We start from the raw sequence: 144,179 nt of genomic DNA, 5'->3' as shown, positions 1-144,179 counted from the left end.
CCATTTTGGCTCTTGTTTGTTGACACAAAAACAGTCTGCCAAAAAACATGATGTCCTACAGCATCCTGTCACATTTCACAGTTTGTAAGCCAGCATGCTTTTATTGCTACTCTGACCATAGACAGCATTTAAGAAGTGGACGTAGTCGTCGTGACTTCGTCCATTGGTTTGTGGACTACGGTTTTGAAGCCTCAAGTTGCAAATTTTAGCTGTCGCCATCTTGGATTTCGGTAGTCGCCATCTTGGTTTTTTTGCAACCAGTGAACGAAAGTGACCATTTTGCACTGCGGAGGAGTGACATAAAGAAACTGCTCTCTGATTACTTTTTGCAACCAGAGATTTTTGCAACTGTAACAACTACTTCCTAGGCATTGAACATACACACACATTTTTTTTCACTTACAACTAAGTCAAAGGAAACGCTAAACAAATTCTGTTGAAGCGGGAAAAGTTACTTTTAGCAGGGTTGAAATTTGTTACTATGCTTAATTGATTGAATATGCTATGGTTAAAATCCAAATCAAATATCATGTTTGTATCGTACGTGACAAATAAAATATGTTTTTTAAAGTTTTTTTGCATTTTTTACCCCCTGGTGGCCATTAGAAAGAATGCAGGTTAAAGACACTTCAGCATTGGTTTGTCTTTTCTGCCCCAAACAAAACATGACAGGAAAAAAAATCTCCCTACAGAGCCTCCATCCTTTTTAAACCATCCTATCTTATTGTTCTCCAACTGTCATCATTCTGAAACCATAACCCAACAAATTACGAGGATGTTGCTATTTTTAAATTACCAAAAGGTATTTGAAAGGCTCTGGCTGATGGCACGCTACCATATGGAGAAGATTTAGTGTAAAAAGTAGGAAAAAAGTATGAATATATTAAAAAAACATACCAACCTAACAATAAAACGGAAAAAAAGAAGAAAAAAATCTTGAGAAAAACAAGTAAATATCTTCAAACCTATTTTTATTCTATTATGCTGGAGTTCATAAAATAAAAGTTAAACCGACAAATCTAATACACTTGAATTAAATTGCTGTCATAATCTGGGCTGCTTTGCAGTAAGAGAGGGGAAATATCCAAGTTATTTAAAAAACCTGGGAGATCCGGCCCTGAGTTCCACCCTGTAACTCCTGTCACCTCGAGCTGTTATAAAAACACTAAACTAACGTTTAAAGACTAATTAACATAGACAAGGACTAATAATGAACTATGAATGGAGTCATTTAAAAACAAACTTACCCAGGAGTGAGTTCCCTCCCACAGACACGGACACAGAAAGACGAAGGTTACGAGACAAAGGCCGCTCTGAGGAATTTTTTTGCTCTACTACTCTTAAACTATCTTTACCATCAGCAGACGTAAAAGCTCTGCATGACCACCAATGTACACCAAGCACTGCTACCCAGGAGCAGAGACTCAATGTTCAGCTCTGCAGCTCTCTTTACTTTCACACAGTCTCTGACAAAGTCCTGATTAGGTGTCATCATTTGCTCAAACAATCCTATTGGATGTTAAGTTAAGTTAAGTTAAGTTAAGTTAAGTTAAGTTAAGTTAAGTTAAGTTAAGTTAAGAGGAGACACTACAAGTGAATAGGGTAAAAAATGATACCTGATAGATATCACAATGAAACGTCCCGTGCTGATGACAAAGCAACAGTTTGTTATTCAAATCAGCATTTGGCTATAAAGAATTTACAGACAGTAGGAAGTCGTAATAGGGCGGCTGTGGCGTGGTGGAGAGCAAGGTAGTTCTCCAGTCAGAGGGTCGGTGGTTCGATACCTGTCAGTCGATGTGTCCTTGGGCAAGACACTTAACCCCAAGTTGCTCCTGAAGGCTTGCCATCGGTGTGGACTGGATGATGAATGTTAGTTAGAGTCTGATGGTGGCACCTTGCATGGTAGCCTGTCATCAGTGTGTGAATGGGTGAATGATATGTAATATACTACTGACTGTAAGTCGCTTTGGATAAAAGCGTCTGCTAAATGACTGTAATGTAATGTAATTGACCAATCAGAATCAAGTATTCAACAAAGCCATTTAATAAGCAGAGGTGAATGGCCATCACTCTAAATTTGTTAGGGTAAGAAATAATTATGAAAGAAACAAACACTAAAGAGAGGAAAGTTTAGAAAAAGAGAGGAAGCATAAAATAAGTGACAAAACTGGTGAAAACAGGGTCTCTTAAAAAGACACACACACACACACACACACACACACACACACACACACACACACACACACACACACACACACACACACACACACACACACACATAAGTCCCGGGCATTTTTTTTCCCGACCATTTGGTCTCCCATGAGTCACTGCTGCCTCTCAGCTGAATGAGAGGACATCTCACTGATTACGTCAAAATAAACCCGGCCACATGAAGTCACGTTACACGGACACATGTAAAAACACAAGGATCCACTCGTGTTCTCAGTCACATTAAAAACACACAAACAATATTATAATACAATAATAATTCACAAAATGAGATGTTTGAAATGAATGGAGATGTAAAGGAATGTAGAACTTCATGAATATGAAGCCAAAAAAAACCTCCTTTAATTGAAAATGACTGGAGGGATGACTCATAATAGGATGAAGTTGTATTATTATGTATTACAGTTTACCTTGTGTGGAGTAAAAGTGGCATTTTAACAAATAGAAACTGATAGAAGCTCCATTTGACTGGTGGAACTCTAGTAAACAATATTAAAAAAATAAGCCTGGTGTGTCTCCTACGTCCTGCTGAATGTGCCAGTAGTCAAAATGTCAGAAGAATTCAGACTCATTAACCGGCGAAGCCTTCATTACTGCACAAAAACAACGAGGAGAGACAGCGGCAGCAGTAGCTAAAGAGGGTAAAGAAGCTGGAGTCTGACCAATAGGTAGTTGGTTACCATCCTGAGAACCAGCAGGGGGAAAAACTCACTTATTTCCACGGAGAGCTCCAGCTGAAGACATGTGGCTCCTGACGGCTGCAGTGGGCTGTGGTCACACTGGGCAGCTCTCAGGTATGAAAGTCTGGAGGCACCGCAAAGCCTCTCGATGAGTCTGAATAAGTCTCGTATAATGTTCCGAAAATTAGCGAGGACTCAGGTTACGCGTTTATGATGAGGATTTTATTTCTCGTATCATTATGCAACACTGTATTTGCATGGGCGGACTATGAAGCTCTGGGCCCCTGGGCACAGACATGAAAGAGGCCCCACCATCTCTATTACATGAGAGCAATATTATATTTAATTCTCTTTTTTGGTGGTTTAATGTCTCTTTGAACCAATTTTGTTTGTCTTTGTGGCCTTTTTGTTCCCTGTTTGTAGTAGTTTTATGTCTTTGTAGTAGTTTTATGTCTCTTTGTACTCATTCTGTGTGTCTTTGTAGTAGTCATGTGTCTCTTTGTACTCATTCTGTGTGTCTTTGTAGTAGTTTTGTGTCTCTTTGTACTCATTCTGTGTGTCTTTGTAGTAGTTTTGTGTCTCTTTGTACTCATTCTGTGTGTCTTTGTAGTAGTCTTGTGTCTCTTTGTACTCATTCTATGTGTCTTTGAAGTCATGTTGTTTCTTTTTGAGGTCATTTTGTGTCTTTGTAGTAATTGTGTGTGCCTTTTAGTAGTCAGTTTGTGTCTGTAGTTGTGTTGTGTCTCTATGTAGCCGTTTTTTGTCTCTCAAAGGTAATTGTTTGTCTCTTTGCAGTCTTTTGGTGTCTTTGTAGTAGTTTTGTGTCTCTTTATGGCCATTTTGTGTCTTGTTGTCATTTTGTGTCTCTTTGTGGTTGCTGTACCCCTTTTAATCGCCGTCGAGAGTCTCTGTGTGTCTCTTCATATTTGTTTCATGTCTTTTTTAGTTGTTTTGTGTCATTTTGAGTACTTTCGTGTCTCTTTTTGGTTGTTTTGCCCCTATTAAATGATGTTTTATGTTTCTTTGTGGTCATTTGGAGTCACTTCCTGGTTGGTATGTGTCTCTTTGTGTGACGTTTTGTAGATAAAGGCCCCGGGGTGCCCTGACAGATTGGACCCCTAAGCCTGTGCTTGTTGCCTGTTCAGTAATCCATGTGAATATACCATTCTTTATCCCTCTGTCATGGAACCATTTTGTGAAAAAAACACAAATTACACACCCTGTTTTCACATTTCACATACATGAAAATGACAGCAAACAGTTTGATTTTGGAAATAATAATCAAACAGTTTTGAGAGGGTTTTGGTCAGCGATTTCAGAAAAAAAGTAGAATACACAAAAAAACCACAAATGCAGGCAAGGAATATCGTTACAGAGAATCTGGATTACATGAGGACTTTTATTTTCATCTAAACTTTAAGACATAGTGGCACCTCGTATCCACATATATAAACACACACACACACACACACACACACACACACACACACACACACACACACACACACAGCTGTGCCTGGGTCTCTGCTCTCCAGCTCAGCGGGCAGATCTGCGTTGGCTTCATAAAACGGTTGTGGCATCTTGGTATTTTCTGGCCATCTGTCCGGCTCTCTTGTATAACTGATCCCTCCGGGCTGCAGTGTCCAACCTCTACACAATGGGTCACTTGTTAGAGGGAAAGGGACACAGGGCATCAATTTGTTTTTGCATCATGATTTAAATTCTTGGCTTTGCATCTCAGGCAAATCCTAAACAAATAAGTTGTCAGTGTGGATGTTCACTGCCATCATCAGCTGGATGGTGAGCAGCTGAATAGCTCCGACTCCCAGCAGGATATCAGCACATGAACGCTGGCACTGCAGGATCACAGAGTCCAACACATAAATGCATAATGCAAAATAATAAAAAAAAACATCAGAGACTTTTAGAAAGCAAGTTTAAGGTCTGAAATCGGCCTCAGGTCTTAGTTTACATACGTTTTAAGGCAGATCTGATCCTGTTTATACTTCCACATGTCTTAATTGTAACAGATAAAAGTATCTGTACGTGTGTTTCATGCATAGAGTGTAATCTAGAAGTGGGCGTAGTCATCGTGATCTCACCCATTGGTCAGTTTGAAGCCTTCAAGTTCGGCATTTTGGCAGTCGCCATCTTGGTTTTCTGCACCCAGAAGTGAGACGAGAGGGGCGGAGCTAAGTACAACCGAACGCTTGTTAAGTGACCAAAATGTTACAGTTCCACCTGAAAGCACACTGGGTAAAGAATTAAAGTTGAAATACGAAAACACGGACAACTCCAGGACCGGACAACGCCGAGGCAGCGACCTGTCAATCACAGTAGCCCCGCCCTAAAGCATACCCTGCTTTATGGTCTGTTTGACTCTAAATGGAGCATCATTTACTAAATGAACATCATGCTGTATTGAAGAAGACTTGAAACTAGAGATTGAGACCATAAACTCATGTTTACAATGTTTACTGAGGGAATAAATCAAGTGTATAATACAAAAACACACAAAACTACAAATAGATGCAAAACGACTACAAAAAGGGGCTAAACAACCATAGACTACAAAAAAAACCTCAATTTACAAAGTGACATAAAACTAACAATTTATCCATCCATCCATCCATTTTCCGTAACCTGCTTATCCAGTTAAGGGTCGCGGGGGTGCTGGAGCCGATCTCAGCTGTCAATGGGTGAAGGCAGGGTTCACCCTGGACAGGTCTCCAGTCTGTCACAGGGCTGACATATAGAGACAAACAACCATTCACACTCACATCCACACCTACGGGCAATTTAGAGTCTTCAATGCACCTAAGCTGCATGTCTGTGGACTGTGGGAGGAAGCCGGAGAACCCGGAGAGAACCCACGCTGACACGGGGAGAACATGCAAACTCCACACAGAAGGTTGTCCGGCCCGGGAGCTGAACCCCGGCCCCTCTTGCTGTGAGGCGACAGTGCTAACCACTACACCACCGTGCAGTCACTTACAATATAAGTCAAGACAAAAAAATTGGGGTTAATTGTTAACGTGATGTTCGTTAAAACAAATAATGGCTGCGCCCATATTTGCATGTAAAGACTTGAACTGATTAATGACTTACGGGAAATCGTGGGAAAATGTAATACTCGCCAGCTTCTTCAGGACGAACCAGTCTGTTAATGTTGATACAAGCTGTGGTGTTTGCTCATTTCCAATCAAAGCATTTGAGTATTTGTTTCTAAATCTTCAGGTCGTGTGAACGTACTCTTTCTACCTGGCACACCCTGTAAATGATTGGCCTTTTGTCGGTAAAGCATGTAATAAGTTTGGTGTCCATTGTGACGCACGCGGGGAAAACGGTTGATTCCTGCTTGTAGATTGCCAACGTTTATTTTTTATTTTTTTTATTCAGTCATCGTGTAATGTAACGTTCTAATGTTTAGATGATTATGTGTGTTCACTGATGAAGTGCTGCTGAGTTTGTCCTACTCCTACTAATGTTACTTCATGTTTCCTTTATGTTGCATTCAATGCTGCAAAAAGAAAAAACACCAAATGCCCCCTCTGGGTCGAATACATTTGCAAGTTGAAGAAAACAGAATTATTTTTTTTGAAGAAAGCGATAAACTCAATATCTTCTGTTTTCCAGAAGCAAACATTTCTCACTCAAATCTAACAGTGAAATGTAAGCTTTGATAAAGCTTCCTCGGCTATAAACACAAGCAGTTTTTGTTGTTGACGAATGCACCACGCACACACACACACACACACACACACACACACACACACACACACACACACACACACACACACACACACACACACACACACAGAAGGCAGAGTGGGCTACATGTGCAATGTACAGTATAAGTCAGACAGAAAGAGGAGGGGGGGGGGGACTTAGCCACGAGATCACGTGTGTTTTCTGCCTGGCAGCCGTGACATGTTATGTAACACACTCACATGCACACGCACACACGCTCACACACGCATATAACTCCACACTGTTAAACTGTCCAACATGTAGACAGACTCGGGGGAATGAGAGGGAAACACAATCTGATGAGGACCCCGCTCCTTCCAACACTTATATATATGTTTATTTTCTTTCTTGTAGTCTGCAGAAAAAGCTCTTTTTTTAATAACACTGGTTCATTTTTACAGTTTCAAAATGTACCACAAACCTAAACAAAAAAAGTGCACTCACACCGCTACGAAAACAACAAAGTGTCAAAACTGCTGCTACTGCCATTCAAACAAAGAAGTCTGGAGAGGCTGCTGCATTCAAGGACACCTGTGGATCACTTGATTAAATAAGTTAAAAAAAAAAAAAAAAAAACACACACAGGGATTTGGTGCAGTGTTTTGGTCTCACGTAATCTGCATGTTGATGCTACGCCCACAGGAAGAATAAAAGCAGTAATTATTTGTGAATCCTGAGCATGATTTTTGAAAATGTGACGTTCAAAACAGCAGCAGAAGACCCACACGAAGTTAAACACACTGCTCGGTGTTAAATACAGAAAGAAAAGGCCAGCAGACAGTAGGAGGGTGGTGATATTTCTGACGCCTCCATGAGAGGAGACGCAGTGTGTATGTGCGTGTGTGTGTGTGTGTGTGTGTGTGTGTGTGTGTGTGTGTGTGTGTGTGTGTGTGTGTGTGTGTGTGTGTGTGTGTGTGTGTGTGTGTGTGTGTGTGTGTGTGTGTGTGTGTGTGTGTGTGAGTGTTTGTTTCTTTTATTAATTCAAGGACGCCCTGCTCCACGGTTCCACGAGCCTCGATTTGATTGTTTTTTTCTCCATGTGGGTTACATGCCTGTCTCAATGGCAGATATAGTGTGTGTGTGTGTGTGTGTGTGTGTGTGTGTGTGTGTGTGTGTGTGTGTGTGTGTGTGTGTGTGTGTGTGTGTGTGTGTGTGTGTGTGTGTGTGTGTGTGTGTGCTTCAGCGTGCTACGTGTCCCTCTGTCCGTCAGTTATTCCGGTCGTGCAATGCGTCTATTTCCAGTTCTTCTTATCAACTCTACATCTTTACTTAGGAACCAGCAGGAAGTCCGTCAACACTTCTTCGGGGTAATAAACAACAACAACAACAACAACAAAAAAAGTTTAACCTTGCTGTGAAATGTTTTCCACCTCGTCTATCGAGCAATCGAGCTCCGGTCGTTTTTTTATAGCATCGGTTGCTGAGCAGCTCTTATGAACATTTTTAGCCTTATTTAGCTCATCGTTTTTGGCTCTTTGGCACATTGACTGTTTTAGTTCTGGTTCAGTGAACAAGTTGCGAAGACTCGGCTTCAAACAGAAGACAAAGATAGGGACGAGGTGTGTTTTATTGTTTTCATTACGAGGGCGTCAAATACTGACCTTTAGTCCCGCCCCCTCGGCGTCTGATAATTGACACACGAAGGCAACATTTAGCGTTTATACCAGTCGAACCGGGCTTTTCGAGTAATTGCACTGCAAACCCTTCCATGTCATTATTAGAAGCTCCGAGGAAATGCTCCAGGAGTTCCATGACAAAGTGTGAAATCGGGAAAAAAAACCACAGGGTGGGTCAAACACACTCGTGACTTTCAACCAGGAGACCACTGTTCATGTCCTAAAGGTTTCTGAGTCATTTTAAAGTTTTGTGCTTCACTACCTATGTTTATTTCTTAGTTTACATCCTTTTTTAAGCCCAAACATGACACTGTTAGCTCTGCCAGCACTGTTGGAATTGTTAACACTGTTTGCCACAAGCTAAGTTTTCGCCATGTTGAGAACCATGGGGAGGCAAACTCTCTGCTTACACTATCAAATTTTGCACCTTTAACAAATCACATTTTTATATAATGAGGACAAAGTTTGGTATTGAAAGAATGCTTTTCACTGTTAAGTTATATCCAGTCAAAAATCTGTCTCAAAAAAATGTGAAACACACAATTTGGGGTACGTGCGTCCTTTTGATACGTTGTCCCTCCTTGATGATGTCACAACAAACCGCGTAGCAGAAGCGTAGCTCTGCTAGCACTGTTGACGCTGTTTTCACTGTTAGCACCGTTAGCTGCTAACCGCCGGCTCACCATGTCTCCACTTTCTCTTCTGTCCATGTGCATTCTCATCATTTTCCGAGGACTGATACCTTCAAGAAGAAATATGTCTGAATCCAGTCGAGTTTTTAGCCACATTTCAGTTCGGTTCCGAAAGAGTAAATTCTTTCTGCAGCGTAAAAAAACCCACAAAAACATGAAACAAACGCGTTAAAATAAGTACAATACATCTTTGGGAGAAATAAGAGAGCGTACATGAAAGCTCACCTCTCTAACCCGTAAAGAACAAGTGTGAAAAGTGACGGAGGGTCAGATTTAAATAAGTTCAGCCTCGTTCAGAGAGACAGTTAGCCTGAGAGTGATAAGAAGGCAAAAAATACCTCTGACACAAGTGCGAAGAGGTGAAGCACGAGGTTGTTGAGTATTTATTTGGGGAGTTGGATGACGTAATGTTTGAGGACTGTCGCGTCTGCGAGCACTTCAAGCTGCTCGCTGGAACGTGCAGAACATCACATACCGGTGATAAAAACAATGAAGCGCTTTAATAAATGTACCGTCTAGTCGCTCAAACCGTTTTTTGTTTGCGTTCAACAACTTGAAAGGCGATACAGAGCAGAAGAACAGGAACGCCAGAACATAACATTTACACTGAGATGACATCACACACATATTTATTTCGCTTACTTATCATGTCTTTTTTCAGACTAGTGGAAAGAAAACATCTAAAATACACATTCAGGTGTTTATTTTCCTACTTTGTCTATTTGCTTCTGTAGATTTCTCCTAAATTCACAACAAGTAACCATAAAAAATGCCTCATTTGCATATTTAAACATAGATTTTAAGAAAACTTGTAATACAAAAAAGAATTGTATTAATGAAACTAAACAACTGAGTAAGTTTCATGGTGATATCTGTTAGTTCATTTTTTTTACCCTATTCACCTGTAGTGTTTTTACAATACATATATTTAAAATGATGTTTTTCTGAGTCAGAAATCTCCACTTCAGTAGCACTTACATACACCAAACTTTCCTGTTTCATTCCTATCTATATTCTGAAGCTTTTTACAGAAGGGTTTGTTATTATATCATTCATAGCCTGATTTATACAACGTTTTATTTATAAAACATGAAAGAAATGTGTTCTTTTATGGCTGTTGACAGTATTTTCAGATTTTATGGAATGATACAAAGAGATAATCCATAATTCTGTCTTTAAAAACCTTTTAATTTAAACATCTGTCTTTATCCAATGTAAACAAAGATTTATGTTCTGGAAATGTATGCAAATGAGCACACATTTGATAGGATAATGGCTCATTTGCATATTTAAACATACATTTTCATATTCAATATTATAATATTGCCTTAATGTAACTAGGAGATTGTTTTGTGACTGCCTATCAAGAGTTCAATCTTCATAATAAAGCCAGTAAGCTTTTATGTAGTATATATAACAACAAACAAGACAAAAACAGCAACAACAAAAAAACAATCAAACAGAACTTCATTTTGAATTGATTTGTTACATTCCTAAATAGGTTCAGCTGTGTATTGCTATTATCTAAATGGAATAACATCTACTAAAGGCCTGGTCTGCAAACACTATGAGGCAGGAAGATGCTGAGCTCGTCGTTAACGTGCATTAAGCTCTGGTCTATCTGACGCTGCATCACAGTAACGGTCTCTTTGGAGTTGGCTCCGTTCTCATTTACTCAGATGGTAACGGGCTGATGATGGTGATGTGGAGAGACGGGCGGTGCAGCCGAGCACCAAATGCATCAACAAAAAACGTTTCATATTCCCAGTGAAGAACCTCCACGACGTTAGTGCTTGTTTTAAACAAATAGAACATAAAAAAAAGGGAGAACGAGATCAGATCTTTCATGTATTCCTGGTTTTTATTAACAGTCAGCTATCTGCTGGAAAGAGACACTCTAACATGCTGCTTTCAGGTCAATTCAACTTTATACATTCAGTAATTAGTTCATAATCCTGTGTAGGAATATGATTTTTTTTGCTGTAAACACGTCAGTGATTTAACTAAGAAACAGTCAAAATATTCAGAATTCTGTAAAAGTCACTTTTCACACATGTGAGCGCCACAGATGGAATTTGGGAGCGAATGCATGAAACCTCAGAGGCAAAAAACGCCTTCGTACCTCAATCAAAATGAGAAGACCCGATCGATAATGACAGGAGAGATGAAGCAAAAAGAAATGGTTTTATTTATGTTGTAATGCACATTTCTAAAAAATACTTTAGAAGTGTGCATGACAGGAGACAGAGGGATTCTGGGAGTTGTGAAAAAGCTACTCAGGTCCTCTCCAGATGATCCTGCCTTGCTTTGCACAGAACAGTGTTTAATATGTCCTCAATAAGTTATGTGATAATAACCGTACATACATAACTCTCTGGAGAACTTTGTGTTTATGATTGTTAAGTTGATGCTGAGAGTTCAGTCTTGGTTTGAGAGGATGTTGCTGTTATAAGTGAGGCCAGCAGGTACACTCCTGATTCCTCACTAAAGAGCTCTGCTCCCATCTAGTGTTTGAAACGCAACAATGCAATACTTTAGAACATTTATTCAAATACTTGTAGTGTTGTACTTGTACTTGCCTTTGTGCCGTTTTATGATTGTGATTTGCTACATTTCAGAGGAACATATTGTACTTTTTACTCCACTGAACATTGACAGCTCATCTGCACTCTAGCGATGACATCACGCTCTCTAGGTCTGAACATTCCAGCCAATAAACACCGATTATATAATATGAAAAAGGTTTCAATTTTCCTGAAATTTTAATTCTGATGTCATGGAATCTGTGCTCGCTATCAAAATGCCCATTTGGCCCAATATAGTCCAGAGTTTTAAACCTGAAATCATTTTTTTTTTACGTTAAAGTATGACGAGTCAGTCTGGGCCCAAAGTTGAGTGTTTTTTAACTCTCTTCACTCCCAAAACGTATTAATCTCTGTGGGGAAATAGTGTATACTATTTTATACAAAATAGTATACACATTAAAGCATGAATAGTTTATACAATACGGCACATTGTTATAGATTATAATACCTAACAGCATGGCTTGATTGACCTGTCTCGTTTAGTTAGTCAGGTTTGGTAATCCTCTTTAAAAAAAAATTGTTACATTTTTGTTGAAATTCTGATTACATCCTGACATGAATCAATGAATTAAAAGCTTTGACAATTATTGTTTTGTATGTCCTGCTACTAATACGTCTAAAACACAGCACTGTTTAAATGTGACATAAATAAAATGAGCTCAATTTAAACCATCTACTTAATTTACTAATATATTCATGCATATGTAAAAACATTTGTCATGCAAATTTACACTCTGAAAAAAAGCCAATCTGCTTGAAGAGTACTTTTTTTTCTTATCGTACTTTGAGGACGTGTTTTACTTGCAGTTATGAAGTATTTATATATTGTATTTATATATTGTAGTATAAAACATCAGCTCATTTCTAGCTGGTTCTCATACATGTAAAATTGTTAATAATAAATGAAATTGTGATACATACTGTATATAAATATATTTATGGTAAGTGGAGTAGAGGCCCATTTTGCATTATACAGCAACCACATTACTTTTTATTTTCATTTTTAACTTTATCTGCCAAATATCTACTGGATAAATCATTTTGTCAGGTGACAGAAAATGGAGATAAATAACTATTAAATATATTTACAACCGTCTTCAGATGTCTTGTTCAGTCCGACCGTACAAAATCAAAAATATATTTCATTTAATACCACAGAAGACAAAGAAAACCATCAATTCCTCACATTTTTAAAGCTGGAAACAATGTTTGGCTCTAAGTTTCCTCCATCAGTGACGCAGAACAAACGGTGCTGCAGGCAAAGACTCAAAAGACTCAAATTACCTCATTTATTGAAGTTAATGAAACCAAATGACAACAAATGTTCACATCTGAGCACGATGCGCTCTCCAGTCCCACAACACACTACAAAAATACATGTATATAAAAAAAAAACCTTCAACTAAAACCGCCCCAGAGAAACTCACAGATCGTGGGTTTGGAGTAACTGCAAGACTTCTGCTTACAACCAAAATAAAAGTTTAACTTGAGAAATTAAAAAAAACAAAGAAATGACATTAAACCCCTCAGAACTCGACACATCAGGCCAATAACAAGTTTACACACACACACATCTGAAGCTTAAAACCATGATGAGACGTTTGTAACTTGGCTTGGTAGTTGAAATGAGACTGGGAATAAGAAGTAATTCAAGTTAATTCAAAATAATGTTCAACCACTGACGTTGGGGATTTATTTACCGCTCTACTGAGCACAATCCAATAAAAAATCCTGAGAAATAGAACTCAGATTTTGGCCTGAAATCACCTGTTTTTAACAATATTTTGCCTGAATAAAAAAACAAAAAAATGGGGTCTCTTTGTCCGAAAAAATACTCCTCTTTCTTTCTTCGTGATAAGACATGTTTTATATCCCTGCAGCCCAACAAAGGGAAGTTGAGTTGTGAGGTTGTACAGCGTGTCATGAATGTAAAGTAACGGGGACGGTGTTGACAGACGAGTCGGACCTGACGGAGGCTGAAGATGTTTGAGTTCCAGCCCGTCGTGACAGCGCCGTCCCTCTTTCCCCTCAGGGTTAGAAACTTCCCAGCTGCCACAAACGCTCCTTCACAACAGGAAGTGGTCGGAGGGTTTAGCCCACCCGGAGGGGCGGAGCTACGAGGACGACGCCGTCTCCTCGGACAAACAGCATGGGGATGTTCCTCTTGGTCGACTGGAAAGGGGACAACAAAAATGTAGGTTTTTTTTACTTCATGATTTATGTTGTTGACAAAATATGCTAGAAAAGAACTTTCCAAAGAAATGGCTTTCACAGAGAGAGATAACAAAGAATATAGAGATATTAATTCAACATTTATATTATATTCTCTTATCACGATTTTGGTCTGAAGCCCAAAAAAAAGGTTTTCAGGAAGCCATTCATTTAATTTACTATTTTTGTAGATTACAGAAAACTTGTAAAGCAGTTTAGTGGGATTTATGTTGTGTGTTTGTAATGTTTATGTTCTGAGATGGCTCACACAGACACTGGTATTAAAAACAAGCACATTTTTTTAGAAAAAATAATGTTGGAGTTGGAGTTTTGAGAGCAGATATTTGAGCAGTCAGAGTTAAAAAAGGTTTATGTTATGCATTTATTTGTTTTTTTATAATACTATAAGCCAATATATAGTTATCAGATTATTTAAACACGCAAATATTGATATCAGTGTCAGTCGGTATCAGTCGGAGTATACGCAGTGAAGGTTTTTGTTACGTGTGATGACACTTTAAACTCAAGTATCCATCACTCAAAGGGTCTAAAACTACAGAACATTTGCACGTACTTAAAAACAGAACAATATATTTGACTTTTTTAGACATTTTTGTCTTTTTTTGTCATCCAAGATCTTGAGAAGACCAAAACGTCTTGTTATGGGTCATGCCAGAATTCCTTCTGTCTATCAATTTGGACAAAGTGTGACACAAACACATAGTATTCTGTATATTGTTATCTATGACTATCAGGATATGCATTTAAAAGGCTACTTTGGAAGTGGAATCATGCCACCACCACAGCAGCAGTTCAGTCAGCAGAAATGAGGCTGTAAAGGAATCCACGTTGTACCTTGTACAGCTCTTCATAAGTCTCCTCGTCGATCTCCACCGTCGTCACCGTCTCCTCCACGTCACCGAGGATCATGTTCAGGTGCTGATCGTAAGCCTGGGACAAACAAAACACCACAAATATGAACTGGGATGAACAGCTACACATCCAAACACACTTCCAGGTGTGTCTATGTTTATTAGACAGTAAGCAGACACTCAGGTGTGTGTGTGTGTGTGTGTGTGTGTGTGTGTGTGTGTGTGTGTGTGTGTGTGTGTGTCTTACGTGCAGACGACCACGGAGCTCCCGGTCGTTCCTCATCTTGACGTAGATCCTCTCGTCTAGACTGAGTCTGATCAGGTCCAGTGGCTCCTCGACCGTGTTGGTGGTCGGTTGCTGCAGCACAAACGAGAGGACATCAGTTAAGACATGTGACGGATACAGATTACAATGACTTTAGAAACAGAAATAATTATATTTCAGTGGGCTGCTGCTTCCATAAGGTAGTTGTGATCTTTGAAAACCCTAAAAGGGGTTAAGGGTCATAAAATAAGTTGATTTAACCAGATATGTGTTCATAAGTTTCTTGGAAATAAGTCATGAAGCAGGAAAGAAAAAACAAGTTATCAATTCAAGAAATCCTAGTCAAATAAAAGCAAATCTGACAATTATTTGACTAAGAGGAGGCCGCCGTGGTTCTAATATTCTGTCTTCTGCACCATTAAAAACATTTATTTATCTGTTTTACAAGCTATTCAAGTGTCTCTACATCTTGTTGCTAGGTTTGAAAGAAATACAAAAAGTAATAATTGTGTATGAAAAATTAAATAATGGAAAGTGACTAGATAGACAAATAGAGCTGATAATTAAAAATCATACATTTTGGTTCACGTCGTAGAAACTGATCAAGGACGGCCACCATCTTTGTTCTGATTAGAAAATAGAGTAGCATCTTTGGTAAACTGGTAAAAATAGTTTTTTATTGTTTCTAATTAATCAATAATCTTCCGGCTGCAGTCAGGTTGCACAACCAACTCTGCTCCCAGTAGACCACGACACTAAAAACTGTGCAATACAATACACTGCAATTATAGTTATAATAGTTTTCTGTCATCTGTTATTGTGGATTCTTCACTGTTTTTATTGCTTATTTATAATGTTGTTGTTTTTTTGTTCTTTTTTTACTATGTCTCTTGTTTGCACTATAACCTTTGCTGCTGTAATCCTGTAAATGTCCACGCTGCAGGACTAATAAAGGATTATCTTATCTTATAAGGTGAGAACAGATGCTGCTGAGCTCTGTGACTTTAATATGACGATAATAAATAATAATAAGAGGCACAGAACTTGTCAAATGTTTGATGCATCATTTAGGAGGAGAAAAAATCTCCAATGAGATCAATCTAACAGATAGAAGAGCAGAATGTGTTCGCGCATGCGCAGGAAATGAGATAGAAGAGCAGAAGAGCAGCATATATATATATATATATAAATATATAAAAATGTATGAATATGTATAAATGTATATGTATTATATATATATAATGTATGTCTTCTTTAATATATATACATATATATATAAAAATGTATGAATATGTATACATGTATATGTATTATATATATATAAATGTGTCTTTTTATATATATGTGTTTGCGCATGCGCGGGAAATGCGATAAAGGAGCAGAATGTGTTTGCGCATGCGCAGAAAATGATAGAAGAGCAGAATGTGTTTGCGCATGCGCAGAAAATGAGACAGAAGAGCAGACTGTGTTTGCGCATGCGCAGAAAATGAAATAAAGGAGCAGAATGTGTTTGCGCATGCGCAGAAAGGGAGTTAGATGAGAAGCGTGTTTGCGCATGCGCAGAAAAAGGATTCTGCAGACACGTTTGTGTTTGTCCTACAAATTAAAAACAACACATTTAGGGTTATATTACATTAAATGGTTTGAATGTTTAGGAGAACAACACATGCAATCTGTTAAACTCAACTTAGTGTTTAACAATATAAACCCGTTTAAGGTCTCAAACACGCTGACAGGCCGCTCCGCGCTGGTGAAAAGGGCACAAACACACTAAAAGGGGGGATAAACACACTAAAAAGAGGGATAAACCCCCTAAAACACGGCCCCCGGTTAAAGCTGTCTGCTGCCCTGTGTTGGGGTTCGTTAAATACACGTTTTGCATGAGAAAAACAGGAGAATGTGACGCAGTAGAACCAACCTGCTCCACTTCGTCCGCCATGAGTTTTGAGTCTGCGTCGTGTGGTTCGGCTGTGCGGAGGTTGCCAGATCCGCAGGAAAAACACGCACTTTCATTTACCAGTGATGTTCTCCTGTTTGACCACATGAGGCAGACTAAGGCAGTGGTTCTTTATTATATTCCTTTATTATTATATTCCTTTATTGATCCCCATGGGGGAAATTCAAGTGTTGCAGCAGCTCAACTACACAGACAGACAATAAATACACATACTATACAACTACACAATAAATACAATAAACAACTACACATACACATATACAACTACACAGACAATAAATACATACAACTACTATACAACTATACAACTAGACAATAAATACACATACTATACAACTACACAGACAATAAATACACATACTATACAACTACACAGACAATAAATACACATACTATACAACTACACAGACAATAAATACACATACTATACAACTACACAGACAATAAACAACTACACATAAATACACATACTACAACTACACAGACAATAAATACATACTATACAACTACACAGACAATAAATACAACTATACAACAGACAATAAATACACATACTATACAACTATACAGACAATAACTATACACAGACAATAAATACACATACTATACAACTACACAGACACAGACAATAAATACACATACTATAAACAAAATAAATAAATAATAATAATAATAATAATAATAATAATAATAATAATACTATTGTAAGAGCTCAAAACTGATCTGCAGGTTTTTAAAAAAACTGAGTTCAATTGTAGTAACTTCTTTGCATATTAGGATTTTAAGTGAGTTATATAATTAAAGGAACACAATGCAATGCTTTAGATTAAACTACCCGACAACGATACGATTGCTTCTTACACATTGATTGGTGAGTATTAACTGATAACATCACACACATGGTGCATCCACCTTTATATTCGTATGAGTTGTAACTTAAGTAGCAGTTTTATTTGTACTACACTGTGCGTGCTAGGGGGATAAACTGCAAACCTGGCAACCTGTGCTTGCAGATAAACAGTAAAAGTCGCTCCTGTCCTCCCTTCATCCCTCTTTTCCATCCTCCACACACACACACACACACACACACCAGCATGCAAACTGAAGGTAAGTGAACAATCTAACCCCAAAAGTTATTATTATTTGTTGCCACTTCTTATTATTTGTTGCCAACCCTATTCACAGACTGCTGTGTGATTATTAAGCATTATAAATAAGTGTTATTTGGAGTTACTAAATGGATAAACGCACCTTTTATGACATAAAAAGGTAATGTTTGCACAGGTAAACAAAAAGAAAAAGAGTTTGATGACGACAGAAGATCAAACAAAACCAGCGTGATGACGTCACCCCTATCAATAAAACGCACGTTATAATAATATCCTCAGGCACTGTGTTTGTGCCACGTATGCACATTGTGTTTTGGTTTTTTTGCAGTTTTTAGAGTTAATGAAAACTCTTTTTTATATGATTTCTGCTATTTGTGTGTTTTGTCTCTTCGTGCAGACATTTAAGGAGTGTTAAAACACAAATATGCTCCAGTTTTGTCCCACTTTATGCTGCATACAATGTTATTTTTTGTTCATTTAATCCTTTATCTACTTAATATTTAGTCTCAAAGAGTGCAGCATTTATTATCTGGAATAGGGCGTTAATGATAACTCTTAGGATTCATTTTTTTCTTTCTTTCATCATCATTTCATTATGTAAAATAGTTTTTGTATTTGTAAGACCAACAGTGCAAAAGCCAAAGAGTTTCCAATAAACTGTGATGTTAAACAATTAACAAGTTATTCACACATCTGAGAGACCGTCACCATCAAAAAACTCATTTCTTTGTTTGAAAATGTGACTTTTAATTGATAAACAGTTGCAGAATAACTACAAATCAATCATTGCATCTCTGATTTTGAACCTCCTTTTTTTGTGTTTACATAATTAACTTTAAAAATAAGATCTTTCACTGTTTTTTTTTTTTCTTGTTGCATGTAATTCTTCTTTGTGTTTCTTTCCTTTCCGTTCTCATAAAGAACACACATACGCCTCCTCGGCCCAGTTCAGCCCAGTCCTACATACTGGGTGTTTGTGCAAGCTGAGGAGGCAGAGCAGAGCAGTGGACTAACCCATTCCACCCTCGGCTGCAGTATGGCTCTGTGGTGGAAGAGATCCCTGCTACAAACTGAACGCCACAGCTAACATCTGGCACTTGATTTAACTTAATTAAAGTTAAATCAACCAATAAAAATAAGAATATTTTTCGTTGATTTTCCAATTTTCTTCTCTGTCTGTAGGAAGGGGGGGGATCTTCTTCAAGGGAGGACGCTCGGCCCCTGGGTGGGTTGAACACACACACACACACCTCATTCCACTGCAGTGTAGGAGAGCCAGCAGAGGATAGGGGTCGCAGGGATTTTAAATTAAGTCTGATTATAATTCGGAGCATGAAAATCGTGTAGCGATGAAGCATAAAATTGAAAAGCCTACCTCTTAATAATACACAAATAATAATAACACCATTGTAAGAGCTTTTTACATTACATTACAGTCATTTAGCAGACGCTTTTATCCAAAGCGACTTACAGGAAGTGTATTCAACATAGGTATTCAAGAGAACTACTAGTCACCAGAAGTCATAAGTGCATCTCCTTTCTTAAACAAGCATCTTAAAGCATAAGCCAGAGCAAAAGTATAGTGCAGAGGCAAATTACTACGGAAACAATAATTGCAACAGACTAATCCGAATATAATAAGTGCTACAAACTAATACGAATGCAATAAGTGCAACAAACTAATATGAATACAATAAGTGCTACAAACTAATATGAATACAATAAGTGCTACAAACTAATATGAATACAATAAGTGCAACAAACTAATATGAATACAATAAGTGCAACAAACTAATATGAATACAATAAGTGCAACAAACTAATATGAATACAATAAGTGCAACAAACTAATATGAATACAATAAGTGCAACAAACTAATATGAATACAATAAGTGTAACAGACTAATATGAATACAATAAGTGCAACAAACTAATACGAACATAATAAGTGCTACGAGGAAGGCTCAGGGTAGTACTTCTTGAAGAAGTATCACCCTGAAGAGCTCAATCGGTTCTTTTCATGCTTGTTCTTCTTCACTGAGGTGTTATTTTAAACAGATGAGTGTACGGATCATTACATTAATCATTAACTCACACAGTAAGGGTTTATGTCCCAGAAAAGGGGACATAAACCTTCTGTAAGAGTGATTTAAAAAATAAAAAATGTTTGTCCTTTTTCTTTCCCTGCTCCATCATCACACCCTGCAGGATCCATTGTGGCTCCGACCAGACACAAGATGGCTCCCGACAGCAGCAAGTTAAGAAATGAACGTCACCGTCTTCTGTGAATCATTAGTCCAACTGAGAGGGAGATTGTTTCACCTGCTGTAATAATCTTTAACTATTGTTCTTTGCTGAGAGGCCACTGTTTCTTTATCGTATTTGTAGAGCGGCATGTTTTAGAATACAAGTTTGTTTTGGCAAAGAAAGAGAACATTAATTATAAATCTGATCACTTTTCACTAGATTATACAGTAAAACATGTGATTTTTATAATTCATTTCACACATTTACGGCATTGCATGTGTGTGTTTTCTTTCTTTTGTTGTAAGTAACACTTGACACTGACATTAAGGAGGCGGGGGACCATATGAAGAAGATACAAGGTGCTCAGGTAGACATTACTCCGCTATATCTTCACATAACAAACCTATTTAATGCTATGTTAAATCTCTGAATATCAGTTCTAGCACCTTTAAAAATTGTCTGCAAACTGTATGCCTTAATCAAATAAAGTCATATTTTGTCACTTTGTCATTGTCGTCAAATTCTCTGTGGATTCCTTCAGTGTTGGTGAATGACGATGATGGAACTTGTGTTTAGGAGCAAGAATACCTGAATTTACACTGGTCAGGTCGTTACCATGGAAACACTGGACAGTATCACTGACTGTCACTACCAGTATTTACTGGTATATACTGTAGATAGTATACACTGGTCAGCAGGAGGTGTCTGATTGTTACTATGGAAACACTGGCTAGCAGGTGTCTGATTGTTACTATGGAAACACTGTTGAGCAGATGTCATTCATAGTTACTATGGAAACACTGATCAACAGGTGTCTGATTGTTACTATGGAAACACTATTGAGCAGATGTCATTGATAGTTACTATGGAAACACTGATCAACAGGTGTCTGATTGTTACTATGGAAACACTGGCTAGCAGGTGTCTGATTGTTACTATGGAAACACTGTTGAGCAGATGTCGTTGATAGTTACTATGGAAACACTGGTCAACAGGTGTCTGATTGTTACTATGGAAACTGGTCAACAGGTGTCTGATTGTTACTATGGAAACTGGTCAACAGGTGTCTGATTGTTACTATGGAAACACTGGTCAACAGGTGTCTGATGTTACTATGGAAACACTGGTCAACAGGTGTCTGATGTTACTATGGAAACACTGGTCAACAGGTGTCTGATTGTTACTATGGAAACACTGGTCAACAGGTGTCTGATGTTACTATGGAAACACTGGTCAACAGGTGTCTCTGACTGTTACTATGGAAACACTGGTCAGCAGGTGTCTCTGACTGTTACTATGGAGGGTAAACAGGTTAATTTTATGAAATCCAACTAAACATGATGAAAGAACCGACCACAGAAGGACGAATGATGTTGATGATGTTTCTGTAAAATAAGTAGCTAATAAAACATCACTGCTTCATTCTATAGCTTTATATTTGTTGCATGTTTTTGCTCTCAAACAGTGGATCTTCAGCTGAGGCAATTAAAACAAATCAGCATAAAATAAACATGTATCTGTGACAATAAATAAATAAGTGTTTCAGCTGCATCTAGTAAATCTCAGAAAGGTACTGTTATTTACCATTTTTTACAATAATCACCCCATCAACCAAGCTTTTATTTTGAAATACTGCATTTGTAAAGCCTATTGACTGCTGAAGACTAGGCCGATGCAATCACACCAACGTCCACAGCAGGTCAGTGTTGGACCACAAGAAACACTGAGTTCCTCTTCCTGGACAGTCTGTTTGGAGTGTCAATAGAATTTAACGTTAAAGTAAATGACAAAGTGTGACAAAGGTCATATTCAAACCAACGAGTAACCTGTTAATGATTTACTTGATTTAAAGTGAGATGCAGAACCTTTAAATATTTAACCGCTAACTACATGTCATGAATGAATGCACACACTGGGGGCGGTTTGCAGGCCTTGGATAAGCTGAAGGGAATGAACAACCATGGGAAAGCAGCATAACATTTCATTAACCCACTATGACTGATTTAATTTTGATATACAGTACCAGTCAAAAGTTTCTACATTGTAGATTAATGTTGAAGACATCCACACTATGAAGGAACACATATGGAATTATGTGGTAAACAAACAAATGCTCAACAAACCAGAATATGTTTTATATTTTAGATTCTTCAAAGTAGTTGAATGAGAAGGTGTGTCCAAACTTTTGACTGGTACTGTATATATATATATATCTTTTTTTATTTTTTTTATTTTTGTATATAGACACCTGAACATTACACCAAGTCATTGCTCAAGCCTCATGACATACTGGAGTTCAAGTTCGTCCAAAGCAAACTTCAAAAAACATTTCTTTATTGACTTTGTGCACATGTGGCACTGTGATGTTAAAACAGAAATAGGTCTGAAAAAGTGTGCGAAATACAAAAACTTTGGACCATATGAGTGTGTTTTATATTGACAGACACTGAAGCACTTTTTCCATTCACATATTTTTAGAGGTTTTATTTTTTGCCTTTTGTCGTAAACGCGCATGCTCTAAATGGCATATGAAAATAAATTCTGACGTAGCGAATGTTTAACTCTCGTGACGTGATCAGATGTTTCTGCGTTCCCAGTCTTCGTCTCAGAACTATTTGAAACATGCCCATAACTGATATGAAAGAACAATTCAAACTTGAACCAAATTGACACAAATTTCCTGAAGACCTCGTTCCATTCTTCTCTCGTAGGCGATGTGTTCTGACTCCAGTTGGCAACATCTACTTCTTCTTCTGCTCTTTGTTTGTTTGGCGGACTACAGACACGAGTATCTTTCAGCGACCAAACTGCGCTGTTGCAGAGTTTACTCGCTCCACGTCAATGCTCCTGATTCTAATACATTTTTTATGACAAAAGTTCCCTTTAAAATGTCCTTGACAATCAAATGTAAACCCGGCTTCTGTGTGAAGTCACCGTTACAGAAGTTGCAGCTGTCGACGCTCATCATCCCCAACACACACACACACACACACACACACACACACACACACACACACACACACACACACACACACACACACACACACACACACGGTAGATTCTCACCTCGTCACAGGTTCTGTTAATTTACATTGTTTCATGAAGATGACTCAGACTGACGCATTTACACTAATGACACCTCCATCTGGGAGAAGGACAGATGCAGCTAAATAAATCTTTAATGACATTTCTGCATTATCTTCAAGGTTGCTGCCTGGACAGAATGAAACATTATGACTTGTTTTTTTAAAGGACATCAGGTCACCTGCAGCGGCATTGAGCAACTTAGGTGGAAATAAATGTAATGTGAAGTTGGTAAAAGTGCACATTCATGTTTAGAAATGTCTTCAGTCCGTGATGTTTTGTGCCAAGAAAAACCAAGAGATTAAAAAGAAACAACAATATGAAGACGAAAATGTTGTCCTGCGCTCCATGGACGTTGAGATTAAGCACTTCCTGTGAGGAGAGGTTTCTTTTGCCAATGTCCTCATTTTGTTTAATCAGATTGGCCAAATCAACATAATCTCAATTGGTGATGATGGAAAACTATTTAGTTTGCAGCTTTATTTTAACGTTTTTACATAAAAAATATGTATTGATGCCAAGTTGAGGACAGAGGGGAGCGGTTCCTGTCTGAAAATGTAAAAAAGTCTCTGATGGATTACAGTATGGGGAGGTGGGAGGAAGAGGGCAGTAAGGGAACAAGGGGAGGGGTTAGAGTGGCAACTTCATCTGTGTAAGAAATCATAAAAATAAAGTGAGTTTGTGAATAAAAGGTTTCCAGTTTGATACGTAGACAGACAGGATAAATCTGGGTGGGGAAATTAAAGGCATAGTTTGGGTGTTTTGAAGCTGGGTTGCATGAGGTTCTCTACAGTAGATGGAGGTCGTCGCAATTCGTTGTTTGGAGAAGCAGACACCAGTAACAGCACAGGGGCAAAGCATATTTAAAACATATTTAAGACACCTAAAAGAAAAGATCCACCTAAAAAAGAAATATCAATATAAGTGTACGCTGTATTTAGAATATTTCCCAAAATGGAACTGAACCAAATGTTAATCTTATCTGTACTGTTTATTAGTTTATACTTTTGTCAACGGAGTCAGGTGGCTTTGTATAGAGCATAGATACATTTCAGTTCAGTTCCCTGTTGGAAAAGGCCGTCTGACAGCAAGATAAGGTGATAAAAATATTCTAAACGTAACGTACACATCAACAGATATTGATTTAGTTAGGCGGGAAAGGAAGACTTGTAAACAAACATGGTGTGTCCCAGGTCGATGCACCGCACATTAATGTGGCAATAGATAACTTTTAACAACTGGTCCATGTCAAACTTTGAATTACGTTCTCCTAACTATGGAGGCTGCACATCATAGCCAAGTTCCAGCAATAACAACAGTTTTTTTTAACGTAGATGGGCCACAATAAATCAGTCGACCTCTAGTTTGAAATCAGAGGATCTACATGCATATCATCCTAAACAGAATCTTTACTGTACAGTTTTCCATCTGATGCACAAACACAACGTGACAAGAGAGAAGACGAGAACGTGTTTACATCATGACTGACTGCTGGTTTTTCCCGAACGTTCACTTCACTTTTACATCTCCCCTTTAAAAAAACTAAAAAACTAAATTTACATTCCATGCGAGGATCTAAAAATACAGTCTGACAAGAGGAGGAAGGAGCCACGAGATGAAAGTTAAAAATGAAGGGAGGGGTATGGAGGAATGATAATTAATAGCTCAGTATGAGTGATGAGAATGCGTACCTGGTAGGTCGGTGTGACCCGAGAATAGCCCTGCAGTCGTTAAAATGTCATCCAGCCCTCCATATTACAGCAGTGACAGACAGGCTGATTTATGTGGATTTAATTATGGATGAAGCCAAAGTCAATGGAGCACACTGACGGATGAATTTACAGTCACATACTAATATGTATGCAGTGGCAAAAAAACACAAAAATACAAAGTCTTTCCTCAGCGAGTTTGTTCAGAGCTGTGTGTCTCTGTAGCTTTTTTTCTACAGGATCTATTTAAAACACCAGCTGAGGAGGAAATGAAGACGACAGTCTGCAGAGGACTGCAGGGAAAACACGATCCATTAACATTCACTTCGAAATGGGGAAAAAAGCAATAAATAACACTGGCCTTTGATAGTTAGCATCCAATCAGCAGCAACAAATCATGCAGAGACACAACATGTCAACTGGGGATTGAAACATCCCCATCCAATGTCGTTTAAATTGTATTGATTTAATAACTTAGTAGTCTTATTATTTTCTCTGATTTTCTGTAAAGAAAAGATCATCGCCCCTGTTTACATGCCAACAAACACAAATACGGGACTTTCACCCAGGAAACCGCTGCTCATGTCTCCAAAACCAAGTCAACACTGGGTTATTTAACCGTAATATTATTAACTAATTTACATACTTAACTGAGACTAGTAACACAACGAGCGTAGCTATTTTATTTAACGGATGTACTTTTTAAAAACCCAAATCACCATTGTATTATAAACCTAAACATGAGTTTTGTTATCTAACTAAGTTTTCCTACGTTGGTAGTTTCTTTTGAAAAGAGACAAAAACTGCATTTATCCTGAGATTAATATTTGAGATTGAAATCCTCAACATAACGCCAAGATTTAACGGTAGCTGTGCTTTTCCCACACCGAATAGCTGTGTATTAGAGAATAGCAACAGACCAGCAAATCTCCAAACACATTTTTTATGAGTTTGTTTCAGAACTTTTTCCGTTGGATAAAGGTTGACATTTTGCATGTGGACTTGTTTATTAGAGTTATAAATGAGGCTTTTCAAATATGGAAAGGAGCCCCTTTTTGGGTGAGAAATTGCCCTTGAAGTAGCAGAGTCTTGGTTCATGTTTGGTTAGCACTGCTAGACAGTTTTGTCAGAGTTTGGAGAACTATATGCATTGCTATGGACGGTCTTAATTTGCATAAAGTTCAAGGCATGTTTATGCAAATTCAGATACAGCGAATGGTCAGTCAGCTCGCACGGCGTATCCATCACAGTCAGATCTCCTGCTCTCCATAGAAAATAATATGATCTGTCAACTTCATATATGTGGACAGATCTAGTGAATATCTACCTTCAGACTCGGTTCTTGGTTGCATTCGATATCGTAAATTGGGTATTTCATTGAGATTTCTGAATTAACTACTTTCCAGTTGAAATTATTGTCAAAACTCAATACATTATTAGTATAAGGGGACAAACGTGCAATTATTTTCATTAATACACTATTCCTTTCTTCAAAACATTTCAAGCAAAGTAAATGAACAAGACATTGGTGCCACTGAAGTTTTCTGCACCAGAACTAGTTTGGGTTTCTTTGGTTGAACTCGTATCCGTTCGCTTACTGTGACAGAAACCCATTACGGAGAAGCGGAGTTACAGCAATTTAGGCTGTGACCCACTGCTGGCTATTTGAAGCAACTTGAATTAGAGCAGACATAAATGATAGCTATCTGTCATGAGGCTAGACATCTCCTCTTCTACTGAGGAGAGCAAAGAAGAGGAGGAAAGAGGAAATGAAGATAAAGATGACAAGACAGGAGAACGGAAAAAGGAGAGCTGAGAGAAATGGAGCATATGTCTGGAAAAGGAAAGGGAAGGCTGGACGAGAAAAAATTGAGCAGGGAAGATGAGATCAGTTTATATTGAAGGCCTGGAGCCAGATGGATTGTCCTGGATTTAGGGGAATAAATGTAATCTATTTATCAAGTAAAAGCTCTGCCAGTAAACCCTAGGGATCCCTGATGGAAGTATTTCTTTGTGTGTTTACATGACAAAATAATCGCTGGGAAAGACAAGTAATGATATATCAATGTTGTGTTCAAAACTTTTGTTTCTGCTGCCCCCAAGTGGCCAAAAAATAACTTTTAGAAAGTATTAATGTACAGAAAGTGTGTCATTATTGCGTAACAAAACCAAACAGGGTAGGTAGGGGTGTTGCAACAGCCTGAAGGGATTCATTTTGTCAAATAATAACCTTACTTACTTACTAAAGAAATCAATAATTTGACCTAAAATATTGATTTAAACATTATTTTATTGCTCCAGCTAAAACAATATTGAGATCAAATCTGAGTCCATGACGACGATCTAGTGCTGATTTAACTTGTTTTGTGCTTAAACCTTACCAAACCTTAAATGCGAAGGCAGATCAGAAAATGGTACAATCAATCAGTGATAAGTACCGACTTTTTGTAAGGCCCTTAATAAACAATGCCGTCAGTCAGTGCCGATAGGGTCGAACCATTTATCTGCCTTTTTAACCATATCTTGTGGGAAGGCAGATTAATAGCACAACATTTGAAGGACATTCTCTGTGTACATTTTAGGCTTTTCACGTGTGAATTTGTGATACCTCATTACCGAGAAACAGCAGCAGTTTGGCAACAGAACCACTCAGTTAGGTTTAGCAAAAACATCGTGGTTGTGATTAAAACATTTGGGAATTTGGACATGAACACTTGTACCCACAAACCACTAGTATCCTTTGTTGTTTTTTTATACTACATCACTTGCTCTGGGCAACTACATGGCATTAAAAAACCCTCTAAGAAGCAAGAATGCCATTGTTATTGCACGCTGAATGACTTAGAAAATGTCTTGTCATTCAGATACCATTTGGTGCGAAGGGGATGAAAGTGTTTTTAGAAGAACTGTGTGAGAGTAAAATGTAAAAGTAAAACAACTGGCTTTGTTAATATTTTGCCTTTGGGGATACGATTGAAAGGTAGTTTTCATTAGTAAACATGCTGGTAAGTTACTTTTTTCCCCTCTACGTGTATCGATGTGGCCTATAACAAATGCCAATCAATTGACATGATGCCTCTTCCACAGCAGGCCGGTACAGGTTAATTATATCTGTGAGTGTGTTTGTGAATCAGGGACCTGATTTGTCGGTGGGTCAGCGGCTCGTCTCTGAGGAGCGACAGCAGGACACACTGACATTAACTGGCTCTTTGTAATGGTAATGTGCTCCAGCAATGTCACAGCCAAACACTCAGAGATGTGCACAGTAATAGACCAACGCACAGCAGAAATGACAACAGTCGGGGGGGTCAATACATTTTTATCGAACCCTCACACACACACGTTTGTATTTGTGTAGTTGTGGGGACCATTGACATTGACAAATGAGGACACCAGTTGAACAGAGCACACATGTACACTATATTCACACACCTCACAGAGACAGAATATGAGAGGTGTCTTTTGTTATAACCAACAGCTTGTTATCCGGATTAATTAATATATCAGGGTGTCAGCTGGTGGAGCGGCCCCTCGCAGCAGAGACCAAGCAGTATTTCTTCCTGGCCGGGAGGATGATACAATGAAAACTAATGGACATCAGCAGTATGTCTCCATGGAGCAACGCCTCTGCTCACACATTCATTCATCACTGAGCGTCAACCAGTAATAGAGAGAAGATTATTTATAAATCACTCTCACCTCCTAACCTTTTGAAACATTAATCTTTTTATTGGTATTGTAACCTTTGGGTAACACCACACTTCTGTCGCAAGCAGACAAGTAGATGTTTGGTTTATTGAACAATGATGATGCAGGTGGAAGGGCTCTAATATCAAAATCTCTTCCAGGGAAATTTCAGTTACATGGACCTTATATTAAAACAAATAAAGATAAAAATAAAAACACCTTTACACAGGCATGGTCTGCCACAGGTGACATCACTTACTGTTCCTGATCAAACATCTTCTCAGCACTGTGTGTACTTGCAGTACCCTCCAGTTCGGAAAAGTAAAGCCAATGCTGAAGTGCCTCAAACGTTCATTCTCTCTAATGACCATCAGGGGGCGACTCCTCTGGTTGTATAGAAGTCTATGAGAAAATGACTCTACTTCTCTCTTGATTTATTCCCTCAGTAAACATTGTAAACATGAGTTTATGGTCTCAATCTCTAGTTTCAAGTCTTCTTCAATACAGCATGATGTAAATTATAGTCTGCCTGGTGATTGATAGGTCTCTGCCACGGTGTTATCAGGTCTGGGGGTTGTCTGTATTTTCGTTTTAGAATTTTAACCCTTTCACAGTGTGTTTTCAGGTCATGATAGTAAATGGTAGCATTTTGGGCATCTACAAATGTCCCATATATATATATATATATATATATATATATATATATATATATATATATATATATATACTATATATACTTACTCAGCATTCAGCTGTACTTAGCTCCACCCTCTTTTGTTACTTCTGGTTCCAAAAAATCAAGTTTGCGACGGCCCAAAAACTTGAGGATCGAAACCATTGTCCACAAACCAATGGGCGACGTCACCGTGACTACGTGATCCGTGAATGTCTGCACTCATTTTCATATCAAGTCATTCAATAGTTGTTGAGACGTGTCAGTGTAGACCAATGCGGCGACCCGATTGAACCACATTGCCATCCATAGAGCCACAGTTTGTCTAAAAAAACACACTTTGCTTTTCATCTGACAGCAGCAATATGTTTCTAACCATGTTAAAACCAACACATCATTTATCTCAGAGCTTGTTAAATGAAGCAACCAAACCAATGAGGTAGAGCGCTGGTCCAGAGGACGCAACTATCCGTTTAGAGCTCCTCATTAAAACTGAGAAATGGCGACCAATAAGCAGCAAAGAAAAAGCGGCTGAACATGATGAATATATTAAAACCATATTTGACAGCAGCAATATTTTCTGTGCAGTGTAGCTTGTTGCAGAATGAAGGGATCATTTATTACGCAGTTTGTTAGACCAGGAGCAGTTGTTGCTATCCGGCATGCACGTAATCTTCATATATCGGTATATGTGTTGTAAACTGTAAACTGGGAGCAGAAGTCGTCTCTCGCTACATGACCACAAACCTACACAAAACCACAATCAAAAAGGACTACATCGAGACGCTATATTACCAAAATTGGACCCAATATTACCAAAAACATTCACATAGGACAAAAAAAAACTAAAGTGACAACAAAAGTGTTTTCTTTCCAAAGTAGCAAAATGGGAGTACAATCTAAATTATGTTCTGCAACCCTGTAGTACAAAGACAAATAAAAACCTTGTAACCTTTTAAAAATAGATACAAAATGGCCGCAAGTAGTCCCAAAAATGACTACAAAGAGCCTCAAAAGGACTAAGAATAGATGCTTAGAAATCACAGAGATGCATAAAGACTTCAAAAGGACGCAACATTACTTTATCATATAATTACTAAAAGTAGACTCTTTGAGTCTGGGTGTTGTGTTCCTATGCAGACAGGGTTGGGGGCCTCTTACATGTACTGACATGTACTGACAATGGGCCCATTGTCTCGTAATCCATCTATGGGCATTAAGCCAACATAGTGTCTTTACAATCCAAGAGAAATGAGAAGGTTGCTGCTTTGTACAGACGATGAGTTAGCAGTCTTTCTTGCCTTTTTACTCATTTCTGTCGGTTCTTCAAAGAATATGCACTGGTAAGATGTTTGTAATAACGTTGAAATATTGCTGAAGCTTTTTAGCCAATTAAAACCGGGTGTCCGGGAAATGTATCAAATCTATATATTCCACATTGTGTAAAGAGAGTTGAGCTGAGGGCGGCATTATCTGCTCCATCACAATATTAGCTCCATTATCTAATGGGTTTGGATATGACTGCTGCACTTACAGCAAGTCTACTACAACACTGTGTGTCATCAAATATCGTCCACCATTACAGACTCAGTTATTGGGTTGATTATCGCAAATGGAAGGAGAAATGAGAGAGAAAGGGTGGAGGAAAAGCTAAAACAATTATAAATGTTGGCAATACTCTTTCTAACATAATTTATTAATCTCCATAATAAGAATGCAGAGTCATTTTTATCACAACAGAGCAACACTTTGATGACAAAGGGGAGGAAATGAAAGAGCAAAGAATGTTTTTATTCACTTTACAAATTGAATTACACGACAAAACATAGTGTAGTTGTCCTAGCACAGCAGATGTGGTTATTTTTGTTTCTTTTTTGTGTGCAGCTCAGTCATAAGAAAAGATCTTGGCATTGTATGTTTTTGCAAACCACGGATATGGTGAATGCGGACGTTAATTTAATATATTTGTTAATGTGGACGTGTTTGCGTCTGTGTAGAGAAAGTTGTATGTCGAGTGACGGTTATTCAAAGTTACGTGGTATAATAACGAGTATAACAATCGATAAAGCTAACCTAGGGCGGCGTGGGTTAAAACACAGGACTTTCACCCAGGAGGCCGATGTTTGTTTCTCGTGTGAAACCAAAAGTAAACGTTGAGTTTATGTTTGTTAAGTAACTTTACATTTTACATTACGCAAGAAAGCCTTATAAGGGCGGTTGTTATTTATTTATGCTAGTGACGTTGTTAAGCTAGTTACGTTGTTAAGCTAGTTACGTTGTTAAGCTAGTTACGTTGTTAAGCTAGTTTCCAGTACTTTGGTTCATGACCAAATACCTGCAAAACTAATGGCATTCCCATCAGCCTGAGCAGCGCGTTGTGATTAATGCTAACTAGCTAATGTTAACATGCTAAACTAAAATGGTGAACATGGTAAATATCCCTAACATCAGAGCGTACGGCCTTACAGAGCCGTTAGCTTGGCTGTACATTCTTATTCTTTCACTACAGATAATTGCTGCTACCCAGCACCTTCAAAGGCTTTATATAAGTATGTGTGTGTGTGTGTGTGTGTGTGTGTGTGTGTGTGTGTGTGTGTGTGTGTGTGTGTGTGTGTGTGTGCGTGCCTCTTGGGGATTGCCTGATTATTAATAGAAGCCAACAGTAGCTGCTGCACTGAGACAGGATGCAAACCCTGGTCCCTGGCAAATTAATAGAACATGAAGCTTCTTTTTCCAAAACATAAAACGACTCACGAGACTAAAGATATGAACAAGTCACGTGACTAAAAACTGACTTGACACAATAAGTCAGCATGAACTGTAACTTATTAAGTGTTTAGGGCCACTGACCAAGGTGCTGTGTTTGTGAGAACGGGTTGATTATGATGCTCACTGTGGCTTCCATGTTGTAAAGAATGTATGAAGGCTTTCATACTTGACGAACAAACAAAATGAACTGTGAGGAATCAACAAGACGACAAGAGTTACTCAGAGATATGCCCATAGACTGTAGGTGTAACAAACTGATTCTAATGATCTGTAAACTCATATCTCATATTCATGGACTACTTTACGGCCTTTGTAGAAGCCCTGTTAAGAAACAGGTCAAGTATTGAAAGCTTTATAAAGAAAGGTTGAATATGCTGTTAACAATTTGATTTGGCTGTAAGATATTTACTGAAATTAAGATTTTTAAGACCTCCTGTTTCCAAAGCATCTAAAAATGAATTGGCCTTCTTCGTATAATCCCCAGAAATGTAAATAGAGCCTTCGCCCACCACACGCCGGCTGTGGTTACGTAAGTTTATGGCACGCTGGCTTCAATACGGCAAGTATAAGAATAAGTTTTGCGCAGGCAATGATGTAAAAAGCACCACAATAGACTCACAAATACACATGCACCAAGGTTGCAATGTGTTTGACATCGTGGAGGAATCATAACTGAGCCGCTGCCCCAACTGGACTTTACACCGAGCTTCTCAAAGAGCACATGACTGAAGAGAGACGGACAGAAAGGTGGGGAAATATGTTGGGTAGATTGCTGGAGATGTAACTCTTCTTCTTTACAGGCTGGAAGTTTTTGCAACTGCATTAGAAATGTATCAGCTTGATGGTGGAGGTCCACTAGAGAGCAAGCTGTGAGGACATAATAATGTATAAAGACAGCCTGGACAGGTTGAAAAAACCTGTTATGCTGAAGTTTATTGTTAACAAGTATACGAGATGAAGATGATGGAGGGAGAGGAGAAACACAAGGAATTGAAAGAGGTACAAATATGGTGGGTTAATGAAATACTAGAACAAAGTATTAGTAGGTTGTGCTGATGATGTAAATGTATAATAAGAATTTAAGAACATGTGAATAAATGTGTCGGGACTGTAATGTCTGTCAGTGGTGACATTGAATTGGAGATGACAATGGCGAGAAGGTAAATCGCTTTAATCCGCTTTACTTAGCCTCGACAAGCTGCTGGGTTTTAGAATCCCACGCACACACACACACACACACACACACACACACACACACACACACACACACACACACACACACACACACACACACACACACACACACACACACACACACACACACACACCACAGAGCAGAGATGTGCGTAGGTGCGTTGGTGTATTGTCAAGACATGAGATTGAAGTTGATTGATCCGATTAGGTTTTTCTGTAGATACACACACACACACCTGAAAGAGATTCACACACACACACACACACACACACACACGAGGTGTGGGTTAACATACTCTCTCTCTCTCTCTCTCTCTCTTTTTGTCACGATAACACGTCGCTGTGTGACTCAGCTGTGTCACATTCACAGTTGAGAGGGAACAGAGCGAGGAGTGACGAACTAAAGGAACGCCTGTCAGGTTTTATTTCCGTCTCGGGCGGTGGGGCTTCGTGCTCTGATCTGCTGATGGCCCACTTCCCCCTTTCTCTCTCTCTCTCTCTCTCTCTCTCTCTCTCTCTCTCTCTCTCTCTCCTCTCTCTCCTGCACGATTGGCAAAGAATAGAAAACTAAAAACAGACGAGGAGCGCTGCAGAGTCCAACTTCCAAATCTCCATGAGAATTCAAAGTAATGCAACACTCACTGCTCACTGACAGATGATAGAGAGACTTAAAGACACTAATAAGTAGTGTCTGTTTATTTACTGTCTGTTTATATAGTTTGATTTATTCTCTGCTGAACTACACAACATACCAAGAATGAAAGAATCAAAATGCTGACATGCATGTTTGTTAATGTTAAACTTTAGTACAGTTTCAAGCACCAGGTTCACTTTAACAGTGACTTTTTGAATGTAATTGAGGTGTTTAGGCAGTTCAGTTCAACGTACTTATCATTTGTTTGTTTGTTGATCATATTCTATTGTATATTTAATAAAAATGTCTTTAATTTCTTAATTATGTCTTATATGATTGCACTGTGTTCATGGTCGTGCACTGATTACAAAGGCAACCTCCTCCTATGTGCAAAAGTTCTTGAATAACTCAATAAACTGTTCTGATTCTAAGAAAAATAAATGTTTACAGAGTTCTGACTCACTTAATGTCCATACCAGTATTATGATTTTACTTTTCAGTTCATTAGTCTTTTTTTAAGTTCAGGTTATTCTTTTGTATCTGTCGTAATCAGCTGCTTTTCTTTGAATTGAAGGCCATTCTGACCTAATAACTGTTCAAATGAAAGCTGTAAAAAAGTAATAAAAGTTTTGTTCATTTTAGCTAATTGAAAAGGATTACACCTCCCTCAAGCCCTCTGTTTATATTGAAATATTCTACTTCACTGTTGGCACCAGCATAACCATGCTTCCATTCATAGTCAGTTTTAAAAAAAATGTTTTTTTGGGTGTATGTGTGAATTTGTTGTGACTGTGAAACAGTTTCCTCTGAGGATGCAGACTGAAGAGGATCCGGAGCCACGGACGGTTGCTCTTTTCACCAGAGATGGATCAGAAATATTTGTTCATCATCCACGGCTGTGTGATGATGTCATCGTCCTCATGGGCGAACTGACTCCAATCTGTCTTCTGGCAGCGCAATTTGGAAAGCACATTAGTGTGTGTGTGTGTGTGTGTGTGTGTGTGTGTGTGTGTGTGTGTGTGTGTGTGTGTGTGTGTGTGTGTGTGTGTGTGTGTGTGTGTGTGTGTGTGTGTGTGTGTTAACATGTACTCTCTCTATGCATGTAGCTGTTCATACCTGTGTTTCTAAAATTGTCTAAATAATAGTTTTCTGTCTGTATATATAATATTTTTCAGTTACTGTGAATTCTTTACTGTTTTTTTTATTGCTCATTTGCTTATTTATAATACTTATTTTGATCTTGTTTTTTTGTTTTACTATGTCTCTTGTTTGCACTATAACCTATGCTGCTGTAATCCTGTAAATGTCCCCGCTGCGGGACTAATAAAGGATTATCTTATCTTATCTTATTTTATCTTCAAATGTCAGAGTTTCAGGGTTAAGACTTAGTTTTGGTTTAGATTAGGTTCAAGTTAATTTAGCAGTAAAGTTAACCATGTAACTGTTATTATTAAGTGTGAGGTACTGCATCATATCAGTGAACGCCCTCACAAGTATAGACATGTAAATGTGTGTGACTATGTGTGTGTGTGTGTGTGTGTGTGTGTGTGTGTGTGTGTGTGTGTGTGTGTCACAGGCTGTGTGGTCGCAGTGTGTTTCTCACGCTGCCAACACACACACGGCTCTCGGGACCGGCCAGTAATGAGATCTCACTCCTGGCTCGCCGTCCTGCAGCGATGGCGTCAGCAAGACACGGAAAAAAAGATATCCTACAATTAGACACAAATATAAACCCCATTATGCAAGAGAAGAAAGACGCACGGCCAAAAAAAATGATATGCAACTCAAATAGATGTTTAGTGACGCTCGACCTCAGTGAACCGCTGTAGACGTGTCATGTTGAGACAGTTTGGGTTCCACAGTGTTGGACAGGAGTTACATGGACGGCTATATTTGAATGGTGAAGTGAAACAGGAAAATGACTCCATCACTCCTGTATGTTACAGTCAAAGCTTTCATTAGGTTTTTAATAATGCTGATGTTATGCATGAGTACACCTTTATTTGTATTTTAAAACATAACCCCTCACTAACGGAAAATTCACAAAAAATAAAGTTTACTTCATTTTACTTTGTATTTCCGCACATTTTTAGAAAAGAAGATTTCCTGAACGGTCTATGGGATGAACCTATATGACTGTTACATTTTCCAGGAGAGTCCTGTGTTTACATGTGGTTCATATAGGTTCACACTTGAGGCACTGCAGTGGTTCGGTTGCATAATCACATTTAAGATATTTGACAAAATGCTTAAACAAACGAAATTCCAAATGTCTGCAGAGAGAGATTGCAGAGTTTTCAACATGCTTTTTGACGTCCAGCTCATAAACTCTGTTCCCGACTCTCTCAACATTTTCTTGTGGCAACAAACCCGATGACATGAGATCAGTCGATCTGTGAAAACTCCAAAGAGTGATTGATATCTTTAAAGTTCTTTTGGGTTTTTTTTGCCATGAATTGTATGGCGTGTTGCTCCTTCCTGTAAACCAACAGCTTATCATCGTGAGACGGACCAGATGGAGGCCTGGCTTTGTGAGATTGTCGACAGAAACACTTTTCATGTTGTTTGTGTCACTTTGCAGCCTGTGTATAAAACCGATTACAATATTATTACCAATTATAAATGTAGAAAAGTGGACAACAACACTGGAAAATAAATGAAACGGGCCAGGGACACAGCAGCAACAAGCATCATAAAGCTTCATAAATCAAATAGTTAAAATAGCAAAAAGCACCATAAAAGTTACAACAACAGAATGAAGCATCACCAATGCAGATAAAATGGATTATGCATTCGAGTAATTTTATGTTATTCCACTAGATTGAACATGATCTCATTGGAAGGCGTAGACAATAGCTTTTCTCTTGTAATTTAAGACCCAGTTGCCCAGTTTAAAACACGCGGTTAGATGCTGTAAATTTAAACCAAACTACTTGATTATATTTTGTGTTAAAATAAGTACATTGTTACATATTTTAAGGTAAGTATGTAAATTAAGTCGTCAACGAAGAATAAGTCAAGTTGGCTTTTGGTTTCTCGCGGGACACGGGCAGTGGCCTCCTAGGTGAGAGTCGTGTGTTTGTTTGACACTGACTTTGTTGCTTTATTTTTGTACATCACCTGACTTCAGGTGAACTTTCTCTGAGCATCTCAAAGTGAGAACACACAAACGTACTTGCTAACGTGCTATTCATAGGCCGTTTGGTGTTACCTGTCTGTGATTAAAGTGTTAGTCTCACCAGCTCAACAGTAAAAGTATGAAATGTTATCTTTAAAAGTTTTAAAAGGACTGCATATTGTTATGAAGACGTTTTCTTGCAAAATAATTGATTCAAAAACGCCCCTATGGCGACAGCTGACATGCCGGTGGAGCGGAGATAAGTGCACCACCAGGCGATAAAATGTTTATAATGGGGGGGGGCTTTGCTGTTGCTTTATTGTTGAAGTGGAGTAGGGGAAAATGATATAGTTTATCGTATTTGACTATCACTTATATTAATGTCCGTTCCAACCACATTTAATGGCATCAAAACAGGAAGTCGGCGTTGAAGTAGGAAGGCTGCCATGGTGGATAGTGACACAGACGATCAGTGAGACTCTGGTGCTGCAAAGTTGAGAATATGTAAACATGTATTTGTGTCTAGCAACCGTCTAAAAATGAACGCCAGATGGGCCGTACCGTAGAGAAAAAAAAAAGGGATTTGCGGATGAAGCGTTTCTTGCAACACGGACCCTTTTTTTCTGTAGATTTGAATGAAGGTGCACATTTGTATACATGGGTGTCTTTGCTTATAATATTGGTGAAGACAGTTGTGTTCATTTTTTATTTAATTTATCTAATCATGTATTTAATATCATCATTCTTACATGGACATTTTTTTGTAAACTTAATAAACTTTAATATGAAAAAAAAATATATATATATATATATATATATATAAAACAATAAAAATGTCTGTGGGCCTGAAGCTTCCTAAAGTGCCCTTAAGCCAAACACAGACTCCCTGCCAGCTTTCTGCTCTGCAGCAGAATCTGCAGGTGAAGAGTTTCTTTCCTTCAGGGATGGACATGATTATCCAGCTGGTGACTCAAACTATAAAAAAGCAACATTTCCTCTGATTAAGTCACGTGTAAATACTTGTATCCTTACACACTGCGCTAACACTTCTCTCATAGCTTCCAAGTGCGAGGCTCGTCTATTTCTGTTTCAAGCCTGCTAGTGCACAGCGGGCGGCGGGAGCGTGCACGTGAGGCAGCTGCTGGCAGAAGGAAGGGGAACTTAAAGCATATATATATAGATACATATATATATCTATATATATATAGATATATATATACCAGAAACCCGAGATGGTGACAACTTGCCCCCCCGGTTTGGTTATTTTAGTCCTTGGACGCTCTGAAGACTCTTTACTGGCTGCAACACAGATATAAATGTTTTATTATTCACTCATTTTACTCAACATTTTAATCATTTTACTGTGGTTTATCAGATAAATCTATAACACCTGAGTGGGTTGTATTTACGTTGCATGAGGAGGATGCAACAAGGTTCAAATGAATGTCTCGATCAACTGAAAACACAATAGAAACAATGCTTCTTGTGGTTTTGCTCTTGTTTTTAAGTATATGTGCACAAGAATGACAGCAGCAATAACAAAGGATTAAAGCATGAATAAAAGAGAATTAGAGCCATAGTTGAAATTTAAATCTTTGTTCAAATGTTTCATTGATTTCTGTATAATGAACACTAATAACTGCATACTTCGAATTAATCATTTAATCACACAATGAACCTGCTTCTTGTGACTCATTGGATATATAATCCCCTCTGTGTCGATCACAATGACTGATGTGAGTTTCTCCTTCAAAAAAAAGCTCATTAGTGATAATTTACATATTGTGTAACAAACCATATGAGAGTTAAAACACTGGGGAATACGTGCTGAAAATGAAACAGGTTCATTAGTTTGTGGCAAAGTAGTTTCTTTGTTCATTACTAAATGAAACAGACTAATTTCAGATTAACATTCAGAAGCAGCCAGTTTATAAAACGCTGAATATTTATTTAGAGTTTGGCACCAATTTGAGATCATTTCACAGAATGAAGGACCGCCAAGGCAGATAACAGTTGAGTTTTTTTATGTTAGTTCACATGATTTCCAACATGGCGTCATGGGAAGGTGTATAAATAGCACATTACTTTTTAGGGATATTTCGCATGTAATGTCTACACATTTTAAGCTTTTCAAATGTCATCTAACGTCCCGTTCTCATTTCAAACTCGTCACACACCAACCCTGTCTCCTACAAAATTACGTTCCCATACAACAAAACTTCATGTGAATTCATTTTTGAGGGGAACAAATTTGTTTTTTCATTTGCTTTTGACGTATCACAAAGTCTGCGAAAGTTCTGGTATAGAGGGAGACAGGTTGGTGGTGTGTTTTCATTTTGTTTGTTCCAATATCGAAGTCATTTTATGCCAAAACATGATTTTTCTTTCACTAAAGATAAACAAACAGTTTTGTTGCATGAACCTAAGTAGTTTTGTAGCGTTTTTTTGTTGTTGTTTAGTTTAGTTTCAATTTACAACGTCAACCTCTTGTTTCAAACTGTTTCAAACTGTTTCAAACTGTTTCAAACTGTTTCAAACTGTTTTAAACTGCTTCAAACTGTTTCAAACTGTTTCAAACTGTTTCAAACTGTTTCAAACTGTTTCAAACTGTTTTAAACTGCGTCAGCAATGCGGCAGAAAATACCTTTCTCTCAAAAAGTAACTTAGAGGGAAGTTTCGCTGAATCGGAACATGACTTTGTAGAAGACAGGGTTGCGTAAAGGTCATTTAATAGGCTACAAGAATAAGTCAACAGATATGAATCCTTAAAAAATGTAATGTAAGACAGGAAGAAAAATCTTAATTGCAAAGTGCATTCAACAAGAAAGAAAAGTCCAGGCTGGCCCGGTAGTTTTTATAAAGGCTCTAAGTGATGAACCTTCAAACTGCAATAAGGACAAAGTGCAGGTAACTTTTGTTTGATAATATAATGTATTATACTGATATATTCATGCATGTAAGGAAAGACCACCTTTACTGTAAGCAGTTTTATACAGAAAAATGTTTTTGCTGGTAACATTTTTCAGTTTACCAGCCATTGGCAGACCAGACCAAAAAGAGAACCCTGCAGACAATTTATGAGTCATAATCCATAATTTCGCACTCACATATTCACACATACACACAGAGTCTGAAACAGTCCCAGTTACACATGCACAGACATGCAGGCAGACAGACACTCCAGATTGTGTGTCACCCACAGTTCAGTACTTCAACACTCACACAGCCACAAAGAGATCACAGCATGCCATAAAGGAAAGTTGCGCATTTGAATGAAGAAATCTTTATTTATACATAATGAACACACACACACACACACACACACACACACACACACACACACACACACACACACACACACACACTGATTTACAGGCTGACTCGGAGCGAAGGCCCGTTTGTGTTTCAGGACTCAAACCTCCGAGTCGCTAAAAACACCTGTTCCCTGGATCCCACTGGGAGAAATTCCACTCCTCAGTTACTGTGTGTGTGTGTGTGTGTGTGTGTGTGTGTGTGTGTGTGTGTGTGTGTGTGTGTGTGTGTGTGTGCGAAATGTTGACACTGGACTCCCGTCTCACATGGACGCCGTGCGACATCACTTCCTTTACGACCCTTCCCCTATTTAAAGGCCTGTTGGGAGCCAGAGGGGCTTCATCAGGGGATTAAAGCCAAAGACCTCTTCACACCGGCAGCTCACACACTGACCGACGAGCTTGGAAGGCTCCGGATGTTTTTCTGCGAAGACCCACAACGACAATAAAGACTGAGGCTAATTCATTTTTGTCCACAATCACCTGGAGAGTTTATTTTGAGACTTTGCGACTGAGAAGTTCCTGGGAATTTTCTTATTTTTACCAAAACACAAGCAGGGCCTTTTTGGGAGATTCACAGATTTTTAAGGACTACAAACAGGACCTTTCCCACCTAAGAATACCAATTTCTTCTTGTATCCTATCACCATGAGTGACGGTGGGACCACCACGGTTTCACCAAAGGAGCCTCAGGCGTTCAAACGGGCTGTACGGAAAATAAAATGCGCCGCTATGGTGGCCAACTTGGCCAAGAGCTGGCAGGGCTGGGCCTCCGAACACTCCGACAAGCAGGACTCTATCCCGAGCGGCTGGATGCCCGCGTCTGTTGAGGAGGTCGACGTGAAAGGGCGCAACCACGAGGTGAAACTTACCGTTACCCCGCGAGTAATTGCCGCAGACGCCACCGACGCCGGCGGGAGTAAGATCCGGACCGGTTCTGTGAACAAGACCGTGCAGCCAAAACGCAGCGAGTGCAGCAGCAGCGATGTGGTCAACGCCATCCGAGGCAAGATGGAGTCGGGCCCCGAGGAGAGCAAGCCGTTCTTTGGCAACGAGTCGCCGACACGGAGACGCCAGATGAGGGCGCTACAGAGCGCTGAAGCACCAGGAGGGGGAGGAGCCATCCAAGACAGGAAGCTTCTGCTCCAGGAGAAGAAGGGGGGGTCAAGGAGCAGCAGTGTTGACACAGAGGACAGCGGGCTGGGAGAGGAGGCGGGGCTCAGCGACAACAGCGAATCAAAAGCTGAGCAGGGTGGCATCAAGACATCCAAACAGATCGACAGACCCAAGGTAGAGTGGTTCATCAACAGGATTGGAAATGTAAAAAAAACATGGGGATATAAATGTGACCACCATAATATACATTTAATCAGGTGGCAACCTCCGGTTCTGTCGAGTGAAGCCGATGAGGAAGTGTCTTAAAACTTGCATTCTCTCTAGTGTCCATCAGGGGGCGACTCCTCTGGTTGTATAGAAGTCTATGAGAAAATGACTCTACTTCTCTCTTGATTTATTCCCTCAGTAAACATTGTAAACATGAGTTTATGGTCTCAATCTCTAGTTCCAAGTCTTCTTCAATACAGCATGATGTTCATTTAACTACCAGCAACGGGAGACAGCGGTTTTCAGCCAAAAATATATGTAATAAACCAAATTTGCCTGCCCAGTACCAAATTAACAACTGGTGAACAAAGTGGAACATTTTGCCACTAAAGGCTAAACATGAGCTAAAAAGGAGAGTAAACGTTAGATTATAAATAGTTCAAATAGTTCAATGGCTGCTAGATTCATAAAATAGGCAATTGGTGGCTAACATTTTCACAGCTTTATAAGTTGATGTCAATGGTATGCTTTTAGCTTAAATTTACTTAAAATGAAACTCAATGAAACAGATGGATGGCGTTGGGAACGTAGTTACATCAAATGGTATTCATGATAGCTAGCTATGTGACTTACATTTGATCGTTCCTTCAGTGACCGTTGTTTTAGATAATCCGCAAGTTATGGCTAGTCTTATTGAAAAACACAAAATGGTACTGATGGAAGGGGAATTAAAAAATGTTTTACGTGCCTTTGAAGTATGAAACACGGTTCTGTGCATGCATCTCATTGCTCTTATCCAACGTAAAAACTCAGTCCAATGTTGCCAACTCTTTTCCAATGAAGGTAGTTAGCAGCATTAGCTCCTAAAGAGTCGTCACTTCAAGGCTCTGTGCAAAGAGTTTTTCAACAAATATAACAAAAACGTTTCTAAAATACATTACCCACCCTAGCTTTAACTACTGAACCTCTTTTAAGGAAATGTATTTTCCCAATATCCAAATAACTATAAAGGGAACTTTTTATAAATTGTCCTTACAAAGTACAGAAAGACAAGTGAAAACACAGAAAAGACCAAATAACTAACAACCAAACTTCTTATTTTGTTCTAGAATTTGTGAGAGAATTGTTCCTTTGCACATTGTAGTGTTGTAGGTGACGGTCTTATAGAAGACCTAACATGATCAGAGTAGAACTGTGTCATTGCTGTAACAAGACACATAGGAGTTTTTCCAGTCTGCTTTCTCTGCATATAAAACACATGTTCCTCCTGAATCAAACACACAGCGGAGGACAAATACCCTAAATCAGAGCATAAATGTCACATGGTGTGAATAAACAAGTTCAAGCAGAGGTCCCTTTGATGTCCCCTGAATAAAATCCAACTCCCTCATGGAAACAACACAACAGTTGCTTAACTCTGGCACAAGAACGTGGCCTATAAAAGGCAAAAGGAGCCGGTTCAGGGGGGGTTCGCAGGAGAGCAAGGCCAACTCGTAAAAACACAAGCTGGACAGCAACGCAATGGAATATATGTAAATAAATCTAGTCATGCTCTGCTATGTGTTCTCTGAGCTGACCTTTAGACGGAGCACCATGGTCGAGAGAGGCAGTTATATGAGAGGGAGACACTGGGACAAGTATAACGAAGAGAACTAAGAGATTAGAAAAAGTGTTAGGACATTTTATTGAATTTATTGTTTTGATCTATATTTGGAGGAATTGGTTAGGTCCATTTAAATGTAAATGTTTTGGGTCTTAAAGATATGTTGGTCACAAGCAAAGAAACAAACAGCTCCAGTTTGGTCTCCACCAACTAAATTAAATATCTGAGACTCAACCAAAACAGTGAAGGTAAATAAAATGAGCAAAAGGAAACTACATGTAGTGGAATAAAAAGTACAGTATTTCCCTCTGAGATGTAGTGAAGTAGTTACCTCAGTATTTGAGTTAACAGTACTTAAATATTACTTTTTCTGCTAAGGGTGACATTCCTGCCCACATTGTTTGATTGACAAACATTACAGCAAAGATTAAAGGGAAATAGAAAAAATAAAACATACAATCAAGAGCATTTTTGCTTTAAGAGTGTTTTGTAAAAAGGTCCCTCCGTGACACGTCTTCACCTTTCAAAGAGCAGATACCAAAGAGATAAGGTGACACTGATCTGAAAGCCTGGCAAGCTGAGGGAAATACCGAGGAAGGAGGGAGAGAGAGAGAGGAAAGGAGGGGAACAGAGGAAGGTTGGGGTAGTAGAAGAGATGAAATAGGACAGGTTATGATGTGTTCACGCTACAATCGACAAAGCAAACAGGCTACAAGTCATTTTCAGTGAAAGCCAGTGACATGAAGCTATAATCTGACACTCAACACTTTAAAAATCTAATTGCTCCAAGCCAAAGTTGAGGAGGATTAAACGTTTTACAACAAAGGGGGGGAAAGTTATAGATAATCATTTTTTTAAAAGTCGCTTTCACTTGATCCTCAAAGTTGTAAAACATAATGGCCGTTTTGAATGAGCAGACATACAGCATTTCCATTGGGGTAAATGTATGAGGTGCTTAGCAAAGGACAAGATGGGGATCAAATACACCAACCAGATGGGAGTGTATTTAAAGACTGAGGGCCATTAATCAACATTAATATATAGGCAAAGGGGTGGGGTTGGTGCAGCATTTTTAATGGGTCTGAAAGACAGGAAACAGAATGGGTTATGGGAAATGTAGTCTAAATAAAATTTGACAAAAGTAACAGTGTAAAGTCGGCAAAATAATCATATCACTGTAGAGGCTGAGATATATTTAGTTCCTACTATGGGTCAATCTATAAAACCTGCTTGATCCTACATTTCCCATAATGCAACTCATTAGTGTCTGTTATAAGATATTCCTGCATTGATTATACCTTCTTTTCACGAATGCAGTTAAACGTTTGTGGTATCCATCCTCCCGTAAAGGAATTTGTGCAAGCTATCATTTTTCAACTGCTCCACTTCACTAAACACCATTCAGTAGAACCTTTTTCTGGGACTATAGAGAGGCTAAGATGAGATCTGCTTCTTTAAGCTCCTCCAGAGCTGCGGAGGACAATATACAACCTTTTTTCAAGTTATCGTTGTTTTGTAAAATCATTGAGGTCCTCTTTAATGTCGAACCTAATCTACATAAAACGTTTGGCTTTGCTCAGTTGTTCATATGAAAATGCTCAGCTGCTGTTAACCTTCCCATCTTTTACCTCCAGATTAAGATTGCCACCAGGAATGACGTCAAAAGACGCTGGCAGCAGTGGTCCGAGCAGCACATGGAGGGCCAGAAGCTCAACCCCTTCAGCGAGGAGTTTGACCACGACTACGCCATGGCCCAGCGGCTCCGCAAGGGCGACGACGGCTACGGCCGACCCAAGGACGGCTCCAGGACGGCAGAGAGGGGCGACCGGGCCCAGAAACACGTCCACAGGGAGATGGAGGAGATGGTGTGGATCATCAGAGACATGGGCATTAAGGACAAAGAGGGGAGGACCATCATCTCCTTCGGCCGCCTCTTTGACCGCTACGTGAAGATCTCGGATAAGGTGGTGGGCATCGTGCTGCGCTGCCGCAAACACAAGATGCTGGACTTTGAAGGGGAGATGCTGTGGAAAGGACAGGACGATGATGTCATCATTACATTGAGGGACTGAGGACGGGTGGAAGTTTTACGAACATTCAAACACACGTGCAAACACAAAGCCATTAGCTCGTCTATAGAAATAATGCTATTCATGCTAACAACAATGCTATAACACGTACACAAGAAAAATATAGGAATATTTGAGAAGCGACAGAAACATAATTAAGTATAATTATGATGTTCAAAGACAATACGCACATACACATTGCATGGAAATGATGGTTTAAGTGATCCAAGACATAATCTCAATAACAGCTTATATAATATATATAATAAATCAGTTTTTGTTAGCTGCCTTGATCAGAAAATGTGATTCAATAATCCATTCAGATTTGGCTAGCCTTCCTATGTCACATACAAGCTCATGAGAATTTACCAAACACAGCCTGAGAACTACCTTTACAATACCTTGTCTCTAAGTCACTCCTCCACAGTCCAAATATGGTCAATTTTGTTCAATAGTTGCAAAGAACCAAGATGGCGACGGTCAAAATCCAAGATGGCAATGGCTAAAATCGCTCATCACAAACCAGTGTACCTTATATACGGTCTATGTGTGGACCATATTTTTCTCGCAAGCCAATCAGTGCAGACTGGGCTTTTCAGGAGGTGGGCTTAAAGAGACAGGCGCTAAAATGGAGCGTTTCAGATAGAAAGTGAATACAAATATATCCAGATAGACAGTAGGAGAAAAATAATGTGTTTTTTTAACGCTTAAAGCATCTAAACATGTTCTAGTAGAAACCCAAAACACAAGTACAAACCTAAAAATTAGCATGATATGTCCCGTTTAAAAATAAATAGACATAAAATATTAAAAGGCATGTTAGTAGTGTACACATGGTGGCGCACACACTCAGTCTCTCACGCCAGACTCATTAGTTCTTCTCATATACCTGACAAGTTATCCGGTGAACGGAAGCTATCTTCAGCATGCTAACCATGCTCGCCTTGCTAACTATGCTACCACACGCTGGAAGCTTCAAGTAACCATCACAATGCCAGTCATGCCGGACAACTTTACTCAGACTGAGACTGAAGAAACTTGGATTTCATCAAATAATTCATTGGAAAGACTTAACAAAGTCTCCGTTTTGTCCTCTCAGGATAATTTTGTTGACAAAAATGTACACATGGTAGTTTTGACACAAATGATTGTAAAAAAAAATGTGTTTTACCTCATTTTAACATTTAGGACACCTACTGTTGGAATTGTGTTAAATGAAACTTAGAAATGTTTAAAATTTTGAACATTTTCTTCTTTCAAAGTGAAAGCCTGAGTCTTCTTACAGAAGTACAATATTGTTACAAAGACTGTGCAGTGTGGCGTATCAAGCACAGTTTGAGATTATTGTAAATATACATGCATCATTAGAACACCCATTTAGTAGTGAGAATGTGAAATTGTGTCATGTTTGCTGTGGGTCAAAGTGTGAACATAGGCTACATGGAAGTCAATAAAGACAGATATTTAAATGCTTATATCCAATTTATCCATTTTTAAAACCCTTAAAGGTTTTCCCTTCCCTTCAGCCTGGATGGCAGGAAAAGTAGCAAGACATAAATCATGAAATACACCAAAGTCAAAGATAAATGCTTCAACCTTTGCGTTTCATCGACTTCTTTAACATTTTAAAGCCCAATACATTTTAAATTTGATAAATATTTACCACCATACCACTGCACTTGTAACAGAATCATGTACATCCAACTCATGTTTCTACAAAGAAAATAAGATCACATATTTTCTTCCAGGCATATTCATATTTTCTACAGAACTGTTAGCCTTCAAGTCGCGTTAACGTTAACCCTTTAAACACTTGTCAAATTGTATTCTTGTTAACACATTTTGTGACAGTCCGGAGAGAGGACAGAAAGGGACGGACGCAAACGCAGACAGACACTAGGAGGAAGCTTGAGTCCAACAGAAAAAAAATAATAAAAAATAAATAAAAATAAAAATAAAAATAATAATAATAATAATAATAATAATAAAAGCAGGACACACTAAAATTGGATGAAAAACGCGAAGAAAAGAAGAAAAAAACAGAAGACCAAAAACACAAAATTATCTAGAAACAGAAAGATACAACACAGTCAGAAATCAGAGGACATAGGAAGGCAGACTGAGACACTTTTAGCAATTAGCTCTTTTACTTTGAAAGTTTACTCATCATTGAGTTCAACAAGTATCCATGTCAAGCATATAAAACACATAACAATAGCATCCATGAGGAGCTTCTTACAGTTTCCTGAATGCGTAATGTTGTCGCCGGAGTTTCCTACATAAACAATGCATACCATTTGGTTGCCATTTAAGCTACCAGGCTAGCCCTCTGCCAACACTTCTGGGGCCTACACTACTAAGTTTACTCTCAAATACTCGCTTTCATACGCATACAAAAGTAATGCTTCATTTCCAAAACATCACACTAACCTGGAAAAATTCAAACATTGTATTGGTTATGCAGATCGCTGCCTTAACAGGTTCTATGAGCAGATTTAAAAGCAGTTCGGTCTTTGAATTTATGCCAAAATCACATATATACAACTACAAAATCCAGTAGTTAGTCTGCTTTTCTTTCGCACTATAAACAAACAAACCAGGCAGAGACATTTTAAACAAATGCACAAAAATAAGTTCAAAGTGCACCAGATTAGGTGTGTTAGAATCCCCTTAATAAAGTACCTTGGATTGGCTACAAACATATTTGTGGTTTTAAGTTTATATTTCTATCTGGTTGGCTCGATGGCTTAAGTTTCTTGGATGCCTCCCCAGTGTCCTCATTTGCAGATGACACTGCTGCAATGAATTATTGGCCGTTCACACTGAAAGGTTTACAGGGTTGCAGACTCGATGAAAAATCCTTGGGGAAGCCTCCAGAAGTTCATGCCAAGAGCCCTTAAGTACTTGCTGATACTGCAGTGAGACAGTCTTAAGCCCTTGTGGACTCTCTGTCAGTCCAGACACCGTTAGCAAATCACAGAGCTTTATCACTTTTCCTCCTCAACTTCCACCATCACTCTGCTGCCAGGTTGTCCCTCGGAGGAGGTGATGGAGGTAAAGTAGCTCTAGTAGAGGAGTGGTGAGCGGTTTGAAGAGGCCGATTGGGACAGTTGGGCCGGTTCAGATGTTGGCTATTGATGAAGTGGCGCCTTCGCAACTGCAATAGAAAGACGCTATGTTATAACTACAGTATTTTTCACTAAATAGCTTTTTCATGTCTTCAGGTTTCTATTTTCCATGTGAGCAGCAGCACTCACATCAGAATTCACTTCATATTTGAGAAGAGTGTCACAAACGAGTTTGAGAACAACCTGTTTTCTGGAAAGAGACCTGATTGAAATCATGCTAATAATGACTAATAATAATAAATAATAACGAATCATTTATTTTCTATGATATAGCACGGAATCACTTTGCAATTCAAGGTGAGTTCCTTGAACTTGTCATGCTTTCCATCGAGGTCAGAAAAAAGTGGTAAGGGATGGACTTCAGGAGGTCATTCTTTTACTTTTGCTCGCGCTTCAGAGTTTCTTTTTGGAAGCTTTTCAAGCATTGTCTAAAGAGGCGATGGAGGATTTCAGAGATACTAACTTGCACAAACCTCAGTGAGAAAAAGAATCAATGAGTCAGGCAGACTAGGCTAACATTTGCGAAACAAAACAACCCCTCTGCCTAAACACGTTCTTTGTTATTAGGGGATGGGGATGTCAACATTGAGAGGACACGTCCCCCTGTTACAAACCTCTGTTGTTGAGAACTGAAACTAACAAACGACCACTTTAGGTAGGCTCCAAACCAGGCCTCATCATCTAGCCAATGCGGAAGTGTCTCATACTTGCATTCTCTACATTGACCTGCAGGGGGCGACTCCTCTGGTTGCAAAAAGATGTCCGATTCTTATATACAGTCAATGCTTCACTGTAAGTCAATATTCATAGACCTCCATGTTAAAATACCCAACTTTAAAGCAGAAATAATGTTTACAGCCTAGTACAAAAAGACTGGTTTGGTTTCTATTGCTAATATCCCTTTTCATGAGAGCTGAATATACAGCTGTATATTTTTATATAACCTATTTTTAAGGGGGGTAATTGGTGGTAGTTGCCCAAAGTAGCATTGAGTGGATGATGGCAGCCCATGTCACTCTATTTCCTGCTTTCTATCTGTGTACCAAACAAGAAAAAATTCCCACCCTTCCAAGCAGTCATGCAGCAGGGGGCGCTACAGTGACATTCTGTCAAGGCGGATGAGCGTCCGTGATCGAGCACAACCCTCTCCTACGGTGTCTGTGTTTCACCGAGGTGAAAGTTGTTATTTCCTCCTCGTGGAGAAAATGATTTATGTCTCAATTTGCATTTTTGCACCATCTGAGGGTCTCCGGCTGGTTCATCCAATTTTAGCGTGTGAATTTGTCTTGCATTTTCGTGTATGCGAGTCACGCCGTCACTTGTATGTGTGCGATGTGGAGTCTTCTCCGTCCGTCAGTCTGCGCATGTGCATGCAAGTCATGCCTCCCTGTGTGTGTGTGTGTGTGTGTGTGTGTGTGTGTGTGTGTGTGTGTGTGTGTGTGTGTGTGTGTGTGTGTGTGTGTGTGTGTGTGTGCCTAGTGGGACCTGCCGTGCTGTCACGCAATTGCTTTGTGTGTGTGTGTGTGTGCGTGTGTGTGTGTGTGTGTGTGTGTGAGAGAGAGAGAGAGAGAGACCTTAATATAAGCTGATCAGTTTGGTCGCCAGGGAGTTTGGACGTCTGCCAGAGAGAGAGAGAGAGAGACAGAGGGAGGGAGGGAGAAATAGTGAGTGATGTGAGGGGAGAAAGATTGAACGAGAGCAGATACTATAAGAGGAAAAGTGAGATAAAGGAAGAGGTGGAAATGAGCGTAGATGGGGGGTAAAAAGAGAGACAGAGAGTATTGCATCCAGACAGACTTCATACTGTCAAACAAAATTAATCCCTCCCCTCCTCTGCTTCTCTCTCCAGCTCCCAATCTCATTCTCCTCCTCCATCTTTCTGATTATTGTGTTTTCCCACCTCCTCCCTTGTGTGAGTTTCTTTTCTTCTCGTTGTCACTTCCTTCCCATTTCATCTGTGCCGACAAGAGGTTTGCAGGTTATTGAGGTTCAGGAAAGTTGACCTGTTCATTTATGAGCTTATACTTGCTTTTAAATACATCTTTATCGACACAAAAGGCAAGCTTGTTACTGCTGCTGCTTTTTCTGCCATGCATTAAGTTGAATTGTTATGGCTTTATATACGTGGATATGCATGGATAAAAAGTTATCTTACCCACAGGAAATATTCTGTATATTTCATTAAACCTGATCTCATGGGAAATTGTATAAATGCAGGAAATGTTAAGGACATTCTGCATGACATGATTACGCATTTTAGGCTTTTGGTGTGTTATTTTATACCATGCTGTTACTCTGAAACGTCTGCAGTTAGGTTAAGGCGAGATAAACATCATGGTTGGTCTTAAAATAAGTACGTAAACTAAGTAAAACGTAAACAACCGAACATAAGTACAGAAAACACAAACATCACAAACGTAACTTCAAAATATCTCTTTAGGACACGAACACTGGTCTCCTGGTTGAAAGTCTTGTGTTTGTTCGTCCAAATTCACATCATTATCATCTCTAATTCACTAGAATTTTATCCCAAGATAAAGTGACGGTTATTTTGCCACATAAGAGCTGTAGGAGTATGAAACTTCATTGTCAATAACATTTTTAGGGAGACATATTTTGTCCTGGACTCTGTTTGTTTAAGATGTATCAAATATCCATGTAAGTTGGTTGGGCTGGATGGTTGGGTCAAACATGGGACTTTCACATAGGAGAGCAGAGTCCATGTCCCGTGTGAGCATACTTATCTTAAACACAAATATTATCATTTACTAAACCTAACCAAGTGGTTTTGCTCTTTAAATATAATTAAGAATACAGTTTCAAAATGGCATTTTATATATACGCATCTAGAAATGTTAATATCAAACATAAAGATTCAACAAATCCTCAGTTTTAGAAACGTACAATAGCAACCTTTTTTTTTAGCTGACTGGGTTGCATCACCACCTTGAAATGAAACACAAAAAAAACAATCAAGCATCCAATGATGGAGATAAACTATTTTATTAACAGCTGGAATAGAATAACAATACACCAAATTGTGCATTTACTCAACAATATAACAGTTTGCCAAAGAATCTGCAAATATACTTGTGTTTTAAAACGACAGTGCGGTGAATAAAAACTAATGTTAACACCACTCTGTCACTCTTCTGATAACATTCAGGTCCTCAAGGCAGTTAATACACGAGCAACAACTGGAACGCAACGCAGATGGATATTTGCTGCTTAATGAATATATATATATATATAATATTGAAAACTTTTGGAAGTTTGAAATACTTAAACGGAGAGGGGATCGATTCAGTGATTTGTTAGTTTCTCCAATGAAGTTCCTCAGTGGCTGACAGCAGAGAACTGAAGGGATGAATGTGTTTAACCAGAAGAATGTGTAGCTGAGCAAAACAATATACAGAATGCTTGGATAATCTTCCCTGGATAAATGGATTTTGTATCACAAAAACAAAACAAAACCTTCTTATAAATAACATTTTAGTGGCCTTCAGATGGTTCAGAGACGAGGATTAAAGGCTGTGAATGCTGTAGATAGAATGACTTTGTATCTTCAACCATTGTTGGAGAAATAAAAGGAGGGTTTCTTTAGAAGATTTGGGGTCTAAATTAGTTTAGGAACTCACAGGTGAGAGGTAATTTAGCCAGGAATGGGGTGGAGAAACAAAAGTGACAAAACTTCCATGGCACTTTGACTCACACTGGGGTCACCCAACCTAAAAATGAGTTTGCTCGAGGTAATGTTGGACGCTTTTCAATGAGAGGATCTACCAGATGGCATGTGGAGGAAGTCTTTTATGAGGTTCGGGTTGAGGGAGGCCTCTGAGGGGGAAGGTTTGGAAGGCGCTCTCTCTGCAGCGCAGCAGACTGGAGGAGATGTATTGCTTTTGGGATCCACCAGCCAATGTTTCGTAACAGACGCAGAGGAGATGCATCCACCCTTTCATCCTCACCACTCCTCCACCTCTTCCCCGCAAGAGAGAACATGATCTGATATGTGTCTAGAAATGTAAATACGGAAAAAGAAAAAAAAGGACACAAATAGTGCTCTCTTTCTTTTTTAAATCAGTAAATCCCAAGTACTTAAGAGGATAAGGATATGGACAATTTAAGCTTGGGTAATAGAAGGTTTTTTTTAAGAACTTCAAAGGGAATTTTCCCCAGATTCACTCCTTAGTTTGATCTTCTGCAAAAATCAACCTGCACGCTCTTTGTGCCAATAATCAGGGCTGCAAAATTAGCCTTCAATGAGGTTCCATTTTGCATCTAGGTTAAAGTGCGGTTAAATACTTTTGTTACAGAAAGTTAAGGACGAATGAGGCCAAAACCTGCAGTTCCTCAAATGGCCACTTGAGGCTGGCACCAAAGGCGAGTCCCCATAGACTTCCATCATAAAACGGCAAACTTAACAGCGGGAATAATTGTGTTTTACAGCCTGGAACAAAAAAGTGTTATGGTCTCTATTGCTAATATCCTCCTTCATGCACATGTACTGTGATAAAATGGAAGCTGCATCCATATTTTTACAGTCTGGGCTTTAACCCATGTAAATGCTATTTCATTAGTAAGAAAACTCACAATAGTAACGTTAATGTGCCAGCCCGTTTCATTTCCAGGGTGTCAAGGCAGCCTTTAGAGTCATTATTAGATGCTCAGAGAAAATGCTCAAGTTGTGTGATGATGTAGTAAAAAGTATGAAGTGCAGAATGGTCAAACAAACACAGGACTTTCAACCAGAAGGCCGGCGTTCGTGTCCCAAAGTGTTGTTGATTTATATTGACGTTACGGGTGTTTTCCGTGCTCATGTTACATTGTTACGTCTGAATTATTTTGCAGATTTATTTGAGCCAATCCATGATGATTTTACTGAACCAAACTTGAGTTGGTTTGTTACCTAAACCTGAGCAAGTGTTTTTGCTATGACCGTAGTGGAGCGTCATAGTTTGACGAACTGGGCTACCAATTAGAAAGCATTAGATAGTGACGCCAAGTGTCCTCACCAAGCGTCAGCATGTGACCAGTTCTGATAAGAACATGTAAATAAAGCCAGAGTCAACCTAGACAGCTGGAATGTTAACGTCACTCAAGGTTACACATGTTGTCCAGATCAAGAAAAAGGTTATCAATCATTTAAATGCATTGTCAGAGATGTTACCTTTGTTTCACATCTCAAAATGATTAGCTAAACTCTGCTTAGTATTCTGTATGTAACACAACTGTCGCGAGAACTTTCTCCCTATATCTTGGGCTACGGCCCCTTACGGTGCTGTAAAAGCGAGTAGTTCTAATGGAAAATGTCTGGTTTTGCAGAATGTCAACCTAAAAAGGCAGACAAAGACCTCATCAGGACTCCAGTGCAATTCTTACAGACGGTGCAGATGTCTAGATTGTGGATGTTCTTTTGTTTTTTAGTTGTTATTGTTTTGCTTAGTGCATTCAAACATCATGAAACTAAGAAACAACAGCGTATTTTTTGTAATTTTAGAAAATAGGTTTTGTTTAGAAACAGGTCAGAATGTTTGAGTACCTACTCTGCAAAAAAGTAGGTTTTTTTTGCTCTGTTTGTTGAGTTAAACCCTACACCAAGGAGAGGAGAGAATACACAAATATTTAGTTGAAATATCAGAAATTCAGTAAGAACAAACGCAAAGATTATCATTATCATTTTTTTGCGTCGTTTTGATTACCTTATGTGACATTTCTTCTCCTTAGCTCTGTCAAAATGTATATATTTAAGGCCTCTACTTTCATTACAATTGATCGTAGTACATAATTAACATCCGTGTGGCAGACACAATCAAAACATGGGTGACATCTATTAGCTCATTCTTTTGCCTTGAAAGATACAAAATGCCAAAGACAGACTCAGACGAGTGAACAAGAAGCTTTTGATGAGCAAAATTACACAATCAATTTTTAATAAACAAACATTAATTACTCTTAAGCCTGCTGGGAATGTGGGCATATATTTCGTCTCGCTCCCAAACAATTAGAGAAAAGCATTTTCTTGCAGCTGTAGCCATCATAGAATACCCATCACTCACTGTTGCCATGCCGCTCTACAAGTGAGAGGAACGTTTTTAGCATTCAAATGGTTCTATGAACAATCAGCGCTTTGTTAACGTTGTTTAATGCTTCATAAAGGTTGGATGTAGATAGATGGGGATCTTCTATGACGGTTACTGCTGCAACTTCACATTTCTAACTTTGTCCTTGTGATCTATCTTCAATGTAATCATTATCATGCATATGGTTTCAGCCGCAGAGTTCTTCCTTTTGGACGCAAAGTCATTTCTTTATACCAGAATGTACTCTGCTTATGGGTTGCTGATAGAAAATTTAAGTGTAAACTTTTCTCTTTCATTGGTCCTTAATTGGGAAATCAGCCCTCAATATATGTTAAAAGTTTGGCACAAAAGAACACAGACAAAAACCCATTCCTCGGGTCACAGTAAGAGGAGTTCATTGATTTTAAATATAACTATATATATTAAATACGTATATATTTGATGTATATAACTTTTCTAATATCTCATTTTTAAAAACGGTCCCCTTTACTTTTAACAACCAGCCAGTCACCGAATAAAATTCGACGATATTCAATGTCATTTTAGGTCGTGAAAAATGATCCTGCATTTTTCAAATCAGAAATTATAGTGTTACATGGGGTGTTACATTTCAGCTCCTTCTGAGTCTGAAAGAGGTGATTTGGCGATTCCATGAAAATCCCCCTGGAATAAGCCATAGGAACTAAAACACGAATGTGATGGGTTTAAATTACACCTTTTAACAAGAGATTTTTGGCTCCTGCTTTCAGATTCTTCAAGGTGTTTTAAAGGGGACATATCACGAAAGACTCACAAATGTGAAATAAGACAGCCCAGTCAATTTTTTGTGGGCTGCCTGGTTTCAGACAACATGTGATTCAACAAGCCATTAAGATTTTTCTCCCCATCTTATGTCACATACAGGCTCGTTAGAACAGCCAATCAGAGCAGACTGGGCTTTTACGGGAGGGGGCTCTTAAAGAGACAGGCGCTAAAAACGGAGCGTTTCAGACACAGGGTGAATAAGGGTATTTTCAGACAGACAGCATGAGAAAAGTAAAGTGTTTTTTGAACATTTAAGCATGTAAACATGTTCCATTAGAAACCCCAAATACAAGTTTGAACCTGAAAACAAGCATGATATGTCCCCTTTAAATCATAAAAATCCTGCGTTTCCTCTTGGACAAGCACAACATTATGACATGTTCACATTAGTTTCATATACAAAACATAGGCCAAAAGATAACTTTGTCAGACATGATAATTGATGAATTTGACTGCAGTGAAAATCATTGGCTAAGCGTGTCATTGTCCACAGTTTTCACTGTGCAACTGAAAAAACTGCAATGCCTGGATGTTTTTTTTTATTTTTATTATTGCTTTACAGAATGTAGCTGATTTGTTTGGAAATAAATACAGTATTAATATCCCTGCAACACTGCTACTAGCAAAAACAGAGGCCACTTTTGCAAAAGTTTTTTTTAAAAGAGTGAAATCACTCCAAATTGTGTGGTTTAATTGAAAATATTAGTCGATTAGTATAAGAGAAATGTTGTTCTGAAATCTTGCTTCAAAGTTAAAAAATAAAACAGTTTTTATTTGTTATTGTCTGTGAAAGGAAACAGTAAACTTTGAATCTGAATCGCATTGCTACATATGTATGTATTCCTCAATAAATGTTAAGTCTCAACCCAACATACTGTATTTCATTTCTCCACTTCCTCTGTAGCGTATAGCTCATGCTAAGTCTTATCAAGTAGTCTGCTAATTAATTAGAAGTTTTAATCAGTCATGCGGATGCTACCAGCTAATGCTACAATCTTACGGTAACTAGCGAGGATATCCCCTCCCTCCCTCAGAGATTTAACATTAATCAACTAAATTATTACAGATTAACTTTGGCTCACTCCAAAAGACACTAACAACCATAATATTTACAGATAAAAAAAGACATTAAGAATCATAAAGTGCCCAAATGAAATACATACACTTTTGTTATTCAATTAACTATAAATTTCTCTACAGTGTGCACATTGTGTTCCCTTTAAATTCATCCTATTTTTGTGTCCTTTTTTTTTTTTTAGAATCTGTAAAACCTGACGTCAGTCCAGACAGATCCTTTGTTTGGATGATGCAAAGTACATTTCATGCTTCCTTCCTCTCTCTTTTCCTTTTCCTCCCTCTCTTCTTTTCTCCACACTGAGTCTTAGCACGGCTAATCACCAGGTGCCTCGGCGGTCTGTGGATTAGGGCTGTAATTTAGAATAGAATAGAGACGCTGCTCTGCACAGCCTGAATGCTGCCTTCAGATGTTGTGAGCCGTTGTTTCTGTTCCTCCCTCACAATAATAGCTCATGCTGCAAGGTAATTGAGGAAGAGGAAGGAGAAGACACTTGCTGGTAGAAATTGGCACAGTAGAAACTGTTATTAGACAATTGTTAACCAAAGCTTTTTTGTAAAAAAAAAAAAAAAGAGAGGAGGAATCTTAAAAATCTACTTGTAGACTATCGGCTTAAGAGCATACCAAACTACAAATACACTGGGATAAACAGTGCTTTTTCAGCCCTACACTGTCAGCCAGGCTACTATCCTTAATGCTTTTGGAAACATCTGTCTTTTTTGTATCAGTGCTACAACACAGGGACAATATCTGCCCCCTCCTGCACTAACAGGTGGATGTGAACATTTAGAACAACATAGAATGTAAGTGAACCAAACATTTCAGACCCCATTCACACCTGGCTGTTTAAGGCCAGTTATATCCTAATAAGGTTTAATCTTACTGCATTTGACAGTTGCATGCATCTACTGTTAGCAGCTTTGAATTCTAATACGATATAATGCATGCATAAAATCCAATTATTTTTGTCTGGGACACCAGATATCTGTGTCTGCAACGTAGCATTAAGTTATGCACCAAGAAGGGTTGTGATTGACAAACAAAAAAAATACTTTCAAACTTGTATCACATCTGGCTAAAAAGTAATTACCTCCTGAAGTCAGATAATCAGTTTTCAAACTGTATTTGATGGTTCTTTTGATGACTTTACGGCTGCTCGCATAAGCCGCAAATTGCTATTTTAATGCAATTTGCTAGGTAGTCAAAAAACAACCAGGTAAAATGGGGTCTTACGTAGATCACTTTTTCCAAAAACCCACAAGGCTGCATGTTTTCTGTCCAACCAAACACGACATTTATCTAACAAGTGCCTTCCACGAGAGATGACAAAAATGAATCTGTCGTGATTGATTGTAATGAAAACCTACAGGCTCTTGGGTCTTCGGGAACTCAGAACCTGCTAGTTTGTCTTTTAAACCACATAAATCCACTCAGGGACCAATTAACACCTGGCGCTGCAGCTAAATGTAATTAACCGCAGTCTGTAGAAACCCAGCAATACTCCGGATCCCCAGGATCAAGTAGAGATCTAGATCCTTCCAGAGGATGAAAGGGGCTTTCATTCATGCCTCCACTCGCATACACATAGTACCAAATGGACTGAACGTTGAAGGGCCAAATGTGTGACACAAAAAAAAACAAAAAAACAGCTCAATTCAGTGTTCAAAACCAAGATGTCTTGGTTGGTTACAACAAATAAGCAATATATAGCAATAAAGCTATATATATTATTATTTTTTCAAAGTCTTCTGTAGTCCTGATGATCAGTCTGAGGGCAGTCTCGCTTTCTGGCTCCGGATTCAGTGGATAGACAGGTAACACTCAGGAGCACCCAACCCCTTATTGAGGACGCAGAAAAAGACAATGAGCAGTCCTGGGAATGAGAATCCGATCGTAAGCTCGTGAAGGCGCGTAGCTGAAGCCAAGCCGAGCGCCGCAGTGTGTTGTGGTCCCAATAGGACGCGATCAATGTCGCCAACCGAGCCGTCCTTTGAAGTTTCCTCATTAAGTGGGTTTTTTTGTTTCCTCATCAAAGAGATCTGAGGAGAGCAACGTTTTCCTGTGAGTCTGAGGGGCGGCCGGTTTTGCAAAACAGCAAAAGAAAAATGTGCTTCCCGTGAGTCTCGGGGAAAACAGTCTGATACAATATCAAAAGAATAACAGTATATTTCCAGTGGGTGCCAAAATGACCTACTAGGTGGTAGAGTCATTTCCCAGTCGGGGGAGTGATTCAGTCCCAAGTGTGGTCAGACCGGTCAAGGTGCCCTTAAGTACGACCCGGCTGACCCAGGCGCAGGGCTACAGGCTGTATAAAAATGTGGAATCTTTTTCGCAAAAACAAAAAAATGAATTGTTTTTCTTGAGTCTTAGGATCGCTCACAGCAGGGCCCAATGGTGCTCTCCAGGGACATCTGGGAGGAGTGGCGGATGAGTGGCGCCATCGTCGGGTCCACCATGGAGGATGTAGGGAAGAGCTTGTACCAGCCAATCACCATCGTGCTGAGGTCCAGCTCCTCCAATAGGATTCGAGCTACTCCCATGAAGCATTTCCGGTCCATCCGTCCGTAGTTGCCCCAAACGATCACCTACGCAAGAGATATCGATAAGAATTAGGAGGAAAACATCATACCATATCACCAAAACGTTACATTTTTGCATTAGCATTTGCCGATTTGTGTGTGTGAAGCTCAAGGTGGGTGGTTCTGGATGTTCCCATCTTGGCAGAGACGACGCAGCCTAACTCTAAAGATGTTCAAAGAGGTGGATCATCGGAGGAGCTGAGGAGGACCGGGTGACGCAACAGAACAGACAGCTAGCATGTAGCGACCTCAGACGACATCCACGTTAAACTTTAGTCCTCGATGTAATTTAAATGGGTGTACTCTGTACAGTTGTCATAAAAAGGAAAATTAGCTATAGAGAGCAAAAGTTTTTTGTATGAGACTGTCAACATATTAGTTAAACATGGGTTCTATGGGGATTGACTCGCTGTTGGAGCCATTTCAGGTTGAGGTTTTGGCACTTCTGTGTGGGCTTCAGTTAAGTAGAGCTATTATAAATAATTAAAAAGGTTTAACAGGTGCACTTTCTTTCATGTTTACTACAAAGACAAGAACAAATGTCAAAATCATCAGCTTTTTAACAGAATGTGCTACAGAAATAATCATTGATATGATCAGAAACCCAAATGATACCTGGACACTAACACTCTACCAAGATACACATATACATTAAGGGGCGAATTCACCCCTTAAGAATAAGCTTCAGTTACCAGCTAATGTTGTACTTTACAGTCTATAATTCTAAATTGTCGTAAATGCTACATTATCTTGAATAGAAGGTAATCATCGGCAAAGTTTTGTCTTCAGGTGAAATGTACTCAATGTTCCTCTCAGTGTTTCAGAAGAGAAATCAATTTGTTTCGAGGGATTAAGTGCCTGAACATGGCTTCAGAGGCCCTTAGATTGTGCACATAAAGCATCCTGGGGGTGAAGAAGGTCTAGAAAGATTAATTGACAAAGCGATAAGGTTAAGAGGGCGGGGGTTAATTAGCAGTAATCCAGATGGTTTGGAAATCTGTTCTGAGGCAACTGCTGGCTCTTGACGGTTTCTCTCTCTGTTACAGCAGCAGTGTGAGGTTTTCAATTAAAGTAAATGAAGAAGGACAGTGTGTGAGAGGAAGCTAGAGAGGGAGGTGATGGTGTCATGTGGTTAGAAACCTGTGTGTGCGCTTGGACGTTGGGTGTTCTCTGTCTCCTGACAACCCGATAACATCAGGGGCTCATCTCAGACGGACCCACATCTTGTCAAGCGGCGGACAAAATAATCAATATCCGTCGGTGCGTGCGTCCACGCGTGTTGCCGCCTTGTGTGTCCAAGCGAGCCAGCATACCAATTGGTTTGGTATGTGTGAGTGTGATTTTTTTTTTTACAGAGACTTCAATCTATTCCCTCCATCTTCAAAGAAGGATAATCTATATCTCTTTCTGTCTGCCCCACGATCAGCTCTCCAAACAAGGTCCTGACCTCAACCGGTTTAACTTAGAAGGGAGAGAGACATCGGGAGAAGGACAAATCTATGGCAGAACAAGAGGAACTGGCTGAGTGTTAGTTCCACTTTCAAGAAAGTGGAACTAACACACAAACACACACTCTGCAGGTGCTGATGGAAAGACAAAAAGGGATTTAACACACAAAAAAAAAAAACAAGCCAGCATGTTGCATTGAAGTGAGGATAAGTGGATACCGATGATGGATGGATGAACTTGAATTGAAAGGAAGAGTAAGAGCTCTGAAACACCAGAAAGTGGGACAGTTAACTCATTTGGACATTCTAACAAAATACCCAATATGGTCAAAAGTGCTTTGGTGAACTTTTGGTCTGGGGAATAGATTGCTTAGAAGAAGTGGACGTGGAATTGACGTCACCCATTGGTTTGTGGACTGGCGTTTTGAAGCCTTGTGTTCGGCGATTTTGCTGTCGCCACAGTAGCCCCGCCCTAAAGCATCCCCTGCTTTATGGTCTGTTTGACTCTAAATGGAGCATCATTTACTAAATGAACATCATGCTGTATTGAAGAAGACTTGAAACTAGAGATTGAGACCATAAACTCATGTTTACAATGTTTACTGAGGGAATAAATCAAGAGAGAAGTAGAGTCATTTTCTCATAGACTTCTATACAACCAGAGGAGTCGCCCCCTGATGGTCAGTAGAGATAATGCAAGTTTTAAGACACTTGCGTATTGGCTTCACTCGGTCAGCACAAATTTACCTGGTCTTGGGGAGCAAATCTATTGATTCCATTTTAATGGATAAGCAGGTTACGGAAAATGAATGAATGATTTCCTCCTGAAGTGTAAATTGTAAATGCTGGTGTGACTGAGCCCTAAAGTATTGAATCAGATAGAGAGAACTTCAAAAGCTCACCAGATATACTCCCCCTGGTTAGAAGAGACAGAATCATAAATAACGACGGGAAAGGGAGAGATAAGAGTGATAAACCCTGGATTTGATGCTTCTCCCGGCTATCATAAAAACTCATTTTTATGTGGACAGAGAAAAAAAAAAGCAGCACTAGCTGAAAAATATATCAACTGCTGTCACACGCTAAGGGAAATATTGTACATATTATGAGCTGTTATTATTTTAAATATTCTTAGTTGACATTTATAGTTTAAGCTCTGAACTTTTGCCATTTACTTCATTTTGCAACACATATTACCTCTATAAATAACCTTTCAGAGAAAGATAATGAGCAAATGTTAAAATAACTACCTGATGGAGATCTTTTGCATCTGAATACGCTGCACAGAAACCAGGATAAGCCGACATTTAGCTTGCACTAACAGCAGAAAAAAACCACAAACCAAACACACAATAGCTAGGAGTCTATGAAGCATTTAAATGTATTTTCATGCTCAATACATTTGTATCAGATTGGACAAAGTATGTTCAAGTTACAAGGACTTCCTGTTTTATGCCAAATGGCGCTTTTTTGACACCACATTAATAATTTAACACGAAAATGCAAACTTTTGATACATTTAGATCACAAAGGTCATTAAAATGTTTTCACCAAATAATCTGATTAAATAACTCAGGGGAGTTGGGTAAAGTACAGTGCCTGTAAAAGACTAAAAATGGGCTGAAATGGCACAATAAATTCAAAATGGATGACTTCTTGTTGGTTTTTCGGGTATACCTCCAAGATGCTTTTTTGTGCATCTCCACTTGTTACACTTGCCTTCTAAATGTCATGGATGCAGGTGAAACCTCAATGAAGGGCTTCACTTTGCCAACCTTTCACATCAAGCCCCTCAAAAGGCGATTCATTTAAAATAAAGGTAAAATAAATAAGAATTCCTCCCGTTTCAACAGGGTGTTTGCTGCCTGCTGGTCGGTTGCTGATGAAAGATTGCATGCTTGCCGTCAGAGGATGGGGGGGATGGTGGCAGAGATTGCAGAGCGGAGGAGAAGAGAAAGACGGACAGCCAATAATTAGAAAGGAGGTGTTTAGCAACTAATTGCGTGTTGACAGCAGCAGAGCAGCCTCAGGCCTTGTGAATGAACTCAAAGAGGTTCAAAACTACAACCTTCAAAACCAACTGACTTGACCTCTGTTTACCACACACACACACACACACACACACACACACACACACACACACATACACACACACATACACACACACACCTGTCCCAAAAGCATGGGAGTTGCTCATTATAGACAGAATAGCAAGAAAAAGAACTTCAAACAAATCCCAATTTCAAACAATGACACAAAAGTCACCCTGACTTGAATGCAGATGACTTCTGCTTTCACCTTCTATATCTATATACCATCTGTTTTTGTCCATTATGTTTCTGTTGGGTAGTATCATCTTTGTCATCGCTTGCTTTGCAGACTTTCCCGTTTCACATATTCGATATCAAATGTTTATAATTAAAGTGCATTTATCAGAATAAACACACTGCAAAATAGATGAAGATATAAGTAAGAACACAGCTGATGTTCATTGAAAGTAAAGTCCCAGAACCTTTATAGCTGGCAAATGCTACTTGTACTGGTATTCGACCAAATACATGGCAGCAGTATTTAGCATGGTCCTATTTGCACCAGAAGCATTGGCCAACTGAAGTAGTATAAAGTGCGAACACAGGACTTTCACCTAGGAGACCGCTGTTCGGAAGAAACTAGAAGTCAAAGTTGACATATTTTGCCACGTCAGTTGCCAGTCACGTCAGTTGTTAGTCACTCGGTTGTCATGTTAATCGTTAGTCAGTTAAGTTAACGACGACGAAAATCTTTCTCTAACTCAAATGAAATAGTTTTGTTTCTTAAACCTAAACTTCCTGTGAAGACGGGAGTTTATTTTGAAAGACACTATGCATGTCAGGAGCATAAACATTTACAAACGGTCCAGAAAAGGCTCTCGAGGGATACGTGGGGCGTTGACCAAGCGTGGGTTTCTGAAGAGTTTTAAGTGAGCATGTGTTGATTTCTGAGATCATGCGTATTGTTGTCATGCACCAGCAATACTGTAAAACCTGCTCTTATACTCTACTATAACAAATCATGTGCTTTAAATAAACAAGTTGTTTTTTCTCAGTTCACGTGTTCTAATGCTTGAAAAAAATAGTAAGTCATGGATTCAGTTGATGAAAGATTCTGAATGAATTTGCAGAGTGTAGGCATTTGGCAATTTGCTCTGGTAAATCAGGAAGTGACAAATTGAAAAGCGCTGCTGATTTCAGCGATTTTCATTATCCTGTGTGAATGAGTTTGATGAAAGTCGGAGAACAGCGTCACAGACAGAGGATAATTAAGAGGGAGGCGTTTAGTGGCTAATTACACAATGACGGGAGCAGCAGAGCTGCAGGCCTCTTCACTGAAAACACACCAATGTTTCCACCTGCTGATTACTGAGGATACATGCCATTCATGCAGGTTATAACATGTGTGTTTATTGGTGTTATGATATCTTATTTACCAATTGAAAAAATGATATGAAGGACAAGAGATGAAGGCAATTAAAAAAGGAGTGAAAGAAAGTTACAAATGATAGGAGACAAAAAAGGCTTGGAGAGAAAGAAGGAAGAGACAGAAAGAAAAAGGAAGGAGTTATCATGTATAAAAGCAGGGAAGAGAAGAAAAAAAAATAAAGAAGGCAAGGTGGTACAAAAGGAGGAAAAGAAAGTGACAATAAAGAAGTAAGAAACAATGTCTTTTCAACTATGTTTTAGTCATTAAGGAGAATAACAGCCAAGTCTCTGGGTAAATATGTTAAATATGTGAAAGTTACGTGGTATAAAAAATAACATGGGCTTTATAACGAGTATGACTAGCAAATTCTACAAAGGCTGTGTGGGTGGTGTTGGTGGATGGCTCAAACGAACACAGGACTTTCACCCAGGAGACTGTTGTTTGTGTCCAGTGTGAAACGCTTGTTACGTTACAATGTTACACTTGTTACGGTATGTTTTGTTGTTTCTTTACGGTAGCTACGTTATTATATTGTTGTACCTTCTAAACGTAAGCCTGTTACATTGTCACAAAATTGTTAGGCTACCTTGTCTTGCTATGTTGTCGTGCTACGTTGTCGTGCTATGTTGTCGTGCTACGTTTACGTGCTACGTTGTCATGCTACGTTGTCATGCTACGTTGTCGTGCTACATAGTTGTGCTACGTTAGCATGCTTAGTTGTCGTGCCATTTATAGTGCTATGTGGTTGTGTTACCTTGTCGCTCTATCTTGTTACATTACTTAATTTAAACTAGGGTGACCATATTTTGATTTCCAAAAAAGAGGACACTCAGCCCGGCCACGAGATAGCCTACTTAAATGATACTCGCAGTTTACCCAAAGATTCCCTATAATTTTAATATATATATGTATGGATAGAATATTTTGTTATATTACAAAATAATATCTCTCAAAGACAGAAATTCAGATAGGCTTCATAGAGGTTATTGAACTTTCTTTATTATGCCTCAATTGTAAAAAAAAAAAATATATATATATATATAAATGTAAAATAAATGTAAAATCTCTGGAATAAAATAATGATAGAAATAATGTCTCTTCTGTGTTAGAAAAATGAACTAGTAAAATAATAGCTCTCTTTCAAATCTTAGTGGACAAATAAATAAATAAATAATATGAAATAATGTTCTAAATGATACCTCTTCTGTATTAGAAAATCCAACTTTAACAATATATTTCTCACTAAATGTTCAGTGTAATGTAAAATAATAAAAAGTACCCTCACTTTACTTACAAAAAACAAATATATTATTAACAAAAAACATATGGATATTAACAAAATAGATATTAACAAAAAACAAAATCTTTAGTTATCTTCTTCATCCTCCTTGTCTACCCATCCATATTTTGCAGTAGAGCTGATCTTTCCCAGCAGTTTTCGGTTGCTCAACATGTAAGCATGAAAGTCCTGATTAACGTCTGTACGTCATACGACGTCTTCTCTGGCGATGCGTTAAATGGCTACTGTAATAACGCTAACCCACAATGACAACCGGGGAGGGACACATATACACACATATACACGCACAGAAGGAAAACCGGACATTATCATCAATTAATAAAAAAAACCCGGACGCCCCGGACGGGACGTAAAAAGTGGACATGTCCGGGGAAAAGAGGACGTTTGGTCAGCCTAATTTAAACACAAACCATGATCTTTTTTTAACGTTAACCAAGTAGTTTGTTGCCTTAACAACATTAACCATCTGGCGTTGTGCGTTTCTGCAAGAGTCTGATATGAAACATATTTATGAAACTCTTTTTGGTTCAGAAACGTCAACATTCAAAGTATCAGGTTTGAATGTAGGTTTGCAGAAATGTTCAATGCCAACATTTTGTGAATACTACTGAGAGAAAGTCTGGAATATGGAGGGAGGAAGTGAGAGAATAATATTTTTCTCTCAGTTCCTTTTTTGCGACATTTTTGATCCTGAGAGCCGCTGAAGCTGCAAACAACTGAAAGATCCAAAATTAGCTCAAACAGCCTCCCGGTCCCTCAGGTCCTATTCTCACTGTAAATGTCAAACTCTTCTTCACAGCTTCTTCTGCTGTGTCTCATCTACACCTCCTGATCTCTCTCCACAGAGTCACAAAAAGACAGCCGGGAGCGATTTCTAACAAACATTCATTTATCAATCGGATTAACTCTTCCTTTTGATGTGTTGAGATTGGTATGTGATCGGGGTTGATTATTCACTTTTGTACATCTATAAATGGGAGCGTTGGCATGTCGCCCCGTCCACCACTTTGATGCAGACTGAAATATCTTAACAACTATTGGATGGATTGCCATAAAATCTTGCACATACATTAATGTTCCACATTCAATGTCATATACATTGAATGTGTTGTATCTCTGTTATGCTGTTCATTCTGTACACATGACATCTATTGCATTCTGTCCATCCTGGGAGAAGGATCCCTCCTCTGTGGTTCTCCCAGAGGTTTCTTCCTTTTTTCTCCCTGTTAAAGGGTTTTTTTAGGGGAGTTTTTCCTGTGCCGATGGAGAGGGAGGGGACAGGATGTGAGGGTCTAAGGACAGAGGATGTGAGGGTCTAAGGACAGAGGATGTGAGGGTCTAAGGACAGAGGATGTGAGGGTCTAAGGACAGAGGATGTCGCATGTGTACAGATTGTAAAGCCCTCTGAGGCTAATTTGTGATTCTGGGCTATACAAAATAAACTGAATTGAATTGAATTGAATAAGATTAATCCTAATGACTTGGATGATCCCATGACTGCTGTTCCTCTTAATGAGTGAAGATTTCACCCATTTAAGAGGAACAGCTCAACATCTACCAGATGGATTGGCACAAAGTATTGTACAGAGGATTATGGGTCCTAGACAACTTGGTGATCTCTTTACTTCCCCTCTACAACAAATGATGGACAGCCATGGCATTTGGTGCACATATTTGTGTACCCCTCAGGGTGGATTGCAACCTTTTTGTTGATCACCTGACGTTTCATCTAGCGCGACCATGAGGTCAAAAACAGTTTGTCCAATTTAATTAATGAGTTTGTGTTTAGTGCTAATTAGCATGCTAACACTGTAAATTGCAAATTTCCCCGCTGCGGGACTAATAAAGGATTATCTTATCTTAAACTAAGATGGTGGACATGGTACACATCATAACCTGCTAAAGTGTAGCCTGTTAGCGCACATGTTAGCAGACTGGTGTTAGCATTTAGCTTAAAGCACCACTGACTGCTGTGTCATTGTGTTTTGCTGGTTTATCTCGGTTTGGTGTCTCTCACCTGCACCACTTTCCCCTGCGGGTTTTCAGAGAAGACCAGGACCTGGTTGTAGAGAGGATCCAGAGACTTCCTCACTGACTTGGTCTTCTTCTTGGCCACGCAGATCCCGTTCTCCAGGAGGTAAACTTTGATGTAGGCCGCTGAAACCACAGCAGACAGAAACGTTAATACAGAGATTGGGAACTGGTTTGTTTGGTGTCAAGACTACGATGCAGTACAGTAGAAGACAGTGGAAGAGACAAGGGAAGGAAGAAGTAGAGTTTGCCAATCGCTTGTTTGTCTGCATGGCACTGAAGGAATAGACTACAAAACTGTCCTTGAAAAATTGGTAAAACTGTCATATCAGTGTCGTTGATTATGAGACAAACTACCAAACTAAACTTAACTAAATAAAGACTCGTAGCACGAATAGAAGTGGACATTTTTACAGTGACTTCAACCATTGACGATTTTGAAGCTTCGAGTGCTGCATTTTAGCCGCCGCCATCTTGGTTTTTGCAACCAGAAGTGACACAAGGGGTCAGAACCAGAAGCTGAATAAGCTTTTTTTTAGGCTACCGAAAATGTGAAAGTAAGTTTCATGAAACATAAAACACACGGTGAAAGCACGGACAACTACTTTAATTTACTGCAGTCCTTCACCACAAAACTGTGAAGCAGCTTTAAAGAAGGAATACAGGTTAGCTTTCTAATAATATCATTTTGATTTTTTTTAATGTCACTTTGTTGTTGTTACAAACCAAATCAATATGATGCCGCATTTCCACTCTTTTTTTGTATTTCCATTATTCCATCCAGCAGAAGTTGTGGATAGTACCTGGGACTTCTTATTTTCGGATCACCTTTGTCGAGGTTCCAAGCAAGCTGAGCCGGTACTTGAAGGTGAATCATCTCTACTAATACATGTCCAAGCTACCATCAATATCCACTGTAATGTTTTTATGCACTTGACCCAGATAAAAAATAAAGTATATTTGATAACAAGATTAAAGATTAAAGACACCGGCACACTGATTTATGGAGCAAGGTTGTCCTCTGTCTTTATACAATATATGGATCTCCTTCCATCTCTGCATCTCTCTTCTTCACCACCTTTTTCTTTCATTCACACTAAAGTTCTCTCCTCCGACTCTTGTTTGTGCTTTGCTCTGTTTATTATCCTCTTTTTCTTTCATCTCTCTCTCTCAAGGCTTTTTTTTCTCTCTCAGATTTGTCTTTTGTTTTTACCTTATTTGCTTTATTGTCCTCATGCAATTAGGATCAATGGCTGGTTTGATATTATGCAACCACAGAGAGAGGGGGGATACAATCAGTTAATGGTTTGTTGTTACACAATCAGACTTGCTGCAAAGATGACGGCACAGTCACGTCGACATCATGCAAGTCCTGTTTCTAATAGAAAAGGATGAAGGTTAACTGATGTGATTAATTAACCAGATGATTGTTTGCTTGATCAGTTTAGTGCACGGGAGATTTATTGCTGGGCGGCCAGCTCGTATTAACAGCTCTCCAAGTGCATTTTGGATTATGATATATTTCGAGTGCAATGATGCATGAAGCTGAGAGTGAGCTGGAGTTTTCAAGTGAAGAAAATGAGTCACTGTATCACCGTCGCTCATCTTCATCATCGCTCATCGCAGTCCTGAGATTGTGTGGACGGGTGTGAAGCATTGTTAAGGGACAAAATGAATTATGAATTTAATACATTTGAGAAATAACATATACAGAAAACAAAATGTGCAACGGTGGAAAAATTGTATAAACCAACTAACTTTTTGTTCTCAATCAAGTGTTTCTCAGCAAATATGTGCACGTATCTGCTGATTGATTTTAAGACATTTGACCAAGTGCATTAGAACAAACAACACACTCATGAAGACATTGGTCCATTTTTCTACTGTTTTTATTGCTTATTTATAATACTTGTTTTTTTTATTTTTTATTTTTCATTTTTTTATTTTTATCTTGTCTTTCTTTACTATGTATCTTGTGTGCACTTTACCCTACGCTGCTGTAAGCCTGCAAATTTCCCCGCTGCGGGACTAATAAAGGATTATCTTATCTTATCTTATCTTATCTTATTACATTACATTACATTACAGTCATTTAGCAGACGCTTATCTTATCTTATTAAACATGTCTATGAAATAAATAAATATGGTTATGGCAGAGCAATATCCGTGAGATAAACAGGTCACATTCATTTGAACATAACATACAAAACTAAAGAGTTGGGTAATAAATTATTATACTTATTATTAAATAAAAGTCCCCTGTAATAAATAAAAGTAGTCATTTGAACTAAATATTTTAAAAAATAAAAATCTACTTATTAAGTCATAACAATACATTGACTCATTTATACATTTACATTTATTTATATATTTATTCATTTCAGGATTTATTTAATCGAATTATTATTATTTTTATTTATTTATTTACTTAATATTGAATAAAGTGGCGTTCTATATCCCAAAGGGTTTCTGTCGTTCAATAACTCCACAGGACACCTTTGAATGAATATAGAACATGAGAAAATAAGCGTACAGACTTTTTGGGGGGCTTTGTAAACTTCTCTCAGACCAGTAGGGTTGCACTGACTTCATTGTTTCAGTCAGGAACCAAAGTCAGAGCAACTTGAAACTGTGTTTCACTGCAGCATAAACAGAGGAAAATGTAGATGTTACTTATTTATCGGATCACCTCCCTCTGCTCTGTGTATTAACTCCCCGAACAATGAAAACAACATTTCCTGCTTTTTCACTCATGCATCTTTCATAATATCAGGGACGATAACTGTGTTTTTGGAGGATATATCCCAGTAGGTTTAAAGCGTCCGCTGCAGGCTGTTCTGTTTGTGTGTAGCTGATGCTATTGGCTGTCTAGTGGTACATTCATGTTCTCTGGGAACCCTGATGTTCCAAGACATGGCAATCATTTGATGAACAGGAGTCTTTTTAATGGGAGAGATCCAAAATTAAAAAAATGTAAGCTTTGACTGTGAACATCTGGAGTCCAATTTAAATGACCTATAGCACAAGGTCTGAAGTGCAACTCCACATATGCTAGTTAAACTGGGTATAATATGGGTTCAAAGTGGTTTTACATTACATTACATTACAGTCATTTAGCAGACGCTTTTATCCAAAGCGACTTACAGGAAGTGTATTCAACATAGGTATTCAAGAGAACTACTAGTCACCAGAAGTCATAAGTGCATCTCCTTTCTTAAACAAGCATCTCAAAGCATAAGCCAGAGCAAAAGTATAGTGCAGAGGCAGATTACTACGAAAACAATAATTGCAACAGACTAATCCGAATATAGTAAGTGCTACAAACTACTACGAATAGGATAAGTGCAGTAAACAAAGACAAATTCAATAAGTGCAGCGAACTGATACGAATACAGTAAGTGCAACAACTAATACGAGTGCAATAAGTGCTACGAGGAAGGCTCCGGGTAGTACTTCTTGAGCTCCGGGTAGTACTTCTTTATTTAGTCTTTTAATAATTCATAGGTGTGTTTTGGGTTTAACATTAATTAATTTAATGGGTTATCATCTCCCACTTCTTCGCTATATAAATGGCAGATTCGGCACATTGGAGAAGCGAGTGGTTTACAGTGAGAATGTAGTTCTTGAAAGGCGAAACGCCAACTGGAAAGCAGAATATTCCGTTAGATAAAAACATGAAGCGAATTTTGGAAATGATAACATCTATCTTTTTTCAATTACATTTTTACTTTTGGACTTTACAACGCTCTGGAGTTACTGGAAAAGTTTGGATCACATAAGTCAGAAACAATCCTATGTAGCCACGGCTGGAATCCAATGATCCACATAGAATACGACTGCTAATATTAATGTAGCTTAATCTTTATCTGAAACTATGCAGATATAACAGGTTTAATCCGAATAAATAGACATAAGGGGGGAAAAAAGCTTTGCAGTATTCAAATGTTTATTTAGATAAAAAAAAGTGTCAGCTTCATGAATTAAGCTTGGAAGCCTCCAGATATTGGGTCCAGCCCTGGAATGTTTATGTTTACTGATTCAGAGGGAATATGGCACCATTGACTTTGGACCAGGTTTTTGTTGGTCAGTGGTGTACATTTGCTACTAACACAACGTGTAAATGAAAACTGCTTCAGTCTGAAACTAACAATGACAGTATCATTTTGCTGTGTGCCTCTTTGCGCCAGGTGTAAGATAGGTTCCTGATGTTGTGAGGAGAAGGGACATCCTATAGAAAACCCATCTTTCATTCTTTTGATCAATCAGTCATCAGACTAGAGTGGTATCTACCTGGAGGTCCCTTTGAACCTGGTTTCATGGTGAGTCCTCTGGCCTGGACGACCTCCACCTCCAGACCCCCGTTCCTCTCCATGAGGCCGATCTCTATGTCACCTGGAAGGATGAAAACGCAGGTGAGCTTTAACAATGAGGACGGAGAAGATGCATGTTTGTATCTTTTGAAAGGATTCAAAGTTCTTATAAAGCTCCTATATGATGACTACGTTTTGGGACATGTTTGGCTGTGAGAAAAACATTTGAGATTATTTTTTATTTCTAATAAACTAACTGGATATTTACATTGTGTGGCATACTAAGCCAAAGAAGCAATACTTTTCACTAGATTCAAAGCACGAGCAAGTAAACATGCAAAGGCATGCACAACAAATTCCAATACGGGCAAGACACTTGGATAAAGCTACACGCTTTATGGACCTTTTAGAACCTTTTTTGCTGTTTTTTGTTCTGACCCATTGTTATCTGTTTCAATTGATATGCTTACAAGAACCACTTGTACAATTCTTTTTTACAAACTCACAATCTTTTATCAGCTGATTCAGAACGGCAGAACTCAAAGTGTATTCTTTTTACTCTTTAGTAACATATTTGTCAATGAAACTTGTGCACAAACAGAGTAAAACAGATCAATACGGCAATTTAAATATGCTTGTGAATAAATGTCATGCCCTCCTCATAAGGTGGTATTTATCAAGCAGAAAGAAGGGATTTAAGACTTTGAACATTCGAACAAACCACACAGAAAAAAGGTTTGCAATAAGGAAATCGTCTTGCATGAGGCTCATTAAATGCATCAAACTAGCAATGGAACAAGAGCTTGTCACCAAAATATGAATAAACAGCGTAGATATCTTTGAAGCTCCATCTTTAGGTGTACTACACTTAACCCTTTACCATGCATATATTGAGTGACAGTATGTGAACGCATCAATTCATTGAACACAAGTGAATTCTTGAAAATTGTTTTTTAGCAGACAGGAGAGACTCTTGAGATTGACAGTAAAAGGCCAAATGCAATAACTGCTGACAACGAGACAAGTCATAGATGTCAGAGTATTGTCTAGAGAGCACAAAGCTGAACATCGTTGTTTTTTTACTGTTATGTATTTTTCATCTCCATGTCGTTTGGTGAGATGAGCCTCTTGAATTTACACCCAAAATGCTGTCAGAACTTTCATTCATAATTGCCAAATCAGCCTCCATAATTCTTGACCGGGAAAGAGGCTAAAAAAGATTCAGAGAAATCAAAAAAAAGACCCCAAATCATAGAGATACCAGTTTTCACTGTACTGATATAATCAATCACACGACCTCTGTCTTTGTCAGAATATGGGAATCTGCTCACCCAGGCAGTGTGACCCCGGCGCCACATTCAACTCACTGGAAGTCACACTGGATGAAAGTTTTTCACCCAAATATATCCCCTAAATGACGAATGCATTCCTTTGAAAGACAGAACGCAGATGACGGCCAAGTGATATTCCTGGTTCTCTGATATTATATAACGGTGCGTTGGACAGCAGGTTTGGAGCGAAGCTGGTCCAGTCAGTGTCACTGTTGTCGGGCCAAGGACACTGACTGGCTGCCAGCGAGGAAACTGACCCACTTACAGTAGAACACAGCTGTTGAGGACGCTCTGCAGGATATATAGATATATTTATATCTATATATCTATATATGCAGTATATATGGTGGCCTGGATTATGAAGAAGTCGGTGCGGCCTCCGAAAAATGACATTCCCATACAATGAAACTGCATTGTGAATTATGTTTTTAGGGAATTTATTTTACCCCTAGTTACGTTTGTTTTTGATGTATCACAAATAAGTTTCTAATGAAAGTCCAGTTAGTTTGGAATGATGGGTCAAACAAACACACGACTTTCACCCAGGAGACTGCTGTTTGTGTCCCATGCAGTCCAAAAGTCAACGTTGTTTTTTGAAATTTAAGTCAGTAACTTAAATAATGTGTCAAAAATACTTATTCCAAGCCAAACTAAGATCTTTTTTCTAAACCTATCCGAGTAGTTCTGTTGACTTTTTTGTTTTGTTTACAGTGTATTTAAAACTTCGACCGTTATCTAGGAGAAAATACGTGAACGTAATTAAGAATGCAGTTTAGTTGTATGGAAACATAGTTTTGTAGGAGACAGGGTTGGTTGTGGAGAACAGGCTGCCTAAAATACAAATATCCAGGATATGTGGCCTGGATATGAATAAACAAGGATGAGGAAAAACCCCTGCAGTAAGACACAGCTCTGATTTATGAGGCACTTTTTTGCCATCGTTAAATGATTTCCGAAGTCGTTTGGTTCAGTTTTATGAGCAAATAAGCTGTTTTTTCTTTCCTTCTACAATTTTTAGAGCTATTTTTATGGGGAGGCTTTTTTACAAAATAGAGGTTGTGACCCTCAAATCTTAATCATTTTTCTTTTCTTCTTGGAAATAAGAAAGTAAAGATGGATGGATTAGTTTTTTAATCTTGCTTTAGCCATCTAACATTGGCCCTGAGAGGCTCCGGAGGCTCGTAGGAGGAGGGGGGGGGGGGGGGGACCTTTGCTGAATAGTTGATGACAATTAAAAATGTCCTCTCTCACCCATCGACGTTGTCGCCAGCGTCTGTCGCCCAACAAACTGAGCGGGTCCCATCCCGTCCAGGAAGTCGCTGAACTGTGCGTCCGATGCCAAACACATGCCGCTGTAGTTCAGGCTGTGGAGAGAGAGAGAGAGAGAGAGAAAGAGGGAAAGAGGTTAGAAAGATGAACGGGCACTTCTCGTTGCACCTCAATTAGAGAAGGTGAGTCAGAGACTGGGAGATAAAGAAAGGATGAAAGAAAAAACAAAAAACAGGAAGTGATCGCTGCTGTTAGTTAAACTCCCAACTCTCAAATTGGCTCCCTGAAATTACACAGAGTTTGACCTCCGGTGTCCTTACTTTGTGTGAAGGCAAAGGAATCAGCTCTGAGTGCTTTGGTGGCAGATCGCCAGGTATACTACAACTCTGTGTGTGTGTGTGTGTGTGTGTGTGTGTGTGTGTGTGTGTGTGTGTGTGTGTGTGTGTGTGTGTGTGTGTGTGTGCAATGGAAGGACAAACCCATAACATGTTCTGATGCTGATGCATATCATCACATGCATCTGAACCAGGATGGCAGGACACCAGCAGTAGAATACTGTTTACACTCTAGAGCGTCTCTTTCTGTTCTAAAGGTTCTGCTAAACGGTGGTCCATCCACACAGGTGTGTCCACTGACTTTGGCTGGTTAAAGCTCCTGTCAGGGTGTGTGTGTGTGTGTGTGTGTGTGTGTGTGTGTGTGTGTGTGTGTGTGTGTGTGTGTGTGTGTGTGTATGATTGATTGGCACTTTTCTGATTAGCTTGTCAGCAAAAATAACCTTTTTCTTTAGAGAGGACATGTAGACTTGTCATAGTAGAAAAAGCACAGGTGAAAATAATGAAATAATGACGGCTGAATTTCATTTAGCTGCTTTTATTTCAAGTTTCTGGTATTGTGCGTTCTGGCTCACTGGTGGAATTGATTTACCACAAAAAAAAAAAGAAGCCGCTGCAGAAGCTGCTACTGAAGTTGGCAACTCTACTTTTTAGAGTTTTGTCAGCACCTCTAAGAAATAAACGGCTTACACGGAGGTCCTGGAACTGGGCTGGTCCACTGCCATGAAGAGAGAGGAAACAGGCTAATGAGGAAGCTGGACCGGAACGTAAGCTGTTTCCTTTACAAGTCCAACGACCAATGCCAATTCATTACGTTCAGGTTTGGCCCGCGGCCCCCTGGAGTCCACACTTGCTGCACATAACTTGTTTTACTCATTATGATCTTTCAGGCTAAAAAAGTGTTAGATCAAGGAAGCGCATAGAATTTGAAATTTTCATAACTTTTACTTGGTCATCCATATTCTTATTACATTAATAGTATATAAACAGATGGAGAAGCCTAGATTTCACAATTCAAAGAGCAGATTTATTGTTTCCAACCCCAAAGATATGTGATGCCCCTCCTTCCCAATTATTCTGCTACCTGTTCTGGATCCAAGCTTACACTCTGGACCAGAACTATTGAATTCCCATAATTTGACTCTGGTTTGTATGTTTAATATTTATTATGGCAGCTCTCTAATTCTTTCCTCTTCTTTCCACCATTTTCTTCTTCTCCATCTCTTTAACCTCTATTCAACACCCCCGTCGTGTCTCTACTTTCATATTTCATTTTATTTTACGGCTGCACAATCTCTATTCATCTCCGCTCCGATGAGAGTGCTTTAGCCACACATTTGAGGAGACAGGTGAATTATATTTTTTTACGCCAGAAGTCTCTCCACAAGGACTGCGACCTATATCACCAAACAGATTTGTCTTCGTTGTTAAATGAAGGGGGGAAAAAAGCGTTAAAATATTTACTAGATTGTTCCAACAAAGTCACACAAAGGCACACAGGCTCACATTAAATATCAACTTCAGACGGAGAGGCCAAACACAGCGGTCGAAGCAAAAATAATTTACAAGGCAGTCTGTCCTCTATATGACAGAACACAAAATCACTTAGCCTAGATTATTCATTTATGCAGACGTTAGCTAACATTTAATAATTGCATTTTTAATATTTAATGTTAATGATATCTCATTAGTTTTCTTTTACCTTGTGCTATTGTGTGTTATTTATGTTAATGTATGTTTATGACTATTCCCATTTCCATACTGTGTGCTGCAATAAGTAAATTATTTATGGAATTATTAAATCAAGATATTAGGGAGAAATTCTAATGAGGTGTAATCCTGTATGTGTTTGTGTGTGTCTGTTGACATGCAATAAATGGAGCAACATTAGCCGAGTGGGTATTACTGGGTGATAAAATCCTGAGCTGCAGATTATCATATTGGTGTGTGTGAGGCACATCTGGGGGATTACGCAGCAGTTTCACAGAAAAGCAGCGCTCAACGTAAACCGCGTGTGACCGGCAGATCACACGTTGGAATGTTACAAACATTCATGACCTTATATTATTCAGCATTTATGGTTTCTTTTTCTGACTGTTCATCGTCATTTATGTTTTGCAAATTAATTAATGGAGGTGATCCTTGTCAATATAAAATGGACCAATAAAAATACATGTCAACTTTGTGTTGGCTGTTTCAGTAAACATCCAAAGAAAGAAAACCTAAAGACTAGGCTTATTTTTTTATAGTAGGTATGTACTATAATAACAGGACTTACTGGTACTGGACTTTGAAAAACATTGTCTTTTTTGCACCATAAACATGCATTAACATCACAACGTACATAAAATATTTGATTATATTTATTTTTTAGGATTCTTATTTAAAAAAAAAAAAAGGCAGACTTTTTTCAAGGGACAAAACACTACCCTGTTAAGGTCACGCCCACTTTTGGGGGCGTGGCCTTGGCATGGAGAGAAAAGGGAAAATGCCGAAAGATGTTTTATAGCAAGTTAAACGAGGCTTTCATGCTGAGATTTGAGGCACAAAAGATACATGAATATTCACCAGTAGTTTTGTAAATGACTAAACATCTTGCACACAGTTTGCTATTATTACGCTGCGAAAAAAGAGACGGCCTTCACAACAGCAGCGTCGACCACATCTTCAGTTCTTACCTTTCATAATAAAAGCCCTAGACATACAATATTAGCAGTTGAGTATTTTGAGTTATTTATTTGTCTCGTCACTGTTGTGTAAAGGCCTTTAACTAGGTATTTTGAGTGCCAAAATATGAGCATGAAACCACAAATAATGCTTTAGATACTAGATTACCAGGGGTAAAAAATCAAATAGCATGTTGTCGGTGAACCTTTTCCAGATAAATAAACTTTGTGCCTCATTAAATCTATAAATAAATAAATGTTATTCTTAGGGTTATTAAAAGGGTGTAATTTAAAAAAGTGAATTAAACTTGAACAACTTCAATCCAATAAAATGTCAAGAGAGTCTTTACTGCCAATGTGCATACAGTATAGTGACATAATCTGAATAAAGATGACGTCAAATGCAAAATAGTCCTTACTCACACACATAGCAAACCATTCCTGTTTTGCACCATCAGCACTCCCACAAACACAATCACACACACACACACACACACACACACACACACACACACACACACATTTGCCTGGCCCTGAATTGCCCGGACCATAAATCAATAAGCTCATAAGTGTGATTGGATGGCGTTAGCTAACAAAGTGCTTATTCATGGTGGTGCGTTCACAGGAGCAGGAGCTCTTTCAATCAGCGGTTCGAGCCAAACAGCTGACGGAGAACGACGACGCACCGGAAGACGATTTAAATAATGCTGCGGTGCGGCTCAGTTTAATGACTGTAGTTTCTCCTAAATGTAGTCGTGCTTGTAGCTCAGAGCGTTTAAACAGATTTACATTATTTACCACTCAGCTCCTCTTGTCTGGTAGAATCATGAGATCATAAAACGGATTATGTAACGACGGTATTATTCAGATATTTTATAACTTTTGAATTTAGACGGGAAAGAACAGCTTTTGTGATGCTTCCTGGAAAACTTAAATGGCTTACGAAAAACTATTTTACTGTAGTTTTTATCCATTCATCCATAATATAATATGCTTATCTTGAGCAGGGTCACAGGGAATTAACTGAAAGTTTGGCTTGTAGAGAAGTAAGAGTTGTTACATGCCTGATGTTAAAGGTAACAGTTTTTGGGCACAATTTTTTAAGCAGAAAATATAAAATTTAGCATTTCTGAGTCAATCTTGATGAGAGGTTAAAGGATGATTCCCACGTCTTGTGCACTGACTGAATTTATTGTATTTTAAGGGATCAAATTCGGCTTATAATATTCTTCAAGCTGAGAAAAGTAGCAATAATTAATGTGTAATAATTCTATTACATCTTTTTTTGTTCACAAAACTGTCACTTACAACTCAATTTATTGTCTGTTTTCATAGGTTAAGGTAATAAAAATGTACTTTTTCAGTATTTAATCAAGATATTTGCCCAATTAAGAGAATGCCTAAACATAACCATAAAAAAGTTCTAGCATGATGTACATTCTACAAGCAGACATCTTAGGAAATTAAATGCGTCATCATTTGCTGACACATTCAGTATCAATAATTTGCGATTTGCCAGATGACATTTCTTCATCTAGTTAATAGAAAACATAATCCGGGCTCCATAATGTTTCTTTCAAAGCATATTTGCTGATGCAAATTATTTTCCGAGAGACAGAGTTACAATTACGACTGCCCCTGGATGAAGTGTGTGATTGGCTTGTCAAGTTGTGTTTTTTGGTTTTGCCAACTTGGATGAGGAGGAAGACGAGTAAACACGGTCGGGTTTGAACCAAAACAGGCTCAGTGTGAAAACAGATTATCCCTCTCTGTTTGATACTTCCTCATTATTTCTCTGAGTTTGTTGACAAGAACATTAATGTTCTGAAAATGAAGAATAGATTGCATTCACAGTTAACCAAAAACAAAAAATGTTTCATACAGCTGCATATGTGGTGACTAAGACCTCATAATTGAAGTTACTGTGAAGAACTTTGAACTGTTTATGAAACATTCTCAGTTTAATCCTGATCCTCTATATGACCTACATCATATTTTTTATGAAAAACTGGGCAACAACATCTAAGAGGCCCCTTACCCTGACCACATAAACACCAACATTCAAAGATTTCAGGGTCTACTTTTAGTCATTTTGCATCTTTTTGTGATCGTTTTTTTCTTTTTTCATTTTGTTCCTCCTTCTAGTAGTTTTGAAAGTTACTTTTTCCTTTTGGTAATTTTGTGGGGGTTTTACGACTAATTCTAGTAATTTTGCATCCGTCTTTGGTTGTTTTGCATCTCCTTTCAGTTGTTTCAAGTGTCTTTGTGATTGTTTTTTTAATGTATTTTTAGTCATTTTGCCTTTTTTTTTGTAACGTTTGTTGTCTTTGTGTTCCTTATGGAGTCTTTGTGTTTATATTTTTGGTCGCTCTGGTCTATTTCCTGTAATTTAGCATCGCGTTGTGGTCGTTTTGCATCCATGTTGTCATTTTGTGTGTCTTTCTGATAGTTTTATGTTTCTTTTAATCAGTAATCCTTGTATGAGCAGGGCAGACTGTTGCAGAAACTGCAGCAGTAAAATGAGAGGTTTTCTAAATGGACTCTTGTGCTCGGAACCACTACACACTGCTTTTGTCCACAGGTGCCGACAACATCAACACAAAATGAAAGTTCCTCACAGTAGCTTTAAACTGTATTTATAGTTTACACTACAGAATAAACCAGAGAGCATCGTCATATCTCAGCTTATATATATTCCCTCCTGTTTCATTTGGGATGCAAACTTTACAACGTGTCTATGCCGCATCTCATAAACAGAATATTTACATATTCCAAATATAAAATGGATTATTAATATGCAAACACATGATGCAATCATCCTCTCTCTGAGTCTCTACCTCTCCTTGTTTTCGACGCTCCTCTGTATGTCTTTAAACCCTCCCAGCTCCAATCTGTCTGCCTCCTCTTGTTATGTAACTGTAGGAATTCAAGCTGGTATCCAGGTTGGCACTGAGTCTGCATGTGTGTGTGTGTGTGTGTGTGTGTGTGTGTGTGTGTGTGTGTGTGTGTGTGTGTGTGTGTGTGTGTGTGTTCAGTAGTAGTACACTAGTATTGCTGATGTCACAGGCGCTTTTCCACTGAGCCTTCCTGCTGACTGTTTCTGTTAGATGGATGATAGAAACACACGAGGAGGAGACATTTACAGAGGAAAATAAAATTGATTTGCGGTTGCAAAATCTCCCAAAAATGCTAAAATTTCATGGGAACTTTGTTCTAAAGTTGTTGAGATATGCTTCAGACACACAGACAGATAAGCTAACAGGAGTGATGGACACACATAATAAAGAGGATAGTTCGCAAGGGTACACATTTCAGTTCCAATTAGAAAGCAAAGTGTGTGACCTTAACCAAAATATGTAAAAAAAAAAATAATCAAATTCATTCATGCAAAAAAAAAGAAAAGTTTTCAATGCTTCTCTATATTACAAAGATGATAATACCTAAAACAAATTCTGGTCTCAGAATCACGCCAAACTCTATTTTGTATACCCTGTGCGATAACTGTTACTACATTTCAGTCAAATCAAAGTATTTGAGGCATCCTGCTAAATATAAAGATCACAACTGAGCTGAGTGGTTCTGGCACAAACAACATGACTGCTATTGATTCTGTCTAGACCTTTGTTGGCCTTTACTCTCCCCTTGCAAACCTGTCCCCAAGTTCCAATACAACTAAACAGCATTCTCAATTACGTTTCGAGGAGGTCGAATTTAAGTTTCAGTTTTATAACACATGGTAAAAGTTGTAAATTGCAACAAGATTGCACCAGAACTACTGCATTATACTTATAATATTTTTTGGTTTTACCTTGAAATAAGTTTGTTTGTTACGTATTTAAGTTAGCGACGTAAATTAAAATGAGTGGAATCACTAACTTTTGGTTTCAAGCGGGAAACAAACAACCGTGTCCTGGGTGTTCTACACACAGGAGGTCGTGAAATAGTACAATCTATTGGTTTCATATTGAGCAACACGAAATTTTGTCAGTCGGGACGACATGAGGCTACAAAACGAAAGTGAGGTTTAAAATAACTAGGTACAGTCAGGTAAAGGCAACAAAACCAATGTTAGGTTTGGGAAAACTTGTTGGACCCTTCCACATAAGTGGTCTATCTCAATATTTAAAACTTTGGCACTAGCTCTGAGTGTTGCATAGTCAAGTTGATGCTTTAATTTATGTGCCCACCATGGAAAAAATAATCAGAATTTGTATTGTTTTTGTGCTGCGCAACATATAAAAATTGATTTCATTGTCGATTGTTTCATGAACATTGGACTGGTTTGTTCGACCCACCAATCCATCCTGACCTCCTACCATACGCTGCCTGACTTGATTTAAAATGTATTTGTGATACTGAATCTGGCAAAAAACAAGTTTCCCGCAAGATGTAATTGACAATGGTGTTAAGTTGAATGGGAATGTAACCGCCCCTTGTTTCCTTTCTGTCTCAAAACTATCAGCTCCCCAATAAAAGGCTTAATTCAAAAATCTAATTAGTTGTCTCAATAGGTGTTGGATCTGTTTTTCAGTCAGACTCAGGGTCGTGTTGTAGCAGTATGAGTTACTTACTTTCCCTCGGAGCCGTAGCTGTTCATGCTGTCCTCTATCGACTCGTGGCTCGCCTGCCGGACGGTCCGACTGGGCATCTCTACAGCCAGACCCGTCTCCGTGCTCCTCTGGATGCCTCCCTTCAACTTCCTGCCCTCCGTATCCACTGCAGGGAAACAGACAAGACACACAAAAAAACATTAAGCAGCTGTTTCTTATCCAACAAAGGAGATAAAATACTCAGAAGGAGTTAGTCCAGTGTAGAGCCGGTTGATTTTCTATAACACTGAAAAGAATCTCCACATTTGTGTATAAACTGTTCAGTGGAAAAGCTTTTTATGTGACCTCAGAAGAAGGACGACCACAGTGATGAGAAATCATTTTAACAAGGCCAAGGACAAAAGCACTCGTTTCGTTGGAGACATACATCTTGTTGCACAATAGACCACAAAATCGATGCACTGCACACTTAATGGGACCTATCTCTGGCTGCAAGGTGTCCTGTGTGTGTGCAGTGTGTGTGTGCAGTGTGTGTGTGTGTGTGTGTGTGTGTGTGTGTGAGTTTATAATGCAGTTCTCCAGTACGAGGTCTTTGACCTTGTTTTTAGGGCAGGACGGGAATGTTGTTTGCCTTTAATAATGAGGACAGAGGCGGACACACAAACGCTATTTTTGTAAAATGGTTTTGCAGTCTGTCTCATAATGGAGCTTTGTGCATTTAACTGCAATGTCTCTTACTGAATAAATGCATAAAAATCCACCAAATGAGTGGATTAAATGTTAATTCAATCAAATAAAATACATGTATTTGTTCCCCTCCTCCACCTTTAGAGGCGTTTTGCGATCCTGCGTTACAGCCACTGATCAAATCTAGACAAAGTCGTACTCTCTCTTTCTCCACAGACAATTTCAATCACCTTAATGGAAAGGAAAATGCTTTAGGAAGTCGGGCAAACACACACACACACACACACACACACACACACACACACACACACACACACACACAGCTGCACAGTGGCATGAAGTTAGTTCTGCAGTTATTAAAGGGCGACCTAGAACGGTGCTATTTCTATCGTTCACGTGGGACGGGACGTTGGCAGATTTGGGTTACTGCTGCTGCTTCCTGACTGGTTAGTCTGTGAGCAGGAACAGCAGCACTGTCATACGTCTACACGTACCTTCATACATGGCGTAGTCCAGCCCAGTATCATGGCAGGTCGTGCAATAGTCATGAGATGCAATCTATTGGTTTCGTGAATGGGAACATGAATTGTCACGTTTTTTTCTTGTGTGTCACTCAGGCCGAAAATAAAGCAAATGGAAAATCAATTAGGAGCCTGATTTGTGGTTGACACTCAAATGAAATGCATCCACGTGACAAAGCAACAATCATAGTGGACTTCGTAATATCAAAAAAAGACGACTGCTGGTGGTCAGAAGGTGGATTTTGATGGGTCCAGCAAACAGGACTTTCAACCAAACCTGTGTTGGACAACATGGTGTGGTTTTGTTGCCTAAACCTAATTGTATGTAGTTATTTTAACTCCAACCATGACTAATCTAACTTTCATAATTAACATATTGTCGTCGGCATATTGTCTACTTTCAACCAGAAGGCTGTTGTTTAACACCGCGTTGTGGTCTTGTTGTAGCGGGCGGCTGTGGCACATGAGGTAGAGCGCTTGTCCCGTAACCACAAGGTTGGTGGTTCAAACCCCTCTACTGGCAACATGCCGAGGTGTCCTTGAGCAAGACACCTAACCCCAAGTTGCTCCCCGGGCGCTTCATTGCAGCCCACTGCTCCTCCGGGATGGGTTAAATGCAGAGAAATAATTTCCCCATTGTGGGACTAATAAAGGATTGATTATTATTATTATTAGTGGTTTTGTTGCCTAAACCAACTGTACGTAGTTATTTTGAGGCCAGACATGATGTTTACAAAACCTAACCGAACCTCACCTACCTACCTAAAGGTTTTTTCGTATTTGACATAATGTTGCCCCGAAAAATTCATCATTCCGAGCTACATGAAATATACAGACAATTCTGGTCCCTGTACACAAAACCAATTGATTGCATTTCATGACTATTTCATAAACTGCCGTGATACTCTATTGTATACTCATCTGTATGTAGTATACACCAGCACTTACAGCTTTCATTTACCTGACGCTGTCATTCAGATTGATTTACTGTGAGCTTTAGATCAATATAAGCCTTCAACTCTGCAGATTACAAGCATTTAAAAGTTGCGTCAGGATGCACTTTTAATGCTTGTGAAACCCGGTGAGCAACCTGAACAGCCAAAAACAACAAAAAGGACAACAAACCAACCTCTTGACCCTGCGTCTGGATTTACAGTCAACCAAATCTGCTTTACTCATCAGCATCAACATTCAGAGGTTTGCATGAAGTCCTGAAACATTACATTTTTCTGCAAAACTCAGCTAAGCCAACGACACACAGCCATATTTTTTGTCTGCAAGAGGGACACAGATGAAACTGGCAGACACTTCAGACTTTAAAAGCTTTCTATGGGCCCTCTTATGCTGGAAGATAAATTAACAGAATGACATGCTTCACAGTCTGGAGACAGTGGGCGACTCTAAAAGTCTGCACAATTACCACACCAGGGCTCAGACACGTCACGTTTCTCTGACTGTTAAAAAGATTGTCTCTTGAAAGTGGCACAAATATTCAGAGGGGGGGGGGGGTACAGAAAAGCAGCCGACAACCTCCAGTTCTGCCGAGTGAAGTCAATGCTGTAGTGTATTAACAACACTACTAGGTAAACTAATATTTATCATATAGGGAGTGATGAGTGAGGAAACAAAGGAGCGATTTCCGGCACAGCGACGGTTGCCAGAGACGTGGATGCTGTTACTACGGAGACCACGCTGGAACCCAAACCTTGCGGTGAAAGCATTTTAACACAGAGGCATGTTATTTTCCACACCAGTATGTGTGTGTGTGTCTGTGTGTGTGTGTGTAAAACTGCTGTCACCTCTTGTCACTGGTGGTGTATTGAGGCGGAGTAGAGTTACATAACTAATGCAGCAAGTGGATAATGGCTGCAGACACATCAGCCACTCCGCTTCACCGCGACCCTTTCATGGAGCTGATGGGATATTATCTGAGTTCAGTTCAATCCAATTCAACATGCTTCATCGGCGGCAGAGTGAAAGGCAATCTCAGCAGGCAATCAGGGTAAAAGATTAAAAGGCAGAAGATTGACACTTTTTCTTATTTACAACATTTCTACACCGATTCGATTTCCACATATGAGACCGGCGATGCTTTCTGCTTTTCTCTGCCTGTCGGCATCTTTGCATCTCTTTCTATCAGGATCTGGTATTCTCCATTCTGCCAGTCGATAATTTACAAAAAAACATGACAAAGACCCACTGTTGTAGCAGTTTGGTGTATTTTTAAGGAAGGTAAAGCAGATGTTTGCCTTCAGACACAGAATTGTTTTTCTAACTTTAGTGACTAATTCAGGTTAGGAGACTGAAAAAGCGTTGAAGCCCCAGGCCACCTTAAAACGTACTGATTCAAGATGGCCGACCTCAATGTATCCTCATTAAATGGTTTGTATGATATCTTACAAAATGTTGAAAAAAATGTGTGCATTCTCTGATGGATGATGAGCGATCAGTGCACCTGCACAAGACCCTGCAAAACCTACTCTTTATGCAACAAAGCTACTTGGTAGGGGAAATAAAAAGATTGTTGTTTGGGTTAAGATGAGTAGCCTTTGATTGTATGTAAAATGATTATGTTTGATAAGTTACTGACAAAGGTTGCAACAGTTAAAGGGAAAGGTCTGCAAAATTCAAAGATAAAGAATTAGTCCTCATACACTGGCAGCAACCGCCGTTCTGCCGAGTGAAGCCAATGCATTCTCTCTACTGACCAGCAGGGGGTGACACTTGTGGTTGCAAAAATAAGTCAGATTGTATAGAAGTCTATGAGAAAATGACTACTTCTCACTTTATTTATTACCTCAGTAAACATTGTAAACATGAGTTTATGGTCTCAATCTCTAGTTTTCTTCATGTTCTTCAATACAGCATTATGACATTAAGTAAATTATTTAGTTAAACTATCTTGTGATTGAGAAAAGATGCTACCAGAGCCGTGTACGCCGTCTGTTCACCGGTTGCAAAAATCTAAGATGACAACGGCCCAAATACTGAACTCGAGGCTACATAACCGTACTCTACCAACCAATGAGTGATGCACGAGAAAGAAAGAAACTAGACAATCCCTTTGAGAGCCGTCCACAGCAGCTACAGGTAAACACCCAGACACACACACACACGTTTAAGTGTTTAAGAAGACAGATGTGAGGACAGCCAGCATCTGCTTGGAAAGCCAAGCTGGGTACTTTACCCCTCTGTGACCAGCTGTTGTTGTTTATCTTGTTTCCAGATGTTTGGGATCTTAAGTCTGGCCCAGTCATATATATAAAAAAACCTGGTTGCTCAGTGTGTCAGCGGGGGATTGTTTAGTATGCTTGACCTGATTCCTCTCCTTCCTTTCAACCAACAAGCCTGTTAGTCCTCTCAGTGTCCTATAAAGGTCAAATATGTGCAAAGAATTATTGCATTCCATCTTATACTGCTGTTAAAGGATGAAAACCGTTAAATCTCATGTGTTTGAATATGAGTTTGTGCTCTGAAAAAAGTGAAATCCCACTTGACTCTGAAATAGCCCATACTGTTAGTGGCGAATGTGGTTCACAGCGTGTGATGTGGAGCACCCACTGCGATGTAGCACAAAAAGTGTCTGATGTGACGCATTAAAAGTTGTGATGAAGCAATCAGAGAGCCAGGACTCATTAGTTTGTCTCCCAGCAGAGGGATATTAATGAACGCAGAACAGACACTAAAATAGCTGCTCCCCATTCAGCCAATTTATCCGGCCAACACACTGACTGACAGAGAGAGAGAGAGAAAATGGAAATTCTTTTTTTGTGGCCTACATGACTTAAAACACACATAGAGGCTTTAGTACTTCTATAGAGACGTACAACATCCTATGAAGAGCTAATATTTTCTATCAGAGTTGCCATTAATGTCCCCATGAGAAGCTAAATGACTACAGACAGCCTGACCTCACAAAATTATGTGTCCAGTGTCAAACCAAAAACATAAAATTTTTCAAAAATAAGTAGGCTCCTTATTTAGACCAAAATCGAGATCTTGTCTTTCCTACATTTTTAATCTTTAAGTTTTGGAAGCATTTTGGCTGCAAATTCAGGACGTCATCTCGCCACACAGCATGGAGACCCATTCCCATCGGAGCAAGAGGTCTTTGATCAGAATCAGAATCAGCTTTATTGGCCATGTATGCATAAGCATAAGAGGAATTTGACTATGTTTTTTTCCGCTCACTAATACAAACAAATAGACAAACAAGAAAACAAGGCGATCCAAGAGGAACAAAGGATAAACATTCAAAACAACAACAATGAAATAAACATTATTAGGCCCATATAATATAATAATATTTAAAATATTACATTTAAATATTAAGCAGTTCAATATTTGATATCGCAGTAAATTTGAGTAAAATACAGACATGTTTATGTCTTTCTACAGTAATAAACTCCTACCTAACTACAGTAAACAGACAGCAGATCATTAAGGAAAATGATCAATCCTTTGTTCTTGTGTCTTGTTCGTGAAGCTTCTCTTCTGGTCGTATTTTAATAATGAAATCAGCTGCGCAACAGATTATGATTCCAAGACAGTGGGAAGAAAAAATCCCATAAACCTTTTGACTCCCCGGACCATAAACAGATCCTGATTTATGGGGGTGTCTGGACTACTTAAGCAATCAATGACATTTTGAATCAATCAACTCATGACTCACACCTTAGTCACATTAACTGGAGCTGCAGAGATAGTCTTAAGAACATCCTGGCTGAGAGGAGGAATGGGAGGAAAACCTCACGTGTGTTGAGAAAGATGTGCAGATTGAGATGTTTGACGACAAGAACGTCTTTTTTTAAAGATGTTGAGAGTTAAAACATGCTCATTTCTATATTTATTCCACCTCTCTACATAAACAACAACAACTCCTTCCACAGCCAACATTTGGTGCAGGATTTTTATCCAAACCTATAAATACACTCCACTTCCAGCACAGTGACCTAACAATGTCAGTGCTCTCTCCTCGGGACGCCTTTTTTTTAAATTTGAAACCCTTTTATAAAGTTTCAAAAACTCTCAACTTTACAAAACGTCTGAGGCTCTATTTGTCCCCCCATGCTGTGCTGGGAGCTTGTGACGTATCCCTTCGCCCACCCCCCGTCCCGTACCTCCACACTGAATCTGCCACAAAAGCTAATGAAGACATTCAGCGAACATCTCTGGGTGATGTAGGAAAAGGAGATAAAACATCCGGATGTGTTTGAGCCTGATCTAATTTCATGTCTTTGGGACAAGAAGTCTTAAACAGGCCCTATTATGCTATTTTCTGGGTCCATATTTTTATCTCAAGTTACAGTTACAACATGTTTACATGCGTTAATGCCCATAATCCTCCTTGTTTTTCTCATCTTGGCTGTCCTGCAGCACCTCTTCTCACCCTCTCTCTGAAACGCTCCGTTGTAGCACTGGCTCCTCCCTCCAGAAAGCAAAGTCTGTTCTCATTGGTCAGCTAGCCCGCTCTGTTGTGATTGGTCAACGTTTCACATTTGAAAAAACTCTTCCTCCGGAGCTTCAGCTCTGTCCCTCTTTTTCTTTGTTTGAGGGCCAAACTAGCCGGAAGTAGTTTTACATCACTTCCGTAACATTGTGACCTCATAAAGTTACATTGTGACCTAAAGTAACAGAAGTGAAGGAGAGAATTCAATGGACTTCAGGTTTTACACTCTATGGACCTTTTATATGTACAAAAATATATATAACACACTAAAGAAGAGGGAAAAAGCTGAAAAGCATAATAGGACCACTTTAAAATCTTTCTTGGGGTGAGGTACAGAATACCTCTTAGTAGTTCACCCTCCTTAATATCAATGTTCACATTTTATATACTGCATTTCCCCCCATGCTTCTATCTCTTCGCTTACATTTTTATCCGTCATTTCTCCGAGCAGCAAATCATCCCTCCATTCCTGTTGTATCATCATTGGGTGAAACCTTTAATCCATCCTGTCCCTGAGTCAAAATGAAGCAATGGGCAGGCGATGGTGCACGTCCGAACCCGCCATGGATGAATAAATGGTTAAATAAAATGAAATGGATGTACTGCAATATCCAGTGAGTGAAATTGCTCTGTCACCGTCGGCCCATTCATTACTGAACAAGAGAGAGAATCTGGCATGAGCTGGTTGTCAGAGCGAGATAGAGGAGAAAGAGGATCCTGGGAGGCGCCGAAAGAGTAGTGTTTATTTGAAAAATGACTTTCTTGTGGAGGAGCTGACGAGTGATAACTACGGCTGGAGATGAAGGCTGCTTTTACAAAACCTCTTGGCACCGCCGACAACAGGCAAAGCAGAGCGTTGTGGGCCGGAAGACAGAGTCAGAGCTAATTACTTTATTGGAAGATAAGCATTTTTTAACCTTTCTACAAATGAAGGCTTTTGCTGAGTACACCGTGCGATTTTTTGAACACCTGGGAGTTACTGTAACAGTTATGGTCGGGGTCTTGCAGAGGGAAGCCATGGTTTTGAATGCCTTTTTTTTAAGTACACAGTTGGATTTTTCAGCTGGTTTTTGACAAATGCTGATATGGAAAATATAGCAAATTGTCACCCTGATGAGCAAGAATGACAGCCTGGACCAAACACCTCTGTTTGACATTGAATGGCCACCATTGGTCCAGAACACATATGCCAAATGTAGAAAAGTAATTCAAGTCTCAGTACTCTGTAGCTGCCTTAATGGTTTTTATGCTGTGCCATTGTTCCGATGGCCCATTATTCCCAAACCCCAATAGTCAGAAAAATGTCTTTCGGACTGAATGCCCAATTGTCCGACAGTACGTTGTCCCAAAAGACAAACACCCATTTCTTCAAAAAATACACATAGCCAATATGTTATGTAAATTTTTGACTGCAATTCTTTTTTTTCTTACAATAACGGAGGCATGCCCCACCTTACTCTGCCTCTGGTTGGCTTACCTTGATATAATCTAGCTCCTAATGCCTAAACCAAAACCAACCAAACCAACGAAAGCAACGAGTAACAAGAGGCAGAGTGGTGGGTCATGCCTTTGCAAGCAGGATACAAATTTGGAAGGTCCAGTGACATGACTTTGCATAATAATTAGCTGTGTGCCTCTTTTTGTTGAAAGGAGAATTTGTATTTTAGGAGCAATGGGCCTTGGGAACAATGGACATTTGTTTTCTGGATAACAGGCTGTCGGACAATTGGGATATTCTTCAGATAATTGGAGTTTCAGAAAACTGGGACACCCCCCAATGTCTGAATGATGGTATTGTAACTTATACTGTAATGGTATTAGCTTCAAGTTATACTCACAGTGGTGTCCTTCATTAGAACAACAGTGACTTTCGCAGCACCGTATCCCAGTAATAAATCGTCATAAATTGGGAAATGCATCTAATTTTGCAGCATTCAGATAACCTTAAAAGACCAGGGCTCATCTAGTTAAGAGGAAATGTTTCATGCAGTTTGTGTATTTGTGCATTTATGGATTTCCATCACTTTTTTCCTCCTTCCTGCCACAGAAAGTGTCCAAGGCAAATTGGATGAAATGGATATTTTCCATCGTCTCCACTTAGGGTAAATGAAGTCTCCCGATGACGTGAGAGAGTTATTGATCGGGGGCCTGAAGCTGCCAATACTCTGGTTAAACCTATGTATCGATTGTACATTTCTGTCATAAAAATCTTCTTTCGTCATTGATTCACTAACGACCTTTTAACCTGTTACACTGAGTTTGACCTGCTGTGTGCTTTAGACATGTATTTTTTACATACATACATTATACACTTGGTCCAATAACCCATAACATAAATGCAGATAAATGAAAATGTCAAGCTGCATTACATCTAACAGGATTAGCGTAAACTGATTAGACCATTACAGATTAAATCTTCCATTGATTGAATACTGCACCATTCATACCTGACATGCTGATGTTTAGCAGCCATAACATGTTCACCCTCTCACTTTAATGTATTAGCATGCTAGCATTAGCTAAGTACATCTGAGGCTGATGGGAATGTCTTGCGTCTGGTCATGAATCAATAATTGGAATTTTGACCTGACAGAAGCACTACATTATGGAGAAGTTATATTTCCATGAAACTTGTGGGTGAAATGATGATGATTCAGTCGTTGAGAGATTTTACTCAAAACCACAATTGTCAACATAGAAGAGAATTATCAAAGTTGTCAGTGCCCAATGTAATGGTAAATGGACTGGTGTAGCATTTGTCTAGTCTTCCGACCACTCAAAGCGCTTTGCCATTCACCCATTCATACACTGTAGACACAGCCTTTGGGATCAATATGGGGTTAAGTGTCTTGCCCAAGGACACATTGACATGGACTGAACTAGCCAGTGATCGAAACGCCAATCTTCTGATTGGAAGACGACCCGCTCTACCTCCTGAAAGGACCACTTTTTAAGAAAACAAAGGGTTCCTTTTACATCTTTGCTGTTAGGGTTAGGGTTACATCCAATGCTGCTCATTGGATGCTGCTCATTGGATGTAATGTATAAAATGCAGAGGATAGCGTCTTTCTTGACCCGCAAATCATCTGTTGAGTGTTTGATGATTTCTTATTTGTGAGTTAGAACAATGAACCGCCTTGACACAATCAGAAAATAACACATTTCTCTCATTCGCAACAATTGGCGCAGTTTCTCTCTCTCTCTCTCTCTCTTCTATTGATCTCTTTTCTCTCGTTGTAGATGTTGAAATATTTCATTGGATACGTGAAACTCTGCCCTTCTGGTGATGCTAAATTCAAAAGTCAGATGATATTCAAAAGTCAGATGATCCCCAAATGCAGTAGGGCTCATCCTCTGGACACCATGAATATCTGCAAGTTGCAATTCGCTGATCAGCACATTACTTAATGCGCTTTTGATCTACTTAAGTCACTCTGCGTCACTCTAAACATGTTAAGGGTAAAAAATTGAATGAAGCCACATGTAGATTGTGAAGCAGTCATGAATTATTTTCGAACACTGCAAGGACAACGGCTGCTCCTCAGTCAGCCATCGCCTTCCTTCCATGAAACATCCTCAGGGACGTGTGGCGACAGCAGGAAGGGTATGAGGACGCTGACGTCAGGATGTTCATACATTATTTACTTACACAGGCTTACATGTCTCCAGTGTATATCATTTCCATACAAATTGGTTCACCTTACTTATCTGGAGATTTATAATGTGTTTTTTTCTACACAAACTTTGATAGATTTGATTATATGCTGATGGAGAAACAACAGAATATAGAAGAGGGAGAGTAAAAGAGGGACCCCATTAAAAGTCCGTCAAGACACAAACGAGACAGATTTAAAAATAACGAGACAGCGTGAGCGACAGGAACAAGAGGCCGAGAGAAGAGATACAGATAGAAAGAGATAAAGTACGAGGCTGATAGCATCACTGAAGTGTGATAATAATAGTGAGGAAAAAGGGAGAAAGATGACATATTTCTGCTCCTCCAAACATTAAGTACTGTGTCACTGAAGCAATACAACAAACTGATTTCCAAAATAATTACTATGCTGATATTTATCTTCATTGGGAGACGGACTAGATTCCATAAATACATTTTAAATACTAGAGAAGTTAGATCACACTCTGAATTCTCACAAAAATGTACTCAATGAATACTGTGATAAAATGGGACTGAGGCAAAGTAATTTGAAGCTGCTTATTTGTTCACTGGACTGTTTTCTACATATATTTTAGGTTATTTAGGTGCTTTTGAGGTTACAATTTGTCATATATGTTTAATAGAAGTAAAGAAAGCAGCATTTTCACTCTGCTTTCATGATTTAGAAAAGCTAGAGAACAGCCTGAGCAGAGCTGGAGTGAATGCAAATAAACATCCAGATACACTGAAGAGTTTTCTGCTCAGTTTAATGCGTGATACCTAAGTGACGTAGTGAAAATATCTTGATGAAATCCATTTATTTGAATACAAACTCCAGTCGTTTGGCCTCTCTCCTCTACTTGGGATCCATGACTGGACAGTTTTACCGTGTTGCTGATGGGAGTACAAATCACTTTAAGGGGGGGACCAATTCAGTTGGTGCTTCCAATTAAATAAATTTACCATGATCTTGGCTGGTTCTTTGACCGAGAACACACACACACACACACATACACACACACACACACACACAAAAAGCACTTATGTTAGCATTTGCTCACACACACACACAACATAGTCCTCTTCCCTCTATTACAGCTGGCACTGTGGTGATTTGTTCAATGTCTGTGTTGAGACCGCAGGGCAGAGGGGAGGAATAAGCATTTCCAAAATGGAGGAAGAGGCTCCAGTAAAGGACTTTTGGAAATTTAGAAAATGTCTGAGCAAGGACTTTTAGAAATGAAAATGCTACTCTGAATACTGAATTATAACAAAGACTTGATGATGTTTGAAAAGAGCTCCAGAAGAGCTCCTAATGCAAAGTATAAAAAACATGTGTGTGAGGACACCTTCTCCAGAATATGTAACCCAAACAATATTCAGTATATATATATATATATATATATATATATTTTACAAGCAATAACCATCACAAGTTCTTTTCAAAGTTTATTTCATCGATCTACCCCCTCCTCCGAGTGCTCTGAAGGCCTAACAGCTGTTACGGTTTTAAATTTTCATTGGATCAGATGAAAGCATGTCGTGGTGCTTTTGCTGTGATTCTTATTAATTCACTGTGTTGCTCCACTGGACTCTGTAATTACAAAGGGTCTCTGACTAACACTGTAAGAAATCTAAAACATTTTGCATCGTAAATGTAACTTTTAGAAGAAAGCAAGTTCCAAATTTCCACCGTTAAGTCATCCAAATGAAACAACACAATGCATTTGATCTGCCGTGCCCTCTACGATAAGACATTGAAGCGTTTTACGATCGGATGCACTTATCATAGTTTGTCCGTGCTTTTAAGGTTTATTCACAAAAACAACTTGGTTTGATTCAGGGAACAATCGTGCTTTGGTTTAAAATGACTACTTCCTTAAGGATAGGGAAGCTTCATCATCACTGTTACGATAATAACCACTTGGTTGAAGTTCGTGAATGACATAGTAACAGTTACTAGACACTAACGTTGACCTGTTTGGTCGTAAATAGAACCCACATTTTGTTGACCCATCTATCGACCACAACCACGTCTCTATGCTGACTTTATGGCTCCATATCAACATCTCCTGACTTCCTCCTCTGCTCCTGACCAACAAGAGTCTTCATTTTTACAGCAGTTTGGGGGTTTAGTGGGGTATCAATACTAGATACTTAAAATGTCCTGTGTGTATGATTTGGCGGTATCTAGTGGTGCGTTTGCATATTGCAACCAACTGAAACTTCTCCCCTGTGTACTAGGTGTGTCCGACAAGAAAACATGAATGGCCCTATCTAGAGCCAGTGTTTGGTTTGTCCTTTCTAGGCTGCTGTAGAAACATGGCAGCCGACTCAGTGAAGACAATCCGCTTCGTACTTAGATATAACCGGCTCATTCTGAGGTAACGAAAACACAACGATTCTGAATATACACAAAAGAAAACTTTCTTTGCTATAATATATATCGACCGAAGAAAAAACACAGTACCAAGTAGTACAGTCAATGTCTCCAGTCAAATTATGCAATCGATCTTTTTTTGTGTCCATATCTAGAAAAAAAAAGACTATTTGTCGGAAGATGAGAGCAGAATCATTTTGGATTTCATCGCAGAACAGGATTTTTTAAAAGAAGTTGGACATCCTATTCCTATTTCACCCCAGTACCTCTCACACCATGAGCTTCAATGTGAGCTTACGTCGAATGTCAACGTTTTTGCATTGGGTCAGAGCAAGTGAGGCACGTGGTATATCGAGCATCCGTTATTGAAAGTTACGTGGTTACATTTCAATTATACCGTTGTTTGCAAAAACCTACAACTTGAACATCCACACTGAGCCGAGAGACAATGTGGTGACACCATTGAGAGCAATAACAAAGTCAGCCCAGTGTATCTTTAAACAAAGATGGCATCTTGTGCGCTCAAACGTTCCCCAAAACACTCATAAGAACAGCGAGGGACAAACAGCGTCTTACCAGATAATAACCGGACTAGGCGGCAGTCAGCTATAAAGGGCTGCATGTGGAGAAAAGAGCCTCTTTTACTGCTCGGCCGTCTCCGTTCAGTCAGTGCAGCTTTATGCCTCTCCATAAAGACACCTTTACTGCGAACCTGTATGTCCTCACATACCCTTAATTAACATACTGACACCTTGGGGGGTGTTATCTGCAGCATGCAGGTGTCATAAGAGATCATGTGACCCTATTTCAAGTGTTATTGCACTTTTTCTACATGACAATGACACAGAAAATTAAATTAGAGATAATATGCACGTTCACGTTGAATTATTTAGCGACACGGCAGATAAACATCAATGTGATGTAAGCAAATTATAACTGTATTAAATTAATTAAAGAGACCTGATAATCACATCAGATGATTACACAATCTCAATTTCATTAAAGCTTTTCTCTAATTCCAACTTCAACTTCAACAAAAATCTAATTATCAGCATTTCACCAAAGAGGCTGTGACTGTTGATGTGCAAGATGTTTCTTTGCTCTGTGATGAATTAGTAGATGAAAAACATTCAAGTTTAGGGATGTCGCTCTCTTTGATTTAGCAGCACTGCACCAGTGAAACAAAAGGTGGGGGTAACCACTATGCATAGTCTTTGATGCTGTCATGGCTTCGAGCACAAATTGGTGCATCAAAAATGTGCACGTATGTGTGAGAAGTGTCTGAAATTCAACCCTATCTCGAACAAATGACATTATACTGGAGGGAAGTGTGACATCCTTCTATTGCACAGATGTCATAGTGAGGAGGCTAAAAGCCAGTTTTTAGGTTTTTTTGCTCCAGAGTGACCGAAGTAAATATGGGGCCCATTATTCAGAAGCACATATCTTCCGATCTCTATATTAACAACACAGTCTCACGAGATCTGGCAACTAACTTGGCTAAGATGAGATAAGATAATCCTTTATTAGTCCCACAGCGGGGAAATTTGCAGGAAAAATTAAATTAAATTAAATATTTAATGTTAGCAAAAAAAGAAAATATGAATGGATATTGCAAATATAACCCAATCTGCTTTCATCCATCCACACGATGTTCACAAAACTTCTGAATGTGGTGGGTTGATGGAGGGGAGGAGAGGCGAACCATGACCACAGCCACTTAGGAGACAGGAAGTGCGTAAACCATTTCAAACCATTAGCTAAGCTTGTAGTGCATCATCTTTGTTGTGGAGCATCTTTGGTTATAGAAAAGTGAAAATATTTTGTAAAGTACTTGTTTTCCGGCAGAGAGTGAGATGAGAAGATCGATGCCACTCTCTTGCATGTCCGTTAACAGAAAACTAGTTAGCTTAGCTTAGCATAAAGAGGGGAAAAGCTAGCCTGGCCCCATTCAAAGGTAACTAAATTGGCAACCAGCACCATGCATTTTATTTAAAGGGAGAAAAGAACTGTTCATTGTGTACTGAGACGCTTGAGTCACATTCTCATTCCTAAGTCTTTAAATTCAGTCGCTGGCAACACTTTTAATTGCACGAGTCACAAACACAAGACATTCACCTAGGAGACCTCTGTTGACTTATTTTACTGTCATTTTGCTATTTAACTTCTATACTTTACTGACGACAGTTATGTAATAGCTGTATTTATTTTACGTGACAATCATACTTATTTTTAGCCACACCATAATCTTTTTACCTCGGCCTAACCAAGTTGTTTTGTTGCCTAAACCTTGTGAAAGTTTAATTTGAAGTTAGACCATATGCATATAATACGCAGAAACTGACAAGCTGTCCCTGAAACGACCGTAGAGGAGAACCTAGAGCGCTGTAGTTCGAAGCGTATAGGGTCATTTGACAAACTGGGAGTGAGAATGTTGAATACAACCGTTATTAATGCTATTAGTTCCACATTCCCAGATCGCTTTGGTGAGTAGAAATATCACTGTAATGTGTAATGCCAAAGTAACACATATAAAACCCAAGACGCCATAATTTATGTATTTTTTCTTCAAAGTTTGGGCATTTTTGAGTGTGAGAGAAGCAGAACAAGAAAGGAGAGAGAAGAGTGTAAGGTGATATAAGTAGGAGAGATGAGAGGATGGAGAGGTGGTGAATCAGCAGCCAGACATTTAGAGGTGATGAGAGGTGAAGACTGAAGAGGAGCGGGGAAGTCGGAGAGGCTGATAAAAAAGATGAATGACACGGGGAGAGGAGACGTAGAAGACGAGTGGAGAGGAAAAAGAAAGAGGAGAGGGGGAAATGGAAGAAGGAAAGGAGGAAAGTAAACAAAGAAGGCGTGAAGAAGACGAGGCGCGGAAGTCACAAATAGAGGCCGAGGGAGAAGATGAAGAATGACAGGACGATATGAAGAAACCCCTCTCTTAACAAATACTTCTATTTCATTACAAACTGACATTCGTATTGGAACAATTTGCAAGCTGCCCCGAGCAGGAAGTGATGATTTAACCCGTCACCGGAGACAATGGGAGGTGGCTGTCAAAGCTCGGCAGATCAACACATTCAAAAATTGCCTCTCGGTGATTTTCCTGTCATTACCGCACACAAAAGCACGGCTGGTAACCGGCTGCGGCGTTACGAATGGAATCACACTCTCGTTCATTATGTAAGCGTTTGTTTGAAGAGCTCGTCTCGTGTGGCTTTGTCTCCTCTTCCAAAGCCCACATGACAACTTGACTGCCTGCTCTCAGTCTGTCACAAAGCAGCCTGTCAGGACAGCCGGGCCGTGTTACGAGTGCATCGTTCAGACTCTTGTCTTCTGACCATGTCTTCATTATCCTCCTCCATCTTTACTCCATGAGACGTTTGAGTGTAAGGAAAATGGCGAAATGTAATGCTGCTCTTTAATTGGTGGCATATCTCGTTTCCCATCTATGTAGCTGTTATTTAATAAATAGTGTCTTGTCCGGTCCACCATATTTTGCGTTTGATCCATAATCTGTATATAAGAAGTGGATGCAGTCGTTTTGACGTCACCTACTGTTTTGTTGACTAACGTTTTGCAGCCTCAAGTTTGGCATTTTGGCCGTCGCCATCTTGGATTTTGGCCGTCGCCATCTTGGTTTTTTTTGCAACCAGTATACAAAAGTTACCATATTTGGACTGCGGACAAGTGAAGTTGAGACGCTATATACAGCTCTGCTAGCAGAACCGACCTGTCAATCACAGTAAGCCCCGCCCTAAAGCATCCCCTGCTTTATGGTCTGTTTGACTCTAAATGGAGCATCATTTACTAAATGAACATCATGCTGTATTGAAGAAGACTTGAAACTAGAGATTGAGACCATAAACTCATGTTTACAATGTTTACTGAGGGAATAAATCAAGAGAGAAGTAGAGTCATTTTCTCATAGACTTCTATACAACCAGAGGAGTCGCCCCCTGATGGTCAGTAGAGAGAATACAGGTTTTAACACACTTCAGCATCGGCTTCACTGGAGGTCTCGCCTGTATGCAATGCTAACTGGTGTAGTTTTCCCACCTCCTGGTGAGAAACACTGAATTTAAACAACAACCACATCCATCGTCTTTCTCTGCCGCCCCATTGCTCCGTATAACAAATGAACACCTGCAGCCTTCACCTCCTCCCTGCTCCCTACAGAGTAGACCTCCTTTGCTGGCAGTCCATTTTATACTCCCGACTTTTCTGGGTCATCTCTCCAACTCAGAGGCTCACCAGAGACCCCCCCCCCCCTTTCTCCTCCGCTCTTTCTCCTCCATAACTCATATCTTTGACGTCGGCTCCATGCGTCTTTCTGCCTTCATATTTTTGTTACGATACATTATTGCAGCCACATTTGCAGAAACTCCTGCGGGCAGGAAATATTTTCACCATGTGTTTCATTAAAAGAAAAAAAATCTTTCATTAAAAACATGACTTTGAGTTATAAGCTTTACTTTAACTTGGAAGATTATTATTTTGTGTGCGTTTTCCTTTGTCTGCCTTTTTTTTTTCTCTGTCCTCCATGTTACTTGACAGCAGGGATGAAGACGGAGAATTTGAGTGATGATGCAATTAAGGGGAGGAGGGGGGATGTTTCAGTGAAGGAAAAAGACGTGGGATGTAAGAGGAAGGAGAGATAAAAGACAAGGGTAACGAGCATTTTAATTCCTCCGTTCTCACCTCCTAGCTTCCTCTTTCCATCTTCTCTTCATCACCCTCTCTTTCTTTCCTCCCTCCTCCTTCGCTCCAGCATCCATCACACCCACTCCTTGCTACATCTGTCCCTCCATCCTCCCGTCTCGTCATCTCTATTTGCTGTCCTCTCATCCTTAGTTTCCGTCCCCTTCGCTCTCTTTCCGTACCTCCTCTGATGAAGGCTAATGTTCCCGAACCTCCCACAATACGTGACATCTCATTACCTCAGCAGCCATAACATCTGATGCATGCTGGTACTTCACACTCTCGTTCAAAAGTTCACCAGGACTTTTGGGAGGGAAACTTCTGCAGAGTTTAAACCTTCTGGGACACTTTCTCTAATATCTGTATCATGCACAAAGATATAAACACTCAAAAACAAACCTAAACATAACCATATAACCTTACCTGTAGCTTAAATGTTATCCTATTTCTAATCTTTACCATAAACCCAAGTTTTTTTGTCCTAAATCAGCCACAAAAAAAATCCTCAGTCCTCATGTTTCTCTTCTTGTGAGAACATTTGGTTCCTACAAGCAGAGAATTACTGCAGCAGAAGCTCACACAAAGAAATATAGACTCAATTAGTCTCCCTGAGCAGCAGCAGCAGCAGCAGCCTGCTCTGTTTCTATATTAGAGATTTTTATTTTTTTTCAAAACCTGATTAATGGGAAGATCAGAACGAACAAGAACAAGCCTGAGAGGAAGAAGAAATCCTCCCTAAAACACTCTATTAACAACTATTACTTGTTAAAAAACAGCTTTTGGCGTCATATCTTCTCCTGTCTGAGGCCATTTTTCTTCCCTGTGAAGTAGTTATGAGTGTCGTTATCAATTAAAATGGGAAAAGTAGTGTATGAAAGTGTTCAAGGAAACACAGGACTTGAGTGTCCCACAGTGTTACCCAAAGAAGTTAAACTAGTGACGTGTTTTTCCTATTACGTTGTTTCAGAAGTTTTTTACTTAGTTGAGAAAAACATCATGGTTGGTCTTCAAAGAAGTACGTGAACTAATAGTTTTTTTCCCTACACCCTCCTGTGATTTTGCTGGCTAAACATAATCGTTTCACATAAATCACGTGGTGTTAAATGACACGTGAAAAGAGTTATTTATACAGCCAACATCAATGACATAGAGTTTAATTTCCTGCAACACAAGCTATCAGTTCCTCTGTGCAAGTCCCTGCTGTGTTTCTTTTTTTAGGTTAAAACCACAGACTGTATATAAGAAGTGGGCGTAGTCATCGTGAAGTCATCCTTCTGTTCATGGACAGCCGTTTTGAAACCTTGAGTTCGACGCCGTCTTGGAACGTGGCCGTTGCCATGTGGATTTTTTGGGATCGAGAACGGAATTTTGACATATTTTGAATGCGTAGGAGTGACGTAGAGACTCCGTGTATACCGCTCTGGTAGCGACCTGTCAATCACAGTAGCCTACTCTGCTTTATGGTCTGTTTGTCTCTAAATGGACCATAATTGACTAAATTTGGGTCAAAATGACAATGTTAGTGGCGTTATTGAAGTCCTGCAGTTATGTAACAAATAAATCAAGGCTGGATTCTGGTTTTACACGGGGACACGAACGGCGGTCTCCTGGGTAAAAGTCTGGTGATTATAGACCCACAAGTCCACCACCTACCTCACCCCTATGCAAAAAAAACATCTGATGAGTCTTTTTGGAGCAATGTGCAGTCGGAACAATGTTGGCGTTTGTTTTTGGGGATAAACAGCTGCTGGACAAATGGGAAACTTTTGCCAGCTAGTGGTTTTGGAACGATGTGCTGTTGGATCAATGAGCATCGCTGCGTAAAGCGAAGCCTGTACAGCTGGGTTTATTCGCCCAGAAGCAGTTGATGGAAACTTTGCATTTATATTTTGCAACATTTCAAAAGTTTACTAGTGAGTAACTTGACATTTCTGACACATCATGACTTTTAGGGAGATTTCCCGTCGAAGACAGATGGATGTTTGGACGTCGCTTTGTATCAGACGGGGGATGAGACAGTGTGTTTTACATTTATGATGGTGAATCAGATCAGCTGTCAGTCTGTCACCAAGAGTTGTTAAATCTGACACCTGAGCTGCTAGATTACACATACATAAGGAGTGTGTGTGTCTGTGTGTGTGTGTGTGTGTGTGTGTGTGTGTGTGTGTGTGTGTGTGTGTGTGTGTGTGTGTGTGTGTGTGTGTGTGTTCTGTCTGCTGAACATCTGAAGAGACACTGTAATTCAGGTCAGAGAGAGAGAGAGAGAGACGTGAACAGAAGCTTTGATTTATGTTTTATTTGTTCTGCCAGGGAGACAGTAAAGAGTGACATAAATCACTAACATATAAATGCATTGCTATTCACTATTATTACTGAATTTAAGGCGGTTATAGGTTTATTAGTTCCACCTTGCTAAAAGAAACGCAGTCCAATAATTAAGACAAATCATCCTGCGTTTAAAGCAAAGTTTCTACAATGTGTACAATTATAATATCGTGTACATCTTTATTTCGATCATATGATTTTGTTTTCTAGTTCAATTATTCTTGTTTTCTGATATATGTTAATATCAGATTCATTCATTGCATAGACCATGATTAATCGCTGCTCACAACCTGTCTGTCGACGTGATTACTTTAAACTTGAAAGGTTATGTCATCATGTCGCTCTGTCAAAAAACTGAAAGTTAAAAGAGAGTGAAAGACAGATTTGATTTGAACATAAATGAAAGAAGAGGAAGTATTAAATTGAGCTGAACAATTACATTGTATGTTTTTGTTGTTTGTAAAATGAATGTAACTTTGAAGGCATGACTTATAAGAAAGGTTTCCCCTAACAACTGTTACACTCTTGTAGATTTGACGTTTACCAAAAGTAAACATTGACTTTTTCGCTTTTTAAGTTAACGTTGTAACAATTGCATCTGGTCTTCTCAACACAAACTTCCTTCTTCACAGGAAACAACTTAGTTATGTTAAGGCAACATAACTGTTGGTTAAGGTTTAGGAAAAGAATCCTGCTTCGGGTTAAAATAACTCCGGTTGTGACGCTACTAAAGTCCAGAAGTGTTTCAAATTTGATCGACATATAAACAATAGCTACAGAAAAGCGTTTATCTTGATGCTCTGTGACAGACTTCCTGTCCTGTCAGGTTAATATGAATTAATCTGAAGTGAAAGAGTGATACATAAAAAGAGCGAAATTAGTGGAAAGAAAAGGAAAGAGGGAAAAAAACAAATCAGGGGAAAGCGACAAAACCTGCAAACAGGATTTTCAGACCGAGGGAGTGAAAGCTCGACAGAGAGACATCGAGACAGAAAGGTGGAGAGAGAGAATTAACCTGCAATCAGGCCTCTATTTAGCTGCAGTCAGCCACAATCAGCTGCCGTATTAGCATTTAATTAGACCGAGAGCCACAAACCGCGGCCTGCCGCTCCGCTCTGATTACCACACACTCTGCTTTTTAGATCTGTGTGTGTGTCTAGAGACTTGTGTAGGTACAAGTCAACCCAGAATCGTACATTTGTGTTGGCGAGAGGCTCGGTATTCATGTGTTATGTACACACTGATGTACGAGTGTGTGTTGTTGAGGGACGTCCAGAGGAACAAAAGAGCGTCTGCAGGTTCAAATCTGTCCCCAGGTGTTAACAAAATGATTCACACCTTCATACAGGTGATGTTCCCAACATGCCGCTCTTCATCAGGCTGTTTTTTGCAGAGACCAGATCTCAGGTCCTAGCTGGGAGACGACACCACGCTGCTGGAGACCAGAACCAGGTCTGAGCTGGTGGGTCAGACTTTCAAAGGGACTTTGGTGCTCGGAAACACGACCACTGTTGGCCACAGGGACCGCCAAAGCCAACACAAAATGAACGTTTTTTTGTAGTAACTTCAATTATTTAGATATTCTCTATGATAGCTGCACCAACACGCCTCTACTAAATTAATTACTTATCATTTGAGGCCTTAACAGACCGGGAAGTTGATGAATTAATGACTAAGGCTTTTATTTTGAAATGGAAGAAGTGGATCTGGCTTGCGCTGCCTTTGATGAGGTTTAAAAAGAGCAATCATGTGCCGTTCTGCACATCCTGATTGGTTGATGCCTTTTTGCAATAACAACACATGCATTATGATAAGTCACTACACTTGACAACTATATGTAAAGTGCATTTTTTTTTATATCTTGATTACATTAAGTGCAGAAAAGAGGACGGAAATGAGGAAAGAGAGAGTTCCTCAGCGGGTTGGCGCCGTAACCTTCAGGCCACCGGAGAACAGAAAGGACAAGTTGTGTAAAAATCTATGAAAGCTGAAATTGATGGAGTTGTTGAGCTGTGGTTTAAGAGCACCTTAACCCTGAGGACATGGAGTCAATGTTTGGGAGGGGATTAGCTCTACTGGCACAGGTAAGATATTGACTTTAACCCGGGTGATTAAAGGTGATCTTTTGACCGCACAGCAGTGTTATCTGTGATTGTTGCAGGGCGCACACACACACACACACACACACACACAGAAATATGTGAATTCTCCTGTCTGACAAAAACACATCAAAAGCATTTCCAGTCACATCTGCTCTTGAATTCTTCCTTTTTTCAGGCTCGGTGTCTCACTGAGAATCCGATTGCACAAAAGCAATTAGTTGCCCACATTTTCTTTTGTGTCTCTGAGAAGCAGCAACATGTAAGTGGTGTGCAAGATGTTTCTAGAAACTGAGCTGCCCCTCTCCAAGCTTTAGGTGAATGGTTTGGTTATTTTCAAGTGTTTTGATTGATAATGGCAGTGATTTGCTGTGTAAATAAAATCAGTGTTTCCAGCCAAGCAGACTATTTGGTCGAATCCCAGCTGCTCCAACACGGTCCGACTGCGTGAAAGAAAAATCACGAGAATACTGCTGAACACGCTGCGGCCGTTTGTTCTCTCTGATGTGTTTTTGTATCGTTATTAAGGACGTTCTTATAATCATTTTTCCAGAGGTCCTTTTTAATAAACGTGCAGTATTCTTTTTCTCTTTTACTTTAATCGGTATGGGAAAGACAATCCAGTGCTGCAGTACTTTTTTTTTCCCAGACAGGATTAGTGTGACATGAAATCAGAAGTAATGTAATGGAGCAATAATACCAGTTCAGAGCAAAATGAATTACATCAGCGGATGCAGCCGGTTTGAGAAAAATACTTGATCCCACCGGCAATCTCATTATGAGGAACCTGACATAACATCACAGGTGAGTGTGCACAGGCTCTGTCTCTCTCACACACACACACACACACACACACACACACACACACACACACACACAAATACATGACACAAACCATAAACACAAGGACAATCTTAGTCTTAGCTTACTTTAGGTTGAACTGACTTATTTGATTAAATGCACTGAGATGATACGATACAGAACAGAAATACAACAAATCTGTGTTATTCTAAATTACTGGTGTGACACGTATGATGCTTCTGAAGATTTGAAAAGCAATTTGTGTGGACGAAACCCTCCAAAATGCCCTTCCTTCTCAGGAGACGTTTTGTTTCATATCTCATCTCTTTCTAAACTGACTTCAAAGACTCTGAAAGGTTGTTATAAAATATAATAAATGTGAAAGCAAACGGTAAGAGATGAACAATGTCTTTAAATGATTATTATTGTTGTTCAATGAGCTTTCAAGTGACATTTTCAGAGGATAAAATCATGTGTGGTTTAGTGTGATGGCACACAACACATACAGTACATATTGGAGTCACACACACACACACACACACACACACACACACACACACTAATGTTTTCAATTTGGTTAAATGCCAACATTATCGGCTGAGAGGACGTCTGGCTTTCATCCACCGGTCATATCTGTAGTGTCAATGTTAGCAGTGCTGCAACTAGCAAATATATTCTCCCTCATTGTCAATAAACAGTTAAAGATGGCCGTCACAATTACCCAGAGTCCAACATGACAAATTTAGATTTTTCATTTGTTGAACCAACAATCCGGAGATATTCATTATTTTTTTTATTACATAAAAAGGGGAAAAGCAGCAAATCGTTACATTTGAGGAGCCGGACCAAGAAAATGTTTGATAATTGCCTAATACGTGACTTCATTAAGCGAGGGATGAAACCATTTGTCGGAGGCACAGATTGATTAAAAAGAACAAATACCTGATTGAACGTTAGCTGGTAACGCTACCAGCTAACGTTAGCAGTTAGTTAGCTCGGCGGGCGGCACAGTCTTTTAAACAAGCAAATATTGAAAAACAAGTACAATCATAAATTCCCTTCTAATTAATTGTGTATCTTTATGATAACTATACCAAAGTAAAAGGATAAAACTATGATTTATAACACATTCTTTTTCAAAAGAGTGTGAAAAAAGGTAGTCTGGCAGTCTGAATCCAGTATGTAATAAGACTTAAATGCACCTGATGGCAGATAATATTATTGTATGGAATTTAAGCAATACAACTTTTCTAAAAAGGATACTTATTAGTTTTCCATTATATTTACCTTTTGGTGTATTAACTATTTCTCCTTAATAAAGCAAAAGTATATATTTTTATCTGATTTCTCTATTAATCGATGGAATATTTGGCAGAATACTCGCTAACTAAAATAATCAATAGCTGCCGTCGAAACAACTATCGATCATCATAACCGATGAAAAATCCTTTCCTGTCAGCCCATAATTGTTCCTGCACAAAATGTCAATTTTACAGTTTTATGTTTCACGTGTGTTTATGTGTCTTAAGTCAAACCACTGGATCACATTGGGTCTAACTTTTGACACTTTTCAAATAACATAAATAAAAATGTGAATTTGTGATATTAAAAACAAGATATAAACAAAAGTAAACATAAACAATGAACAAGGTTTTTGCAGGACGTGCGCATGTTGTAAGGTGATTTACTGAATGAGACTCTGCTCTGATAGATTTACATAACACACAACCCCAGTTTTCCTGCAGACAGGTGTGTGTGTGTGTGTGTGTGTGTGTGTGTCACCGCTCACCCCCATCATCCTCGTCGAAGGAGTTCATGCAGGGGAAGTAGATGGCGAGGGCCTCGAAGGACGCCGACAGGCTGATGCGGCTCTGCGAGCGCTCCATGTAGAGGCCCGGCGTCGGGCCCGGGTCGGCCGGCTTGGCCAAGCGCGGCTGGGCATTCTTCACGCGGAGTACGGCTCGCGGCGTCTTGGACGGCTGTCAGCTGCCCCCACGGCAGATCCAACTCACCCGGAAAAAAACAAAAACAAAGAAAGAGTCGAGCAAGAACCCCCCCCCCCCAACCGAAACGCACCGAAAAAAGACTTCAAAAAACTTAACTTGGTGGAAGATGGAAGAAGTTAACGGGGGGAAAAAATGAGGTTTCTCTGCAGGTTTAGGCGAAATGCAAGCTCCAGTGATGCAAATACATCCTTCTTTTAATGATATCTCTGTCGGTGTTTGATGAGGTTTAGTGTTCTGATGAATTAGATCTTTTTAGATGTTTTTTGTTCTATCTGTGGTTGTGCGTAGCAGAGACGCAACTCTGACTTCCTGTCATCGCTGCTCTAGTTTTGCGATTCTTGTTTTGCTTCCGCGCTCCAGAAGACGCTCCTGCACATCCTCCCGTTCGGTCCCTTGTTGTCCTCAGAAGTCCAACTGACAGTCTGATGGACTTATCGATGTCTTACCTGCTTCTTCACACTGATAAGACCCTTTTTCTTGATCTTTTTTTAGGGCTCTCACAGCAAAACTCCCGGAACTCTGCGTGTCAATCTGACATCCTCCTCCTGTTTGTGCATTCAACAGCTTCTTCTTCAATGAAAGAAGAGGACGATGGGAGGAGACGCTGGTGGAAGGCGGCGACGTTGACGACCAGCTCGAAAAAACGTGTTGCTCTCCGACTGAATCAAAGCTCTCCGTTTCCACCGCTCGTCGTTTTCTTATTTCGCACAAACCCAGAAGACATCTGCCTTCGCTTTCCGAAGCCCAGAAGAGAGCATCAGTTGCAGCAACAAATTGCAACTGGGGGGCAATCTGTTGCACCTGCGTTGATTTCGAGCAGCACTACAGTTGTTTGTTGTGATGCTCTTAATGTTGCTGTCAGCGAGGCGTGCTCGTCCTCTTCCTCTTCCTCTTCCCCTTGTCGCTCCCGTTGCCGTGCCGGTGCTCCACTGACTGTCTCCTGAGACGGGAAAGGACAGAGTGAAAGAGAGAGAGAGAGCAAGAGATGATGAGGGAGAAAGAGAGGGAGAGAGAGAGAGAGAGGGCTGTACTGTCTAACAGCTTGTGTCTGACTGGATTCATTCACTGCCGAGCTGCATGTAGAGAGGGAGAGAGGGGGAGAGCGAGAGAGGGAGAAACAGAGGGGATGGAGAGCAGACTGTTGCTGGCAGCCCGACCAATCAGAATGCGGATGAGGGAATATGGGCGTGGCTTAGGGGGCAGTGGAGTCAACGCAGGGCAGGACAAGTTTAAAACCTCTCTCATTGACTAGATTTACATGCACCACATATTCCACTATTATTCAGAACATGGCAAAATTAAGAATTTGATATGGTTCATGTAAACATCATTTGGATATTCTGAATAGGTTATAGTGTTTTCCAATTTAAAAGTGTGGGACATGGCAGTATTATTCTGGTTTCAGGAGCTTTCTTTGGACATGAATACAGCTTTATTCAGAATATGCGTCTCGACAGGGTTTTTACGACACAAAGTCTCTTTCCTGTTTAAGATCAGCTCTGTTTGTACACAAACCAATGAGCCAATAGGTTGCAAAACTGGAGTACAGGTGCATGCCAACACGAAGGAGAAACACGCCTACTTTTAAACATCATGAAGGACTTGGATATCAACAGTGTTTTGAGATATGCGCAAATATCTCAACGCCGACCTTTTAGAGAAGGTGTTTGAAGGAGTGAAAGAGGGAGGCTGTGTTCACATGGGCCAACAAGTCCGCCATTTTGAAGCTGCATGCTCGATTTTACTGCTCTGCCCCAAATATGTTTTTTTAACTTTCCCACTTTTCAACGTGTTAAACGACATGTTAATGCATCCACCCGTCCAACACAGCTGAGAATGGCGTCGACGTTGGATTCAGTAGCCCGGCATGTGGCAGTTTAATGTTATTTGTAAACCGGAATATAAGTAGAAATTTTATTATCATTAGCCGTGTAAACAGCTTATTGGGTATTTTGTCGTTTTTCGGAAAAAACTGCCCCAAAAATGTCATATTTGGTGCATGTAAACGTAGTCACGGTGTCTCGTCTTTTCCAAGATAAGATCATCAGGAATACATGAATCAAAGCCCGAGAGAAAGAGAAGTGTTCAAATGCTGAACGATGCCTTTCTCTATATTTCTTTGAAGCTTACATTTGGTGATGCGCTACTGAAACGTTCTTTCGATTTACCAGCTCTTTATATCCACAGAGAGTCTCACTGTGAAGCTGAAATAACTGCAGATATAGTTCAGGAGTTGCATGAGGATGTTACTCTTCAAAAGAGGAATGAAATATCTGTGGAGCTTTGCGTCTTCTTCTTAGTGGATGTTTTGAAGATACGTGCTTTTCATCCTAAAGTGATGAAAATGTAAACTTTTTTAAGTGAGTGGCAGTTGTCAAAAGGTGAGAAATTACTAAACACTCGACTTGGAAAGATCGACAGTTTGATGATTGTCAACCGGTTAATGACTCCACGGTAGAATAAATGTCTTTCATGAGTCTCTGTCAGACTCTGTTCTCTCTCTCTCTCTCTCTCTCTCTCCATTTATTCTCAACCTCCTCCCTCTTTCTCACCCTTTCTTTCCATCCTCCTCTTGTGTCTCCGCCTGTCATCGTCTCCATAATGTGAAACCCTCTCCCTCTGGTGTTCTACATCTTGTTTTCCATGAAGCAGAGAGGGAAGGAGTTGGGCCGTGTAATCAACGGCACTTCACAACGCTCCATTCGTCTCTCTGCTTCCATCGATAAGAGCCATAAGGGACACGCGCACACACACACACACACACACACACACACACACACACACACACACACACACACACACACACACACACAATTATAATCAAAACAAACACACAGTACAGCTCGAGACATTAAAAAATATAAATGTATAGGGAAAATCTACTTTTTTACTGTGCTAACACATGTGGAACAAGACTAAAGCCTTATATGCATGGGATTAGTATGGGAGGTCTGAATCTGTCATGTTTGTCACGTATAAATTCAATTGCATATTAAAAATTTTCAACTGCAAGTCATAAAATGAGTCCTGTACCAAAGGGCATGTCTTGATGTGGGGATTTCTGGTTGTATTTATTGATTTATTGATTTTTTAGCAATGTTGTTTTGTTTAGGTGCCTTTTTTAATATCTGGGTTAATATGTCAGTAAATCCAAGAATAATAATGACTAAACTTGTGTGAATGCATCGAAAGGAACATAGTATTGGGGGGATTTCTAAATCACATGAGGCCTCCTGGTATTACTAGTCCCCTGCCAATTGGGCTTTAAGGTGCTATATTTGAGATTGGGAGCATTTCGATTGCCTCTTGACGGCTTTCTTGTGTCTTATAACCTGCATTCTCTCTCCTGACCATCAGGGGGCGACTCCTCTGGTTGTATAGAAGTCTATGAGAAAATGACTCTACTTCTCTCTTGATTTATTCCCTCAGTAAACATTGTAAACATGAGTTTATGGTCTCAATCTCTAGTTTCAAGTCTTCTTCAATACAGCATGATGTTCATTTAGTAAATGATGCTCCATTTAGAGTCAAACAGACCATAAAGCAGGTTATGCTTTAGGGCGGGGCTTACTGTGATTGACAGATCGCTACCAGAGCTGTATACAGGGTCTTTACGTCGCTTCATTGCATTCCAAATATGGTAACTTCCATTCATTGGTTGCAACAAAAAAAAAACATGGCGACAGCCGTAGTCAAAAGTTGCAACAGCGAAGCTTCTTAACAGACGTCACGATGACAACGTCCACTTCTTATATACAGTCTATGGTATTAAGAAATAAACTAAAGCACTGGACAAGTTAAAATTTGGACGAGATGCTAGATGAAAAGTAAAGTGACAATTCATCCTGAGTGGGAGGTGTATGTGAGAAACAAATGCAATGGCAAATCATGGAATTCTTTTAAAGACATTTCACAAAAAGAGAAAGAGTTGGGAAATTGTCAGCAGTAATCATCATCTATGTCTCATGAATGTCAGTTCAAATCTTTGCTCTAATCCATCCAGTCGATGTTGAGATATTTTTAGTCACAGTCTTGACCGACATCCATCCACAGAGCCAAGCTGCGATCATAGAAATAAATCTGTTACTTTGCACTAACAACTAGAAAAAGCCAAAGTCAATGTTTTCATGATAACAATAACAAGATAAAGTTGCTCCAGTAACAATTTATTGATTTTACAATATGTTGTTTTTTAAGGAAAAGGAGATGGAGTTTTATATTCAACCTGCAAGATGTTTTGTTTTGCCGTCGGGGAACATACGTTGTCTGCTCTGTCACATTGTTTCAGTCAGTGACTCACTTGTTCTGAGGGGATAGTTTCTCTAAAAAGGATCTCATCCTTCAGTCTCTGCTTGCTGCCCATCACAACAATAATTCTGCTTTGTCAGCCTGAATTTTGATTTATTTGTTTGTATTGTTTTCTGTAATAGTACAAGCTATGACGCACAACACTACGTCACAGAAAACTTCACCGCTGTCGGCTCTCCACTGTCGATGTTTGCTCAATTTTTGTACATTCAGCAAATGGTAAAAGAGTTTGCAAAAGTTAGAAATATCAGCAGCAAATGAATCGTGTAATTGGTGATAAACATCCGTATCAACCCTGTGCAGACACAATAATCTCTTTTGCTCCAGGACAGTAAACCTTTTACCCGCTGGCCTTTATTTAACATGGTGTTTCTTATTCGTGGTAGCGTGTTTTGTGTAACTTGCAGTCGGCAGCCTTCCTCTTCACACTGCGATGCCTCCGTCCTTGTGTGCTCTGCTGAGTGCACCGCGGCCAGTGAAGTGCACCGGCATCGTGTTGACAAGCGTTCGTCCGGCCGCTCGCTGCGAGCACGCTGTCCAAGCACGCCTTATCACAGGAGCGTTGACCTTTAACCACGAGTACCTGCCTCAGTCTCTGTCTCCGCCTTTTTCATGTCACCCCCCGCCTGTCTCTCTTCCCCCACCCGCCTTCCCCCTCCATCTGCTCCTCTGTCAGACTGTCTGTCTTCTGTTTTTGCATTTCCATTTGCCGTCATCAGCAGTCTGAATGCGTTCCATTACCAGTTTAATTGTCTACCTGCCAGTCCTTCTACTGTTTCCCCCTTATTGTCCTTCTGAATCAACATTTTTCTCCGCTAGCCTTTGTTTCTACCAGGCGATAACCTCTGGTTCTGTGAAGTGAAGCCAATGCTGAAGTGTCTTAAACCTGCATTATCACTACTGACCATCAGGGGGCGACTCCTCTGGTTGTATAGAAGTCTATGAGAAAATGACTCTACTTCTCTCTTGATTTATTCCCTCAGTAAACATTGTAAACATGAGTTTATGGTCTCAATCTCTAGTTTCAAGTCTTCTTCAATACAGCATGATGTTCATTTAGTAAATGATGCTCCATTTACAGTCAAACAGACCATAAAGCAGGGTATGCTTTAGGGCGGGCTTACTGTGATTGAGTCGTATACAGCGTCTCTACGTCAGTCCTCCGCATTCCAAATATGGTCACTCCGTTCACTGGTTGCAAAAAGCCAGGATGGCAACGGCTGTAATCCAAGATGGCATCACACTCATCAATGTCTATATTTGCCTTTCAACCGGAAAACCGATGTTTGTGTCCCAGTGTTGTTGAATTACTGGAAGGTAACGTTGGGTAGTTACGTTTACGTATTTTTGTTGAGTCATAGCTGAGTTTACGTCCTTTTTTAAGCCTAACCAAGAAGTTATTCCTAAACCTAATGTTGAATTTGTTCTCTAAACCAAACTTTACATTCTTTTCTGTGGTGGTGGCATGTCATTTTACACCTTTACTGCCACCACCGCTGTTAAGAGGCCTTAGTCATTTCATGTATTTCTTTGAGATCATGTCCTTTCACTCTCCTGCTGGAACTCAGCCAGCCAGCTGCTGTCAATCAAAGGAAAAGCATTATTGAAAATTTCCAGAGACATTTTCTTTCTTTTAATAATAAAAAACTATTAATAATAAATATGATGACATATATTTTGGAAAAAAATGCAGTCCCTCTCTTTCATAAATGTTCTTTGTCAAACAGGAGGACACAAACATATAACAAAATAAATCTAACAGTTGTAAGATACAAAGATGAGGATAAACATAGAAAATTACCAACTAATCCAGGCCGGATTAGTTGGTCTCTTAACGGTTCTCAGAGATCACCATGTAACAGGACATCTTTATTCTGAGATTCTTTGTTGATTAGGTTCAGCTCCTTCTCTGGAGTGGTACTGATGGGAAAACAGAAATAACTACAACAAAATACAGGAGAAGCATTTCTACTGTTGGATAAAAACATTTTGGCACAAATTCATGAAGACGCCAGGGTTCTAAGAACAGTAGGTCAAAACACTGCTCTGTTTTATTAACGGGAGGTAGAGTGCAGCGATACTGACATTCATTTCTATGAAAATGTCACAGTATTACTTCAGGTTAAGAGCTCCTGCAGGAAGATTTCACCAGATAAAAGGAGAGAATACCTAGGCTGTCCATGCCCTCCAGGGAGATCAGCTTTTTCTGATGTGGAGACAGTATCAAAAGGACGACATTGTTTGTCTGTGCCTCACAAATCAAAATACAGAGAACATACAAATAACTGTTGACAGTGGCAATAATAGGGTTGTGATAAGGTTTGGTTTAGTCACACAAAGGACTTGGTTTAAAGAAAGATTGTTTGGGTAAAATCGACTACTTTGTGAGGGTTTGGAAAACTTTGTCTTCATGATAACAATAAGGTGAGGGAACGACAACCTTTACGGTTAAAAGAAACCAATGTTGACTTTCAAACAAACAGCCATCTCCTGTGTTAAAGTCAGGAGGCAACCTCAGGTTCTGCCGAGTGAAGCAAAGTGTCTTAAATCGTGCATTCTCTCTACTGTCCATCAGGGGGCGACTCCTCTGGTTGTATAGAAGTCTATGAGAAAATGACTCTACTTCTCTCTTGATTTATTCCCTCAGTAAACATTGTAAACATGAGTTTATGGTCTCAATCTCTAGTTTCAAGTCTTCTTCAATACAGCATGATGTTCATTTAGTAAATGATGCTCCATTTAGAGTCAAACAGACCATAAAGCAGGGGATGCTTTAGGGCGGGGCTACCCAATGATTGACAGGTCTCTATCAGAGACGTCAACGTCACTCCTCCGCATTGCGAATATGATAACTTCCATTCATTGGTTGCTAAAAATATATGGTGAAGGCAGTAATCAAAAATGGTAACAGTGAAATTGCTAAACTCAAGGCTTCAAAATCACATCCCACAAACCAATGGATGACATCACGATGACTATGTCCACTTCTTCTATACAGGCTATGCTTCGGGCACCCTCGCTTTGGACCAGAACCATCATCAAACTCCCTCTTCAGTTTGATCTCAACTACACACCTGTTAAGTTGTGTGACTGCATCTTGATGTTTGTGAGGCAATCACGGTTAAACATCGTCCATTTAGAGTCAAATAGACCATAAAGCAGGGTATGATTTAGGGCGGGGCTTACTGTGATTGACAGGTCGCTGCTGTTACCAGAGACGTAATGCTTCACTCCTCCACATTCCAAATATGGTAACTTCTGTTCATTGGTTACGAAAAAAACAACATGGAGACGCCGGTAATCCAAGATAGTGAGAACGAAATCGCCAAACTCGAGACTGCATAAGATCAGTCCACAAACCAAAGGGTGACGTCACGATGACCACGTGCACTTCTTATATACTATCACCTATAACCTTCACCATTTAAAGTCCATGCCGAATCCAGTGCATATCCCTGGTAATCTCTCAACAAACAAACATACCTACTAAACCTATTCGATCTCTTATATACAGGAGTTGTCCTTTAAAAGGCCAAATCCTGAACTTGTATGATTGCGCTTTTCAAAGTGGTTTGTTTTTCCGTCTGCCACAACAGTGTTGAAGTCATTTCACATTTCTGCTCACACGATAGAGAGCTGTTAATTAAAAAGATATGACGTAAAGCTACTCTAGACACCACTTAAATCAAGAAAATACAACAGCACCTTGACCTGGATGATGTGATCAGGACATAAAGGTCACGTCTACGCTGCCTGCCTGCTTGGCTGCCTGCCCGAACCCAAACCAGGCCGTTGCCAAGGCAACTGCAAGTTGGAGAACATCAGCATCAGCTGACACTGATGTGAGATGACAAGACCACCCAGAGAGGAGGAGAGGGTGAATGGAATAAAATAAAAGATATAATTAAGGATCACACTGAGGACATGAAGACGTTTCCATAACGACGAGTATTTAAAGTGACACAAACTGATGGAATGAGACGGAAATACAGAGTTAGACAGAAGAGGAGAGGTGAAAAGATAACAGGGAGGGGTCTCGTCAGTTTTCAAATCGGTTATTTTTTTTGAATCGCTCCAACTCTAAGCTCACACACACACACACACACACACACACACACACACACACACACACACACACACACACACACACACACTGACGGCCATGTAGTCCACTGAGATTATGCAATTGAATGTGTGTTATTCCATCATAATCCTGCCTCACTGGGTATTAACATTGAAACTTCTATGAGAAGAGCAGAGCAGGTCTAAAGTCTCATCTTCTTCATCACCTTCCTGTCACTCCTCTTCGTCCTGCTTCACACAATCCATGTCTTTTTTATACCTTTTTCTTCTCTCTGTTCATTTTTGGCGACTCTGGTATTCTTTTCACCTTGTGAGTCATCGTTTCTTAATGTGGTCTTTGAGACACCAAACTGGAGCAGGAACTTGATTTGAGTATTTTTGAAAGGTGTTTATATTTCTGTCTGTTTGTCTGTTGGACAGATGTTTAACGCCCTAAATCATACCCTGCTTTATGGTCTATTTGACTCTAAATGGACGATGTTTAACCGTGATTGCCTCACAAACATCAAGATGCAGTCACACAACTTAACAGGTGTGTAGTTGAGATCAAACTGAAGAGGGAGTTTGATGATGGTTCTGGTCCAAAGCGAGGGTGCCCGAAGCATAGCCTGTATAGAAGAAGTGGACATAGTCATCGTGATGTCATCCATTGGTTTGTGGGATGTGATTTTGAAGCCTTGAGTTTAGCAATTATCACCATATATTTTTAGCAACCAATGAATGGAAGTTATCATATTCGCAATGCGGAGGAGTGACGTTGACGTCTCTGATAGAGACCTGTCAATCATTGGGTAGCCCCGCCCTAAAGCATACCCTGCTTTATGGTCTGTTTGACTCTAAATGGAGCATCATTTGCTAAATGAACATCATGCTGTATTGAAGAAGACTTGAAACTAGAGATTGAGACCATAAACTCATGTTTACAATGTTTACTGAGGGAATAAATCAAGAGAGAAGTAGAGTCATTTTCTCATAGACTTCTATACAACCAAACTTCTTTTTGCACTTAGATGAGTACATCTTTTTTTACCTGTAATCATCAATATTATAACATGTGATGTTTTTTACCTGAAACAGTCTTGTAATACGATTTCAGTAACCCCTTAATTGAATGTAGTTCAATGGCTTGCGTCTTTCCACCCTCGAATACTTCACGTGTTACACATAAGAGATAGTTTAATTAAAAAATGATAATTTTTTAGATATTTTATTAATGAGATAAAAAGCCCCCCAAATGTGGGTGATATGGGATGAGCAATTTATTCCAAGTATCAATTTCCCAAGCCAGTTTTGACACAGAGTCATGATTATTTGATTTAACCTTCTTTTGCTTTACTCTTCCTGATTTCTGTGGCTCCTTGGTGGTCTAGTGGGTAAGTGTTGGTGCTCTCACTTGGCTTTTGATTTCCCTTCAGGGAATGTGCTTTTTTGGACTGTGAAGCTCTACTGACCTCCCCAGAGTGTTTCTCTCTCACAGCGGGATTCGATACCAAACCATAATCCGCCCCAGTGACCCCGAAAAGGAAAAACTGCAGAAAGTGAATGAAAGTTACCTTGAAAAAGGAAACAAAAGTGAGATACGTGGCGTTTCTGTGGAGTGGCCCAGTTTGAACCCAATCAGCATTTTAAGACTGAAACACTGAAAGTTGAAATAGTTTACTTCAACTGATTATAAAATGCCTTCATATTCAAAATCATGCATTGGAGGGTAATGTTCTCAGTTATGCTGTCTCTCTAGGTGACACACACACACACACACACACACACACACACACACACACACACACACACACAATGACGTCAGTCCGTCAGTCTTGCTGTGTCTCTGGGGTTTATCCAGGAAGAGACAGAAGGCTGAGCAGCCAGAGGTAAAGACTCCGCTGAGCTCTGTCAGCGAGTGTGTGTTTGCAGTGTGTGTTTGCAGTGTGTCTTATCGAGAATAAACGTGTGTGTGTGTGAGACAAACCGAATCTCATGGGAAGGCGAGAAAAATAGCATGACGTTTCTGATATTTCCGTTTGTCATTAGCACACATTTTAGGAACACTAACGTCATTTCATGCAACGCCGTTAACGTGAAACGGTCGCGACGAACAGAAGTACGTAAACAAAGTAAAAATATGTCGGAAACAACAAAAACACCAACACTGGTCTCCTGGTCCTGTGTTTGTTTGACTCTTCCACCTCCCATCCTACCCAACATGAGGCCTCTCTCACATTCTACACTACATAATTCGTTCAGAGAATCATATTCACGAGGATGTGCTAACGATGCAGTCCGTCCAGACTACATGTCGTACAAATGACGTGCAAAAAGCAAGAAAGGCGTTCTTATTGAGAGCAAAACGTTGCATTGCTGTTTTATTCATACTCCATTTGATGAGAGCGAGCTGGTGAGACAAAAACATTGATTTATGATCCTCTCTCTGTGACATCATGATTTTCTCTGTGAGTGTGTGTGAATGTGTGTGTGTGTGTGTGTGTGTGTGTGTGTGTGTGTGTGTGTGTGTGTGTGTGTGTGTGTGTGTGTGTGTGTGTGTGTGTGTGTGTGTGTCTGTAGACACAGGGAGGGGACAGATAAAGGTGTTATATAACCACATCATGATGGATCACCAGGTAGGTCTGTACTGTGTGTGTGTACCTGTCATAGTAAGCTCAGTCAAGGCAACTCTATCTACACAAACACACACACACACACACACACACACACACACACACACACACACACACACACACACACACACACACACACACACAAATATTTCATCCATTACATCAGAAAGCCCAGTGTTCTTTATTAAAAAATATCAAAATTCTTCAATATTCACTACAAAGGAAATACAGATTGTAGAAATACCATATGCAGCACAGTCATTCTGTTGTTGGGTCAATTTCGATTAGCAGGAAAATCCGATTAAAAAGCATTTAAACAAAAATAATATAGGAACTGAATGACAAACCTTTAGAAATGGACACTATTTGGTACACCACAACTGTATGAATATAATGCAAACCCTGACACCTCTGATGATGATTGATTTTCATGTTTGTTTCATTTGAACTGATGTTCGTGTTTGCATCACTTTAGAGGACATTACATTGACTTACATTCATTTCCTTGAAATCTACCTTAACCGTAACGACAACCAGCGTAATCCTGATGTTACGCCCCGTGCAAACAGGACTCAGTTGCACAACCCAAACAGCGAGATAAGGTTCAGGTGCTTTAAGCTCTACTTAAATTCACTGGACTGTAGGACACTAAGGACCAAAACAAACTGGCACAGAGAGAGAGAGGAACTCAGGGTTTAAATACACCGGAGAGTCTTAAGTGATTAGACACAGATGGATCAATCAGGGGCGGAGCAGAGAATCACAGTGGCGGGAAAAAACACACATAGGTGGAACTGAAGGTGGTAACACAAAATAAAACAGGAAATACTGAAATTACAAAAGAAAAGAAAAAGAAATAGGGAACAGGACGAGACATTACACACACATGTGCTGCACAGAAAAAAATGGAGGGAAGACCACAAAGACAGGAAGTCAAACAAACACGGGACACAGGGAACTTCAAAATAAAACAGAAAACAAAAACCAAGATCATGACACTTGTCAAGAAGTTGTCAAGTATGTTTTTCATACTTGACAACTTCTAGCTACTACATTACCAACAATGCACCTTTGTCGCCAACAGGTTGTGTCATGCGGGCTCTCGTTCGACGCTGACTAGAGTGACATCATTTGAGGCAGTATTCAGGTTTCAGGAGACAGAAAAAGGCTTTTTAATGCAGCTTTTAAGCACTGAACACATAAAGCACACACAGACACATACACACACAGGAAGCAGGAACTTCTCCACATGTGCACTATTATATAATAATGATCACAAGATTTAACACACACACAGAAATAAGAGCAAACAAACGAATATGAGCTGTGAAGAAACTGTACATGTGTTATTTGTGAGTGTGTGTGTGTGTGTGTGTGTTTTTGATGGAGTGTATAACGGTGGGAGGTGAGCGGCTTCGCACCAGCACGTGACGTGTGCAGCTGTTTGTGAGTCTGTGTGTGTGTGTGTGTGTGTGTGTGTGTGTGTGTGTGTGTGTGTGTGTGTGTGTGTGTGTGTCCTGGTGGTCGTGCAAATATAGCGGTGACATTGATTTGTCTTTGAGGATGAGGCGGTGCTTTATTTCTCAAACGTCGTCCTCCTCTCCCGTTTTCACACCTTCCTCACCCCCCCCTCCTCCTCCTCCTCCTTTCATCTCACATTATTGTTGATCTCACCCCTGACTCTTCTTCTTCCTCAGACCTTCCTCCTCTCTCCTTCCCTTTCCATTCGTCACCTCTCTCCTCCTCATCCATCTCCCGTCTCTCTCTAATCACGATGAAGAGGAATGAGTTTAATCTCACTAAAACACCAGGTGAGTAACTCGTCCTAACGAAGCAGCTCTTCCTCCGTGTGACGTGTTCCCTGTTGGAGCAGGAGATCGACGCTGGACATCACATCACAGGAACAGGAGTGTAAATCAGATGTTTCAGCTGGTTAGGAGGAAGGCGATCTTATTTAATAAGAGCTGGAATTGAAAAGAAATGGGTCTATTATAGGTGGTGATGATGTAAATGTAGTTCTAGATAATCAGACCATATGTTAAGCCACTTTAATAGTTGCCTGCGTCAAATCTTTTCATACTGGCAGTGATGCGAATTTGCAAAACTTTACAATAAAAGATTCTTATGCATTTTGTGCAAGTTGAAGACCAACTAGCAGGATCGTATTGATCCAGAGCATCATCTGTCAGCCTGTCTGAGGTAAACTGTGTAGTCTAAGCTAATGTAATATAATTAATTGATTGTCCTTTTAGCAAAAATGCTCTGAGTGAATTTGAGTTACGCAGTGTATCTGTCGAGTGCTTTTATTGTGAAAGGTAAGAAGAAGAAGGAGCTGATGTACTGCCTTTGCCGTCTCGTTTTGGACTACAAAGTGGCCATTTTGTTAAATAGTACGGTGTACATTTTGAATGTGTCGGTGTTTGGTTGATGCCTTTATTCGCGGTGGAAAAGCGAAGAAAAATCAACCTCACTCAAAAAAACCATTTGTCCGCATTTCTGCAGCGTAATATCAGCGTTCTGTTTGAAAGCACTCGTGACAGAAACAATCCTGCTTCATTGTGAAAAATAAATCAGTTTCCTCTACTAGAAGTCTACCTCTGCCACTCAAGTCTCTCTGATCCACTACCCCGGATTACCTAAACCAGGTTTATGGTTTACGAGACGTTTAAGAAATCAGCTTACTGGTAAAGCAGACTGTAACTTAAGATGCATTTACTGACCAAAAGACTAAACCCACTCAAACTAAACTGGAAAGTTGGTTATTTAGATTTTATTTCTGTTATTTTCATGTTGAACCAGTTGAATATCGACGGTGTTTCTGTCGCCCTTCCTCTCTCTGACCCAGAAACTGGACGTATGAATCGGCCTCTCAGCGTCTCTAATGTGTTTTGCAAACATTGTTCTAATACACACACACACACACACACACACACACACTGTATGTCATAGCATGTGTGTGTGTGTGTGTGTGTGTATTGCAACATGTTAGTTAATGGACCTGTTCTCTCTGTGCTGCAGACTGAATCCCAATCACATGATGGGAAAGTCCCAGCAGAGTGCAGGTTCAATTCCTCATTCCAGCATTTCATCTGCTGTATCACTCGCTGTGTGTGTGTGTGTGTGTGTGTGTGTGTGTGTGTGTGTGTGTGTGTGTGTGTGTGTGTGTGTGTGTGTGTGTGTGTGTGTGTGTGTTACAGAGTAAATAATGATTTTGTGGCCATGTGACTGAGTTTGTGTTCGGGGGGGGAAGGGAAGGAGAGGGGAGAGCAAACAGGAGGAAAAACAGTGAAGAGCGAATATGAGTGAAAAACAAAATCCTAAAAAAATGAATACAAATTTAGACCAGTAAAATCTGCTTTTTCATTCTGTACATTGTATAAACTTGGAAGCACTTTGTTGCTCTAAGCTTGAAAAGTGCTTTAAAATAATGATAAGAATTTCATCTTTATAAATCATTTTCAAAGGATTTGGTTTTCGCTGTTCTACTCCAATGCCGTGTTCACACCAAAAGCGAAGCGAATTTTTCGCTCGTTCAGTTTACATGTAAAGTCAATGCACAGACGCGAGTAATTGTAAAAAATTGCGAAATTCGCCAAAAAAAACTAATCCGCGTGACGCTGTGTTGCGAAAGCCAATCAGCGTTGAGCTTCTCCTCCTGTCACTCTGTCATCGAGCCGAGCTCCGTTCACAAAACAAGCTTTTATAAAGTGATGTCCTTGTCGTCTTGCAGAGAGAACTAACAAAACATGAATTCTGACTTTTTACAAACAACCATCATTGTGTTGTTATTTCGGCGTCCCTTTTTGTACATTTATTATAATTAAATCACAGTAAAATGGTTTATTTTCGGTCCATACAGCTGTAGTAAACCAGCCGACGGGTGGCTCAGCGTCAGCGGATGATGTTATTAACCCAGACAAGACGGCGTTTAGTTTCCCGTGAAATCTGGGACTGCCCCAACAAGTATAAAGCAGATATAGAAGTTATTTCTAGTTATTTCTTGCATGTAAATGGATGAGTTGACAACGGTTTCCATGGAGATGAGACACTCCCCCTCTGCGACGCGTCTAGCACGAATTAAGCGAATAAACCCAAATGGACCTGCGAGTAAACTGATATATTCGCTTCGCTTTTGGTGTGAACACGGCATGAGAGTGACTGAACCTAGATAACATAAAACAATAATAAAACACGTTATTACTGATACCTTTGATTAATAAGAGCTTTTCAGTATGAATGCATGAATGAAGTGTAGTAGTTCAGTATGTGGGACTCAGTCCATCCTCCACCTGCTCAGCTCTGAGCTGCTGCTTCATCCCTTCTTACGCTCCACCTGTTGATCTGAACTGCTTCCAGCTCTTCTCCACTCCCAGGATGCATCTGGAAATCGGTCCCAGGAGCTGACTGCTAACGAGCTGCTGTCGTAGTAAATGATGCGGATTTCAGCAGCAAATTCAACAATCCAACCAACACCGGAAACGTAACGTCCTTGGTGACTTTCCTAAACCTTACTAACTGGTTTTGTTTGCTAAACCAAAGTTATGTAACTTAATGTCCTCCTAAAAAACAGTTTGGGTCCCTGTACACAAAACAAATGTTGGGACTTTTCCACAAACTGCTGTGAGACTGTTGGAAACGAGCTGCAACCTCCAGTCCTGCCGAGTGAAGCCAAAGTGTCTAAAAAACTTGCATTCTCTCTCCTGTCCAGCAGGGGGCGACTCCTCTGGTTGTATAGAAGTCTATGAGAAAATGACTCTACTTCTCTCTTGATTTATTCCCTCAGTAAACATTGTAAACATGAGTTTATGGTCTCAATCTCTAGTTTCAAGTCTTCTTCAATACAGCATGATGTTCATTTAGTAAATGATGCTCCATTTAGATTTAATTATCTCTGCGTAAGATTAATAAAGTTTATCTTATCAGGAATGTGTTAACATGTTTGTTGTGGAAAGTAGAATGTGCATTCTTTAGAAAAAGGATTTCTTTATCACCTCATTAAAAAAAAATGTTTTACATGTTAAACATCTGTATTATGTGTATGTTTGCAGGTACATAATGTACAAATACGTCTGTTAGTGTTTGTATCTGTTTTCCCAAAATGTCAACGAACTACATAAGCTGAGAGCAGCTGGTTCCCTCTGTGAATGACTAATGGCATCACCAGTCGAGCCACTGGGTGCTGCTCAGCTGGGCTCCCACACAAACACGCAGAACAGTGACTGAACTAAATACTTCATTTGAAACATCTTTCCAGTATTGAGTTTCACCCTCAAACTCGAAAGACTTAAATGTTAGATTCGTTGGAGAGACAAACATTCTAAGATAAAGCTTATGTGTGCAAAATAAAGTCATATTTGTCATTATATTTTCCTTTCACTTAAAAAAAACTAAGTAGTTTTGTTACCTAAACATAACTAAATATTACAAAATCTTTTCCTAAACCTAAGTATTCCCCAATCTTTCCTTTTCCTAAATCTAACCAAGTAGTTTAGTTGCCTAAGCCTAACTAAACATTTCACCATATTTTCCTTTTCCTAAACCTTACTAAGTATTTCACACTCTTTTCCTTTTCCTTAAAATGACTTAGTAGTTGTGCTACCTAAACTTAACAAAGTAGTTGACGATCTTGTCCTTAACCTAACTAAGTTGTTTCCTGTGAAGATGGAAGTTTATTTTGAAAAGACTTTAGGTTATTTTGTAAAATATTGTACGAACGTTGTACGAGGAAACGTTGTATGAATAGCTTGATTTTTGCTGTAGTATGAAAATACACATAGTGTCTACACAATCGTCCCAAAAATCAGCATCAGCTTTATGTAACTTGAAAACTACCTGATAACTGGATAAATGAAAGTTATATATATATATATATATATATATATATATATATATATATATATATATATATATATATATATATATATCAAACTTAAGATATAATCAGATAACAGTAATTATAGAAGAGCCATGTGAAAAATGAAAAAATCTATTTTTTTATGACCTTTCTGTGCTCTTTTATAATAAAAGTGACAAAGGTTTTGGTTTCAAACAATCTTGTTGAATCAATTTCTTCTTTGAAATTTTTCTTTATTGCAAATGTGTTATTTACTCCTTGTGGTATCAAGTTTTGTCTTTTCAGTTTTATTGAACTTTGTAAATATGATACTTCTGTCATCAACGTGTCCTCTTAACTGTCCTCTAGCCAAATTTAACCTCCATTAAAATGTCCTCTAAGGATGTTAAACTCATGTTTTCACTCTGAGGTCATCCGCTCCTCAAAATGGGCAAAAACAGAAACAAACAACACGTAAACATGTCACCCAGATTGCCACACAGCCCACACATGGTACATACATGATGTCACTAAGATGTACGATCACGGCTGTTTGTGTGAGAGAAATATTCCAAGAGACAAAAATAGTGTTTGGTCTCTCTTTTCGGCCTGCAGGGAGAAGGAAGAGACGCATTCACACAGATGGAGCCGAGAAACAGACCAGAGTGTTTGTTTGCATGAGCTGCCAGAAGCCTTTTTTTTTTTTCTGTTGGCAGACATTACACACCAACAGAGCTCAGCGCTACAAACTCAACCTGGTGAGCCAAGTGTGCAACTCAAATGATGACAGGGATGAAGGGACCTGATGTCCAGGTAGTCGTGGTCACGTTAAGAATCAGGATCAGGATCAGAATCAGCTTTATTGGCCATGTATGCGTATGCATATTTGACTTCGGTTACAGAAACAGACAAATAAACAAAAAACAAGGAGATCCAAGAAGAAAAAAGGATAAACATTAACTATTTTGTACACATAAATATAAAAATGCAAAAGTATATATATGAACATAAAACACAAAAAACAACGACAATGAAATGTAGATAAAAGTGCATTGATGCTGAGTGCCAGGCTGCTTGAATACATATGTAAACAATTTGAATTTACCGGGTTATTGCAGATGGATTTGTTCCTGACAGAGGATGAAGGATTAGTTGTTCACGGCCAAGGGTTAAGGATGTTAGCTTCATGGTACTGTTTACTGGTACATTTTCACATGATAATTAAAAGCAGATACAATGTTTGCTATGTTTATGATCTAAGTTTAGCGTATTAGCATGCTAACATTTACTTATTAGCACCAAACACAAAGCAAACTCTTTGCACGACGCCATCAGATACACAGTGAATGAAAAGACAAAGTCAATGAAGATTTGTGCTGGCCGCGGAATTGGCTTCATTGGCGTGTTCGTGCAAGTTGAGCTATTTCCACCTTGAGGGAGAAATTTGCACAATGACGTTTTGCAAAAGCCGTTCAGCGTTGAGCTTCACCTCCTTTCGTTACTGACGTCCCGACGTTGTTGAGTCAGGTTTGGACAATAACCTTGCCACAGCATTAATTCCTAGCTGATGTTATTTGGAGTCTTGATGGAGCGGCTACAATTATAGCAAAGCCGAGCACTTATCAAACCAAACTCAGCTCAGAAAGTGATCATTAAGTGGTTAGAACGGCCTCCTTTTGACCCGTCTATTGCAGTTAAATCACAACAAAATCTGTGTAAATTGTGAAATTCACCAGGCGCCTCCAGACGATGTCATGAACCCAAATGAATCATTTTGAAAGCAGCAATAGGGGTTATTCAGACATTGGTGATGACATATTTTTGGTATCTGGAGGAAGCCCCACCCCCCTGTCTTCAACTTCAGGCGGTTCGATCATTTGAAATTCGTTTGGCCTTTGATGTCCCCTTTATAATTTTTTCTGTCATAAACCAAAGTCAGATGAAAAGTCAGAGCATTAGCAAAGTCAATGGGATCGATCTTCTGGGGACCATGAATATCTGTACACAACTTTGTGCCAATCCATCTCGTAGATGTTGAGATACCATGAGTAGTTCAAGATAAGTTAAGGAAATCAACCTGCTTGTGCATCTAGAGGAAAAGTCAGGGGAACACGAAATAGGATTCATCTTCTGGGGAACATGAATGTTTCTACCAAATTGCATGGCAAATTATCCAATAGTTGTTGACGTATTGCAGTCTGGACCTGGAGAGTTTCAATCACACAATGTATTCTGTATCACCATAACCATCTTTAAATAGAAACACAGTGCATGTAGAGTCCTGAGGAGTAAAAGTAAAAAGCCTAATAGTGTTTAAAGTAGCCATGTTGGTACTTTGGCAGACTAACATGCATTGTCTCGCTCTGATCCTTCAGCTGGCAAAGGATCAGAACAGATTTACACTCCTGAGCCACCAGACACCGACTGGATCCACAACACTGACAGGAGTCACTGATAATAAATTGAATTTTCTACGAAGAGACAAACCTACAGCAAAGTAAAAACCATAAATTTAGTAACTTTATTATTTTGTGAAGGACCATAAAAACGATTGATCTCGCACAATGCAAAGATCTGTTTTAGAATTCACCTGCACAATATATGGACCCTCCGTCGACACTCTATAACAGGGTACAGAGAGGTGTGTGTGTGTGTGTGTGTGTGTGTGTGTGTGTGTGTGTGTGTGTGTGTGTGTGTGTGTGTGTGTGTGTGTGTGTGTGTGTGTCCTGCACAGTTAATGAGTCTGTGTACTGTACTGCAGGTACTGAGGGACATTGGTCCTGTAGGGCAGAGGGAACATACCAGCTAGTCAAGGACACAGATGCTGCCAAACTGTTCCAGTTACACTGGGTCACACACACACACACACACACACACACACACACACACACACACACACACACACACACACACACACACACACACACACAGACACACACACACCAATGTATCCTTATCCGTTTTTATGCAATATCTTGAAAAGTTTAGTATTTATTTGTGCGTTTTCCTACGAATTTCCAGCATCACGAGTGATCAGTGCGCCTGCAACAAGCTCTCGATTTAGGCAACAAAAATACTTGGTTGGGTATTAGAAGACATCATGGTTTGGGTTAAAATCCGATGAAAAATGACATTACTTAAATGTGAAAATGATGCTGTCAAAGCTGAATTCTTGTTGGTGAATAGTCTGGTGGTTTTAGACCCACCCGTCCAACACTTCTTCCTCTGTAAGCGTGATTTATACTTGTCATATCCACGAGGGTTCGAAAGTGTCCGCACATCCAAAGTGACGTCCCACCATCACAAACGGCCCTTTGTAGGCGTTCGGTGCGGTGAAAACATTTTCCAACCACATAGACGTGGATGGGCGGTGAAAATGGGGAACTTTGAGAATGTCGGTTTGCCACGAGGACATACCCCATAATGATCCAAACGTTTCCTCGTCACGATTCCACGTCGGTCCATGTTACCGTTCTCGTGGAAAAGTATAACCGTGGCTTGATGCGAACTTTGTCACATTTTAAACTAAATCACCTGCCCTGGTTCACGATTAGGTGACGCACACACATAGACACACACACACACACACTTTCTACATGAAAGATGCAGATCTAAAGTTTTTCTGAACATGGCACAAAGATACTTTACTGTGTGTTAATTGGTTTATGGTAATTTAAAATTATAATGAGAATATGTACTATTGAATAATTTTTTCAGCAATAGCCATTCAATGCATATGCACCCTGTAATTAACTTTCTATAGGGTCTTTTTCATTATTAGTGGTGGAGTCACATGCATTACTTACAATTGCACGAGGGATTCACAGAAAAACGATTCAGCATGTGATCCAGAGTTACGTTTTTTGTTTTTTTATCAGCCTGAGTGTTTACTCTCTGGATCACCAGAGAAAAATGAGCTGCTCCCTCTCTCTCTTATTATATATGTAAATGACATGGGATGAGAATGATGATGAAAAGACGGAGAGAAATGTAAAGCAGGAGCCGATAACAAGATCACACAAGCAAGATCAAAGATTTGAGAGATAATGAGAGAGAGACGGGTTATTGGAGGAGGAAGGGGAGATGGATGGAGTGGAGGTAAATAGAGAGACCTGGGACACTGGGGGTAAAAAATAAATAAATGAATGATGAGGCGAGGGGGGGGTCTGCAGGTTGCCCAAAGCTTGTTTTTGTTTTGCTGCATTTTGAAGTGAGTCAAATCAAGCAATGGACACACAGACTCTACTGCAGATCCTTCAAATGAAATGACCAAAAAAAAGCATTGTTTGTCCCGCCCTCTAGAATTACATATATTATTTGTTTAGGGGGCCGTTGTTGTCAAGGTTACCAAAATAACCACAAGGTGAAAGTCCCAGTGAAACAGAAGTTTAAGCATCTTTAGTGATGTATTTTCAGTGAAACAGATGTATCGAGCGGTGTAAAGTTACAAGACGGATTTTAATTCAATTCTTTGCTTTTGATTGGACCGCTAAATTCTCCACTTTGCTGTCTATTTGACTCTAAATGGAGCATCATTTACTAAATGAACATCATGCTGTGTTGAAGAAGACTTGAAACTAGAGATTGAGACCATAAACTCATGTTTACAATGTTTACTGAGGGAATAAATCAAGAGAGTCATTTTCTCATAGACTTCTATACAACCGGAGGAGTCGCCCCCTGGTGGTCAGCAGAGAGAATGCAAGTTTTAGGACACTTTCGCATCGGCTTCACTCGTCAGCACCGGAAGGTACCGCCTGGTTAAAGTCCAATGTTTTGTCGAACCTTCTAACCCCCCGACCTCCTCCCCATGTGGACTTGTGACATCACCTGACTTCCTCCTTTACTCCCTTCATATTGGCTGAATCTGTTCGTGGTCACTTAAACGTGAACACATGTTGTTTTGGGGGCATTTTATGAAACAACCGATAGAAAAACATATTTCTGCCGCACAATATTCATTTTATTTTCCCTGACTTTTCTTTCACCTTTAGTTGCGCTTTTTTGTTGACCTCTTCAGGCCTTTAAATGTTATTGAAACTAAACAATGTTAGAAAATAAATTCTGTCTTCTTTTGGCTAAACTTACAGAGAGACTAACACACTCTTCTGTACATGTTTGAGTTTCTGTATGATGATTTATTTTTATTATAGTCAATTTTATTATAATCATTATTGACAATGAGCTGTCAGAATAAACTGAAATCTATTTTATTGAATGGGACTGAAGTGAGGAAATGTTGAGAGGACGAATAAGAAATAAACAGAGGAGAGAAAGTGGAGAAAAGACCCAGAACGATGTGTGTGTGTGTGTGAGCAGCATTACTGTGATCAAGTGTCCCTAACACTACATAAATCTACTGTATTGGATTCAGTTAAATGTATTTCCCTCCACACACACACACACACACACACACACACACACACACACACACACACACACACACACACACACACACACACACACACACACACACACACAAGGGCTGCAGGCTCGGTCGGTATGAAGCATGAAGTGTGCCGGTCGGGCAGCAGATGACTGATGATCCCTGGGAGCTTACGGAGGCTCAGACCCTCACTGTGTTGTGATGTGAAATCCAGGTAATGAATGAGAGCGCGTCGTCTCGGTGACACGTTGTCACGGCAACTGCTCCGCCTTAAGTGTTCCCTGCTTCTTTCTAGCTTTTTCTTAGCTAACATGGGCGCAACAAACTGGCTTCAAATATTTTTAAGTCCGCTGTGTTCGGATCACGAATGTATTTAAAAAAAGATGTTGCAGTCGCCATCTTGGATTACGGCAGTCGCCATGTTGGTTTTTTTTGCAACCAATGATAGGAAGTTACCGTATTTGGATAGGAGATACGTAGAGACGTCGGATACAGTTCAAGTCACACAATAACACTGAAAAACTAGGCAACAGAGGCAGCTGTAGACCAGCAACTCCAATGTTCTGCAAGGTAAAATGACTGTTTTTGTCAAAGGAGACTGGTCTTTTAGGAGACTATTGATAAAATCCCTTCAGTTCCCATCGGAAAAGGATGTCTGACAGCAAAGTAAAGCTTAGAAAATATTCAATACAGTCTACTCTTAAACTGATATTGATTTATTTTGGTGCAGTACGTTGTACCAGTACCTCGTACAACCCCAAACTATCTAAAAAAAACTATCCCTTAAATGTCAGCGGCTCTCTTCTGAATTTTTAAATATCTTCTCCACAGATGAGGATCATCCCCGAGGGGGGTTGAAACAATGCAGGTGGCTCCGGCTGCACACCATAAATAGCTCGTCGTCATTTGTTGGTGTGACATTTTCATGGTAAAGGTTAGATGTTCGCAGGATGCATTCCTCTCATAGCTGAGGCCTGCCGCGCTCCACTGTTCTGTGTCATCATCGCCTGAGGTCACGCTTGTTATTTCAGTGTGATTTGTGAGATCTGATTCTTAAGATCAGACTGAAATCACGTCTCGGTGTGTCCACACTTGGCGTGGAAATAAGATCTCATGTGGCTGCTGTGACTGTTTGTTTAAAATGGTGTCTGCATTACTTCTTCTTGATCTCTCTCTCAACAAATCTTTGCATTGCTGTTATGAACATTATGGCTGGAAGGCCTCAAGGCAATGCACAGCTGGGATCGGACCATTTTTGGTTTTGCAGACCTGTTAGGTAAAGTGTCAGGGTGTGACTTGAAGAGAAAACGATGTGGAACTGTCGCCTCTGATTCTTGAACTCAGTACATAAGCATAGATTCTTATTAATATTGTTTATGCTGATTGTCTCTCAAAGTGTCTTGTCATTCAAAAACATGGCCTCCAATAAAATCTTACATTAAATTCAGCACCTGTTACTATGAGTTTCTTTTTTTTTTTTTAAATGCTTGTTGCTTCTACTTTTCCCTTTTTCATTGCTGTCAATTAAACATTTCCTGCAGATGTTTCACAGTAAAACTTACCAGGAAATGAATGGATTAAGCCATTTGTGCTGCTCAAAGACTACATTTAATTTGAAACACCTGCATACAAGAAAGTCGATAGAATGTATCCTCTGGGACCATGCATATCCAGACAACATGTCATGGTGATTCATCCAACAGTTGTCAGTAAGACAATAGACTGTATATAAGAAGTGGACATGGTCACTGTGATGTCACCCATTGTTTTGTGGACTGCCGTTTTGAAGCTTTGAGTTCTGCTTGTTGTTGCAAATTTCCCCGCTGCGGGACTAATAAAGGATTATCTTATCTTATCTTATCGCCATCTTGGTTTCTTGGAACCAGAAGTGACAAAAAAGGGTGAAGATAAGTACAACAGAACGACCAAAATGTTACAGTTAACTTTCATAAACTGAAAACACACTGTAGAAGGGTTAAATGTAAAGACCAAAACACAGACAACACCGTGGAAGGACATGTTAATCACAAGGTGGCCCCGCCCTGAATCATACTCTGCTTTATGGTCTGTTTGACTCTAAATGGAGCATCATTCACTAAATGAACATCATGCTGTATTGAAGAAGACTTGAAACTAGAGATTGAGACCATAAACTCATGTTTACAATGTTTACTGAGGGAATAAATCAAGAGAGAAGTAGAGTCATTTTCTCATAGACTTCTATACAACCAGAGGAGTCGCCCCCTGCTGGTCAGTAGAGAGAATGCAGGTTTTAAAGCACTTCTTCATTGGCTCACTTTTTAGACCGCCTGGTTATGACACTGTAAGCCAAAAATGTAAACCTTTTTTTTGTGGCATCGAAAACATAAGGAGGTCACCAAACCCCGTTGGATTCATCTTTTTGGGACCATCAATTTCTGTAAAAAATCAAAAACCATGAATATTAGAGTCTCTGTCAGACAGACACACCAGCAGATCAACAGACCCCTGCCACTATCATGACAAAAAACATTAGATAGAGTGAATCAACACCTCTCTAACTCAGTGTCTGCAATACACTTTCTATTTTCAACCGTGCACTAAAATCAATCAAGAAAAGGCTGCAGTCTGTGGAAGTGCTGCTCAGATATTTTGATCATGAGGTATTTCTAATTTTGGACAAGCAGCTCTGTCCCATAAAAACCCTTTCTGCCTGCAGGCAGCTCCTCTCAGAGATGGCCTGCTAAATTGAAGTGTCTCAAAAAGGAGTTTGCATGTCCTAACAGAGACTTGAAGATTTGAGATTTAAGTTTAAGACCTGGTTTCTGATTATGATCTTATCTTGTTTGAGAAGTGAGGAAGGACATGACAATCAAGATACGTTATCAGCATGTAGGCTACTAGAAAATAAACGGTGTTGGTGTTTGCAAAAGAAAGATAATGATTCAATTTAGACAAGACAATAACGTCAGTTTTGGTAATTTTGAGGTAAATAAGGTTCTGTATCATATTAAGTGTTGGCATTGGACATATTACTTTTGCGTTCCACAGACAGCTAGGTAAAGGTTGCATGGACGCAAATGCGGTTCCATTCGTAGAACAATTGAGGTTCCTCGTTGGTCTGGCGTTCCACGGATGGTAAATGGTAAATGGACTGTACTTGTATAGTGCTTTTCTAGTCTTCCGACCACTCAAAACGCTTTTACATTACTAATCATTCACCCTTTCATACCCATTCATACACTGATGACAGGGGCTACCATGCAAGGTGCCACCTGCCCATCAGGGTCTCTCTAATCATTCACACCCATTCATACACCGATGGCACAGCCTTCGGGAGCAACTCAGGTTTAAGTGTCTTGCCCAAGGACACATCGACATGGACTGCCGGAGTCAGGGATCGAACCGCCGATCCTCTGATTGGAGGACGACCCTGCTCTCCACTGAGCCACAGCCACCCGGATGCGCATTGACCAAACGACACTCCATTCCAGTTGTTGTGTTGTTTGCCAGAAGTTCCACGCCGTTTGGCTGTCCTTGTATGCCTTTAAACACATATTAGATTTAGTGGATAATGATGGATGTCCCGGCACAACCTGCCCTCAAAACATGCATCCATCTTGTTATCTTTGTTTTCTTCGCAAAGCAGCTAGAGGTGCATCGACCAACTGGACTGGAATTTGGAACAAAACTGGACCAATTGGCGCTCGCTATACATACAGCGTTATTTTTCCTAGTAATACTGTGCTGGGGTCGGGTTTTCCCCGTAAGTAAAATGAGCCGAAAACTACCAGTAAGGAAAATCCGGACGTCCATTTGGGGTCTTGGGGCAACGTTTACGTCAAGAGGATCAATGCGGATACGGAAAGTATAAATTGGCCTTTTAGCATTTAGATGGGTTTCTGAGAGTCATAGACTTTTGAATGCATCATGTCAGTTAAGGTCCTCAGGAGAATAGAAGTGAACCTCAAGCAGTTGTGCTCTTACGTCTGAAGTGCAGCAATCAATTTTTTTTAAGGACATTTCAGCCTAGTTTAGAGAGAAAGTGGAGCGCGGCCTCAGACAGACAGTTTATATAGAAACTAGAAACTAGAGCTCAGACTCACAATTATCACCTCGTCTCTCCCTCTATGTGTCTCTGTATCCCATCAGACCGATCAATTCTTCACCAGCTCCTCCCTCTGTCCACATATCTTTAGAAACAACTAGATTATATGTCAGCTGCCGCTTTTTACACCAACTGGTAACTTGCTACCAATGATGTTCCCGATTAAATACCTTTTAGTGGTAATAATGTATACATTTTGGAGAGTAACTTTCAAATCTAACATTAGTCCCTTGATTAAAAATACTCAACCTTCTTTGGAAGCCGAATAAAACACATATTGAGATGAAAAGTGGGTATTTTGGAGAAATCTGAAACCGTAGACGTCTCTGGTAGGTAGCGACCTGTCAATCACAGTAGCCCCGCCCTAAAGCATACCCTGCTTTATGGTCTGTTTGACTCTAAATGGAGCATCATTTACTAAATGAACATCATGCTGTATTGAAGAAGACTTGAAACTAGAGATTGAGACCATAAACTCATGTTTACAATGTTTACTGAGGGAATAAATCAAGAGAGAAGTAGAGTCATTTTCTCATAGACTTCTATACAACCAGAGGAGTCGCCCCCTGCTGGTCAGGGGAGAGAATGCAGGTTTTAAGACACCTGCGCATCGATTTCAATTGGCAGAACCGGAGGTTGCCGCCCGGTTACAAGCCACTAGTTTAACCTTTAACAAATAGTTGTATTTTAGAAACTCATCATATGTTTTTTTATTCTAAATCTTAATCTGAAAGTTGAGTAGAAGCGTAAAGTAGGATAAGATAGAAATACTAAAGTAAATGTACCAGAAAACAACACTGATTGCAGTACTTGAGTAAAAGCAAAAGGTTTTCCTTATTTTATTTAGTTTCTCTCCTTCTATGCTGATGCAAAAATATCAGTATTTTTTCTAATGACTTTAATAAACTGCATTTAACAAGAGATTAAAGTTGTGGAGAAAATGAAGGAATGAAGGCGATGGTCTTACCACATTTGGCTTCATACTCTCATGAAGATATGAGTGATGAAAGAAGGCATATATGTACGACAATAAAATGATTAATAAAAAGATAAAACACATTTCATTTCATAAACAAGAATGTTACATGGCTGGTTCTTTTTAGAGCTTTTTAAGTCCATCTCTGTTATTACTGATTATTGATAGCAAGCCGAGTTGCACACACACACACACACACACACACACACACACACACACACACACACACACACACACACACACACACACACACACACACACACACACACACACACACACACACACACACACACACACACACACACACACAGTGCCGCTCCTCCATCTGCTCCTCCTCTCCAGGAGCTCATTGTGTTTTCTGCTGAGTCGACAGGACGTCAGCTTTGTATGCGGCCGTGGGCTGGTCCCCGCAGATTTCCCAGAAGGCCACTGACTCTGTCCTGAGATTAAGAAGCTCTACGCTGGGACCCGGCCGTCTCCAGGGGGGGGACGAGGTGACTCACGCACAACCAGAGTGATTATTGCTTTTCTTTTTTTCCTCGCACAGAGATGCACTACACTCTTAACAGGAAGGCTTACACATCCGAACCATTAATCATCTTTAGAAACGTTTTAAAAGCTCACGTTATCTCAAAGTGTTTTGTGTCTATTTACCGCAATGGCAAATGATCATTTTAATTCTTCTTAATGTATTGATTATTTTAGCGTTTGGTTGTTTAGTTTATAAAATGTCCTCCATTGTTCTCCCAGAGCCCAAGATCACTTTTTCGTGGTTCTCAAACCCCCAAAAAACTTATTTATGTTTGTCTCGTCCTGCTTCCTTAAGTTATGTTTCGTTATTTTGTTGACATTTCAGTATTTTTGTGTTTTTATTTTGAGTCACTTTCAGGTCGCTTCACTTCCTGCCTTTGTGTGTTTTTCCCGCCACTGTGATTGTCTGCCCCACCTGTGTCTAATCACCCAGGTGTATTTAATCCCTGTGTTCCCCTGTGTCTCTGCAATTACTATGACCCTAGAGTGGTTTGAACAACACTGACCAGACAAGGTCCTTTTTATTTGCAGTGAATCAATATATGCACTCTCTGCTCTGAGGTCAGGCGTGTCCGATACTCGACGGGATCTGTTATTCAAAATAATGTAAATTAATTTAAGAGCAATAGAACAAGGCACTGAGGTTAAATAGGTATCACAGGAAAATAAAAAGTGGACAAACTGGCTAAACGAGCACTAAAGAAAAATCATTTCGACATAGATATCCAAACCAGCGTTAAAGGGTGTCAAAAGGAAAAAATATCAGTAGTATGTATATGGCAAAACATTGGGACCAATATTATTCAATATAAATTGGGCAGTGTGAGATATGAGGGGAGGAAACGGCAGAGAAGAGGTCACAATATCAAGGCTGAGAATGGGTAATGATAGGAAAACATCCAACCGGTCTCTGTGAACTGTGAGCACCAGAAACTGTTATCACCATTTGCAATAGACATATTTCAGAAATGTGGAGGAAATGCAAAGACTAGGGATGAGAGGAAGAGAGATAAATAAATATACTGGAGTGGGGCTCAAGTAAACTCTGTAGAAGGTGCTTTAACAACTCTTTGCGAGTAAGGGGACAGATGGGGAAAGTTTAGTAGCTGGGAAACATCAGTAGTATGCTGATTTCATAGAATATATTTCTGAGCTCAAGTTTCTAGTTTCTGATTTCATTGAACATATTGAACGTTGCTGACATACTGTGACAAATTGAGCTCCAACACGGTCTCATTACATCCCTATTATTGTGAGAAGAAAACACGTCGCCATCACAAACTCCCCTCCTGTGGGTTTCTTTAATATCCTGTCCTGTTTCTGTATAAAGCCGGTCCACAAAATAAACAGGAACCTGCTGCTTTTTTGGACTCAACCACCAGAGAAAAGACAAAGAAAAGCAAGAAAAACTGTACTTTTCTATTTGCTTTTGAACATGTAACACGCATACACATAATGGAAAAACGTTCAACCTTTGCACGTGTACATACACAGAAGATTCACACCACATGAATGCACTTGTGAACACAATCACACCTTTTAAATGCCACATTTTCTACACACACAGGGAGGTAAGCACAAACTGCTACTGACAGGAGGGTGTGTTTGGAAGAAGAGAGGGTTTTATTAAGCACATAGACTTACAGTATGTGCACAAGTACGCACTTCCACACCTTGAGCCATCAAAGAAGCATCCAAAACACAACAGGAATAGCGCTAATCCCCAGTTCTCCGAGCTCTATAAATAACTGTTCTGTTCTTGTTAATCTGAGGAAGCAAGCGGGAGCCATTTAAAAAAAACTAAAAAAAGAAACCGGCTGCTCAAAGGACAGTTCCTGCTTCGCTGGAGTTCCTGCTCATTTCCTGCATCCCTTAAATGTTTTAAATCAGCGGCTGTGTTTGAATGCGCTAGCAGGAGCACTTAGATAGAAATATATTGTGGCAATCAAACATTCAGTTCTGCAATACGTCAGTAAAAACAACAAACATAATGAAAAATGATGTGCTGATGATCTACACACTTAAATGAAAGTGGCTCCAAATACATTACATTACAGTCATTTAGCAGACGCTTTTATCCAAAGCGACTTACAGGAAGTGTATTCAACATAGGTATTCAAGAGAACTACTAGTCACCAGAAGTCATAAGTGCATCTCCTTTCTTAAACAAGCATCTAAAAGCATAAACCAGAGCAAAAGTATAGTGCAGAGGCAAATTACTACGAAAACAATAATTGCAACAGACTAATCCGAATATAGTAAGTGCTACAAACTACTACGAATAGGATAAGTGCAGTAAACAAATACGAATTCAATAAGTGCAGCGAACTGATACGAATACAGTAAGTGCAACAACAATACGAATGCAATAAGTGCTACGAGGAAGACTCAGGGTGGTACTTCTTGAGTATATTACATATCATTCACCCATTCACACACTGATGACAGGCTTGGGGTTAAGTGTCTTGCCCAAGGACACATCGACTGCCGAAGCCGGGTATCAAACCACCGACCCTCTGATTGGAGAACTACCTTGCTCTCCACTACGCCACAGCCGCCCCCAAATACATACACAAAGCAAAATCATCTTATTTAGACTTATTTACTGTAAATTATGAGAGTACCATGGTAACCATCTGGGAATAATGCGTGAACGCTTCCAAGTCAGAACAACAAGAAGTTTTCCTGTTCCTCCAAAATTCTGCCAACATTACATGAACGCAGCATTATTTAACGTATCCTCACACAGCTGCTCGTATGACATCTGACAAAAAGTCACTCCTCGTTTTTTTGTGCTTTTTCCTACGAAAACCTGCAACATGTGTCAATTTTTCTGCTTGTTACATGCATACTGTTGAAAGGAAACTTTTGCTTAAAGTTTAGACAACAAAACTACTTAGTTAGGTTTATGAAAAGATAGTAGTTTGGGTTAAAATAACCACGAACATGCCGTTACTGATGTAGCAAGTTAAATGACAAAACATCAACGTTGAATTCTAGTCTTCTGGCTTAAATATCGCGGTCTGTTGGACACATGCACCAAAGTCTTTATAGTTCTTCATTCATGATAACATGTATAACCTATGAACATTTTTCTTTAGATTATCAACGAATTACAGAGCCTTATATCGCGTAACTTTTGCTATGAATGCTGGATGAGACAAGCCTGTATGACTAGCTGTAACGCACCATCTTCTTCTCGTTAAACGTCCCCTGTTGGATGGGTCAAACAAACATAGGACATTCACCCAGGAGACTGTGGTTCATGTCCCATGATAAACCAAGTCAGTGTTGAGTTATGTTACTGTAGTAAACATACTTATTTCAACCAAATAAAAGACATTTTCCTAATCTAACAATTTTCTTTTGATGCCTAAGTAAGCCTACGTTGGAAGTTTATTTTGAAAAGAGACAATAAAGGTAACGAGTGGAGACTAAATTTCCTGCGAACACAAGTTTATTTTGAAAAGACACTACGCATGTTATGTGCAGAAACTGACAAACTCAAAAATGCCCTTAAAGGGTTACCTAGGTTGTCACAGTTTGAAGCTTAGGACCACTGACCAGGCTGCAGTATTTGAGGAGGAGGAAGCATTTGAAGGAATGATCAGTCAGCTGTTTTTTTTTCCTTCTCAAACAAACACATACACTGAACACAAACACACACACTTGCATGGTGAAACAGCGGCCTCTCATCTCTTCATCTCCCCGCGTCAGAGTGACTGATGGTGCAAACAAAAGAACGGGATGTGGACCTGAACCTTCACTCTCCTGGGATTCTCTCCAACATGCATTCAATCTTCAGCACAGAGACGAGGAACCATTAACTAACATGTTTATCACATGTTTATCACATGTTCATACACATGTCTACGGACGCAAAACCTGTGTTTTAGAATCTAGATACCTAAGAAAAACACAATGCTTTCATGCAGTACCCCTATATCATTTGTTTAAATTCCACAGAAACGTTCAGGTGTCAGACAAAGATACGACTTGGAACAGTTGTCTTTTTACCATTTTTTTTTTTTTTTTTTTTAATGCTTTGATAATACTTGTGCAATTGATGATGTTTGACTTTGTTGTGACACTACAGGTGAATGGGGTAAAAATGTAAACATATACTGTTATTTATATTTTATTTATCTGTTATTTATCCAGCACATTGGTTAGATGCTAAAACTGCATTTCGTTGTACTAGTACTTGTACTCTGTGCAATGACAATAAAGTTGAATCTAATCTAATCTAATCACCATGAAACTTCCCCAGCTGATCACTTAAATGAAGACAATTTTTTTTTAAATATTTCTTTTAAATATGCAAATATAGCATTATCTAATTAAACTCATTAAGCTAATTTGCATACATTTCCAAATGAAGCCAGGTCCAAAATCGTTGTATCATTGTGTTGACATATGTAGCGTCAAAGGTTTTTACAGGTACTGGATATTGAGTCTCTCTTTGTAGCACTACATAAATCAGAAAATACTGTCAACAGCCATTAAAAAAAAAAATTGCCATTTTTTTATTAGAAAAGGAAATATCATAAATCAGGCTATGAATGATATATGAACAAACCTCTCTGTAAAAACCTTCAGAATATAGATAGGAATGTTTGGGAAATTTGGTGTATGTAGGGGAAGAAAACAGCCTTTTATATTGAAAAATGTAATATAAGTTGAAGAAAGTTTTCTGGAAATGTTTTGTATAAATATGCAAATGAGGCTGTGTTTAATGGTAACTTTTGGTGAATAAATCTACGTACAAAACCCACCTACATGTGTGTTTTGTATATTTTCATTCCACTTGTCTGAGAAAAGACATGCTATGGAAACAAAATAGCCCAAAATCTCTGAATTGATCAGTGCGTTAAAACCTATATTTTTTTGCTTTTCACTTAATAAATCGCATTCTTGCCATGTCATATCTTTTCTTATTTTCACCCTGCCTTTCTCTTCCACATCCTTCCACTTCTCTCTCTGGTTATGGTTCCTGTTATTTTCCAAAGCTGTCACCTTCGGACCTTATGGCTGTGTTGGGAAAACTCTGACTCATTGATTTTTCAGTAGATCTTTCTTCTGCTTGGAGTCGGACTGCAGGACCTGAGTTATAGGTCTTCATATCATATTGATTTAAAGTCCTAAAGATTGATTGAGGACTGCAGAGACTGGACTTGTGCATCAAGGCGAGGCCGCTCTCAGTTACTTCACCTGGAGGGTCGATCAATCAGGAGGCAGCATGCAGCTGTGCAGCTGTGCAGCTGTGCAGCGTTGAACCTCAAGATGATCACGTGTGTTTGTGCTATTTGTGTAAACTCTTATAACACTGGAAGGGCCACTTGTGGTTGATTACAAAGAGCCTCATTATAAGATTACATAAGAGCAAATAAACCACATATGTCAGGGACGAATTACAGAAAAAATCAAGCGCATGTAAGTCTTGGCAATGCGGGAGGAAAGTAACACAAAAGAAGGAAAAACAATCAGATATCACCATATATAATATATCAAAATATGGCAAATATATGCAAAACTATATATATATAAAAAAAAAAAAAAAATTGACATTCATTGCAATTAACTGTGTTTCACAAAAGTCATCAGACATTTAAAACAAAAAAAATACAATAACAAATTGTATTAGTTCGGAACTTTAGCTTCCTGCTTCCTGGATTAACATTAACATCTGTCCGTAATATCAATCAAGACATTTTCATAGATAAAGCAATAAGACAATTCGACAATATCATTCATTTTATGTTTGACTGAAAAATGTTTAAAAGTTGTGTAATAGTGACACTCGTTTACCGGAGAGGTTGGAAGGAGATATACGTTTATTAAACGTTACATTTCTACTTGAAAGCCTGTGGAGCTAACGTCATTAGTTAGCATTAGCACTTTTATACTACGCTAACTACTGAAGGTATACTGAATTTATAAACATGCTACTTTTGCTTTTTAATGAATGTAAAAGTGAATAAAGACCTAACCGGCTTTACAGAGACAGTTTTGTTCCTTAATTTCTCTATCTTCTGTCTCAATTACCAGACGATGTGGTGGTTTATTGTAACACTGTGATCTGTAGCTTTAGCGTCTATCTTTATCTTTTTAACCTGTTTTTACTGCTAAATCAGTTTGACATTCTGGGTATATTCTTCAAACCAAACGCATATATGATTTCACTTTTTTGTGTTTCAAAAATTTGATGATATTTATTCAGTGCAGGTAGTGACAGTGTGGGCTCCATGGTAACGTGGCTCTGACAGCTTGACAGAGTAGCAGAGGGGGGCGGGGCTTAGCGAAGGGTCAATAATACAGGTCACACTGGGTCACAAGTTCGACAACAAGTGGGTGAGCAATCATCCTTTGAGATTGTGTGGCGTAACGATTGAGTTAAGGCCAAAAACAATGTTCTGATTACCACATGTGTTAACTGATTTATTTTTCTCAAACCTTCCCTGGGAAAAAAAACATCATTATGAAAAGTACAAGTACATACGTTTAAATAGATTATTGATTAAAACAAAGACCATCCTTTTCAAAAATGGATGTAGAACATTTTAAGATCAAACACGTTCTGCGGATAATGATGATGATCTAAATTAAATATGTTCACTTCTGGGTCACAGCAAACTGGTTAGGCTGACAAAAAAATGTGTTAAGCATCTTCACAAAAGGGACAAACTAATTATGTCTTCTGCTTCGTCATGTTGTATTGAATTGTGCTTTTGTTGTAACTGCATGATTTTGTTGTAACTGCATGATTTTGTTGTAACTGCATGATTTGACTCGTCTCATTGATACATTTGTACTTTTGAAATTTCTAAAGATATCAAAAGATAAATTGTATAATCTAAAATGAGTTAGTGGAGCAGCACAGACGTGCACATTTAAACTACCAGCAGACTTCACCGCCATCTAGTGGCGGCTACAGTGAAGTGCAGCACGATGGAGCTCTGATGACCCTGGTTTGGCTTCAAGACTTATCAGAGTAAATAAAAGTATCAGACTTGTCTAACTCTGTCTCTTGTTCAATGTTTAACTCTATTCTCACACAAATATTTTTACTTTCTTCTGTCATATCATTATCTGACTCTCAAAATGATGTTCAGGAGTAAAGGATGAAGACTTTTCCATTATGAACTGAAGAGCAGGTCGCCAGAATGTACCATAAATTCAGTTTATACTTAATATAATCAATAATCTGTGACACAGCAATACATAGTCCACATTTCAAGAATAGGAGGAGTGAGGAGAAATACGATATTTGCTTACATGTTACCTTATTCATTTTAACAAATGGTATGAATAGGTTAAAAAAATAAAATTATTGCAAAAGTTTACCCCTTTATTGATTTTTGTTTTCACTGTGAGAACTGCTGCACTATATTCAGTGGAGTAAAAACAAATCAAGTTACTACTCCACTTGTTCAGTAACAAGATTATGCAACATTTATGTAAGGACTGCATATCTTTGTCATCCTCTTGTATACATTTTGTGTCCAGTTGCAGTCGTTTTGCATCTTTTTGAAGTCGTTTTGCGTCTTTTTGATGTGTTTTGTGTCTATTTGTAGTTGTTTGGCATATTTTGCAGTCGTTATGTGCCTCTTAGTTGTAATTTTGTTTCTATGTATTCTCTTTGCATCTTTTTGTTGTCGCTATGTTCTTACTTTGTGTCTCTTTGTGTATCTTTGCAGTTGATTTGCATCTTTTTTGGAGTCAATTTGTGTCTCTTTGTGGTCTTTTTGTTATATCTTTGTTGTTCTTTTTCGTCTCTTTTTAGTTGTTTGGCATATTTTTGTAGTCGTTTTGTGTCTCTTTGTAGTAATCTTTTGCCCTTTGTAGTCATTTTTCATCGCTTTGCAGTCGCTTTGTAGTTTAATTGCATCTTTCTGTAGTCGTTTTTAATGGCTACGTGTATTAGTAGTTTCTTTGCTTTTCTTTGTAGTCATTTTGAATCTTTGTAGCTGCTTTGCATCTCTTTGAAGTCATTCTGGGTGTGTTTTTGGTCTTTTAGCATCTTCTTGTAGTTTGGTTTTCTTAGTGTCTTTGTCTCTTTTTAGTCATTTTGGGTCTTTTTTGTCTTTTTGCGACTCTTTATAGTTGTTTGGGGTCTCCTACTGGTCTCTTTGCATCTCTTTGTAGTCTTATTGCATTTGTTTTGTAGTCATTCTCATGCCATAGTAGACGTGTGGCATCTTTTGTACTCGTCCTCAGCAAACAGAGGCTCTGGGCCCGGTAGGACAGTTCAGTATCACTCCATGCACACACAAACACAAATGTACAAATGTGAGTACACACACTCACTGGCAAACACAGTACTCACAAATCTATACTCACACACACACACACACGCGCACACACACACACACACACACACGCACACACACACACACACACACACACACACACACACACACACACACACACACACACACACACAACAAGAGCAAAAGGTTTTAAGCAATCAATCAGTTACAGTTGCACTTCGACGTTCTGCTTTCAATCAGTAACTTCTGACGTCACAGATTTGTGGCTGATTTGATTTATTGATTGATTGACTGATTGATCATTTCCCTTGTTGCCTGCTCACTCTAGCTGATGAACTAGTTGTCTGGTCTTGTGTTACTCTTCACCTTCCCTGTGTCTTGTTTGCTTGATCAACAAATTGATTAGTGAAGCATTGATCATTTAGCCTACAATATTTTACAGATTTTTTTATTTTTTTTTAGCCTTTTTGAGTTGATTAATTATATAACTGACCAAATGATTAATGACAGATTGTGTGATTAGTTTGATGGATGCATGAACTGGTACTGGCTGCGTATATATGAATGGGTTGAAGGAGTGATGGCGTTATTAACTGGAAGTTACTGAACTGCAGAAGACAGAGGAAATAAAAGATAAGACTTTTTAATTAAAGAAAGTAAACCCCTTTAAATGACTAGTCTCACTGGGAGAAATTAGATTTCAGCTTATACTATAGTTTGCAGCAATCATTAATTTTTTTTATCTTCTGGATAAAGTGCATCTTGAGGAATTATATCGGAAGCAATTTCATGCTAAACTCCTTCTGTTAAATCTATTTTTTTTTTCATAATTATCTGATCCTTCTACAGACATCTGTCTCAGTAAAGACATTAACAGTTTCCAGAAAATGAATCCAATAATGACTTGTTTTCAGACTTTACATCTGGCAGCATCAGCATGTGCACAGTTTGAGCTCAAAGTGAAATGCAGAGGCAAATGATGGATGGATTGCAAACAAATATTAATGTTCCACAAAGAAGTCTTTGTTCTCTTTGGCTGTGTCCTTATTTACTATATGGTACACCATATAGTGCCCAGAACAATGTCCCCAACGGATTGAAAAAGAGTGTCGGAGGCAAAAAAACATCCTCAAAATGCATCGAATCCATGCAGAAATGAAGATTATGTCACACTGTTGTTTTCATGTATAGTGGTGCAAATATTTGACGATGCACAATTGTTTGAAATAAAGCGTTGCTAAGTGAGGCATCGCTTGTTTTTGTCATCTATTTATAGAAAATATTGCAGCCTTGGAAAAAGTATTAAAATGATTAATCTGCTCTATAGACTGGGGAATAACCTGAATGGGAAATCAATATTTACTGGACGGACGGAACCTGCCTAAACATGCTTTTAGAGATTTTCATGCTGGGTATAAATGTCTCCCTGGTCAGTCGATTGAGACTTCTGCTACATAGTGATCTATTTAGTGTCAATGTGCCACGTCACCATTTTTTAACCAGCCAATCACGTTGCAGCAACACAATGCATTTAGGCATTTAAACATGGCGAATGGACAGTGAACAGAGGGCAGGACTCCGATGTGACGAGAGGAGGTGGACGCTGTGTTTACATCATGATGCTTTGTGATCAAACACATTCAAAGTTGATGGACATTGGTTTTCCTCATGTTGAATTTTCAATGTGAAGATGTCGGGCCGTCTTATCTGCCCAGA

General features: G+C 39.4%; 3 protein-coding genes across 6 annotated transcripts; 1 reads left to right on the top strand and 2 right to left on the bottom strand.

The window, feature by feature from the left end:
- Positions 1-12,830: 12,830 nt before the first annotated feature.
- Positions 12,831-16,882, bottom strand: lsm3 (LSM3 homolog, U6 small nuclear RNA and mRNA degradation associated). Its single transcript, XM_054617277.1, has 4 exons — positions 16,822-16,882; positions 14,886-14,996; positions 14,622-14,717; positions 12,831-13,727 (listed from the first exon to the last, which is right to left on the bottom strand). The coding sequence occupies exons 1-4, from the start codon at positions 16,840-16,842 to the stop codon at positions 13,647-13,649; spliced, it is 309 nt and encodes a 102-aa protein (XP_054473252.1). The 5' UTR covers positions 16,843-16,882; the 3' UTR covers positions 12,831-13,646.
- Positions 16,883-41,044: 24,162 nt separating this feature from the next.
- On the top strand, positions 41,045-45,394 carry abraa (actin binding Rho activating protein a). The gene is made up of 2 exons (XM_054617775.1): positions 41,045-41,686; positions 44,957-45,394. Exons 1-2 carry the CDS (start codon positions 41,045-41,047, stop codon positions 45,392-45,394), a joined length of 1,080 nt encoding a protein of 359 aa, XP_054473750.1.
- A 13,450-nt stretch (positions 45,395-58,844) lies between these two features.
- rims4 (regulating synaptic membrane exocytosis 4) lies at positions 58,845-106,257 on the bottom strand. Of its 4 annotated transcripts, none has more exons than XM_054617531.1 (7): positions 106,161-106,257; positions 97,995-97,999; positions 81,775-81,908; positions 74,188-74,300; positions 71,586-71,687; positions 67,282-67,421; positions 58,845-59,063 (listed from the first exon to the last, which is right to left on the bottom strand). In XM_054617531.1, exons 1-7 carry the CDS (start codon positions 106,255-106,257, stop codon positions 58,845-58,847), a joined length of 810 nt encoding a protein of 269 aa, XP_054473506.1. The 4 variants fall into 4 exon arrangements, with proteins under 4 accessions (XP_054473506.1, XP_054473503.1, XP_054473505.1 ...); XM_054617528.1 differs by lacking the exon at positions 97,995-97,999 and adding an exon at positions 89,769-89,776; XM_054617530.1 differs by lacking the exon at positions 97,995-97,999 and adding an exon at positions 88,341-88,353 and having other exon boundaries at positions 81,775-81,903.
- Between the last annotated feature and the right edge of the window lie 37,922 nt (positions 106,258-144,179).

The sequence above is a fragment of the Anoplopoma fimbria genome, chromosome 17 (assembly GCF_027596085.1).
Source record: "Anoplopoma fimbria isolate UVic2021 breed Golden Eagle Sablefish chromosome 17, Afim_UVic_2022, whole genome shotgun sequence".
NCBI classification, from domain to species: Eukaryota; Metazoa; Chordata; class Actinopteri; order Perciformes; family Anoplopomatidae; genus Anoplopoma; species Anoplopoma fimbria.
The sequence above is the reverse complement of the archived record's forward strand: the minus strand, read 5'-3'. Positions and strand labels throughout refer to the sequence as shown.

Excerpts from the sequence above, each read along its gene's own strand:
- lsm3 (XM_054617277.1), bottom strand. The coding sequence starts at position 16,842 with ATGGCGGACGAAGTGGAGCAG. Across the intron at positions 14,997-16,821 it reads TGGCGGACGAAGTGGAGCAG|CAACCGACCACCAACACGGT; the intron begins GTTGGTTCTACT and ends TTTGTGCTGCAG. Across the intron at positions 13,728-14,621 it reads CTTATGAAGAGCTGTACAAG|TCGACCAAGAGGAACATCCC; the intron begins GTACAACGTGGA and ends TCCCCTTTCCAG.
- abraa (XM_054617775.1), top strand. The coding sequence starts at position 41,045 with ATGAGTGACGGTGGGACCACCACGGTTTCACCAAAGGAGCCTCAGGCG. Across the intron at positions 41,687-44,956 it reads AACAGATCGACAGACCCAAG|ATTAAGATTGCCACCAGGAA; the intron begins GTAGAGTGGTTC and ends TTTTACCTCCAG.
- rims4 (XM_054617527.1), bottom strand. The coding sequence starts at position 106,257 with ATGGAGCGCTCGCAGAGCCGCATCAGCCTGTCGGCGTCCTTCGAGGCC. Across the intron at positions 74,301-81,774 it reads AGCTACGGCTCCGAGGGAAA|CCTGAACTACAGCGGCATGT; the intron begins GTAAGTAACTCA and ends CTCTCTCCACAG. Across the intron at positions 71,688-74,187 it reads GCTGGCGACAACGTCGATGG|GTGACATAGAGATCGGCCTC; the intron begins GTGAGAGAGGAC and ends TCATCCTTCCAG.